Here is a 135,555-nt window from a genome sequence, read left to right as displayed (position 1 = left end):
CTTTCCCCTCTTTCTGTTCTCTCCCCCCACTAAATGACCCAGATGCTACTCTCCTATACTATCATCATCAAGCCCCCCCCCCTTCCCCACAACACATCCAAAACACTGTCAATATCGTCAATGATCATCCCTCGCCATCCTCATTATCACATAGACTATCAACATTGCCTTCTCTCGCATGCGAGGCAGGTAGACCTACAAAACTCCGGGCTATTAGCGGGAATCCCTCACGGCGCGACCGGGACCAACACGGCGCCTTGTCCCCCATTTTCACGGTCCCACTTTTTTTTTTAATTTAGGGAATTGCTATCGCTAGGCTGCAAGCTTTTTTTGTTGTGTGTGTGTGTCAGGTTTTGTTACCAATCGCCGGCCGGGGCCTTAAAGTGAGCAACCGGGAAATGATGGAACGGTTTTTCTGTAACCTTTCGCGGTAATTATCTTATTGGCCGGAAATAAGTCTGATCGTCGGGACAAAACGACATGCCTAGGATAGGAAAGTGTAATGTGCGCGAGTCTGCATAGGCCTATTCGTACAAGTCACTGTAGTTTACTACTTCAAATTGATGGCCGTATATGCATCTTGGGTTTGGGTTTGCTGATAGTTTTAAAATCTCTCTTGGCATGTATTAAATTTCCCTTGGCATTTGGTAATTATTTTGGTATTTGGTGACTCGGGTTCGTTCAGCGGTTCTTTCCTCATCTTCCACCTTTATGGTCCGGGTTAGATTCCTGCCCTGGTCCGCATGTGAACTCGGCGTTCGGTCCTACCTGACTCCGTAGGTTTTCACTGGGATATTCTTCCTGAGTTTCATCCAACCTCTAAAAGTGAACTCTTCTTCATCGTCGTTTCCGTCTAGGTTTGTTAAGACTTCCAAGCCACAGTGCATGTGCACTTGTAAACAAAGTCCTGATTGGAATCATTATCAGACAAGTTTATAATTAAAACAAGACAAAGCCAGCTCATTAACGCTTGCCCCACTGTCCAGAAAATTCTGTTAAATTTATTCAGAGTGGCTATTTCTGTAGGGGAAATGCAAGGCTGTGATGTGATTAAAGTTACTAGTGTTAGACTTTTATTCATAAATACCTGAGACAGTTTACCCAGTCCTATTGGTCGAGAGCCCGTCACGTGGCCGGTCTTAAACGGTTGATAAAACACCGGCTGGCTAGTTTTAAACACTTTTCCAGTGTAACATGAAATTTTGACCCCTATGAAATCCAGTGCCTTTTACCCTTTTTTTCGGTTGAACGTTCACAATCCTCGGTTAGGCATGTGCAATACTACCAATGAGTCCGTATTTTATAGTCCTTAATTCACACTGCACCGGCACAGCTGCATTCTGCGCCACATCGCGCTGTACGCGCAACAGGCGCGCCTATCTCCATATAAGGAGTTGTTTACGACTCCTTGCGAGAGGCACATACCATGACATAGCCAGAGGGGTGTTACGCAAAACATGAATTAAACTTGTTTTACAAATCGTTGGAAATTTATAATTTTTGACTTGTTTGGACTGTTTGACCGAAAAGTTATTCGTGAATGGGAATGTACTTCGCCGGTATTAAGCACAATGTTTAAGACCGGGTTGGAGTCTGGACGCTGATAAAGAGGCTCGCCTTCGACTCGGGTCATCATCAGCGTCCAGACCCCAAACCGGTTTTTTTTTAAAGTGTTAAAACCGGTCAAGCACACATTTATTCCCTTATTTATGGAAGAATGCTAATCACGAGGAACAACTCGTGGCAGAATGCGTTCTGTGTAGCTGTTGCATTACCATGAGTTTCATTTTAATTATTTGAAATAATGAGAAATGCTGCAAACTGCTTACTGACTTGATTGCGGTGAAAAATGTTATTTGAGAGTTCATGGTTTCATTGTATTTCTTCTGTGCACTGTACTGTATATTTGTTTTTCCAGAATTACGAATAGAGGACACCGAACCACCGGCTTGTAAGTGCAGAAAATCACCGATAACACACGTAGAATTCAGACCTAGAACGATTGCCTTTCCATGTAAATTCGGTTAGTCCTGAAAAGAAAACACCGAAATGCAATCCAAACTAGAAAGCACTCAGAGAGCGCAAACGTATTGTCAGTTCACCCAAAAGAAATACTCGCATATCCACTGCGATTTGTACTTGTACCAAGGACCACTCCTAAAAAACAATTTCATGAAAATCCGTCCTTAACTTTTTGAGTTATCGTGTTCACAGACAAACCAACCAACCAACCAACAAACAAACCCTCGCAGATGAAAACATAATCTTCTTGCCGGAGGTAATACTGTACAGGGTGAGTAAAAAAAAAACCAATCCCAAATGTCGGGACTATTATTTTATTGAAGTTCTACATGTAGCACTTTCAAAATCTAGGACATGAAAGCCCAATTCATAAGCTTTCTTTTAGTACAAGAATCATTCAAATCACTTGTGTACTTTTCAAGTTACGGAATTTTAAAGACAACCATCGTTTGAAAGTTCTGTCCACGGATGTTTTCGTTTTGCTGAAAGAACACTGAACTGTTTTGTGATCCGTGGACAGAACCTTAAAACGGTGGTTGTGTTTAAAAATTCCGTAACTTGAAAAGTACATGAGTGATTTGAATGTTTCTTGTACTAAAAGAAGGCTTATGAATTGGGTTTTTATATCCTAGATTTTGAAGTGTTGCATGCAGAACTTCACTAAAACAATGGTCCCAACTTTGGGTTTCGTGTTTTTTTTTACTCACCCTGTAAACTTAACTCATCAAACCAAATGAAATGCATAAAGTATATGTTTATGCGCCACTACTTTTTACCATCTATAACGTAGTTATTCCGCAGAGTGCAATTATTGTATGATCTCTTTCTTCCTTGGTCACAACTACAGGATTGTCAATTTTGCAGATTGCACTAAAAGGCTTACTTTCCTGATTTAGATGAAAGACTTACTTTAAGTATTTGGAACAATTTTAGAAACAGATCATCTCACACTTCAAATGTAATATGCTAAGTGTAGTTTCAAATTAGCTTGAAAACTATCGCCTCACTTTGAGGAACGTTAACTGTTCATTCCTCGCCACAAAGGGGAGAACTAATGGCCTTGGAGTGTCGATACATAATTTGAAATCCGCCTATACAGCTCCACATTGAAGGTATAGGTAAGATATTGATATCTGCAACAAGTTTGGGGAGATTGTCCGTTCTGTAACGAATGTTGGTGCCATGTGCCAAGTTCCGTCTTTCCCAACTGTCATACACTTGTACATATTGCCAACTGTTATCGTCCATTATAAGAGCCAAAAAAATGGAATTAGCACCCAAAGTTCGGGGGAAAATACACTTTCAGGTACTGTGGAGGGTTGTGGTCCAATGGCTGTACGGTGTTCGACTCACGCGCCGTGTTACGTGGGTACGGTTCGAACCTTGACAGGGAACATGGTGCTTGTGTTCTTGGGCAAGACACTTCACTACAATAGTCTCTCTCCACCGAAGAGTATAAATGGGTACCTGACACCAGAATGCCCTGGTCTCGAGCTGCTGCGAAAACTGGTCTCATGGCCTGATGAACAGGGGTAATCATTGTGAAGTGCTTTGAGACATTTGGTGTAAAGCGCTATATAAGCACCAAATTATTATCCTTTCCTTGCCAATTTGCACGTATTAATATGAAATGTGATACAGCATATTGGCTAGAACATTTTAACTTCGCCAAAAAAGTCGTGCTTTCGTAACTCACGCCGCGATTTGAATTGATTCTCATTTTACCCCTGACACTGCATACAAAAACAAACGTTGATGTAAAGCACAGGCAGGCACCAGACTTTTTCTAATTTGCATACGTATCCAAAAACATTGGATATGCAAATGATCCAATACCAGGGTGAGAAAGCAGGTAGTGGTGGGTGCGTAGTGCTCGACACCATGGAAACGAGGTTAAGGTCCTAGCTCTATGATGGTACAATTCTGAGGACAGTCAAGGTCCTGAGTGTTATTGATGCTATGCGCCATGTCGATACCGCCTTAAAGTAGTCTGAGACTGCATACTTTGCGTGCACGCATTACGCGTAACCTGCTTTTATAAGCCAGCCTTTGTGCTAAGCAAATTGTTGTGCTTAGCAGCGCCGTGAAATTGGCCCCTGCAGAATGGATCGCCTTATTCGTACGCGCGTGGATAGTTAAACTAAGTTGACCCATACGTCATAGGTCAATCCGACAAAAACGCGCACTTGCGGTTCTCAGATCTGTATACATTTCCTGGTTGTCGCATACGTTGCTCGGGTCGTGTGCAAGTCCCAAATTCTTATTCCACCTCTAACTTGACCAGCAAATTGTCCCATAGTAATAAAAAAGGTTACTTTTGCAGAGATCACAATTTGTTATCTTTCTGACTGATGGCATGACACCCTCTGTCCTCTTAGGCGTCAGACGTCCCTTGGGTGCAAAAAGCACACGGACACGGTAGGTAAAAGTAAGTCGTAAGTCGTAAGTCGTATCTAGATCTCTGCTATTGGTGCTAGTCCGTAAGGTCAATTTTTTTCTGCTCTTGGATCAATTCTTTGGTCAGTGTCCAACATAAACGACAGTCTATATCTAGGCATTGCTTTATTCTCTTGTTTTGTGGAAAAGGTATTCTTTCATAGCTTTCAAACAAAAAATGGGAGATAAATAAATGAAATGGGGCTGGCTTAAGTTGACGCCAGAGATTCGTGTAGTTTTTTGTTTGTTTGTTTGTTTGTTTGTTTTCAAAATCAAAAACAAGATAGCAAAATGAAAGACGAACCGCAGGCCGGGGCCGCCGTGACAAATAAACCCTACGAAAAGGGAAAAGTTCAATTTTGCCGGTCGTGTTTGACAGACAAAACGTGGGCTGTCTAGCTTTGGCGTCACCGCGTGCAGATTGCGTGACAAGCCAGTCAGAGAAGTTTTGTTGTCGACTAACAAAAGAAAGAGAAAACCGCTGTCCCCGTATCAAAATAGCGCGCGTGCTTGAAGGGCGGGCGTGCGGAACGCGGTCCCTGTACTATTTTATCCCCCCGTGATATAGGGGGATCCCATAGTTTGAGCGAACTTTTGCTTCCGGTGACTGAAGCTCGGATTGATGCAACCTCGTTCCCAGTGCTTACTTTATTTCCAACCTCGTTTCCAATAGTAAGCCCTGGATAGCAAACTTTCTTTCTGTATCCTGATTCGATACCACAATTTGCTAATAATGGATTTATATCGTGTAGTTGGTTTTGTTATTTCCAACGTGCATTACGTGTTTTCACGATCATTGTAATTATAACGTCCACGCCTTCTCAATAATACTCTTTTCCTTTCCAATTTGCTCATATTAATATGAAATGTGATATTACATATTGGCGGGATCCAGATAAGATTGTAAGATTTTAACTTCGAAAACAATCGTGTTTTCGTAACTCATGGCGCGACGAATTGATGCTGTTTTTACCCCAGACACCGCATGCAAAAACAAACGCTAATGTAATGCACATGCAGGCACCAGACTACTCCTCATTTGCATACGTGTTCAAAAATCTTGCACATGCAAATGATCCAATACCAGGGTGAGAGAGTAGGTAGTGGTGGGCGCGTACTGCTCGACACCCTGGGGACGAGGTTGCGGATTAACGAGCTATCATTGAACTCTGAACCCGAGGCCGGAAGCTGTGGGATTTGTGGGATATGTATCTGTGTGATGCCGAAATGGTTGCAGACTAGTACATAACTGCCATAGGCCCCAGTGATAAATACGCCCGCTTCTGAAATTCAGGAGAAATACTCACAACTCTCCACAAGGTGTTTGAGACACACATCAAATCAAAGCTCATTTCGTTATCTTTTATTTGCTGTTCAATTTTTGGGGGTTAACAAATTACTTTTGGGGAAAATTGCATCCAAAGATGATCGACCCCGAGTCATTAAGCAAATCGCCATTTTGAAAAAATGATGCTTATAATGCTCCATTGCAAAAGAAGCAATTTGAGGGCCGATTTTTTTTTTCACAGAAATACGAGCTCGCAGTCCCGTTCACGACTACCGGCCCCCTTCTTTTTTTAACAAACCCTCAAGTTCAAGGCCCACAAAATGCTCTACTAGCAGAACAATTGAGGACACACGAATCGTGATTTGGCCGGCGTATGCAATTTTGGGCCTATTTACTGGCCTGCAACCATTAAAAAGTTTCACATGCATGTCTGGTATTCATTGGCTGACCCTTCCCCTACCCCTGCCGCATCCCCTTTCTTCATCCCCTTCGATCTGTTGCCTTCCACCCCTGCATGCTTGTGTGTCCATACTTGTTTGTTTCTGTACCGCCGTCATCTTGCCTTAGAGAAAGGCCCTGCCCGGATCCGAAAAGTCAGGCCCCTGTGATATTTTTTATTTGTATATTTCAAGTTACTCCAGTCAGTAAGCAGTTTCCAGTATTTTTCTTCGTTTTCATGTAACGAACTAGAAACTCTTTGCATGATATTTTCCACATTTTGGAAAACTTGTATATACAGCTCATTTCAAGCCTCGTAGAATAAGAGTGCGTTTTCATTTGAACAAAATCTTGTCTTTGACTTATTACAAAATTAAAAAAATATGGCGACGAATTTTATCAAAATATACAAACTAGAAGTACATTGCGTGATATTTTCCACATTTTGAAAAACTTGTATATACAGCTCATTTCAAGCCTCGTAGAATAAGAGCGCGTTTTCATGTGAACAAAATCTTGTCTTTGACTTATTACAAAATGAAAAAAATATGGCGACGAATTTTATCAAAATATACAAACTAGAAGTACATTGCGTGATATTTTCCACATTTTGGAACACTTGCATATAAAGCCCATTTCAAGCCTCATAGAATAAGAGTGCGTTTTCCTTTGAACAAAATCTTGTTGTCTTTGATTTATTACAAAATGAAAAAAAAAAATGGGGACGAATTTTATCAAAATATACAAACTCGAAACACTTTGTGTGATATTTTCCACATTTTGGAAAACTGGTATTTAAGCTTATTCAAGCCTTATAGAATAAGAGTGCGTTTTCATTTGAACAAAATCTTGTTGTAGGTCTGGTGTCTTTGATTTATTATAGAATAAAATAAAATATGGCGAGGAACTTTATCACACTATATAGGCCGGGTATCATCATCCCTTTCTAAGCTTTTGCGTTTCAGGGGATTGCCAGCAGTGGGTGTCGCTGGAGGCCAAGTTAGAGGATGAAAAACATCCAACAATATGCAGCTCTCAGTGGAGAATTTGACTCTTTGAAGTCGCAGTGCCGAACATCCATCACAGAAAATCTAAATTGGGCACATTGTGCAACAACACAAAAGGAAGTTGACTCTGCCGCCGACTACTGAACTTGTTGTCCACGGATTTATCATTATTTTTTCACTTTCATGGCGTTGGAAAACCAGGGGCAATTTTTCTTGGAGCTACAAAGCAGTCAGTATTTCACGGCACGTTTGTGTGCTGAGCAAAAATCCGCTGGGAACCAGTCACATACAATATTAATCACACGGCGTTTTTAGCTGGTAACCTGCACTCTGTAAGCAATTCTTTAAGCGCTTGGCAAGTTTCTTTGCCAAGTTGGCCCGAGGTAATGTGGAAAAACCATGTTTGGCTTATTTCATTTAAAGTCACACTATAATTATCTGTGCGACGTTAGTTTGCTGTATGGTACTAAACAACACAAGCTACCGTTCGAGTTACAGAGCCAAATTGCATTGAAATGCTAAGCGGGGGAAAACCCGACTAAGCGAATTTTTTATGTCAGATTTTCATGCTGATCACTTCCATGACATTTGCTCAAAGTTTAGTTTGTGTGTGTTATAAAAAATAACATTTTATGACTTTTAATGAAAACTAGGAATGTGTTAATCATTTGATCTGAAAAGGAAATCGCACAATGACCCAGTGTAAAAAGAAATGAAACAATATCAGACACTGTTAACAAGAATTGACATAGAACGCGACTACTAGTTTCCAATTGCCCACCCCAACCCCCTTCCAAATTATAACACCAACCCGAAAGTGGTGATTGCCCACGCTTCATACACCAACGCCTGTCCTAATTAGCTACAAATCCTGACCAATTAAGACCTTTCCCAAAATCCGGACAAGTGGCCCATTAAAAAATTGAAACAATATCAGACACTGTTAACAAGAATTGACATAGAACACGACTACTAGTTTCCGATTGCCCACCCCAACCCCCTTCCAAATTATAACACCGACCCGAAAGTGGTAATTGCCCACGCTTCATACACCAACGCCTGTCCTAATTAGCTACAAATCCTGACCAATTAAGACCTTTCCCGAAATCCGGACAAGTGGCCCATTAAAAAATTGAAACAATATCAGACACTGTTAACAAGAATTGACATAGAACGCGACTACTAGTTTCCGATTGATCACCCCAACCACCTCCCAAATTATAACACCGACCCGAAAGTGGTAATTGCCCACGCTTCATACACCAACGCCTGTCCTAATTAGCTACAAATCCTGACCAATTAAGACCTTTCCAAAAATCCGGACAAGTGGCCCATTAAAAAAAAACAGGGGCGCATAAACGCAACGGTCGTCTACCGCTATCGCCGCCCGTATCATACGCCTTGCCCTTCAAAATGTTGCAATTTTGAAAACTTTGAAAGTACATGTATCATGCGGTTACCTACAAAAGAGCCGGTGTAAACAAGACCGAACTCTGCCGGGTTTCACGCAGTGCCCCCTGGTCTACAAGAGTAGCACCACTGGAGCACGGAAGACCTTGGTTACGCATGCCCAATCAGCCAACTTTGGTCCTGCTTCTAACAAACTTACGCGTCCGTAACCAATAAAGTACAAGCAGCTAAAACACACGAACACAAAACACTAGCCGTCACACCAAAAAGCGAATCGAACCCACAAAATAGTATTTTTTTTAAAATAAATCTAATCGGATGTAGCCTTGGCTACCAATGGCTCCCTCAATAAAGCAGGTAATTATGCAACAACGTGCTACAGTTACTTGGCTCCGTTGAATGAAAGGGAACTTCCAACAACAAGCAAAGTTCGCCTGTACTTTTTTTCGTCACGCACGATCGCGAGTCCAACGTTGTGGGAACTGAAAGAAGAAAAAAAACACCGTCACAGCTTCCACTTCTGTTGATGAAGACACTTTGTTAATAGTTGTTGCCAAGAAGGTCGAAGTGGCCCGCGGACTCTCGCTAAATCGCCCCTTGATTCTGCAAACAGCCGTGAATTATTTGTGTCTCCGAGTGTTTACCGTGACGGAAGCGAGCCTCGCACAACTTTTCACGATCTTCTTCACGCCATGGACCTGACTCACCCGTTCTACTACCGCCACCTCCCCGCGCGTGAAAAGCCGCGACGAGGTATAGTGTTAAACTTTTCGTCACTTTTCTTGTAAAAAAAAACGGTTATCGGCTTTTAAGAGCCTAGTGAATAAACCCGAAAATGTATTCTTCAAATCTTATACATCCATCATCTAGTAATGGTAAATGAGATTACAGACTAGGAGTTTTGGATCATTTCTCTGAATCATTAATTAGATATGGTTAATTAGCTCTGTTACGGACATTACACTGCCTTTCATAACGCTGGAATCGCTCATTGGCTATTGTAAGAAATACCTTTAAAACGGGGATATGTCTTATCCACTTTATCGTCATATTGGTACCAAACTATACTTAATATGTTTATAGCGTTGAAGTGTGCATTTTCTTGTGTTTTCTTGTATCTAATTCCAACGGTGTGTCCCTTGTCATAGGTTTTAGTTTTTCCAAACTTTTTGAAGTTTTTAAACTTTTTTCATGCCCATTATTCTATCACAGACACACAAGGATCTGTGCGTACCCGGAAAAAAGTCAACGTGTCGTCAATGTACTGTAACAGATAGACATGTATAACTAATATTGTTGAGCTGCATGTTTGCCCATGCATGATTCAGCATGAAAAGGCTGATATGTTATGCACTAAGTGATGAGTGCAGACATTAGTAGGTTTGAAAGCTCGCAGTCCCATGCGTGTTAGTGTTGAAGCCAACTTTAGATCTCTCCTTTCTCCACATAGATCCTGACTTTATTTCATGGTGGTTTATAAGGACTCATTGTTTGGTTAAAACTGAAGATGCTTGGCTAGAATCATTTTAAAGACCAGTTATATACTAGTATTTTACATTCCTGAAAATACCTTAGGGAGAATTCCCATAGGGTTGTGCACAGAATGTTTCACATTTTAATGACCCCTTACTCAACTTTTCTCTTATCATACCCTACGTATTTTGGTATATTTATGTTTTGGACCACGAGCAATCGATATCTAGCCGCAGTAAAAATTTTGGAGTTGTAACATTATAGGGAGACATTCCCTAATGTCCGGTGCCTCCCTAAAATGTATAACTACGACGAAGAAATGTCTCCTTAAGGGTCCATTAACAGACATTTCATCCTTTATATATTGATTATTTATGTTTTTTTGTAATTATTATAATGGAAATCAAACCACGAATTCCTCAAAGGAACAAGCCACCGTCGCTCGGAAACCTGAAGAACACAGAGAGAAATGATGGGAAAATTCAGTATTGGAGGTGGGAGGAAAATCTCGATATTTGCCAAAACAACCCAGAAGAATCAGGCAAGGACTGAAAATCAAACCCACATCATGTGTATGCTGCATGATAAATTGGCTGGGTAGTTGGTGTTTTTAAATACAAAACAATCTCGCCAGAGCAAAGCCCATGCAGTACTCAGCATCACCGCTTTACTCGTGTAAACTGCAACTCGGGTGTCGTAAAACTTCCACTAAAGATTTTTTTTTTTAGTCAACTCTTGTTGACAATTCAGTTCTTCAGACCAGAGGTAATTTGTCTGCCTGCATTTGTGACGGGAGTTTTAATTTCTTATCCCTCAAGTTTTATCCTCTATACACTCAAATAAGTTCCTCGCACGAGGCGTATGTTCTCCTTGGCATCATTCCTGGGCCCTAATGACACCTTTGCAATCCACTCCCAAAAATACTGTTCGCACCATTGCAGTTTAGTTCTAAGCTCCGCAGTGCAGTCAGTTCTATATAGGCATCAACGGTTCGTGGCTGACGCGGTTGATGACTTCTTATGGGTATCTGAGGCACTTCATCGTACCTCCTTATAGGGCCGGGTACTCCCCCTGAACCACCCCGTGAGCAGCTTACCCCGAACCACCGACCCCTCGTAATTTTTTTCAGTGTAGTCGGCAAAGATTACGGGCTTCCCACAAACAAACTAGAAAGTACTCAGAGAGTGCAAACCTCCGCCAAGGCTTAACAATTCCACGCCATATTGTCAGTACACCCAATAGAAATACTCGCATAAATGGTGAAGAATCCTTTAAAAAAATCCATGATCCAGACCCTGATCCGGATCACTCCAAAATCTAATCGATTTGTACTTGTACCAAGGACCACCTCTAAACATTTTCAGGCGAATCCGTCCATAACTTTTTGAGCCTTGTTAGCAGACAAACTAAGTAACCAACCAACCAACTAACCGAATTCGATGAAAACATAGCTTCCTTGGCGGAGGGTAACAAGTCTTGGCCTCCCTATGGTCTAGCTGGAACCGAAGGTCTGAGAGCAGTTTAGGCAGTGTAGGACCATAGGTCACACTCTTAGTCAGTTAGTCAGTCAGGCAGACAGGCAGGCAGTTCCTCAATCAGTCAAAGAACAGTAAATCAGCCCTGCCGGTCCAGCAAAGAGAAAGAGAGAGAATTTTCCATCTTGTTTCCACCCTTATTCCACAAGCCAGACTTGCAAGTTTCACACGGGGCTCTGAGAAGTTGCTTGTACATCTCCGCTCCGACCCACCGACCGACCGCAGAAAGCGGTACCGAGTTGCCGACCCATCTGCCCGGGAGTACTTCCCCCACTCGTCCGCTCGCCCTCCCGATCCCCCAAGGATTATCTCGCCCCGGGGCCCTTGGTGATGACTTCTCAATCTGCGGCCCAGTGATGACATCTCCGTGTCCCACTTCCCCCCATTGATTCTTTTCGGTTCACTTGAGTTTTTTTTTCTCTCTCCCCAAATTTCCAACGAATGTGCTTTGAATTATAAGCAGATGTCTTTCAATTAGTACTTCAGGTGACCTCTTGTAAGTTGAAGTTACAAGCCTTTTACCCTTTTTTGTGTCAGAAGTTAAACTTGACCGAAGTTGTATGAGCAGACAAAAAAAATATTGGACAGCTTTACAAATTGCTTTACTTTTATACTTCAGTGTTTCAATGATTTAATGATAACCAAATCCTTTTGAAAGAGTGCGTCTGTAAAGTATGTCCACTGTGGTATTTTGTTTCTTATTTTGCAAAATAAAGTAGCTGAGTGGTCACAGGTGGATAGAGTAAGGTCACACCATCTCGTGGCACTGCTGCTAAGCACAGGAAATATTTGCTAAACAAAAACAAGTTACCAACCAAAATTCCGTGTGATGTATGCTACTCGTGACTGGTTCCCGGCTGATTTCTGCTTAGCACAGAAATCTGCTCAGCATAGAAATCGGCTTAGCAATAGTTTCTGCTTAGGAGCTCCATAACTTTGTTTGTTTGTTGGGGTGTTTGTTTGTTTGTTTTTTAATCTAATGTCAGGTTGGCTTAGCGGTACTTTCCTCGCCTTCCACCGCTGTGACCCGGGTTCGATTCCTGCCCTGGTCCACATGTGGATTGGGTTTTCAGTCCCAACCTGATTCTGTGGGTTTCCTCAGAATATTCTTCTGGGCTTTTCCTCCCACCTCTAAAACTGTAATTTCTTCTCATTATTGTCTTCTCTCTAAGTTGGAGTGATGTTTCCCCCGGGATGCTTTGCCGACTATTATGCTACATACAGATACGGATATAGAACCCATTAGGCCTATGTAGAGCAACCCGAAAACTGAAAAATACACATAAAAGAAAAACCGAATGAGAGGCGACTGTGTCGGCACCCTTTGATAAAAAAAAAAAGCTCATTTTAAACCGAATCGGAAATATACAAAAAGTAAAAGTCAACCACAAGACGTTGGTATATATCTAAGGGGGAAAGAATTAGGCAGTTAAACGTAAACTACCGCGGCACTTAATGAGGTGCAAGACTTTACGCTCCAATGATCCCTGATTTTCGGATAGTATGCTTTCTCAGCTTGCTTTTTTTGTTATAGTTGGGTCGTAGTATGTTTGGTGTGTGCGTATATAGCACACATGCACTTTGTCGGTTAGTCTAAACCAACCGACGCACCAATTTCCATCTGGCGGGGTTTTCATCCACCCTTCGCCCGTTCTCATCTGGGTGCTTTTGCTTACAAGACTGCACGGGAGAGAAATGTGTTCTGTCATCATTCGCGCATTAAGAGCTTTCTGGACTCTCCCCCTTGCCCTGCATTTTTCAACTCTTGGTGTTGACTGTCTGGGTGAAAGTGCTGTAATGTATTTTTTCCTTCCTGCATGTCATGTTTGGAGGGGAGTCCGAGAAAAACCGCGCATCATCCGTCTTCTGCACCGAGGGAACCCGTCCGGGCCGTCCGGCCGTGGACGGGGAGAAGTGCAGTCCCAACCCGCTCCGACCTTTCGTGTCGTCCCGTCCGCGCTCAAGCCAGCACACGCTCTGTGCATCAAGCACTGACGGCTTTTTTTTTTTGCTCATCTTTGCCCATAAACCATGATCCATTTTTTTTTAATGAAATCCCCAAATGCGGGATGGAACTGACTTTGCCGTAGTGTGGCGATTAACTCGCAATTAAGGCACCGTTAACCGGGCAGTAATGCCCCCGGTGATCTGGGTTGTGTTGGCGGTGGCGGGCCGGCAGCGGTCGCGTGGCCGACAGACACCGGACATCGTGCCCGTGAAACTATAACACGCGCCTCGCTGCGTGCCTCGCAGCGGGGCCCCCACTGGGCCGGGCCCCAAGATGCTGGGGAACTCGTTATTTATGGCCCGTCACCAAGAACTGTCTGTGCAAGTACTTAGGAGAGGTGGAGTACCTCCTAAGTACACTCTGAAAATCTAAGTGTGGTATAGTATTTAAAAACTCGGACTTCTGTCGTGAAAGCCTAATCATAAGCTATGATGTCAGATGAATCGACTCGGCTGTATTGTTTCTCGAAAGTAAAAAAAATGGCTTTGATTTATTTAAAATCTACATCAATGATACCGTTGTCATGATCGCCAAAGTTTTTCATCACCGCATTGTCTTCGTCACATTTCCAATTTGTTACCGGTAACGGTCCACAAGCACTGCTTTGAAATCGTCTGAACCGTGAGACCAATAGTGTCCATACAGGGGCCAGTATCACAGAGCTGAGCATGCTGAGCGCAGAAACTACTTGCTAAGCCAAAATAGATACCAATCAAAATACCACACAAATTAAATTGTTACCGAATGGTTCCCGGCTATTATTTGCTCAGAACATTAATCTGCTTACCAACAATTTCTGTTAAGAATCTAAGACGTTTAGACCATTATACCCCCTTTTTGTACTTCTTTGATTTATGGCAAATAATTTATAGTTTGCATTACCGTCAAAAGACTACATTGAACCAGTTTTTCCTATTTTACGAGAAACGCGGATTATATACCGTGTGGAATTCCTGCGATAATGGTGGCTTCAGACTATATATATGAATTATGCTCCATTAAGGCCTATGTCCAACACGTCGATTACAAATCAGAAATCTCGTCTACCGTTCTTTAAAGATTAATGGTCCCATTATATTCGCCCTCTCGTCTGCTCTTTCTTGTCATCGGAAAGCGCGGATGTACGAAGTTACACTTTCAGTTTAAAACAAATTTCTTGACTTTCGGAAAACAAGACAGGCCAATCCCAGTGAAGATGGTCCCACAATAGCTACTCACTGGAAGTCATGTTCATGCATCTGTCTAAACAGTGGGTCGAACCTAGCCCATTCATTGGCGTTATGGGTTAACCTATACGACAACACTGCCCGGCTGTAACCAGTAACCACAAGTAACAGTCAAGGAATCAGTCAGTCAGGCACAAAGAGAGCGTGGCCACGCATCAAGTTTGAAAAACCCAAGATGACCGCAGAAAAATTCCCAAGATTTCCCAAGATATCAGCATTATGTATCAAAATAGCAGCACAGACCCTGTTTTTATGTGAATGGGACTCACAATTAAAGTGCTTCAATTAACATCCATACTTTTGTATTTTCTCAATTCGCAAAAAAATCCCAAGGCTCAGTGAAACGTTCCAGAGCCCTGGCCTAAATTCCCCAGATCTTGGGAAATACCCAAGGACTACTACAAAGAGAGCACTAGGCTGGCCCTTGGGGACCAGCACTAAAACCACTATCGGTTGACACATCGGCAATTATTTGTGTGTGTGGGTGTGTTGATAAGTGTATACGCATTTCCAGCAGAACAATTTGAATTCCAATGTTCAGACACAGTACACTGTTGTGTTAAACCAAGGCTTTACACTGTCATCGGAAAGGTTTCCTTCGTAATAGCTTAGAAAACTACATAGTGACAGCTTGAAAAATTATTAGTCTTGCAAGTACAGCCTCGCTCTGGCTCCAGTAAGCCAATATTAAATAGATCACACTCTATAAAATCAGGCTTATTTCAAGTACGCAAAGAGATTAACTTTCGCAAAACCCGATTTATTAGCATCAAATCTGTGATCCTGACGATTACACACGCCAAAAAAAACCCGAAATGTTTTCAAACTTTCATTTGTTTTGACCAACCTTGTTTAGTACTTACAAACATCTGTTGATTGGGATACTTTGGATGCTGGTCATTTTGGATATCTTTTTTATCGTCTAAATATCCCAAATCGGGACAGTGTTTCCCTTTAAACTAGATTGTCTTGAAGATCGAGAGAGGATCGTTGTTTCTTTTGCCCACTGTGCAATAATGGATGGATCTATTATTACTGACCTGCTGGCTTCGTGTAAAGTTTAATTGTGGTTCCCAAACAATACATGTTAGCTGCATGGCCTACGGCGCAGATTTAATTCCGTGTAGCGTTAATGTTTATTATTGACAAAGAGTTTGATTTTTATTGTGTAGTGCGTGAAAGTGACGAGATCTATCGGTACAGATCATATGTAAATAGATACCATTAAATTGTTATAGCAGGATAATTCCTCCCAGTTGTTCTCTCTTTTTTTGTCTCTCAAAAAAAAAAGCATGTGGTGTGGCCATCTCGTCCTTGTGGTAAAGGGCACGGCGCGGCGAGACATATGATCCTGCTCGGATTTAACGGACTCGCGACCGTGTCCTTCCCGCTGGCCGGCCCCCGTGAATCGCTGCGGGCATCCCCATAAAAAAATCTCCCTCCGTTATGCTCTTAGCAGGCAGCCTTGGAAAGTACTCCGGGCCCGGCCACGGGCCACCCTCCCCCGCGCGCCGCCCAACGTCTGTTTCCCTTCCCGTAAAAACCTCATACACCCAATTTGCACTTTTATTTTTTTCCTTCTGAATCACCACATTGCTGTTAGCAATAAATTTTCACTGTCTTGAACAGCAGGGATCCCTCCAATGCTATATCAGTCTCAAATTACCCTTCATTAAAAAAAAGAGAGACTAGAAAAATCAACCGTCTATCTACAACACATGTTGTTGACATTTTGAGTGATTATCCATGGAAGGACAACCCAATATAAAAAAATTCAATCTTTCATCATTGCATACATTTTGTAGTCACACATCTGCATTATACAGTTTATATTATATACCCTTTTTTCAGAAAAGGGGGTAATTTAGGTCTTCCATTCGTGTAGTAATTTCCTTATAATGACATTATTGTATGACATTATAATGTCATACAAGTATGGCCTAGTTGTCAGGGTTTCTGACTCATGATCAGAGGGTCAGGGGTTCGAATCCAGTTGCTGGTCATAGTTAAGTTGTGTTCTTGGGCAAGCTAGTTTACCGCACTTGCCACTGTCCATCGATGAGTATAAAATGAGTACCGGCATTATAGCTGGGGAGTTACCTGCCAATAGAAAGGAGAATAGAAATATTGTAAGTCGTGTCATGTCTGAGAAACCAGAGACAAACGGCAGACTGATAGTCAAAAACAAGCTGAACCCAAAACCAAAGAAATGTATTTCATATATTTAAAAATGTTGTACCACCAAAATAATTAAGTCAATTTAATAACTACTTTTAGATGAGAAATTACTTCAATATATCATTCCGCTCAAATTACATCACCATTTAAACGAAATGACCCTAAAATCTGTTTTGTCCAAAGCTGCGATTTCAAGAATTGTCTTTACAATTGTCTTCAAACATCACCAGCGATAAAACCTCCGTTTAAAAGTGAAAAGTATTCAACAAAGTCCTTCCGAAGGCCCGTCTTTGTTTTATAAATCATATTGTTAAGCCAAAGCAGGGTTGTTAATAAAGATGTTGTGTAGGCCCTACTACAGTTTTTGAAACAAGTATTCTGTGTCCTTTTCTTTGTTGTTCCAAACAGTCGGAACACTCAATAAATTGGGGGGGGGGGGGTTGGGGGGGGCGAAACTGACTTTAGGGTTACTTCGTTTAATTTAAACGTGTAGAGCAATTGAAATAATTTTCTCACTTAAAACTAGTTAAATAAATGGGCTTCAAAGTCATAATTAATTTTAGTGCTACAACGTTTTCTTTATATGAAATATATCTCTTTGTGTTTGGATTCTCGGTTTTTGTGAGTCGCCCTGTATCTGCTCGTGGCAACCAGAAAACGCTTCAAAATTTCCAACTTGCAGAATATACACGAACAACACATAAATATACACGTGTATTGTGTAACACAAACTTGCCTATATCATATCGATATGAAAACCTTTCTGCAAACCATGGACACCAAAAAATAAACAGCACTACACAAAACACCTGTTATGAATGTAATTAAAATTTCGATATCAAGAAAGCGATACTGGACCAAAATAAAAAATCTAGATGAGTTTTATGAGTGGCAAGTTTGAAACCCCAATTAAGGATGTCCAGTCCGTTTTATGACAGACTCACACCTGTTAAAATGCTGTTAACGAGTGTTGCTAGTTGTGATATATTGAAGTGGGGTGTGAGTCGCTCGCTGCACGCGATGATTATACATAGTTATAGACTGCATGACAGTGTGGCCGATTTCTGCTAAGCTAACTGCTAGGGTAAGCAAATTTACAATTGACCTGGTTTAATTGAATTGTTAGGTTTTTTCACGATGCTGTTAAACAAAAGAATGGTCATTCCATAAATTTGGGGTCTGTCCCTCTTTACATGTGATACATTTTTTTGGTAAATTCAGGACACATTCTTTAATACCTTGTTTATCTCCAAGAGTGAATATGTAATGCATAAAAGTACCTGCCAAAACAATTTTTAAAAAATTGATGGAAGTAAATTTTAATAAAACTTGCATGACAAATTACACAGGTCAGGTGAAACAAAGACACAAAACTGTCACATTTTTCACCCCTGATTTATGGAACGACCCAGAAATATTATCAACACGCGCCATTATAAAATCAGTTCATTCATAGAAAAAGCTAATTCCATGTAAAACTAATCAAACGACAAATACTTGCATCAAAATATTTCCCAAAGTAAATTGAAAAAAAAAAGACAACCCCACTCTGTGCATGTTATTTATGTCTCAATAAAACTTTTCAAATTTTTGAAATAATGGCGGGTTAGAAAGTGACATGTTTGGGTATTACAACATTCTGTACATCATAAGTAAGAAGACAAAAAAAACCTATCCTTTTTTTTCCCGCGAGCGTGGAATGTTTATCAACACAGTATAAATATCACACTTTTGCCGTCCCGTGGAGGCCTCAGCTCCGGCGCGTCTCGCGGCGACTCTCCGCGGGTGAATCATGTTATTTATTGCCCCCCATCCCAGCTAAGGCCGTCACGCTACCTTGCCCCGTGATGGAGAAAACTCATACACCCCCCCCCCTTTTTTTTTGCCTCACGCGCGGGACTAATGAACAACGAATTAGCAAGATAATTCCGCTTCTCGACATCGCCATTCTGATTTCCCGGCGGTATAGCAGCGCTGTTCCCGCCAAGAGGCCCTATCAAAGAAGGAGACCTACTTATATCGTTAAATGTCGACAGAGATAGCGAACGCAAGACGCGTTTCTCATACCGGCGTCTTGCGGGCTTAGCCTGCACTTTCACCTCCCAAAAAAACCCACGCTTGACACTCGATATCCAATTTATATGTCTCGCATCCAACTTGACAAGCTAATATTTATATAAGATTCCTCTCACCATTAGAGCAAAAATGGAATCAAATTGAAGTATAAGTCACTTAACATTGTTAGACTCGTAACTCAACTCAGCTTGTGGAAAGATCGACGTAAAACAGGGTAGATCGTTACAGTATGTATTGTTTCTCGATGTTTCTTCAGTAAAACTAAAGCAAAAAAGTTTAGCCTTCTTGACTTTATCATTTTTTTTATTATGATATTGAAATTGCATAAGAATGTTATTTATTTATTTATTTTTTTTGGGGGGGGGGATGAAGGTTTTTACATGTTTCTGTAAAAAAAAAAAAAAAAAAAAAAAAACATACCATTCCAATGTGTTAAAGACAAGAGGTTATCAATTCGCGAAGTGACGAACCAATAACAATGCACGGTTTCTGTACATCTAGACTTTGCTAATGATCGTACAGAGGCTACTATTGGCTTATATAAACAACAGGGGCAAAGGATGTTCCCAATTCGCAACCGGGCATGCCCAATCCCCTCTCATCATACTGATATCTCTATCCGGTCGTAACGCATGATAACAACTGGTTGCGTGTCTTATTGATAAGAGTCGTAAAGAAATTGAAATATTAAAAAAAAAACAGGAATGAGAAAAAGATGCCATACGTCCCGAAGGATAGATCTGTACCTTTTCAGGTACGACGCGTCGGAGGCGCCAAACCAGCCAGCCCGCCCCATCGCACAAGATTTCGCGCTCGCGTGGCTGTAACGTGCCGGATATTTTCTGCCTCCGTGAACCAAAGCTCTACAGCGTTACTGATGCATAGAGAATGCCTAACTACATTCTACATTGTGTATTATGACACACAACCAGACACACACGCGCGCAGACAACGAAACTTCTTCTTGAGAAAATCAGATGAGGACTTAAGATTCGTTGCATGATCCGTAATCCTGAGTCACCATATTGTAATATTGAGCTATTCTCCATACTTCGCAAGTATCCCCCCCCCCCTTTTTTTAATAGAGTACCCTTCATAATGATGTTTCCGGTGTATTTGTGTCGCTCCTAATAGAACACTTCAGATCATCTTGTGGCCGGGCGATGATGCGTGTCTGTCACGCTCGGCAAGGCACTGTATATAAGTCCCGTAACTTTTCTCTTCTGATCGTCGTCTTCTTGCGTGTTTCCGTCACGACTGACGGCGGACAGATGTGAACCCGTCTCCCCTAGCGCTCCGCCGAAGAGGCGACCTCCCGTCTTCGGAGTCGGACCAATTTTTTTCCCCCGTCGGCTTTTTCATGTCCACATTTTCAATCTCCTCGGAGTTTCCTGTTTTCTTTTCCGATAGAATTTTCTACTTCTCCCGAATCCTCATTTTGGGAACTGTTATACTGTGACTCAGAAAATGCTATAATTTGCGAAATGTTTGCAACTTCTGTAGCAGATTTGACTTAGATTGCGGCTATCAATAAATTGTCACCGTTTTCTGATAGTAGTCCAGCTACTTATGGAACACTCTCAATAGTCCCGGCTCATATTTGACCCGATACTTTTCCGACACTTTCCGGGTCAAAATGACACTTTTCCGGGTCAAAATGACACTTGTCCGGGTCAAAATGACAGTTTTCCGGGTCAAAATGACCCTTCACTTCATCATTTAAAGTGTCATATGTTGACCCGGAAAGTGTCATTTTGACCGGAAAATGTCATTTTGATCCGGAAAACTACCAGGTCAAATAATGACCCGGATTCCGGGTCAAATCTGACCCGGGCTTTTTAGAGTGTGGTATAGCATACTTCATTTTTCCGCATCGTTGCAAACTATCAGTTATCACTGCCTTATAATATTATTTTGATGTTCATTTAAATATTCTATAAGATGATTTTCATAACATATTTTAAAAAAATTATTCTTCGGTAAATAATAATTATTAGCTCAGTGTTTGAGGGTTTCTCTTGAAAAAAAGTTTCAACAAAGACAACGTAATTTCGGAGTAAGTTATTCATGGTATGGACAAAATTATCATTGGGTGTCAATGTTGTCGTCTTGAACTTCATTCCGGAAATCGCACCTACAAGATGAAACGGAATAGATGAAGTGCAAACAATATATACAAATCTGGGATTTCTATATTATCCACTGGAGAGTAGACCAACTCTCGAAACAATAAGCCAATCTGTTCCATTGTATTGAATGGAAAATTTTGACTCTTACGAAATACTGACTCATTGGTTGTATTGCACATGCCTCGGTAGATAAAATTGTACCAGGGACAAGTCACGTGTGAGAGTTACAATCGTTATAAAGTAAAAGAGACCGTATTTTATCGGAGTCCACATTTTATACGACATTTGCGTTAATTGTTAATACATAACATGGAAATAAGTTGAATTTGGGGGAATAGTATAGACGCGATTACGACATGAAATAGTCACCGGCAACTCTCCAGCAAGGGTCCCGTTGCGGATGCGCCTTGGATATATTGCCCACACTCGAGTGACTTTCTTTAATATTTGATGTCTGACATGTTAGTTGGCCAGGCTTTATTAGTTTGTGCCCCTCCATAATATCGCGGCGTGCGGGGCAAGGCAAGACGATCAACGGGACGAAAAGGCGGTAGGGATCCATCGACTTCGCAGCAACAGCGCGCTAGGAGGATCTTGGGGCTTTTCTGTAATATCATCGATGGACCCTTGTCGTGTCCTGGTCCGGGGGTACGAATACGATTTTGGGGGAGAAATGCTAGAGGACATATTCGAATTTTTCATGATCTTGGATCATCCAGCTCTCATTTTTCCCAAGGAGAAAAAATAGGGATACGATGATTAAGAGTGAAACTCACACTATTTTTTTTAAAATACTTTGACAAAGAACCACTGCAGTGGAAACTCGAGAGAAAACCAACCTATTCTATATTGAATTAATCTTACTTAAATCTGCTTGTGCCTAGTTTTAGTCGGAAGGTATTTTCACTCGAATAGAGTTTTAAAAAAAGCCACACTTTGGAAAAAGAGGATAGAGAAACGAAACGACTCCATTCAGGGGGCATCTCATCGTCAAGCCTCGTCAATGACGAGAGCTTTTTTCGCGATTTCACGACAGTTGCTTGTGCAATTAGTCACAGCGTAATGATTTTGAGAGAAAAAATTCTCTTTTTTTCAGGAGTGATTTCGTCAAGTCTCGTCAGTCATGACACCATTTTTCGCCATTTCGTGAGATTGTGTAAAATGAGTCACGGCGAAATGATCATTATAATGTGAAAACAAACACGGACCATCCGATGATCCGGCTCCCTCAACATTCGAAAGATCTCGGCAAGTCTCGTCAGTTGCGATAACATGTTTGCCATTTCGCGAGATTTTCTCAAAAGATACGAGTCAAAATGTAAACGATAATTATGAGGACCTTGAACAAGACTCGGTTATTGGATATCAAGGCGCTGATAATGAGTGCGTCCGTCACAATCTTAAGTTACGGCTCGGCGCGGCCATCGAAACAAGCGTCTACGCATGAAAACCTCGGGTGTCATTCTTAAGACAGTCAGAATCACGTCCAATGTTAACTATACGTTCATTGGTTTAATTGAATGATTTTTATTTAATCGCGCGACCACTTGACTCAAAAAATGTATTGCCTTTTGATCTATGTATTATTTCCACATTATTTAACGTCTGTCTGTGCTAGGGTTTCACATTTTTGCGAAGACCAAAATACGGAGAGCAAAATGCATGCAGTCACAGAATCGTGCTCCAAAATCCAATGTCGTTATATCGACAGTAGTCCAATGCCGAAATAAAACAACAGTAAGTGAAAGTTTAAGACAATATGTTATGACTGATTATCACTTGCAGCCTATAACGTGACGAAATAATTCGTCATGCCACCCAGCCCAAGAACAGTTACAGCGGGCGGAAGTTTTTCGAAACTTCTTAAAAACGAGAACATTTTGCAACCGCTCTCAAAAACTCGCAAAATCCATCTTAAGTTTTGTCAGCCTTGTGCGAGTTAGGTTGGGAAGACAGGTCGATGCGGCGGTATACTGTCCTCTGCGGTATACTGTTCGAATCTTCTCAGTGCCAGAATGTGGATAGGTTTTTAAGACTCTGTCAGAGGCTCTGAATAATTTTATATGAATATTTCTTCTAAATCTTCTTCTGTCTTATACCGTTCAGGGTTCCCATACTGAAAAATTGCCTGGGTTAATTTTACCCAAGCAAGGGTGAAAACTGCAACTACCCAAAGTTGGGTTGTCATTTGCCCCACTGTTGGGTTAGAAATTCTGTTAAATTTAACCAAAACTTGTGGTCATACAAGACCAAATTAAAATTAGTCAGGTATGACCACAAGTTTTGGTTGAATTTAACAGAAATTCTAACCCAAACAGTTGGGTGAATGACAACCCAATTTTGGGTAGTTGCAGTTTTCATCCTTGCTTGGGTAAAATTAACCCAGGCACTTTGTCGGTGCAGCCACTCTGGAAATCAGGGGAAAACCTTGAAAATTTGTTCCCATTTTTCCAGTCAGGGAAAGATCAGGGAATTTTTGGGAGGAAAAAAACGCCTAAAATGAGGGAAAACTCAGGTAATTTGACAGTGACCCAGAAAGGGAAAGGTTTTCGCCAGTTTGGCGTATGTGCGTCTTTTGCCGTGTGTCCAAGTTGTGTCCATTGACTGACTTGGCTATGGTGGCTTTTTAGGCCTACTGTGAATATTATCAGTGTCTTTAATAGTAGCTTTGCTGCAACCACCTGCTTCCCAGCAACCTCGTTAAACTGTAAATATTTCTCGTGGCATTTTTGGAAATTTCTTCATGGAAATATCAAGAAAAATCTCAGGGAATTTTGTTTCCATAAAGTGCTGGGAATCCTGTTATATTCAATCTGTTCACTTTCCACATATTTCTTATCAGGCCTGCGTTGTTATAGAGCTATGGCCTATTGAGGAGTTCTTGTGCTCATCAAGAGACAAAAGAAGGACTATCTTCCATAAAAATAGCAGACAGGATTTCGATTCGTCTTCTCGCCAAAATAGACGGGTACTAGCATAAACGAGAGTTGCGGCTAAAACCGACCCGCATATTGCACTTTATCAATAGTATGTCCAAATAGGTGCCGCGCTGAGTTAACAAAGAATGGAAAAAACTCACTGTTGCATGTTCATGTTGTTTGCAGAACACACATATTTTTGCCCATGTCTTGTTTTCATAGTACACCCATCTTATCACGCCTTATTTGCTCTCGTAACCCATATCTTTTAGAGGTATGTGAATACGCCAGTGCAAAAATGAGATGAGTTTTGTGTTAATTTTTTTAAAGTTTGCAAGATTCTGTTTTGGTTGACGTCCCATCGTCAAATATATAAACGCAGATACGAACACAACATAAAATCTCTCCGTGTTGACATGTTTGTTCTCTTTGTCTCCGTCTGTTTTTGGTATACGTAGAATTTGAGATCGATTGGGTTATTGTAATTCTTGGTACTTGAGGTATGTTACAACTTGCGAATGCTTGTTGTTTTAGTTCTTAATTGTGCGAAATCCTTGCATTTTTAGTGTGTTTCTTATTTGTCAACTTGTCATGTTTCAATGGATTCGGCTGTAGCTCTTTGAATAGCTTTACGGCATGCAAAAAAGTGGCATTTTGGGGACGTTTTTAATATAAATCTTCAAACGCATAGATGTACATATTGGTTTTTCCCCCAAAGTTTCAGGAGTAAATGTAAAGGCCAGAATATAATTTGTGTATATTTTAGAGAAAGCGGCCAACCTGAGAATCATTACTTGAAGATGTCTATTAACGGTGACATACTTCATTTTTGTGTTTACGTCAGCTGCGATTTGTGTTTCTGATTTCACTTGATTGACTGAAAACCTACAGGACGAGTCAAAAAAAAGCGGAACCCAAACCCTCAAAAATATGTTTCAGATTGGTGATGTAATGAGGACAATTCTGACGACGATTCTTGAAATTGCATTTTTGGACGAGACAGGTTTTAGAGTCATTGTCTTTAAATTGTGATATTCTTTGGACGGATTGAGCAATTTCAGTGATTTTTGCATCTAAAAGTAGCTTATCAAATTGTCATTATTATTATTGGTGCTACATATTTTTTTAAATATGAAATACAACTTTGGGGGTTTGGGTTCCGCTCTTTTTTACTGACCCTGTATTTTCCACTTTTTGTTTACCGTCACCCGGCATTTACATCTAAAAACAAATATGATTTATTTCTGTTTCTATACTATTTCTTTAAATTCTTTCGAATGCAACAATTCGTTTCTCTTAGTACAAGCATTGGTGTTTCTTGTCGTTCACGTTAGACGAAGTTGCCGGAAGCCCGGGAAGTGGTTTCAATCGTTTCGATCATGGTGCCGTTCAGTATATGGAGTTCGCGAATATACTTAAAAAGTAAAAAGGCCTATTTCTCTTCAGAAGATACTGATGTCTATTGAGAATTTAAGTGTTGTCCACTAGAGTATACCTTAGATGAGAGTGTCATGTAATATCATCAGGACTTTGATGTATGATGCAGAGGTTCTGGGTATTATGACGTGTCCCCCGACTAAAAAGATGATTCATTTACCACATTAGCGTCGGCCATATCAACCCATCTGTTCTCGCTTTCTCATGTACGGTGCCTCGGAAAAACTTAATATCGGATCCCCGTAGGTTTTTTAATATCTTCGCCCTTGATTCAAGCAAGAAGTGAAAAGCAGAAGAAATGAGTGACGAAAGCTCATCTCAGAAATTCTTGGATAATCCCCAGAGAGTTTTATTTTCTAATTAAGTTCTTGTTAATTATACGAGCAGGGGTGGTGTTTTTTTTCCTTCGGTGTTATGAAGTGACCGCGTGTGTGGGGTGAGCGCGCGCGCGTGTATGCGGTATCAACTCCCTTCAATTTGCACTCAGTATTGTGGTTAGGTTTTGATGAGTTTACCAGATCCAAGGTTTTGACAGGACCGGGTATTCGGCAGTGTGCCGCAGAACGAGCAGCCCGGCCCAGCCACGCCCACCACCAACACACCGACCAATCGCCTCTGGCCTTCCCTCCTGCGCCTCCAGGCCCCGTGGCCTCGTCATCCAAACACCACCGCTCGGGATTGGCTGGCGGTTTACGCACGGTCTTCCCCGGGCTGCCAGTCAGGCCGAGCGCATGGACCAATCGTAGCCGGCGTAGCTCGCCTAGCCGAGTATGGAGCTGATGGTACAAGAGATGGGGGGCTCGGCACGCACCAGTAATCCAGTAAATAGTTATCACTTGGCTTCCTCCTGCTCGCCTTGTCTGAAAAAGTCACTTGTTTGAGAACCTAGGCCACGTCTTCTCTTCCCCAACACACACATTGCACCTTGGGGCCCCGAGTCATCGAAGTCACTCAGTCATTGTATAAAACTCGCACTTCATCGCGTGTGCAAAAAAGGCCGGTCTGCGCCACACCATACCGACGCACACGAGTTGTGTTTGCTTTTTTACCGAGCACGGCGTCTGACCAGCGACGGACCATAACTTCACGAGCCGTTGCGGCCGAAAGAACTCCATCCGGCCCCGTCGTCCCCTGATACTCTTGAGCACACATCATCTTCTTCTTCGAACAGTTTTACGTACTCTTCGAGTTTGGGAACCCCTCCTTGTTGTTTTTATTTTATTTCCTCGAGCTGGCGAAGTGCGGGATCAATGCCTTATTAATTCAATTTACCGGTTGTGGAGGAACAGACGGGGTTTGTACTATAGTTGAGCGAGCCGTCAGGCGAACACCTTGAACCGTTCAGCGCTGCCACGGACGGGCGACACAGACGTGCGAAACTCCGCCACGATTCCCGGGCAGCTTACCAGACCGTGTACTCTTGGTTGACGACGGCCGGTGACAAAAATAATAATAAAAACCACTGGCTGTGTCCAGTGTTTTTTTCCGGGGAGGGATCACAGACGAAATTAGCGGAATTGTTTGACCGTGCACGATGGCGACAATGATGGATCTTCATCGGAGAGCGCACCAAATGCCGCATGGTTCATGTAAGCCCAAAACATAAAATTTGCAATATTGATAGTAATATATTCACAGTCTGTAATAACTGCATTGCTAATGCACAGTCTACAATTGTGATCAGACCGACTGTGGCACTGGCTAATTTACAATTTATCAACTTTTTTTCATTGTTTTTCATTTTCTTATACATCATGTTGAAGTCAGTAACTGCAATATCCATTGCTGTTCAAAATACAATTTAGCAACAATAATCATTACTTTAAACAACATAAAACGATTCCCTATTGAAATATCGAATGTATATTGTCATAACCTTGTCGTTGAGATTTCCTTTTAAAAGAGGTTTTCTTCGTCCAATTAAGCAAAACAAATTCTTGACAAATTTGTATACTTTGTTTTCATTTCATAGTTTGTTAAAAATAGAATTTAAAAAAAGTTTCCAAATTATTTTGTAATAATTGAACATGGGCCTAATCGCGCATCAGCCTGTTCGCAGTTTTGTGTGTTGTTTACAGGAGGTTTAACTTCGGCCTTTTACAAGTGTTGATTTTTGTTTCATATTTTTTTTTCCGTTGTGTAATAGTATATTCTTTAGTTGGCTACACATTGTCTCGTCTCGCGTGAAGCTACACAGCGGCTCTATAGTATAGATGTAACGGTACCTGCATTATTTTTTGGTCAAGTACCCTAGTGTCATGTATACGTACGCGCCATTACTTTTTATATGCATTACACTGTAGGCCTATACATAGAGGATGCAAACCACTAGAATTCTAGCGAATCTAAGCCTCTTCATCGCCATTTTTTTATCAGTGTCGGAGTCATTATGCATGAATTATAACAGAATAGGGCCCTACAAAGTTACAAGTTCAATACACGGGAAAGAAAACCATCGCAGCGGCTGTGAGTGCTGGTTTCCGAGGGTCCATGCCGCGTATTTTACCCGTGTAGTACTCCGTGTTGACACGCTGAATGCTTCTCTCCGTGTTTTTTTTTGTTACACTGTAACATGTAAATAATCGGCGTCCATTTTTTTTTCCTCTCTGCATATTTCATTCACTTCGATTCACATCATTGACATCGCGTGTAATTCGCTTCAGCAAACCGAGACCGAAGAAGGAGAAAAAAATCTCGAATGAAATCTGACCAATAAAATATCAATAATGACGAATTATTCATATAACAATAAAAAGTATCAATTCTTATTGAGGTCAACAATATCAATTTAGCTCTAACATATGAAAAATATTTTGATTAGATATGCCATGTTTTGATCTGGCAGTAGAAAAACGCAGTGCAAAATTGTGTTTGTTTTATCCTATTCGCGAAAGAAATTGTTTTGTTTTCGTGTGAAAGAAATTGAGAGCAACGTTTTCACATTTTCCTTTCAGCATTAATTTTAGTTCATGCATTTTTTTTTTTTTTCAGTCGTCACATTATATTTTTATAACTTTTTGAAAGCATTCATTTTTGAACCGATTACCATTTGACGTTGTGCGTACATCAAAATGAGGAATGTTGTACATATTCAACCAAATCTCCTCATATTGTTTTACCATTCAATTTATACATATTATTTCGGTCCTTTATATTTCATGAAGTCACTTTTCTGAAAGCACATTTTAAAATTTAGGACTGTGTTGAGTCCTGAGTACTCACAAATGATGACTGTTAAGCATAATTCTCAACAAAAATGTGGCCTATTTTACCTTTCTGTAAATACATTTTAATAGAGCCTTTTGTTTTATTTCCTAGAGGTGTGTTTTAAATTTTGCACCGTGTTATGTTGTGCTTATGGGTCGTTGCATAAATTTGAGGTCCACATTTTTCCTGTCCCTGTTACATCTGACATCTATGATTATATAATTCTGATGCACTCCTTAATGCAGTCATCCTCCAAGAGTGATTTAAATGAATAGTAAACTACCTCTCCAACAATTGCAAAATTGTTTGAAGTCATTCTTAATGATACTTGAATGGCAAATTATTGTACCAAGGAATACAGAAAAAGGAAAAAATGTCACACTTTGGACCCTAAATTTAAGGATGAACCTTATTCCAAATAGTAAGTTGGTGCATACAGTGTGAATCACTCATGTACTTTTCAAGTTACGGATCACAAAAAAGGTGTACGTTCTTTCAGCAAAACGAAAACAATGCACACACATCTCTATGTGGTTTTTTTTCGTTGTGCTGAAAGAACACTGGACTTTTTTGTGATCCGTGGACAGAACCTTAACACGGTGGTTGTGTTTCAAATTCTGTAACTTGAAAAGGTACATGAGTGATTTGCATGATTCTTGTACTAAAAAGTAAAAGAAAGATTATGAATTGGGCTTTCATATCCTAGATCTTGAAAGTGCTACATACAGAACTTTACTACAAAAATGGTCCCGTCATTTGGGCTTCGCTTTTTTGACTCACCCTGTATACTCAACAAAAAATCGAGCCAGTGCGACGAAAGAATTATCCTTCCCCTGTCAAGCCCCATCCTGATGGGACATCACACCGGCCTGCAATTGGCCTTAATTTGAATTTGATGCAGCAAAACCAATTACGGTTAAAAAATAAAGTATAATAAAAAATAAAAACAGGATGACTGTCGTTGTCATTAGGATATCGCGGCGGGCGCCATACGATACTCCACGACATCTGGTCGGCGTATCGTCTGACACCGCGTACGGGAGCGCCAGTCGCTGGGTCGCACGACGATATTGTTTTAAAGCATGGTTTCGGGTTTTATCTTTCTTCCATTTAATATTTCAGACATTTTTAATTTGCAGTCTTTAAGTAGAAACTGTGTACTTCGTTCCTTAAGTGCAACATGTGGGTTTTACATGGCCTCTTGTTTTTTCGATGCTACAGTGCAATTTCTAGTAATGATATTGTAACAGGTTGAATTTTTAAAATAAAATGTATTCCTCTTCATGTGATGAACATCTTTCAATATTTCCATGATAGCATCAGTATTCATAATATAATTCTTTTTTTCCCTTACACACTGAATTTTTGGAACAACAGTCTTCTCTTCAATTTAAATTTTCCAAACCAACACACAATTTTATTGTTTTTTTCTCTCCTTTTTAGTGTTAAAAACAAATTCTGTTAATTATATTCGAACGTAAAGTGTAACTTCAATCTAGAAAACTTCCAAAACGAGTGGGGCCCGACCGATTTTTTGGTGACATTTTTTGCCTTTTTGTGCACGATTTGTATTGTGTATAGCTCAGTGAGAAGGAACTTTTTATGGGGGTCAAAGGTCGATGGATTGTACATGACAGAATTTCCCTGGAAGGGACGGCCACTCGTGCGTGACGCTGTCAACAAAGTTCAGTTTTCAGTGTCAGAACCGTCATAATTCTTCCCCTTCTGTCATTTTTCTGCGTTCTTTTTAAGGGAAACATCATTATTGTTGTGAGACTAAACAGCAAAAATTGTGTTGTTCTTTATAGAGGCACAGGCAATTTTTTTTTCTTATAAACACAGCCACATTGACGTCTTTTGTAGTTTGATACGTAGTTTAAATTTCGTCTTTTGAAACGGGATTTTGAACAACTTCTGAAATGATTCTCGTGTATAATACCGGTACCTTCACAACTGATCTGAAATTACATGTGTAAACATTAGTTCTATCTGCAGTTGATCGTTATCGTTTTTGACGATTGCAAATGTGCCTTTTTTTTTTTTGTCAGATAGCTTAGTATAATATTGGTATCGGGATTTATTTATTTATTTTTTTTATTTCATTCTGGTAAACGAAAGTATGAAACCAAGGATTCCGCAAAAGTGCCCCTATAGGCACTGTAGCTCGCACGCCTGAAGAAACCTGTAGAGAGATGAGACAGTGAGAATAAAGTATATTTTTAGAGGTGGGAGGAAAACCCCAGAAGAATATTTTGGGGAAAACCCACGGAATCAGGTAGAGAATAAAAATTCAATCCACATGTGGTCCGGGCAGGAATCGAACCCTGGTCATAGCGGTGGAAGGCGAGGAAAGTAACCACTGTGCCAACTGATATTTTAAGCCTTGAAGTGAACTCATGTTGTCCGTCACTAAACCGCAGGCACTGGAGGTTAATTTTGATGCCGAAACCGTTTCTTTTTATTATTATTTCGTAATTTGTATATTAAAGTCTAAATATCGTAAATGCCCACAGATGACAATAATTTAATCAAAAATTGCGAGGCATTTGAGGTTAATTTTGCCAATGAAAGCTGTTTGTTTATTTCTATTTGAAGTTTAAATTTCCTAAATGTCCACGGATGACAATAATTATTGAATCAATTGTGCGGAATTGACTTTCGGTATACCAACGTGACAAAGATTCGATTCTCCGTCAGCGTTGTTAGATTAATTGTGCAAACAATGCGTTACCGTATCGCACGCGCGGCATTATGACGAGACAGGGCCGTTGTTAAAAAAAAAAAAAAGCGACGTTAATCATCATCGCCCGGAATGATGATAGGATCAGGAAGCGCGCAGAGCAGCGTGTCCTCGCCACAGGATACGCGGGAAATAAGCTCTCAATTACGGCCACTTCATGCCGGCCGGTCCGCCGGCTTGTAATTTATCGAATTTGGCGGTCGTTTAACAATATGATTGGCGCTCGTCGTAGAACGGCAAACAGTGCGGGCCGGTGCAAAGGGCTGATTGGGGCCCGTGAATCGCGGGCTGTGTAGATGCTTGTAGTATGGTTGTCAAAAGAGTTGTATGAGCACTAGGTATGCACTCGAATTGCACTTTACACCGCCGATAATCTCCATAGTTAAGCCAGGTTGCACAGCCCCCCTACCCCCCCCCCCCTTACCCCTCGGGGCACATCAGTAACGGGAATTGAGCCCATCATTCTTAACTCCGTGGATCGTGATCTCAGCTCGGCTTACGAGAAAAAGTCGTATATACACGGAGGATGCGATGATGAAACGCATTATGCATGCAAGGCCTGGCAATGTATTCAACAGACTGAGCGTGCGAACACCCCCCCCCCCCCCTTCTCCCCTGTCTCTGTCTTTTACCCTGTCCGTTTTGCCCTGGGGCTAATTTCATTGTTTGCATGCCGAATTGTATGATGTATATAATTATGACTCGGGATGCGCTCCGATCCTATGTCAGCACATGCAGTCCGAGTTCGCCGTGCACAAGTCAGTTTGCTCGGGGGCGATCGAGTCGCAAGGGCCCCCGCTTGATACATCAGCGTGCGCGCCACGGCATGCATGCAGCGTGGCAAATCGATCTCTTCCCCCCTCGGAAGCAGGGAGCCGTTTCCGATCTCTCTTTTCCCCCTCTCCGGTTCTGAAGTGGCTTTTTCCACCGATACCTCCTTGTCTCTCGAGAGACTCCCCCGGCCCCCCATATGATACCTCCATTTTGATGGCTTTGGTGCCAGCGGTTACTAGCAGTATTGATGATGCCGTCGACGGACGTGACTTTCCCCCCTTGGAAGTCAAACCACACACGCTCTAGCCCCGGACAATTTTTTTGTTTAAAGCCTAGCCTCCGGGCTTATAGAACGGGGAGCTTCCGGCGGGCTTTGATTCCATCGCTCGAAGCGGAGCTTAAAAACCAAAATCGTGGGCCAATTTTGGGCACGCAGCAGCTCTTGTTTTTCTTCTTATTTGCACTGCTAATTTTGACGTGTAACGGTGGAGAAAGCAGCGAGTGGGGGGGGGGGGGGCTCAGTAGGATATGTTATCCTAATCCATAATTGGTCGATAATGTTAGGGAGTAGGCTAGTTAACGCCTCACGGGACGGGTCTGGTATGGCACCGTTAGTCCCTGAGCCGCAGGCTTACACCTGTGTACGCTGGCGCGTATAAGAGAAAAAACACTGACATCAGGACGAGTTAAGTGGCAGACGGCGCATCATTATGGACGTCAAATATTCCGCAATTAGCTCTTCTCTCAGAATCTTTAATTGAAAATGACATGTTTGACCCAAATTATGGCACAGTGGTATTCGTCCTACGGAAGATTACGATAAAGCTGAACAGGAATGCGTGATATCGTTACACATTTTGACGGTTGCTCTCTAAATTCAAAAGAGTGAAATTAGGGACTAGACGTTTTAGAGTGAAAATCACTCTCATTTTAGATCGAAAAAGTCTGGAAAAAAAGAACAACTTTAGTCGAAGCTCGAGTAGAAACTCGATCGTTTCGATTGAAGGAATTTCACTCTAAAACGTCTAGTCCCTAGTTTTCGGCTGGAGTGAATCTTCACTCAATGGAGTGAATTTTCACTCTTTGGAAATTAGAGAGTGATATTCCATGAAGTAAGAAAACTGAAGATTATTAAAGGGAATATACAACATTTGCAAACATCAAAAAACAAAAATTATCACGTAATACCTTACTGGACTGTTTAGTGAATGACAGTCTAAAGCATCCTGTAAAGTCATGGCACCTGCAATGTGCCGACATTTTCAGGAAAAGTGGTATTTTTGTATCGATTTCCAACGCTGGTCGGCCAAGCGTTGGGAAAAAAACTGGCTTTTTTCAAATACTGCTCCTAATTTATCATATTTAGTTAGTCCACATTTTGTTTGCGATCGATAAGACACCTGTGAACGTATCAGAAATGGTAACCCTTTTCTTAAAGAATGTTGTCTCTTAAACAATTTACTGTATACGCTTATTAATTCATTTCTTGTTTGGTATGATAATTTGCCCTTTACGTCAACCTTTGACCTCGAGTAGCAATTATTGGGGTAATAAAATGTAACAAACAAACAAACACTCGAAAACCAGTCGTGCATACAATTTCGGATGAGGTAAGAATCGTTCAACCGTTTCATGTAATAAAGGATTTCAATGCTAATAAGGAAAAATAACAAAATTAAGCTGAAATGCAGATAATTATTCACATTTAATAATATCCTTTGTGTCATGATCATCTTGATAACAAAAATTCCTTCAAGACCAGTTAATACGGTCCAAAATAAACAAGTCTCGAGAATGTATCGTGGAGTACTTGAGTTTATCTTTAGGTCACGCGTCAATTATTTTTGTCCGGCCGCGGTCTGACGGATCGGCCAAAATCCTGTTAACTCGCCCCGCTCTCTCGCCCCGTCATAATATACGTCTCGGAGTCCCGTAGCTTGTTTAAACACCTTTTGTGTCAGTTAAAACAACATTTCGGGGCCGAGATGGCCCGAAGTAAGTGTGGGGAAAAGTGGCAGAGCCGCGTAAATCGTGTTTGTATACAGAATTAAGCCCGTGCTGTCATGATCCTTTGCGAGTCGAGAGAGCGGCTTACGCCCACCAGATGTGCCGTGAAAAACCGCGTTGTGCCCGCGTGCGTGTGGACGGTTTACTGCTCGCGCCTGAGCATTTTGACGGGGCTAATTTCGCCAGTCCTTTTTTCCCCCTAAATGAAGGGGACATATCGTGTTAACATGCTTTTAGCGTGTTTTGTTACACCAATCTTCGGCCGATCTGTGGTAGGGGCTCGTATGCACATACCGATGGGTTGGTTTCACCTCAGGTCATATAGCCTGTTTAAAGAGGAAGACAAAATTATGCAGTAAATTTCCTAGAGATATTTTGTTTGTTTTACAAAACTTGAACCAATTATATAATAGGTTTTCAATTTCCCCTTGTAGACCTTTAATCATGCTGCCACCATTCCAGTCATGTTCCCTGTATCCAATAACAGTACTGAATAATTTTAATGGGTTTTTTTGTGCAAAAAGGAACCAGACTATTTTTCCTTCCAGCCTCGCTTTGGTTACGTTATTTGAATGGGAAAAATCATGATTATGGTGTATTGTTACCTAAAATCCACTGTCAATACCTCAGGGCTAAATTATCTCAGTTTCATGACACACAACATTTCTGCGAGTAATTTTTTTCTCCGATTCACCTCCCAAAAGACAAGTTTTGCCCTTTTATATGGGCTATGTTGGTAAAAGAGCAAGCGGTGCAGTGTTCACACATCAACGAAATCAGTCGACTGCGCACGGCACATCAATTATGCGTGTGTTCCCAGCTAATGAAAACATTGTCAGTAAGGGGTTTTTTTGCAGCATGATGCGCTAGCGCTGCAAAAAAACGAACGGTACCCGAGTGTGAAAGTGACTAACATGCATGATGAGCAAGGGATAGTAGGCGCTTATCTTTGTACCCTCACCATGCTCACCGTCGCACCTCCAACTTGTCACCCCGATACAGGGGAATATCCCCCTCCCCCCACACACGTCTGAGCCTCTTGTTAAAAAATTCAACACTCTCTTTTCACGCTTAGCGCGCCGATCGGGCCCTAGCCGTGATAATAGTCTTGTTCTTGAGGCCCCGCTCTAGTCCATTTCTTCCGGAACGCTAAACTCGGACGAGCAAGAAAACTGTCCGCGCCAAGTTTGTCACGGCTCGGTGCTACATCGAGTGTCTTTTATTTTTATTTTTTTCGAATCGCTGGTCAGGTGCTTGCGATTTTATTCTATTCAATTTATTTTACAGATGAGTTGATTTGTATGTGCGTTCGTATTTTATGAACCGTTAACAATAGATTCGTATCATTAGCATTGTTTTAAGGAGTTAGACCATGGCAGGGACGGTTGGTGTATGTGTGTTTATTAACTATGACTTGAAGTGTTCAGTCCAAAGTGGGATTACGGAAATTTATGAGCCGACGCGCGCATGCGTGCAGCACTCGTTAAAGGAGCTGGCGATTGTTGACACAAAACTCAAATAAATTATTTCAAATAGTCGTTCAGTTGAACTTAAAATCATTTCCGTGACATATAACACTTCAACGGAAACATCAGTCATACTTCACTGAATAATGTACGATCGTTTGGAAAGGATTACCTTCACCCATTCGACCCCTTAAAATTCGAGTGTTATTCTCTGAATCTTATGAAAAAGGTTTTTCTTTGTCCCAAACAAATTTGAGACTGTGTAATCTTCATTTCTTACATTTTCAGGTTTTGTGGGTTCTCTTTGTCAAACAGGTCACGGTGGAGTGAACCAACTCGGCGGCGTTTTTGTGAACGGGAGGCCGTTGCCCGACATGGTGCGACAGCGGATTGTCGACCTGGCCCACAGCGGCGTCCGGCCCTGCGACATCTCCAGGCAGCTCCGCGTGTCGCACGGCTGCGTCAGCAAGATTCTTGGCAGGTAGGAATTATAGCACAGGCTACACATTTTGTGCAATAGGGCCTACACTGTCGAACAAAATTTCGCAGAAACAAACCAAATTAACTGTTGTGTCGATCAAAACAGTGTGTCGATCAAAAGCACTCACGTACAGCAGACACTACTTGTGACGAACTGTCGAATAAATATTCGCTGAAATACAAATATTTGTACATGTTGTTGAACGTAATTACATTTTTTGAAACAGGGATCAAAAAGACGCTGCACAGGCCGACACCATACATGACTAACAAAAACTCGCATACCAAGCGTAGATCAAGCTAACTTTAGATCGCATTTTAGACATAAAATGATAAATTAAACACGAAATATTCCAGTTGTACCTATTTTTGTTTAACAAATACTGCAAGTGTATACTGGAGGAATTTTCGACACAACAAAAACTCGACAAACCCTCGACTTTTGAGATGCGAGTGAGATCTTGCTACATTTTAACCTTGACTTGTCGGCAGAAAGTACAATAGTACGACCCGTATAATTATAAAGCGAGCTGTGATAAAAATAGCTCATTCCATCAGAAGCGTTCGACATTGCCTTTATTCCTTTTTTTTATTCAAACTCAAAATGTTGCTGGCATTAAAATATGCCAATAGATTATTCAAAAATAGTATGCAAATGTATCAAATGTACACAACAGATGCATAAGAATAGTTGATAATGCCAGAATATACTGTTACCATAATACAAGGTCACATCGTTTCAGTTTAGGGAATTTAATGATCTTTTTTTCCTTTCAAAATTACCATCATGATGCCGATATGTCTGGAAAAGAATCAATATATCTCTGATCATATGTTTAGTACATCTGGGTTTTTTCCGTATAGGTCTGTGTATTTTGGGTTTTTTTGGTTATTTTATTATGTAGGGGCAAGTACACGGCAGTGCGCACAGGCGATATTCTGTATGCTATACCCGCATATAATTTTCCCGCAGTGTGGCTCGGCGCGGCATGTTCTTAGCTTAATGGCCGCCGCTAACCACCAATCAAATTTCATATTTCGGCGATAAATTTTAATGGCGGGCCCGGGTCGTTAAAGACTAGTGAGGGAGCGTCTATGGCCACAATATGAGATCATTTTGCATTGGCTTGGAATCAAGCGCCGACCCGGCTCTCTGTGTGTAATGCTAATGCAACAGATGCAAATATATACCCGAGGAAACGGACTGTATTTTTGTTTTAATAATGGTATAATGTTTCATGTGCATCTGTGCGATCCCCCTTATACAGTTCACAACAATAATAGTACTTGTTTTGATAAAGGGTAATGCAGATGTTTGTTGTTGAATGTTATGCTAATGTATTCCGAGTGTGTCTCCTGATGACGAGCAGAGCGTACTGTTCGAAACGTCGTGTTATAAACCAACTGGTTCCTTTCAGGACCATACAACTCAGTAAGAGATATCTTTCAATCACATGGCGTTACCGCAAACCTCCCATTCATTGATTATGTCCACCAAGCAAACCCTTAAGTCTTATTTTTTCCAAGTGGATATCTTTTCGGGAAGGCCTATTTGTAGATATTGAAATCGGTTGAAAAAAGTATCTATTTTTGTGCGAAGAAAATAGCATATCGGCGTCTTTATTAATTTCATCGTCTGTAATGTTATTGCCAACAATATTATTTTGTGTTGTAACTTCACCATCACCACAATTACAATATTACCTTCATCATTGTTAAGTAACTATAAACATTATTGGCTGTGTCATATCGTCATTGGTGAACAAATGTATCATTGGTGAATCCAGGTGGGCGGGTGAGGGCGCTATTATCCTCTCTTAACACCCCCCCCCCCCCCCTCCCCATTAACCTTTGCCAGATCTACAAAAGTAGTGGTTCCAAAATGCTGATTATGTTAAAAAAAAAAAAAAAAAATGTACGAGTGTTTTGAAAATTTGCAATGTAGCCCAGATTATTCTTCGCATCCAAGGCCAAGGGCGACAGCTACACTCTTTCACAAAGGAAACGCGGGCTTCGCAAAGCATTGTGGGCAGGTCACTATACCTAAATCAGTACACGTGCATTCCGTGCACACGGTTAGGGATATAGGGCGGTGGGTACGAGGAAAATAAGGTACTCTCTTCACTTCATTTACAACTTCGATCTCAAAAAACACCCAGGTACTACGAGACGGGCTCCATTCGGCCCGGGGTCATCGGGGGCAGCAAGCCCAAGGTAGCCACCCCGAAAGTCGTGAACAAGATCGCCGAGTACAAGCGGCAGAATCCCACCATGTTCGCCTGGGAGATCCGTGACCGGTTACTGGCCGAGGCCGTCTGCGAGAAGGACAGCGTGCCCAGTGTCAGCTCCATCAATAGGTATAATAGCGTTACTTTATGATTCCCAGAAATTAATGACAATATTCTATGTTTCCGAGGAAGCCCTCCTTTTGGAATATACAGGGTGCGAGCGCCCTCTGTGGATCAAGGTTATTACTAGGGTGCGTACGACGGTTTTAACCTTTGAACCTAAACTGGTTGTGATAACAATTAGTGTCCGTCAAACTATGTGGCTTATGCAACAAAGGGGCTACTTCAAAGAGTGTTTAAAAAAATAATGCTGGTTCATAGTGCTGGTTCTTTTGATTTTTTTTATAAAATCTGAATTTCTTTTTAAAATGCAATCCCCCAAATTTCTGCTATATGATAATCGCCACAAAATGTGTACAAAAATGAAAGCAGAAAGATGGCTTGCTGCTTTGAGAAAATGATGATAAAAGAAAGTACCGGTGTGGTATTCATGAAACTGCGAACTCTATTTTACCTCATTGCGGCACTTCAAACTGAGCTTAAACACGACCCATTCGGCGGTCTTCCAGTTACCTAATATATCTTTTCAGAGGTCATATTCAGGAATTTCCTTCTCGTATAGAATTGTGCGCAATAAGCTGGGAGACAAGAAACCAGACGAGGACACGCTGACTGGCCTGGCCTCATCCTCAGCCTCATCTAACAGCATTCTCTCGCCGGAGGGGGACCGAACTGGCTCTTCTTATTCCATCAACGGTATCCTCGGCATCCCTAAACCGGAGAAGCGACACAAGCGGGAAGGATTCCCTGGTAAGTTGGAAAAAAAAACTTTTTCCTGGCAAATAAAATTTTTACAAATAAGAGAATAATAGACGTGACCTCGATTCCTCTGTTGTAAAGTGTTCAACCAATTTGTTTTCATGTTGTAGAATAGCCTTCGTTTGTTTCAGAATGTTTTTCCCCTGCATGTTACATATTGCAAAATTAGGTTCTATCAATTTTATTTGCGTATAGCCTTCATTTTGACTTCACCAAAGTTACACCAGACAATGTTTTTTCCTTCTTTTTGCATCGGCTTTTGTTTTTGGAAAGAACATCAGAACGATAAACCAGTTGATATTCCTCAAAGTTGCGGGACGTTTCGTCAGAAACATCCCTGTGAAAAAAATCTCGCATGTCTCGTGAGGGCTGTGGAGATTAATTACACAGTCATTCTCTCTTTTCAACATTTTATTTTCGTTAAATCACTTTCAAGCGGAAAGTCAGAGCACATCACATTTCGGATTTCAATCCTGATGACAATTACGATTTTGTGTTATTATTTAGTGCTCAATAAAAAGGTTCAATTATCTAACATTCCAGATTCACTTATTATTGTTTGATGGTCGAGGGCCATAATACGTCCCATGTTTTGTCAGTTACGAGACCCGCGTACCGCTCGAGTTACAACCTTGCTTCTCAAAAACAATCTACTAATTTTAACCCATTATTTGTCGCTGCTAGTGCTAATTATTACTGTATGAGTTCTTTTTATAGTTCAGTTATTATTTGCCTCGCGAAATTAATGCCCAGTCGTCTACAGATTTTCCAATCAGTGTGTGTGTGTGAGGCTGACGAGGATTATACTTTGGGTGACAAGTGAAACAATACGACCTGCGTATATTACTAGGTTGCAATAAAAGTCAGCGTTCCGTCTGACTGACCAGCTCTATGAGCTGTGCAGTAGTTAAAAAAAGAGGGGAAAAACTTCTCTGGCGGAACGGTGCCTAAGGCCTTCGCTGTATTGTCAGACATACCACGCGAAAAAGATATCTATTTAATGCTACTACTTTTTCCCCCATTTTGTGCAAGCTGTGTTTATTTATCTCGTGCTTTAATAAAACTTTGCTGACACCTGTCTTGGTATTTTCCTTTTATTTTAAATAATACAGATGATATGGCATGATGAAAACTTCAGTTATTTCACAATGTTAACATTCTTCTAGTGTGGGAACATAATTCGTAAAAGTGGCAAAAACTTGGAATAATTTCAAGAGATCAATTAGACAGCTATTTTTAGTCGCATTGCAATTGGGCTGGGAGGCTTATAGATGCATCGAGTGGTGAAAGGCGTTTAATCTTGCGAGTCCGCGCATGCGCAGATCAGGAAATCCGTGCTGCTTGCTTAGCGCATGCGTATTTTGCATGAAGACAATCTCGGCACGGTGGGTAATTGCAGTACGCGAGGCCGGTAAATCCTGATATAAATCCCGCAGTATCTCGCAGCTCTCAATAACATCGAGGGCGAGTCTGTGATATAACCATAATATTATTACCCTAATATACTCCATAAAAACATGGCTTCCGAGGTGTCGTGCACCACTGGAGCGTAGGCGGGAGATTAGGCGCGCTGATCGGCGCTCAGGCGGGGCGAAGTTTCCCCTGTAGCTCCGGTGAAACACGGAAGACCCGTAAAGAGAGAAAACATGTGTCCTGCTCCACACGGCTAGCCAAGCATAGTCATGATAACCGTCAAATGAAACAGGGGGAAAAGCCTGGAGGGTAGAGAGTATACAAAATAAAAAAAAATCAAGCGGCTGTATATTCTAACGTTATTATATCAATTCAAAATCGAGCTGTGGTTTAATTAGTGAACATGATTTTTGACGCGCGGCTTCAGATAAACGACCCATGAAGAGTGACATATCTGGTTTAATATCGCGGATATTGCCTTTACTTTCATTATTTTTTTCATGGAAGGTTTATTTCTTTACCGTGTGAACATTATATATTGGAGTTTAATGAAGCCTGCGGTTTGGAGTGATGCATACCAGCGATGATCCCGTGTTTATTTTTGACGGAAGTTATGATTACCAGTGTCGTTGCTCAATTTGGGAGTAGTATTATGAAACCGTGACTTGATTGATCCCTTAAGAGTCATGTCATTTGCTAAAACTCGGATTCAGCTGCGGTTCAGCTCCAAATAATTTGGGACCAAATGACTGTTCTGTAACATTTGGCCTGATCATTTTGATTGGATAGCCTGTACAGCAGAGAATGCATGTCAGTGAACCTTGGTCCTTGCGTACAGACATATCGAACAGTGTAGCATGAAGACGAACATATTGCGCAGATCGAAACGTCGACTTCAAGCCTTTAAAACTCAAAATGATTACAATGAAGATTGCAAACACAGGAACACTCGTTAATTTAGGTATAGCGTATGTTTTAATACCAATCTTAGGAAGTGGATAATGTCATTGTCAGAGGTAGTGTTTTTCTGAAAGTTGTTTGTCAGATCAAAACTTAATTGACTACAGTCGTGCGATCGTCACCTGTTTTAAGTCAAACAAGCCGACAAGTCAATTATACTGGTTCCGGGGCCACAATAATTTCCCCCGCCATCGCGCGATGCGCGATCCGGTGAGCCAATGGCGGGCGGCCTTATGCACACACGTCCCTCAGACTTTGTCCTACAATTACGCTAATTGGACGTCGGCCATCTTTCGTATCTCTTGGATTATTTATCGTAATGATCGTATCAATCAAGATAAGAGTGTTTTGGGCAATAGTAGAAGCCTATCAAGTGACCAAAAAAGCCGCTCGCTTTTTTACGATAAGCCACGGGCGGACTGATATAATATTCATATTCACGACGCGGAGGGAAAAGAGAGAGAAAAAAACCTGAAGTGGAATAAACCTATCCACGGAGCTCATGCATTTTTCATCTCTGATCGTCCTGTTTTTTTTCTTCACTATAGAGCCAAGAATAACGAGAATGTACACTCACGTGTATTAGCCGATATTTGAGATTTCTATATAAGGTTTATATTTGTTTGACCTTTTGTATTTTTCATTTACTCGGTGTTTTAGTTCCATTGATATGACATTGCTCCCCATCACTATTGCTAGCTTTAAAGATGTTGCGGTCTGTTAATTGGTCCCTCTGCTACACCTGTAGTCTGTTTGTCTATACACTTCATGTACATGTCAGTTTGTTCGTCCGTTCCTGCGTCCCTCTCGTTGCCTTTTTCATCGGTCTGTGCACTCTAAAAACTGAGTTTAGCAACTAAACACAATCTTGCTATCGCTTTGTAAAACATGTTCAAAGGCTAAACATTACGTGTCCGAGTCCTAACATCAATGTTCAATTGCTAAACACTATCCGTCATTAGGGTGTAAACATGTTTGGTATTAAAACATGTTTATAAAGTGATAGCAAGAAAGTGTTTAGAAAAGTGTTTAATAATCAAACACAGTTTTTGCAGTGTACGTGGTCGTTAGTAACCGTGTTCGTCTGCCTGTCTGTCTGTCTGTCTGTCTGTCTGTCTCTTAGTCAATCATTTGACCTTTTCCAAAGTTTGTTCTCAGATTCAGTTTTGCATCACCTACTTTGATGTCCCTTACAAAACAGCTTAGTTGGAGATATATAGTTGTCATGGTTGAATTGTTTTTAGTTTATTTAGCCCCATATACAAACAACAACAAATACATTTGTGGTGTAATAATCATTGAATATCAAAACGACAGGAAAAAAATAAAATAGCAGTCAAGCAAGAAGCATATTTGTAGGGTAAAGGATTATACTGAATAACGAAAATTAAAAAAAAAAATGGAATATGTGTTAGAAACTAAATCGACGACAAGTTCCAGGGTTGACCTTTCGGCAGTAATTTCTGATTAAAACACATCGTCAGTCCAAAACCCTGAAGAAAGTGATCATGAGAGACATAAAGCCAACTTCTTGAAGAACTCAAGAAGAGCGGTCAGCGAAGAGAAGTGGGGGAAAGGAAAAGAAGAAAGTGTTCACAGAGATGTACCCGTGGGACTGTACCGGCCATGACTCGGCGAGGACTGAACTCGATGCCTCGATCACGATTGAATTTCAAGAAAACAAATTTTCAGCAAAGTCCGGGAGAAAAACAAACCTCGCAGCGCGCGGGTCATTTAATGCCGCGCCGTCTCTCCTGGGGAGGGTCGGTGCATGGTTGCGCCGCTGCACTGCGCGAGCTCGGAGGAAATCCCAAGGTGTTTCTTTCCTCGGTTCGGAAAAACAGCTCAAACAAAAATTAAGGTAATTACTTCATTTTTGTGACCGGTTAGGTTGCTGGAAGATTTTGGAGTGTATTTGGGTGTTTTTGTTCTCTTCTTTGGAATCGTTCTTTGTAGTGAACTGGTAATTGGCATCAAATCCGTTTTCAATAACGATTTAGAGTGAAATTATGAATAGTTCCGAATTTGTGAAAATTGAAACATCTTATACTTTTTTTCATGATAAGGGATCTGAGATTTCCCTTAAATTCTCCCTCAAAATAAGAACTAAGTCAATAACTATATTCCGCTTGTCTTTGAACATCCTTTCAATTTGGTCACATTGAAATTCCGGGCCTTCTTTATAATGTCATTACAGGGATTAATGTCGTCAACTAGTACATACATCAGTCCGTCGTTGCCTAGTTTCAAAAGTTCAGCCGGCGCCGTGGCTCTGAGCCCTAAGCTCCGTCACCGTATTCCTCGGAGACAAACTTGATGATGTCCAAAGATGTGAGAAAAATAGAGAGAGAGGATGAAGCCCTAACTACACACAAGGCGCTGCTCGCGCCCTGTACATCTTTTGCTCATATATATCGCGGCGAACTTTTTACGCTCGACCTTGTTCGCCGTGGTTAATAAGCCGTTGCGAGCCGGCCATCTGTACACTTCGCCCCGCGCGCTGGCACGCTCCGCGGCCGCTGATATTGAGTTAATAGAGCTCCGGATACGAGAACCACAATTCCAAACCATATATCCTCTTCTTTTTTTTAACAGAAAAAAAAATCCCACTGATTATGAGCAATCCATGCACGGATATGGCCGGCTGGATTTTACCCCCCTTTTTCCCCATTATTTTTTTCTTCTTCTCTCTCGATGTGAAATCCCCAGCGAGTAATAAACCATATATCATACTGTCATTTGAAAGACATTAGGGATAATCTTATATCATGAAGATGGGGGCTGTTGGCGTTTTTTAAAGTCCCATCCACGTGTCGAGTTTGTTGTGCGGGGCTAGAGTGCTTTGGAGGCCTTAATTCTCCCCCCGTCTGGAGTCTAAATGTTGACTGCATCCTGCATCCTCAATTTGTTTTTATTTTACGGAGATCACAGACTTGGTCACACGGAGCTCTGTGTATGCGCCGGGGTGTTGTTTTTTTCTTTCTTTGGCGAGTCGACTCGACGCGGTAGATGACAGGCCAATTTGGCGAGGGCTGCAACTTGATCGTCGTGCTTATTAAAAAGAAACGGCTCTTCTTTTATAGCTGGCGGAGGGCACTTGGGCAACATCCGATCTGGTCTCTCATCATCGCATCAGGGTCTCATCAACCGAGCGCGGATATCGCCGTTACCTTTATAAACCGTTGCTTGCTGCGAATAGCCCGCTCGTGTGGACGGCGCGCGAGCAGGGTCTTGTCCACCAAATTCCCAGGTCGCGAGAGAGGAACATACGATCGACGCATCTTCCGAATTAGTGACAAAAACAGATGTCGTTTGGAGAAAATCCAATATGATTCACTAGTCACTTTGTACTATACCCCTATTCATCTTTGTCCTGAACACAATTATTGTCTGCGAGGTTTTTGAAGTTCATGTCATTGTTGGTCATTCCATGAACAAGGTGATGAACGAAACGAAAAAAACGACTTGAAGTTTTTGTTACATATACGAGATGTAAAAGGGTCACTGATATTGCCAATATATCGCCGACAGACTATAAAAGCCGTGTCCGCACTGGACTTTTTTTGACAAAACGAATTCACACATAATGGTGTAAAAAAAAACCTACACATTTTCAACTTCCCTCAAATCTGTTTTTTAATTTACGCAGTTTTCCGCAACGAGCTCCATCATCACATTTACAAAAATGATTTTCATTTCGCATTTTTTGTTTTGTTTCCAAAAAAACCAAATCATTAAAAATGTCAAAATGAGACCCATAAGTATTATAAGAGAAACAAACCTCACAAAGTATTGCTAGGCCTATAAATCTTAATCAAGTGACATCCCCCTATTAAAGTGACGAGATATTCTTTTGTAGGGCTAGCTAATTATCTATAAATTTGACCGTGTTGGTATTGTTGGTGTCCCAGAGGATTTATTACTGAAAACAAAACGTCACTGGTACTCGGCAGTTGCCATTTTGAAAGTTCGACGGTACGGAAGTAGACGTGTTCCTTATTATATCGGGTGTATGATTATCGAGTGCACTCTTGTAACAGCTTTTTGGGAAACACTTTTGTCACCCATTATTACCGCATGAAGCAAAGACAGGTCCCAGCGGTGCGCCCTCACTCGTCAATTAATCTTCGCCACAAACCGAACATCCTCGAGAATTCAATTTGACAAGCGGCTTACATGCAGAGGCAATCAACTCCCTATAATTCCCCATGGAAGCCAGAGCGTGCCCAGTGCGCATGAGCGAGCACGGCATGACGGGAAGGGCTGTGCCTCCCCCTCTTCTTCTTCAACCCCCTCCCAAACCCTTCCGGCTGCACGGGGCTCAATTTCCCCCCTCTTGATTATATTTAATTTTTGGCCGCTGCTCGCTTGTAATCAAATTCCGAGTCGGGGGGAAGGCAATACAGAAATGTGCATGATAGATCGCACGTCGGGGAGTTTAACAAATTTCGTCAGCCGTGTCCCGAGAGGGCATAAATTGCCCATTTCCTATGGCGTTATTCCTACGCCAAAAAAAAAAACCAAGCGCGAACCCGAGTCTATAAGTCAGGGAGCGCAGAGCCAACATTGCACCCCCCCCCCTACTCCTAGCCGCCGCTGGCTGCCTGAAAAAGGGCCACTTCTGCTCAAGCAGATTAGCCAATTTGAGCCGGTCTCCGGGGATTCCAGCACGCGGCGCGCGGAGCCGCTCGTCAAGCCGTGTGTGTGCCCGAGAACGCGGTGCGGTCCCGCCCGGCCCAGCATACATCTCCTGGCTCGGTCATGTCCACGCACACATAAGAAAGAACACACATCACATTATACCCTCTCAGTCCACAAAACCTCCGCCGTTTGCTCTCTCTCTCTTTCTCTCAGACAAAAGATTGAGAAATCCCCCTCAGGGCTATTCCCTTCCATTACCGATGTCATCAATATGATAATGTCATTTTTGGTTCTGGGAGGGCTGACTTTGGCCACGCCGGCGGTGGTGGGACTCCGTTGCTTGGGTCGGTCCTTACCGCCCTCCTCGGGCCCAACCCCAAAACTCCGCAGAGGTCTCCCACTTCTAATAACACCCAGATTGATCACAAAGGTTGAAGAGCAATTGATAATGTAAAAACCCTCGATTGCCGGCGGTATTAACGGCGATTCTTCTGAAGACTCAACATCAGAATGGCTCTTCGTGTTTAACACTTATATCTGGTACTTGATGTTACTTTGAAAACAGTTAAACGTAATAACAAAAGCAAGTCCTCGCACGATATGGTTGAAAAAGAGGCTCTAATGGCAAGCTTCGGCCAGTTTAATGGATGCTAACCAATTGGCTATTAGCATCTGCATTGTTTACCTGTCCAGCCTCGCTTTTGTTCCAACATGGCGGTGTTTTGATCGAATGAGGGCAATGTGACGCGCCGGGTTTTTTTTTAAATTACAAACAGATAGTAGATGAAAAATATGGCCTAATACATACTATTACCGTTACTGTATCATAACGACGTCAAGTTCTAAACAACACCCAGACCCTATAGCTTGGTTTTCAAAACGAAGGGAGCATGGTTTAGCGGAATTCGACCCTTGTGAGATAAGGTCTACAATTTAGAGACACCATTACGAAGACAGGTGTAAACAAGGAGAGCTCTATCCATTACTTGATCGACACTATAAGTCGGTATGATCGACAGTTAATGATTTCAGAAATAATACTGCGATCGAATGAGCACGGTTTTGGCTGATAATTTAAAGGTATCAATCTATCAATCCATTTCATCCAGTCCCTGAACGAAAGAATTGAAATGAAATGATTTGCCTTGCTTTTCCAAATGCGCAACCCGACTTCAAGGCGATCTATACGCAGCACGGCACACCATGGGATTATCTTTCCATGAATCGCTCTTTACCATATCTCCGCACCCCTTCCCTATCCCCTAAGCTTCCCCCGTCGCCCCCCCCCCCCCCCCCCCTTCAAACTCTCCCGGCAAAACCGTTCCAGTGTCATTAGTCATATTGCCCATAATATACAATATTAATGTCATACCAATCATGGCCATTTTGGCAGGCACTTTTCTATATTTTTTTTACCCTCTCACGTCGTGTGCTGGCTGCTAACGTGCATATATAATAGCTCATCTCCTCGCCCCCGGCGATTTGTAGGCGAGCGGGCCAGACGGGCGACGCCAGCCGGGCAGTAAAGCGTCGCAGCGCCCCATGACATACTTTCATCTCACACGGTGAATACCAACCCGGAGAAAAAAAAATTGGAAAAAAAATTCAACAAACACACAAACCAAAACCACGTACGCGGGTTTTTCTTTTGTGATACACGGGAAACGCCTTTGCGTATTTTATTCATTATGTGTTGTTCTCTTTTGGGGATCAGTTTATGAAAAAAAAACTCTGTGGGTTGAAGGACGTTGTGTTATTAATATCCAACGGCTTTTAAGTTTTCCTTGGATTCAACAAAACCGATACCCACACCATCAAACGGCGCCGAAGGTCGACAACATCATCATTTTAAATCTATATAGAGATGCGTTTCTATAAAGATCGGTATCAGTGTGACCACAATATCCAATTTGTTTTTAAAAAGTGTAAAACATAATTCTGAGAACTTCGGGTTCGTGGTTAGGACACCTCAGAGACTGCATCCAAAATGTCTAAGGAAAGAAAGGTCAAACAAGCCGAAGTGAATTGCCAATTTGGCCACAAGAGGGCGCCACAAGACTAGTGACCTACCATGGGCAGAGAAGGATACACATATAATCATTTTCAAGTATATACCCCTTTACGAGACTTTCACAATTAAATAATTATGGCCTAAGCAATACCATCACCGAGCCCACTTTGTGCCACTTTCTGAAATGCAGAATGCACTCTATTATAGTTGAGCTAAATTTAGTCGTAACCTGACAAGATATAATGGCTATTTTGTCTGATTTTAGTAGTACCCGCCGACCTAACTACCTTTTTCAAGTTTGACTGTCTTGTTTTCAAATCTGACTACATTTCTTTTTAGAGTGTTTACTTTCGAGAAATGGGAATTTACAATCACATATTACCCAATCACCAATACGTGAGTCTTATCAGAAGCATCGTCCAAGCCAGTCAGTTGTTGCGTCATATTCTGCGCGAGCTACAGGCCTATACCAACGGCCTATACGGAATCGACGGGCGAAATTCACGGCGATCGCGCGACAAAGTATAAACGCCGTCAAGCGCCCTTTGATTAATGTGCTTTTGACCGCGGCCAGGAAATACACGCAGTACGGCGATAATTACATCATTGTATCCGCACGGCTTAACATGGAATCAGTGTAAGGCGATCGGAATTACCATGCCTGATTGTCCTGTCCTGTGAACTCTTTCTTCCTGTTTGAAAAAAAATCAGTCTGTGGTCATCATTATGTTGGGTCCAAAAAAAAAATAGTCCGGGAATGTTTCACCATGCGCGGGCACACTCCAGCGGGCTCCCTGCGGAGATACGAGGGGGAGAGGAATCGGTGACGAGCACGATCGGAGAGGCAATTTGCCCGGACGAAGGGGGCAAAAACGAGCCGGGTCCCCCGCGAGTTGAAACGATACGCGCGCTGAATTTCTTGCGCCTCGTGTTCCTAAAATCCACTTGATTTTGGACTCATCGCCGTCACATATCATTAACCCGTGTAAATAAGACAAAGACGCGTTGATTTTGGCTTGGATTTTTTACTTTGTAGTTAGAATTTGGGGGAGTTGGTTGTTTTGTTTATATCAAGATCGCTAGTTTGAAGTCTAATAACGTACAACGTATGTATCACGGACTGTATTTATTTCAACTGCAAACGCAAAGCGTTTTTTTATGCAAGCCAATGCCAAATTGTATCGAAAATACACGCCGAAGTTCGTTTCCGATTACATCGTTTTCAACGTTTGAAAACGTTTTGTAACCTTTTGCAGCCGAACTTTTTGAAAGCTGTTGAATAGTTCAACGATGCAACGAAAATTGAAGAGTTAAAGCAAACATGATTTCATGGACGGTGCTTATTGCAACTGCAAACGCAAAGCGTTTTATTTAAATGCAAACCTATGCCAAATTGTATTTAATACACGCCGACGTTCGTTTCTCATTAGGCCTACATCGTTTAAACGTTTGAAATCCTTTCGTAACCTTTTATACCGATTTTTTTTTAAACTGTTGAGTAGTTCAACGAAGCGACGAAATGATTTACGTATCACAGACTGTGCTTACCGCAACTGCAAACGCAAATCGTTTTTTTTTTATGCAAACCAGTGCCAAAAATGTGTCCAAAATAAACGCCAAAGATAATTTTGATAACATCATTTTCAAACGTTTGAAAAACACTTTGTAATACTTCTCTACAGCAGCTGTAGAAACTACAAAAAAACCCAGATAATAGTCATGGGGGGGGAAATCACCATTGTTTCCTGCGTTTATCAAATACATAGAAATTGCATGTAATTATAAAACCACTTGTTAATATCGGTACGAGTCACAGAGGCGGAGCACATGCTGCCGTTCCTACACTAATTAAAGCGACTTCGGTCTCGCAGCATTTGCTGTATCATTCCGCCCCATTAGGGCAATAATTGCGCACGTGCTAGACCATAAATCAGACGATTTTTGGCGTTTCAAGGCCACCATCCCAGCGTCCAATCCAAAGATTGCTTCCGCCAGCTGCGGAAGAGTTGCCCTTTTTTGTGTTTTCCCAAACACAACGCAGTAATTATAGCCATTTGGCCTGAACTTTAACGAGGGTTGATTTGGCGCGCTTAGTTCACGGAAAGCGCGGGAAAATTAAATGAGATTAGAGAGTGAACAGTGAATTACGATTTGATGAGCCATGGAAGTTCATATAGACACGCACAGGGCCCAATTTCCTGGCTCGGTTTTCCATGGATTTTTGCAGCAATACGCTGACGACATTTTGTGCTAAGCTAGCAAACCTACTTGTGTAACCCTGTAAGCAGAAATCTATAGACCATACTAGCTGTGACGTCATACCAACGGGCAATGGACAGGCAAGCCAAACATTTTAAGGATCTTGTACGTGTTATTTTGCCTGCGTTAAACAATTTACGTCACCACTTTTGCACCAATCACATTTCAAGAGATACACATGCAGTGCAGAGGAGAACAGATTGGCTGAAAGCTGGCATCACGTGACCACAACATCCAAATTTGTAAACAAATTGTAACTACGGTCTATAGTTACGAGATTGTAAAAATGACATGTGCTTGGAAAATATATTTGACGCGGTGGGAAATATTTAGGATTATCGTCCTGAGAAGAAAAAATCAAAACAAAAAGCAGACTGAAATTTCATCATAAAAAAGTGCAGAGAGAATACCTCAGTTAAAATTGCTCTGGCTATCAGTCGAACTCCGATGTGGTAGTTCGGGTCCAGCCTAATGAAAATATCAAACATTATCGAATGATACGACGTTTGGAAACTGAACATCAATCCAGCGGTCCAATGTTTTAGTCATCCAATGATCGTGTTCCCAAATGAATACAGTCATTCAAACGCACTTGTCAATGTTAATGATGTTTTTTTCCTTCATTGTTGGACTCAGTTTACAGTCCATATTGTCGGCTTTGTTTCCGTTGCTTTTTTTTCCGATGGCTTATTTTGGAAATGCAGGCTCCTTCGACTGTCCAGCATCCTTGGAATAATACTCAAAAAACGGCGCCTACGATACCGCATAATGCTAGCGGACTCCTTGTTATTTCGTCTCGTAATCCACACTCCACCGAGTCCCTGGGCCGACACACGAGCTGCAACAGCAAGACGTGTGGGAAAGCCATTCTCCCGCCGAACCTACACCGCCAAAACAGGCAACCTAATTCACCCGCCATCATGGATTGTTTTCACAGTTTTTGGTCCCTTTTTTTCATAGTCCGGAGTCAGTGGTTTCCATGACATTAACAACAGAGGATGTAATTTTAGCATCGATAATCAAATTTTGCACCGACAGCGTTTGCTTGTCTGTTTGTTCGTTTCTTTCTTTTGTTTCCCCATTAATGTTTGTTGAAAGTTGAATGCCTGTGTTTGATACAACTGACCGATTAATTTGTTTTACAATAATCGAGTCATCCAGACGTTATTAGCGAGTCGACCATTTTGAATCGAAAGTGAAGAATCGATCCCTAAAGCATTGTTTTTAAACTTAAGACGAGTAGAATGGCAGTTCAATAGAGACAAAATTACAGGCTAGTAAGGCTACACGTAATATTACGGAAACAATATCTCACGTTTTGGCCATATTTTGAAAGTGAAACGAGCACTGTATAGCCCTTTTGAGAAAGTCTGGCACCTATACCCATTCAGGAGTGTATAATAAATTAAATAGATCCCAAAACGGCCATATATCTGCAAGTAAAGTCACACGACAGAATAAAAAATCACCTCGGTATTACATGATCAGGTTACAGACTAATCACGGGATCAAGTGAACGTGTTATTCGGTCTTGTTCCAAGAATCAGTCCTGGGGCCCTGCGTTGTTATTTTTTTGCGAGGCGAGACTGCTGAAATAATATCCGAAAAAGAGGTGACACTCTTCTCACACCCAACATGAAAAACCCAAATTGTTGGCAACAAAAAAGGGCGAGGAAAATGAGAAATTGAGTGTCGATACCGCTTTTGGCGACGTGATGGCGCGAGGGTTGGGTATCGCGATCTTACGCAGTCCCGTAGTCAAAATTCTTTTGACCGCATGTTGGGGCTATGGCCGCCAATAGGCTCCTGCATGTACCGCACTCCAAAATCCATTACAAGGTCTTGATTTGTTTTTGTGTGTATATAGTCTTTTAACGTGTTTTTGTTTTTACAGACAGTGTACATTTTTGTTTGGCTTGTTATTAGCCGGAGTATTGGGTTGTAACTTGTAATAATTCTCGCCGGCAAAAAAAGCTGTAAACATGCCGCGCTCTTGTAATGAGATCAAAATAAAAATGTGGAATTCGAGAGCGGACTGCAAGGTTTCTTAGCGACGTTTGTTCTGGGGGGTGAAATGTTTTTCCTAAAGGCCAGCTAGGTGCACGGCCGCTTCTTGACCTCTCGAAGACTGTCGTGCATCGATCGGTACATAATCTCAATATAGTTTGACATAGTGTTTCAAGTAATAGGTAAAATTGCCAAAGAAAGACGGTATGGCAATTATTGTCATGTCATGACGGACATAAATCTGTTTTGACAAACCATATAGATCAAAATGAAACATCAACTGATTCGCGCACTATTTCAGAAATTGTTGCTATACATGGCAATTTCATAATGACTCTTGTGCATGGATGCTAGAGTGTATATACATAACTTCCTGATGATGGTCAGCACGCACTGACCGAAACGTTGACTCAATACCTCCTGTACTCTTAGGACCACATTTCTCTTTGTTTTTGTTTTCACAAGTGATTGGTCACTGCTTGTTATTGAGGACAATGTGGGACCAAACTGTTATTTAAGTTAGAAGATTAGAATTGCAACAAAGTGATGTATAGAGTGTTTGGATTTTGAGTCTGGTCTGGCGGATGAATATTATTCCAATTGAACGCCTTCCCTTGCATTTGTGATTAGCCATATACTTTGGGCCCGCCTGTCATTCCTCACTGTCGCGACCATCGGAGATATATGGCCGCAGCAACTTTTGTACTTTGGAATACAAATCATTGTTGGGGGTAAACCCTATGAATAAGCTATAAATATTTATAGAGGTACATTGATTACGATATAGCTCAGCCTTACACCGCCGGTCCGTTAAGTCGAGAAGACCCCGGCCGGGCGACGTTAATCATGTACTTGGCGTTCATTTTTCACGGTGGAAATGTGCGACTTGTCAATGGCATTTATTGCGGTGACTGTGTGCAGATATAGCAAGTTGTCTAAATAGATTTCAGGATTGGAAGGTTGAATTACTTGTTTCGTGATTAGTATGTTAAAGGCATGATTTGTGTACAGTTAACTTTGGTGGATAGATAGATAGATAGTTAAACTTTATTTAATCCAAAAGTGGAAATTACATGTTGTCGTCTCTCATGAAAAATATTTTAAAATACGCCGAAATGTACCCACCAGTTTAATGAGAAATGACTTGCTCAAAGTGAGGATGGGATGGGACTGGTTTAAACTACATACCCCGTGTTGTCGCTCGGAGGAAAACAATCATCAGGCTTGAGATTTATCAGACTTTTGTCTGAAATCAGACTTTTTTTTAATCTGAGAGAAAGACATTATCAGCATAGAAAGAAGTTATGCATCTTTCAGACCTTTCTTCCAATTTTCAGATTTTTTAATTGAAAATGACAATCTCTCCGAAGCATTGAAGGTCGGTTCAACAAAGTATGACTGCCGGCACAGTTTTTTGACGTTCTTTTAGCAACGGAATCCAGTTATGAGACCCCCAAATTGTGCATGTTTTCTCCTTTGTGTTACAATGTAGGCCCTACCACTGAGCTGAAACTTCAACAAGTTGGTTATGTTGCACACTACCTAGGATCTTGAGCAATTGTGTTGCTTTAAACGAAAAAAATACCTATATAAGCCCTACCTTTAAAATATTACTTAAAAGTTTTACTGACTTATATATCATCAGTTTTCCAGTAGGACTGTTGGATTAACAAGGACTCTGAATTAGTGTGTTCTGTGCACTGAAAATTAAGATAAAGTTTTCCCCATCGTGTGTCAGTTTGAGACTTGGGTGGGTTTTCTTTTGTAAAAGTATAATGCCAACCCTGTTGATTATCTCTATAGTGAAAGCCCACACGATAACTCCATTCTTGTGGCCAATTAACAAGCCACACCTTTACATTCGAGGGGACGCCCTCAGATGTGGTCAACTTGGTATGCGTTCCCTTGTCATTCCCTTTTGTTATGAATGTAAAATTAATCACAAAGTTTTACCTCAATGTCATCTCTGGTTTGCCACATCCAATGTTAGACATTCACGCTTATTGGATTTCCAAGGCCATTTCGCAACCCACACCTTTTCGTGTTGCAAAATGAAAAGCCCGCCCCCAGCAGTCAAGGTTGGATACCTTTTGTCCCGTGTCAGCCTTGTCCTGATGAATACAGGCCTACACTGTGTGGTGTATCGTTCACCAAAAGGGCCTTAACCGCACGATATTGAGCTGTGTTGGCTGGAGGTGCGCCCATCGCGCGCTTTGAAGCTGACCACTGGTAATCACCACCTTTGAAAGTCAGCCAAAATGCCGCTTTTAATTATCACCAATTGAGCAATTCTGGGAAAGAGCCGATCTGGTTAAAGACTTTCTCATCTCTCAAAATGATAAAGCCTGTCTCTTATAAGATTTGAAGGTTTGCATGTTGAAGATAGCAGTATGATACAGAATTACCGTAGCACCAATGTGACAAATCTCTTCAGTGAGTTTTTGAGGTTCTGAAGACAAGGGAAACTCAACGTTTCGGACAGTATGCGAAATGTGCAGTTTCCCCTTTTTCCAGAACCTCACAAACTCACAAAAGAGATTTGTCACAATGATGCTACCGTAAATCTTTATCTTACTGTCTCTAAATAGTTCCAACGGATTGTATTGTAAGGAAACCCTTATCTATTAATTAATAACAACACTATAGGTTTCGATTTAATGCATTTGTTTGATTAACGTAGGTGGCGCTATAGCCAGATCCTGGTTAGTTTTTTTTGGCAGTGGTTGAGAAACCGTCTTGAAACATCTAGGTTAAACACATGTCGCTGTCTTTTTTGTCTTTTCAGAAGAAGGTGGTCACGGCAAGATGGGCGGCGAAGACAAAGCGCGGGAAATGATGCGGACGAATGGGGGCGCCTTCTCCCCTCACCAGATCGAGGCCTTGGAGAAGGCCATCGACAAATCCCAGTACCCGGATGTGCTGTTCATGCACCCAGATGCCCATGGCAACAGGAGACAGGTAATTGCCATGTTAATTTGTTACTCTCTTGATCTTAATTCATTCCCTCCATTTGCATTTTGTTTTGCTATTCCTTGCCCGAATTGCATTCATTCAGACGTTGCCGATTCCTTACTCCATTTAACCTAATCGTTCCTAAACAGGTTTTGTATTAACTCTCATCTCTTCATAAGCAACAGATAATTATAAAACAAAAATCAGATATCCTTTCAGTTTCAGATAACTCCCTTCTAATCAACCAACACAATGTTATCTCTCTTGTCAAGATCAAGAGAATGTAAGAGATCAAAGTTTCATAGGTTCTTGTTTTCATACTAATTTTTCACGCAGGTCTCGACGAGCGAGTACCATTCCCTGACAGCTGCCCTCGGTGCCTCTACGCATGCGTCTGACGTCAAACCCCACGTTAGCGATCCTCATCATCAACAGCACCACCAAGCGGTGACCTGTGGTTACCAAGGTAAATAGTTGACCCGGAAGTTAAAGGCATTTCACAGTTTTTTCCAATCTTTGAAATAGTAAAAACCAACACTCAAAATACGTTAATTCCTGCCTGTTTAAAAAAAGATCTGACTTGATTTTTACTTCTTTTTAACCAACTTCGTATTTTATTGTGAGATTATATTTGTAAATTATTTGACACAAACCTTCCTGTTAGAATACGTCATGTTTTATGACTCATTCTCTTAGCAACTTCGAGAACTCAAACATTTACTGGCTGAAAAAGTACCCCCAAAAATATCATGACTCAATGTTTTGGACTTAAATTTTTTTCTTTTATATTTTCCAGGGTCGGCCTCTCACACCATCACTTCCTCAACCAGCAGCAGTGCATTGAAGCACGAAGGGGCGCCCGCTAGCGGCACTCTAACAGTACTCCAGCCGGCCACAGTGGGCGGCATGGGCGGCTACAACCACTCGCATAGCGCCCTCTCGCAGCTCAGCTCAGCAGCTTCAAACTTCAGCCAATATTCAGGTAAACTTACCGTCGTATGGCTAAAACAAAACAAAAATAAGCGAAGCTGTTTACGTTGGAAGAAGGTATTTTCTGGTTGGAAGAAGCACTTTTGGTCACAATCGGGCGTTTTTCACATGTTTGAAAAGAAAATTTGACATTCATGTCAAAACTTGATTTTATTTTCTTAATTATTTTTTTCTTGCACAGAAAATTCACATTGTATATTGCACAGTTTTTTTACTTTTCATAATTATGAACTGCACACAACTTCTCACAATCGTCTCTTTCGGTATTTCACTTTAAAAAAAGTCATCTTGTGATCATTTTTGAGTTTTTGTTTTTACCTTTCCTTTTTGGTTGGGTTTGTCATATTTGTAAACCACTGGTGCACATTATGTTCTTGCTAGGTTCTAATGCGGGCTATTCCACTTCAAGTCAAGGGGGTTACGGTTCTGGTTCCATACACGCAGGCCTGGGTCCGCCACTGGTTCTCCCCCATGGTGGTGGTTCATATGGTCACAACCACAGGGAAGGTATGTCTCTCTTTTTTCTTTCACTTTTTCAATTTTAGTTTTGGGTTTGAATGGGCAAAGCTGTACAGGGCTTTACTTTGATTTGGGTTTGTTAAGAATGGGTTGCATTGGGTGGACTGGGTTGGACTTGGAAGGACTGGGTTGGGCTGGGTTGGGCTGGGTTCATATTGGTAAGACTTGAGGGTTTTGTTGGGTAAGACTGGGCTTGCATTGGCTTGACTGGGATGGGTTTGGGTGGGGTTCTTTTATGTACAGGGCTATACTTTGATTTGTGTTCGTTAAGAATGGGTTGCATTGGGGTGGGCTGGGTTGGACTGGGTTCATATTGGTAAGACTTCAGGGTTTTGTTGGGTAAGACTGGGCTTGCATTGGCTTGACTGGGAGGGATTTTGGCTGAAGTGGGCTGTGTAATTGGGTGAGGTTGGGGTGATTTTGGTACGGGTTTGGCTGCAGGATGTCACTGTGATGCAAAGGTTAGTTTGGGATTCAATAGGATATGCTGGGATAAATTGGGAAGACTTCTTTTTGGATGGATTTGTTCGAGTTGTCTACTTTGAGATTGGACTGTTGGCTGTGCTGACTCAATGAGATCAAACAAGTGGGATTAAACCAGATTGAAGTCATCTATATTGGATCACAATAAACTCTAAACTCTAACACCGATTAGGTTCAGTGGGTACATTCTGTGTTCACTCAAAGTTTCTACTCTTTCAATTGTTCCACTCTCAAAAAAAGAAAAAAATTGTAAATTTACCACTTGTACATATTTTTCTCCCTCTTTCTTGTTCAGGTGACTATTCCAATCAGTTTTCGTCCATGCAGTACAACCACCCTCAGTTCTCTTCCATGACGCCCGGCCACTACAACGACTGGCAGCGGCTAAGTACCCAGAGTTTGCTAAGTAAGCAGCTAATTAACCATCTCAAACAATAATTTTGAAACAATTGAGGGCGCTGTTTGGGTAATTTTGCACATTGAGGGCGCTCTCCAAACCAATCTTTATACATGTACAGAGAAGTGGTGGACCACCTATTACATTTTGTAAACATCTTGGAGTTTGGAAACTTCTTTTTATTGCTTGAAGCAAGAGGATGTAATGTTCGCGGTGACATTTTTATGTCAGTGAAAGGGATGTTTTTGCCCCAAAATTAGCATCTACAGTGCCCTCAATTGACAAAAATCGTTGCATTTGTCTGTGCATGATATTCTGTCTACTCTAGCTTCTGTGGTGAGATTATGTAGTTTTTATAATAATTTTTTCCCTCGTAAACCAATCGGACTTTTGTAAAAAGTTTGGGAAAGATCCTACAACTCCTGGGAACACAAGAACATATTGCCTGTAACTGACTTATATTCTAAACACAAATTTGAAATTGCAAGTTAAACCAAACTTGGTGATTTGATGTATGCATTACAGGTGCCAGACACTGCCCACTTTAAAACGTTTCTATCATTTCACTTTACACATTAAATTCGATATTCGATGAAAGAAGACGTAAATTGAGGACCAAAACACATTTCAAACAGCCTTAACCTATTGAACATCTGGTGGTTTCTAAATTTATTTTATGGGTGCCAAAGTGTCCAAACTGGTTCTTTCTCTTTACAACTGGGTATTTTGTACGTTTGTGTCATTTCCCGTATGCATTGGATGCTGTGGTTCTTTGTGGTGCGTGCATGTGTTCACGAATTTCACTGTGAAACATAACTTCTCATTGTGATTTTGGCAAAATTTGGTGGCCGTCAGTGGAAATTAGTTTCAAACGATAAATGGTGTAATTCGGATTGGGGTGGATTTAGGTTTTCAGTTGAAGGTTGTACCATAAAGAAAAGCCAAAAGTGAGTCTGTGTTGTTACACGATCAATGTGAATACCTATATTTGCACACATTTGTTCAAAAGGAGTAGAGTTTCTTGGTACTTACGGCTCATATAACCATAGAGATATATTTTTATACCATATCATCCGTCGTTCGTCTTTCTCAATCCAAAGCACGTTACGTTTCATCACGCACACGCTATTCTCAGCATGTGCACACCACGCATGTGCATCACTCTCATCATTTTTTTCCATTGATTTTTTTCGTTTTCTTTTTGTCTTTCTCCATTTTCCCCCTTCTTTTTATCGACTCTCTACCCACAGACCGCGCATGCCCTTAGCCTGTGTCCCTCATAAAACTAAAACAACCCGCACGGCATCCTGTTGTCTTCTCCCCCGAGCAGCTAAACCCGGAACCAGTCTACCCATCACCATGACCAGCCAGAACACAGCAACAACGCAGCTGCAGATACCACAGCAGCCACAGCAGCCACAGCCACAGCAGCAACAGCAGCAGCCACACTCCCGTACCAATCAGCAGCAACACCAGACACATGCGCAGTGCGAGGCCCTGGTCGGCATGACGTCACTGGACACTGTGGTCGGCGGCAACCGGCTGCAGAACGTGCTGGATTTACGGACGAGTACCACGGGCGGAACCGCGGCCAGCAAAGATCCTAAAGTCTCTCTGGCCTGGGTGACGTTAGATCAGTAATCGAAGGAACAACAACATGCCAATCAAAAAATGAAACCACCATTATAAGTAATTTTTATATGTAAAAAAAAAACGATTTTAAACAGTTCTATCAATCTGAAAGCCTTATAATAATGATGAACTGGTTGAAAGTAAAGATAAAATAATAAGTCATACAAAGTATTTACGTATTTAACTTAATTATGACTAATCATGTAAAAGCGATATCTGAACTTGATTCCCACATACGTCAGGCATACCCTAATTGTTATAAACTTATGGGGCACTTAACACGCGCTAAAGCACATGTCACAGGTGTTCTTAAAATGTAGGCGCGCGCGTGTTAACTTTAAGTCAATCCCATTGGTCGAAGGAGCAGCGCGTACGCGTGCACATATAAACGCGATCATGGCACCTAAGAGATGACTTTCATTTGTGGTCGCTTGGTACACTATTATAATGTAATATGGGAACATTAACTAAATGCCTCAGTCGGCTGCTGCCTAACGCGCACGTTTATAAGGCTTGGGAAATATTTCGACCCTAAATCGACAGGCAGTGACGAAATGGAAGAAAAAAAGATCTGCAAACTGCAGTCTTGGACAAAATTGTCGACACGGTGAATTTAGCACTTGCTTAATTCATTCGGTGTTGTCGACAATGGCTGTTAATTTAATCGACAAACTTCAACTCGCGTGCCGGTCATGAGCCTATACCTATATACCTGTGCCCTAAACCTGAAACGAAAATACCTTGTGGTTTACTTGTCTCTATATAAGTGCCTGATTTCCACACACATTAAAAGAATACCCACCCTTAACTTTTGCATGCAACTCGGTTGTTGTACGAAAGAAATAGCAATATCGCATTCATTAATAACATTCTGTACATATTAAAATTATATATTCGGTTTTTTTCGGTCACTTAAAAACTAGTTATTGTGGTATTTATACGAAACGAACAAACAACAAAAGAGGTTGAACAACTTTATAAATAATAAAGACTGTTTATAACACTTGTTGGCTGTGTATTATTTGACTTTTTATACACTAAGGGATGGTTAGTTTTTTTTAAGTTTAATATTTGTACATGACTATTATAGGTTTATCATGGGTGTTACGTTATTTACGTTTGTTTGTTTGTTAGGAGTTGGTGCAATACACGTAAGTTATTATTTTTAAAAGACTGGTATATGGTAACAAATTTGAGGGGACGATGTATATATGGCTGCAAAACGACCGAATTTCAACCAAAGTCTCGCCATACACGAGATTTGTTTTTCAGCTTTTTAGTGTATTTGTGGTGTGTATATTATTCTGAATCATTTTGTTCACAATCGCAGCAGTCAGTTTGATGATGGCCCACATCAATCGATAGAGGGCGTACATCCACAGAAGCATATGCCAAAAAACAATAGAATAGTGTTTTCGGCTTTTTGTGACTACTGCGAGTTTTGGACACTATGGATGTCTGGCTTCTCATTCCCATTGTAGCGTATCCCTTTTTGTGTTTATATCATCAAAATACTTTGCATTCTTTTGTTTTGTTTTCTTTTCTTTTCTTTGTTTTGGCCCGCCGACCCAAGTAAAGTATTGAACATCAGTTCTAAACAGTGCTCCGTGTTTCTAAAACATGCACTGAATGTCTCAGGCGTTTTGTACTATTTATAACTTGTCATAATATTGGCTGTTTTGTATAGCTTTTAATTACGAGGTCTTCTAGACAATGTTAAAAGGGATTTCTTTGTTTACGTTAACATGCATGCGACATGCAACAGTCGTGACATCAATTGGTTGTTTTTAAGTAACCAAATGTTACTCAGAAGAGAGTTTTATAAACTGCGAGTTATTTATCGGGAAAATTGGAAATTGTTAATTTGGGAGATATATGGCGTGGAGATAGAACAGTTACTGCATTCATTGAAACTATGTGATAACACAAGCCATATTGAACCGATTTATTGAACTAATTCGACAATAAACGCACAGACTACATTGACGGCTTTGTTTTCGTCAATTATTTCATTCATAAATCAAAATTCGGGAAGTCATTGATACTGAAAAAAATAATGACTGAATTTAAGGTGATTCAAAATTACTGATATTTTTTTATTTGGAACACAAACTTTCAAGTGAGTGTTTGACTGATCTGAAACCTTATTCTAAGTTCATTTTTCCCCTCTATAAATAAAACTAGAGAGCTGCATTTTTGAATATTCATTTGTTTATAATGATACTAATTATAGTGGAGCAAATTGTTTTTGTCAAATGAGAGTACAAACAAACAAATCGGGTTTTTTAAATCGGAAAAAAAATTAACATTGGTCATTGACCAGAGATTTGTAGAAAATGTGCTTGTATCATTTCAAGACAAACACCGAATTCACTGATTCAACTAATTCATTAATACTAAACCACCGCGATTTTTAATTTTTATTCTGACAAAATCTGCTGATTGGTGAAATAATTTTGTTCAATGCAGACTGATGGCATGATTCGTTTATTATTTGTAGAATAGCAAGATATTTATCGTTTACTTTTTTATGTATACGGTATGCCCAATGTTAAGAAAGTGATTACAACTGATGCATATTTCTGCGCATTGCTTTTGCTTTTACTTCAAACTTGAATACTTTCTCAATAATATTGTTATAGTAACATTCTGATATTCAGACTCTTGCTACACGTGCATTCCTTAACATTCATTCCTGTTTTCCATTCCATTTTTTTCGGTATCATGTGTTGTTTATTTTTTATGGGTGTTGCTAGAATATATTCAAGATTTAGTTAAACTTTCTTGCATTCCGATCTTTCCAGCTTATAAAAAGTCGCAAACCTCAGTTTAAATATCTTAACTTATCTGCAAAATTCTGAGTGTAATGTCAGTTGTGAACAAACAACATTCATTTGTAAGAACAACTCTTTAAAATGTCTATTTTCGATAAACGTCATTCGTCAGTACTGTGTAACACTGTGTACTAGTCTATACATTACGCAAACTCCTTTTTGAATGATTGTCAGTTTTTTGATAAACAAAGTATTCCTTATAATGTAAAATATATAATTATCTTCGCTGTTATTTTATTGTTCAAAGTTTCCATTGTATAGTTGTCTGGGACGATGTGACCAACTTTAAAAGAAATACGGGAGAAAAACTGAAATATTGTCGTGTGTTCTTTTTGCAGTGTCTTTTGCCTTCTTAGAAAACTGCTGGTTCAAATTGCCAACCCAAAGATCTGCTCATTGAAAACATCTGTGGGAAAAGTTTTCTCAATGGCTTACTGCCATGTATACTGACTGCAACTAATCACCAAAGAAAAGAAAATTATATCAGCAAAATATCCAAATTTCTGGTTGAAATATATCCAAAGTTTTGTGTTGAAATATAGCTGTAACAAAATTGCCTGAAATATAGCTGTAACAAAATTGCCTGAAATGACATCACACTTCTATAATAATTTGGGGAGGCTACTCCTCCTTCCTGGCATCTACAACCTGGTCGGGCCGCTGGCACGTAAAGGCGCCTAATATGGCTGCCGGCCACATCGACCATGACCACGGAGCACAGCCTGAGATCGAAAGTGTTTGATTTTTTTCCGGAGGGAGGAAAACCGGAGAGCCCGAAGAAAAACCCTCGTGGCACAGGAGAGAACCAACGCACAACTCTACTCACATGTGATACACGGCCAGGCCAGGATCCGCGTCCAGGATTCGAACCGTGGTCACCTTAGTGAGAGGCGAGCGCTTTCCACACAAGCCACCCATCTTGCCACCCACTTTTGCTCAAGAATATGGAAATTGGCATTAGCATAAAAACCAAAAAGGCACCAAAAAAACCTTGAAAATGGCAAAACGAATATTCAAAATGATGGTTAAATGGGACACAAAGGTCCATTTTAAAGGATTGCGTTAAAACAATTACGTTTCATGAGCCCTTTAAGATATAATTCATCAGTTGATTAAATAATGATGGTAGTTGGTGCAGTGCATGTTTGTACCGAAGTACCAATGTATCCTCTCCGAGATTAATTCAAACTGTACCATGTGTAAAACTTAAATATAGTATTGGAATCACCTGAATGTTAATCACATTTTGTTACCGATTTAATGTTCAAAAAAATGACACTTGTACTTCTACAATATTCTGACCACAACCGAAAAACTTTTCACCAGCGAAATCACTGTTTGCCTCTTCTAAACTCTAAATCACCTCTGATTCACATAAAAATTATGTAACTTATCTGAATTCAAGGTGATTGTGATAAAACTAAACCACTATTGTCACGGTACCAAAGGACAATATACGAAATAACAAAGACCAACAAAACCACAGCAATTAGTGGACAACTTCCAACTTGGCACAAAACCAAATTGGGTGGTTGAAGACATGGAAGTGAACTACGGATAAAATCAAACCAATTTTGGTAAGAACTATTATGTCTGTTACCAGAAATATCCCGCTGGACCCAAAATATAAACAATAGACCCACCGGTGGTGGCAGTCGGTGCATTGCTTTTTGGCTTCTTATAAAGTTCTCACCAAAATACAGGAAAAAGGAAGAGTGAGTCATGATCGTTTCCTGGCTGCCTCGAGTGCGGATGGTTTATCGTTCTCCGCTAAAAACAATGGACATTATCTCATCCTGGGAAGGCCCTGAACTGCCGAAAAGTTCAATATTGTTCATTCGTACCGTAGAACGGATGCAGTTTGAGGAGGTCGTTTGTAGCGCCCTCGAACGGTTCGCAAGGCTGGCTGACGACATCGATGCGTTGCCTAGAACTTGAAATGTGGGGAAATTATCGCACAGGGGCCTTGTGGCTGGGTCTTTTGGAATAACTGTTGTTTACTCTTTACAAGTCTACTTTAAGACTGAATGAAAACCATGCAGGGATTTCTTCCTCCATGATCAAAAACCATAGGAAGATGCTGGGTATGCATCTTTCGGAGGCCCCCAAAACATCAGGTAGAAACGTGGGTTGGTAACTGGCCCTAATTTGACCATAAACCTGTTGACTCTATGATCCAAAGACTGACGATTTTGTCATTCTTATACTAAATAATTTCATTTTCTTTACATACATTCGATGTGAAATCAGTCGCCATTGGGAACAAGAAATCGAACATGCTCTCACAATTGACAACCCCGAAAAAAAAACATTGCCATGTTTTTTTCTTTGAAAATGTTTCCTTTATTTGTCCAAAGGAAAAGATAAGAGTGTCGAATCAATTAGCCAGTTGGCAAATGTTGTAAAACAAACATTGTGACAAGGATTGCCGAAGAAACCAAATGTTCTAGCTTTGGGTATTTCCTTTGCAAGTTCCTGACATGACATGTCACGATTTGGCAGAGTTGCAGGTTATTTTGTGACCGAACTTCCTTCTTTATCACTGGGGTGGAAGTGACCCTGCCTAAATTATCTCCGCTGTCGTGTACATGGTACATGCAGATTAAAGTATAAAGGAAAGATCACATACTGCAGTGCGGGTACCAGATAAAAACTTGAGGTTTATGCGTCTGTTCTGCAGTGTTGAGTTTTCATTTCAATCTGAGCTTTAGAAAAGCTCGGTCTGTGACGATATTTTGTGAAAGCTGCATTGTTGAACATCTTTGTGTGTGCCGTTTCACCGTGCTGCTTTCTTTCACCAACTATAAAGCCGATCTGCAAGCATAGATTTTGACTTCTGTGGGCCTAATTTATTCCGCCTAAATCGCCACACAAACCTCTAGGCCTATAGTGTGTATTTACAGTGCAAAAACTCGCGGGAGCCTGCAGTGAGGTTCCAGGTACCAGCAGACCGCCACCAGCTGCGAGTGTAACGAGAAGGAATGGTGAAAAGTACATGGCGTAATCTGAGCTGAACGGGGTCAAAGGATTTATTGTTGGGAAATCATCAAAAAAATACAGGACTCGTGTGAAGTGCTTTGAAGGCCCTCTGCGTACCGTGTGGATGAGTCATTCGTTTCCCAGGCACTGTGGAATTTTGGTAGAGGAAATCACGACCGAGCCAACAACGCAAACTTATTGCATTGCGGTAACACTTCTGGCTGTTGAAGAACTTGAACAGGTCGCCAGGCGCTTCAAGCAGACTGCGTTTTAGAAACTCATCGTCTTCCAACCACCCTTTCACTGGTGGTCCACAAGCAACTTACCAACCCCCAAGTATTAGTTGGTACTACGAGAATGTCCCACCAGCAGCAACTTCACCGTGTTTCGGCCATGTTGTCTGCCGTGATTTTGACGCTTCTTGCCGCGGCCCGTGCTGCCACCTTACCCCCTGATGGGGGTATCCTGGCCGGTCGGAATGAAGCACAGTGCAGCGGCGGCTTCGATCTGTATTTCGTCTTGGACAGGTAAGACCGTTTTTCCTGGGCTTCTATACTGCAACAATGGAGGAATAAAAAACTGCAACTATAATACGCACATATTTCAAAACAAAAGGCGAGTGTTGGAGAGAGTTTAATCATGCACATGATATATTCGGCCACTGCCGGCCTTCCCTTCAAAAGTTTTATTACCTATAGGGCAAGGGCGGATCCAGGGGGGGGGGGGGGGCCAAAGGGGGCCATGCCCCCCCCCCCCCCCAAAAAAACGAAACCAATTTTTTTTTTTTTTATGTGACATCGCAATAAAGGCAGGCAATGAGTACACCACCATCTTTTCCTCAAAAAAATTGGTTAAAGTGGTCAGAAATTGCCTCAGATCGCACCACAGAGCATCTAGAATCCAAAAAAATTTCGGGGCCCTTAAGCGGGCCCCGAACCCCACGCCGTAATTTTTTTGACCCACTTTTTGGGGGGACAAAAATATTTTTTGGCCCCCCAAAAAATTGTGTTCTGGATCCGCCCTTGACCTAGGGGCGTGGGGGGGGGACTGCATTAATCTTGACAACACTGGGGGCGCTTTAGCTGTTCATGATAAAGATGTTTCAGTATTTTTAGATATTAAGCAGCCTATGTTCTACCGTCACATTTTAGGTATGAACATGATAACAGTAGTACTAAGCCTCCACAGCACGAACTATTTTTTCTCCAACTACCCTAGGCCATAGGCCTGCAGTACATAATAATCCCCCATGGTTAATTTATAGTAGTCTTTGACAAGTTAAAGGTGTGTGTATTTTGGTCCACTTGGTACGTATACGCATGGGTAGACCTCTTGTGCAAAAAACCCTCAGCTTCTGATTGCAAAGGATCTTGACAAGGTTTTCTACATGCCTCACCAGATCAAATCCAATATTAAATAGATTTATGCCTACTCAAAATCGAAAGAATCAGCAAGCGTCATGATAGTTTAATCATAGAGCAAGGACATCGGATGGTCCTGTCTGCGACTGGTGACAAGTCTAGCAGACCCAGGGGTCGAAACCCTGAAGACATTACCTACTGGGAATGGAATGCAGAACAAGGAAACATTGTTGTTCCTCGCTCCCAGACTTCCCATAACATAGACAGGATTCACGCTACTAGATAATAATTCGCACATTTTCCTGGGTACGGCTAATGAGCTGGAAGTAAAAATAAAACGCAGAGGGTGGATTTATAAGAAATGAAACAATGTCTCGTGAACGACTTTATTAGATGAATTCAACTTTTGGGGGGGGGGGGAGTGGGGGTGGGGAACAGAATTATACTCGTAATAAATTATACCCTTTAATATATTGAGTAATGAAGCCAAATTAATCAGTGAAAAAAGGTGTATAGGCCTGAACAACAAACGTTTTTGTGGGAATGCGAGGTAAATTGTAGAACGCCCGAAGGTACCATTGACACAGACGGCTGCAAACACATTTTGAACAAAGACCCGAAATAGAAATTCCCGCTGTCAGCTGTGCTAGCGCCCTTACAGTAAAGGTCAAAACATTCCCTGGTTTTAATATTCGACAGTATAGGTGCTCCTCGTGTACAGGCCTAGTGATGAACTATTATAGACCTTATGCGTAGCAGCCATCTAATGCCTTTGCTTTGCTGGGATATGCATGAGTGAACCATTTGTGCATTCACTGTTACTGAATTAAAATAACAAAAGATGCCCTTTAAGATGGCTGCTAGGCATAAGGTCTATACTCCTTAAGTCGAACTGAAAAAATTAAAAAGGGAAAGTGGACCTATTGTGGTGCTACAAGTAGGACTATTATTGGCCTATAAATATTACATTGTAGGCTTTACAATGTGGATCCCTACATCTGACGTAAGTCTTGTCTGGTTTTCTTATCTGCAAGGTTAAGGTTATGAGATTTACCAATAATTCTTAAAAAGAAAGAAAGAAATGCTCACAACCAAATTCCAGTGAAGAGTGGTATACTCGATGATGTAACAAGGGCGGATCCAGGGGGGAAAGAAAAAAACGAACCCAATTTTTTTTTTAAGTGACATCGCAATAAAGCCAAGGCAGGCACTGCGTACACCACCATCTTTTCCTCAAAAAGGTTTGGTTAAAGTCGTCAGAAATTGCCTCAGATCGCACCACAGGGCATCTAGAATCCAACATTTTTTCGGGACCCGAACCCCACGCCCAAATTTTTGGGACCCACTTTTTCGGCGACCAAGTTTTTGTTTGCCCCCTTCCCCCCCAAAAAAGTGTCTTCTGGATCCGCCCATGTGATGTAAGTCCCTGTCACTGTTAGGAGATGGAAGAGCTCGTATGGAAGACATTTTTGACGAGGGAACTCAACTGAATACAGCTCATGGCTGAAGGAAACCAACATTAACATAAAATTAGCATAAAGTGGCTCAATTTTAATTGAAGTTCAAAGATCTCTGAAACCTTCGCCACTATACATTATCAACAGTGTATAACTAAGGGAAGTGAACTTTTGGAGAAGAAGAAAAAATGGCTCCGAAAAATTGAAGGTCTAACTAGGCCAGACAAGCCAATGGAAAAAAGTGACCAAGGTCGTAAGTTCATTTCGTCTGGACAATTATGCATATGGGTTGCAATAACACGGGCAAATCGGTTTCAACATACTGGTGAAATTTCCTGCTTTCTTGATATCCGGCCGACCGTTCCGGTTGCCAGAGATAGTGCAGTGTGGTTGCCGGTCAGTGCCGCTCATCTTAAAAGAATTTATAGGTCATCTGTAGGTTTATTTTTAAGGCCATTGTTTTATTTCTCCATTTCCATATCCCTCCCTTGCAATAAATATTTAAAGGGAATAAACAACATTTGCAAAAATAAAAAACAAAACTACCAAATAAGTGTAAAATACCTTACTGGACTTTTTAATGAATGACAATCTAAAGCATCCTGTAAAATCATGGCACCTGATGTGCCGTTGTTTTCAAGAAAAGTGGTATTTTTGTATCAATTTCCAATGTCTCAGTATTCAAGGATACTGTAAAAGGATATCTGCTAGCACAACTTTTTTGGGACAAGCTGTAATCTTCTTGATTGTACTGGGTTTTCTTTTCAATCAGATCGGGAAGCGTGACCAACCAGTATTTTCAGGAGCAGACAGTGGACTTTGTGGAGACATTACTGAGAAGTTTTACAAGGTACGATAAACTTTGCTGAGTTTTCATCAAAGTTGCACTCACCATGCTCTTCAACATATCGCTTTTTTATTTTTACTCCTGGAGATATTTCAATATGTTTTATATTTACCTTGTAGAGCTGATAGCTTCTGATTGGTCGAGACTCGATCACGTGGGGGGGGTATTTAAATGTGATATGAAGACCGGCTTCAAGAAACACACTATTGTTTTCTATTTTTAGCATGTACAACTCCGTGAAAAGGCTTTTATTTTGGGGTTGCCTTTTGCGCCTCCAGCTCTAGCTAAATGCAGCTTTAATTCAGAATTCCGGCTGCAAATATTTCGAAAATTGGAAAAGACTGTTTCATAATTAGTCGCGGGCGTATTATTACGTTCGATGTCTCGTTCAAAAGTACATTACCTTGGTAATGATAGAAAAATGGCATTTTGAATATCTGGGTGAAACTCAAAAGTGGGACGGTCAAAGTAACTTGAAGTTTTGCCCTTTTGTTGCCAGTTTGTCGTGATTTAATTTATCCGTCATCCGATTTCAGTTCTTATTGACTTAAAGTTGGAATATGCGTGCTTTTTCGAACGAAATTTAAAGGAATATAATGTGTTGTAACAAATAAATTTGCTTGTTTGTTTTTGCAGGCCTTAGTACAGTTTTAAAAAAGTGGTTTTAAATGGCACGCTTTAGTTCAGAAATTGCGCCGACTATTCAGAACGAATTATAGGAGTGTCCCGCTCTTAATTCATAAGTTGAAATTAATTAATTGATTACTTGTCATGGGCTGATTTTTTTCGTGCGATGTCCCATTAGAAAGCTCATAACTAATGTAATGCTAGAAAATTATCAATTCGATTTGAAAATCTATGTTTCAAGGTGCCACACCCAGAAAGCACGTATACACCAAATTTAATGTTTTTTTGTGATTGGATTCCATTTGTAGTTCCAAGATGCGAGCCTCGTTCATCACATTCTCGAGTCGAGACGAGTCCAGCGTGATCATGAAACTGACTCGCAACAGGTCGGTGATATAGTAATTCCTCAACGTGTTCATGAAAACAATCTTAATTTTACTCCTTTTTTTGCTTATACATTATTCGTATATATGTACATATTTATGTCTGAGCATTCGTCTCGAAAGATTGTCTTGAGTTTTTCAATATTTATCTGTTCTTTTCAAGGCATTGCATTTATTCTGTTTTTTGGGCTGTGCCGAATATTCGAATTTTCAAATATTCGATCGCCAGTATCGAATATTCGAATATCTATTTTCGGAATCGAATATTCGGAGGTGAAATGCAACGAAATAAAAAGGTGGAATTTTTTTATAACAAAAGTGCATTCTGAAGGCTTTTTTCAAGGTGTTGCTAAAAACGTAAGAGCAACTGTTTTGTTTTGAGATTTCGTTTAATTCCTATGTGGATGATCATTTTCAAAAGTCTATTCAGCTTTCATTTTAATATCGTACTTTTGTTCTAAAATCATCCTTTTGATGACTTGCAAGGGATTTTTTTAGCTTTGATTTGTTGTTTTTATTGTGCTATGGAATTCCTCCTTGATTGTTATGTTTTCAATGTCGTGTAATCAATCTGCGAATACAGACGAGCCATGGAGGCAGGCATTAGTGATTTACGTCAACTTGGCACATCGGGAGGAACATTCCTCCAGAAGGGTCTGGCGTTGGCCAATAAGCAGATTCGCGATTCAGGTATGCTGGCTGAAATGCAAGTTTTAGTACTTTATTCCTCTATGTAAAACTTTTGTCAAATACTTCCAACTCTTTTCCCCAAATTCCAATGTCAGAATTTTGTTGAGTGCCTTTGTTTTATCCACACATGATTTTTATATTTCGTTTGTCTCGCCCCACACTAAAATCCTTCACTTCTGTGTTTTGCCCAAAGGAAAGTAATCAATTCACGAAAGTAAGTGATGGCGAAAGAAAATCAGAAAAGAAATGACGGCGGACTTAAAAATTGTCAAGTTTTTTTTATGAAAATAAAAAAGGTTTTGTCATTAACGTTTTTATCACTACAATTTTGCAGACGATGGTACAGCCAGTGTTATCATTACATTGACGGATGGAATTCTTGACGACAGACAGGCGGCAGCTGAGGAGGTATATAAAAAAAATAGCATTTTCCGAATTCGCTTAAACAATCAGTCTGCCTGGTAGTTTTTATTAAGACAAATCAATCATTTTGTTGATCAGTGATTCCGTTTGTAGTCATTAGTTTTATTAAGGCCTACACGGTGGATAACGTGTAGGTGGATAATTGAGTCCGGTGGTCTTCAACAAATTCGAAGTTTGTCTCATAAAGAAATTTTAATCTTTTTTTTATATTAACCCTCCTTTGCAAAACATACACTCTCAGCAAAGTTGTCCTTTTAGTCAAAATCAATCAAGTAACTGTTTTTTAACAGTTGAGAGCTCCCAGCCTACATAAAGCAGGATTGACTGGCTGTGAGTGTTTATGTAACTTGATACAGCTATGCTTTGACTGTAGGTGTTTGATAAGCCAGCTGTGCTTACTACTTGCCTGCTTTTGTCCGTTGACTGAATTTGACTAGTCACAGTGCTTGCTTGAAATATGATCTGACTGTTGGTGACTAGCTTGTGTAAAAGGCATGGCAGGGGAAGAGGATTGATTGTCTGTGACTGTTCAGACAGCAGGAGGCTTAATGAAATGTTTGACCCTGATCTCTGTGCTGTCAGGCGGACATCTCACGCTCTCTGGGAGCTAAAGTCTTGGCGGTCAGGGTAGGAGACAGTAGTTTGAGGGACCTGCAGAAGGTAGCTGATCCGCCGGCCAAGGAACACATCTTCAGAGGGGACACGTTCAACGATCTCCAGTCCATTATCACCCAGGTTTGTGCAATTCAATTTTTAAATTATTTTCAAATAGACATCTTGAATGACAGTACTCAGGAAGCAGATTTACATCGAAATAGACGTGTTAAGATAGAGATGCCAACATATAAGAAAAAGGAACAAATGTTGTTGTTTGTTATCTTCCTCGGGCCAAAACAAGACAAATCATGGAACAGTTACAGACGAATACCAGGAATACAATTATACGTTTATAAGGGCACGTTTAGTGTCATGTTTGTCTGCAGCTGTTAATACATTACTAGTATTTTCTTTAGCATTTGCTTTATAACTTAGTATGTAGAACACAGGCATGAAACCAGTTTTTATCCTCAAATGAACTGAAAATGTATTTATTTTTAACATCTTGGCAAAACTATTATGATGATATTAACGATAAATCTCTGATTTACCTGTAATTATTTCATCTCCAGTTTTTGCATTTCTTGAGAACAACTTATTGTTTTCTTCATCAGATTGTCAATACATCTTGCATTGAGATTCTCTCAGCTTCTCCTACGTCAATCTGCGCTGGTGGTAAGAATTATTCTGTTACAACCGACAATGATTTCAGAGTATTTTTGAGTCGCACACGAGTTACATATCCAACTCCGGTCTGCCCACTATGGCAGCTGTAACGACGGTAACAAGTTGACAAAGATGTATCTTTTTTTGCGCGTTTTCATTGCAGAGGCCTTCAATGTCAGCATCACCGGCAACGGTTTCACCAAGACCGACAACGTCAGTAAAGTGATCTGCAACTTCCGGCTCAACGACACAGATAATCAGGGTAATTGTTTCTTTTTCGACGTCTTGTCGCTTTCCCGAACTTCAAAATCCTTCTTGATGGTGTACATTAAAATTAAATCTCTTTCTTTTACTACATTTGTACAGTTTTGTCTTTTCAAGATTTTCAACCTTTCTTCACTCTATTTGATTAAAATATATATTACAAAAATAACTGTGAGATATTGTTTTTCAAGATTTTCTTTCCTTTTCACATCTCACTATTACACAATTTGATTAAAATATATATTTTGAAAATAAATTCAGATGTTTTTTTCAAGATTGTCTTCCCTTTTCACTTCTCACTATTAATAAAGTCGATTTAAATATTTATTATATAAATAACTGTTAGATATTTCAATATTTTCTTCCCTTTTCACTTCTCACTATCACTCAGTTTGATTAAAATATATATTATAAAAATAACTGTGAGATATGTTTTTAACATTTTCTTCCCCTTTCAAACATCTCAATATATTACACAATTTGAATAATATACATATTACTTTTCTCCCTCCCTGTAACACTTTTATTGTTACTATATATAGAAGCATCTGGGGTGGTATTGTAGCTGTGGTGTTTGTTTTCCTCCAATGAAAAAAAAAAATTTGATAGCTAACGAATTCAATTTGGTATTTTTTTCCATGCAGAGGTGCATCCGATCTCTGTGTCGTCAAGTCACCTCTTGTGTCCAGCACCAAAGATTGAAACATCTGGCAGGTATGATAACCCTGCAATATAAGATAATAGCGTTTTCATTTTGTTGCTGTTGCATCAGTGAGGTTTTCACACAATCTGGAAATACTTTGAAGCACGTAGAAATGTCTAGCCTTGCCATGAATTCCCGAGCAGTTCTGAAATTGTCTTTTGATACAGCGACTCGAAAGTACTCCCGGTAAACCTAGAGCAGATTTTTTTTTTTTAAATCATGCCGTTCCTGGAATGTCGAAACCAAAGAAAAACACTCTTTTTCAACCTTTCACTTGATTAGTATCTCACACTGTTCAAAGTTTAACATCCAATCCATTTTCCGTTTGATGATGTTTACTTCCTGTAAATTTGGTTGAGTAGGCCTACTTGAGTTTATTATAAGTAAAGTTCAAAGCGATTCCAGAGAATGTGCAGTCAGTCATGTAATTCTGTCAAATATATATCTGTTTTTTTAATTTTCAATTCGTTGACAGAATTTGTATACTTACAAAGTATTTTGTTATTTTTTTCAGCTTTGTGGTGTTGCAAGTCTCGGTCAATGGGATTTCCTTCATTTCAAGTAACGTGACCATCAAGGCCACAAACTGCATACAGGTATACACTTACACAGTGCATTAATTATAAAACTTTACATGACACTAATACCTATTACTGCAATCAGTAAATGTTTGATTAATGCTATATTTAAACGAGCATTGGTGCTCAATAGTTTTACCAATTGGCACATTAGCCCCAGACAGAAAGTAGTAGATTTGGTAGAACTCCCTCAGAACACGACGTATAGATCAACAAAGTAACTATTTTTCGTTGGGAATTGTTCCTTTATTTTCAGCCGGACGTGACAGGTGCCGTGCTTGGAGTTTTCCTGGCACTTCTCATTCTCGGACTGTTGGCCCTGTGGTGGTTCTGGAATTTACTTTGCTGTGTGGTGAGTGATAATATTTGCAGTCAATCTGCTGTAAAGAAATTGTATCTGGGTTTAAAATTAGATTATCGATATTAATGACTGATTAATCGATCATGTAGTGTCTCTTAACTCGTTAGCAAAATAATGTATATGAAAGAGACAGGAGCCTTACTCAGATCATGGTATTGGACAATTCTGGTATACTTGGCCGCGCATGTGGCATGTTTAGCAAAACCAAAAAGATTTTAAAATTCCTCACATTTTATTGTTGTCAATGAATTTCATCAAAAAATCGAAGAGCCAAGAGGAAAAATAATTAAATACGCCCTTATAATAAAAACCAATTGTTTTTAAGTGAATATCAGAGCTTCGTTTATTTACTGACAGCAGGAAGAGAAAAAAAAAGAATTAAAAACACTCAAACAAATGGATTTTTAACCGATGCTTTGAAAGGTCACAATTATTTTTCTTTTTTTCCGCCAGGTTGTGAAAGCTCCACCCCCACCCCCAACACCGGAACCCGAGTCGCCCTCCGGCAAGAAGTGGCCGGCAGTCAACGCCTCGGTGTACGGCGGAGGAGGAGTAGGCGGCATGAAGCCCGTCACGGTGAGAAGTCCAAAAAACACTCCCAACCCTTGACTTGAGTCCACCAAATAAATGTCTATTTTTCATTGAATTGGATTTGTTTTTATTAAGTCGGAGACTTTCGGTCCATTTTTTAATAGAATTAAACCTCCTTTTCAATCAAATAAAATAAAGGGGTTGGGATTGGTCGCGGCAGAACTGCATAATTAAAAGGATTACACAAACATACAAACTTTGTTTAAAAAAACTTTTAATGGTCTAAAAACCTAAAATGGTAGAAAAGGGAAATTGATGGTTAAAAATACTAATATAAAGGATCACAATTGATGAATAAACTCTCTTAGGCTATAAAACAGGGTAAAAAAAAATAAGAGATCAAATTCATAAAACCACTAGCAAAGATATAATCGACGTTAGAAATGATAACACAAACATAAAGAGAGGAAACTATGTGGAAAAATACAAACGCTATTTATTTAAACCGGAGGGGAAAATCCGGTTTTCTTTTGATTTTGGTTTGTTGTTGTTCTCCCGTGTATATATTACAATTTAGGAGAGGGATTGTTTTGATATTAGAAATATCTTTTGTCAGAGTACCATTGTTCCTAAAATTCGACATATTTGCAAACACTGATGACATACTGTGCTTATTTTTGAAATGAAGTACAAAGAAGATTATAATTTATGTTGTGCGGTTGAATTCTTGAAGGAAGTGGAATTCCTGGTCGAAGAACTAGCTTTGTCACGTGCCAAAGGTTACTCAAACTTGGCACCTCGACTTGACAAAACATTGATCTCAGTTCCTTGTTTTTGAAATGAATTACCAAGAAGATAAGATTATCAAATGTTTGTAAAAATACTTCCTTTGATTGTTCAACTGAACCGCAGTTCCTTTTGAGTTGTGAGCGGGAATTGTGGCTAACACCAAGTCACGTGGTATATTGTTTTATACAACGCCTGAACAAATCCCCGTCATCTGATTGGTGTATCGTTGATCACGTGTCATTGAATTATTCGCCGCACGGCAAATATAGAAGTTCAATTGCACGGTCACTGGTGCCTCTGACCAATCAGGTGACGAGGATTTATTCAGGTGATGTATATTAAAACAAATATGAATGTTTGACGTTAGTGCAATGGTAAGAATAATTTCATTCGGTGACGGATGGAATGTTCCATTCCACTCGTCTTCGCCTCGTAGAATGGAACATTCCATCAGACACCTCATGAATATCATTGCATTCGCAAACATTCATTATTTGAATAAAATGTTAGCAAATCGATAACGATATCTAAAAACATGGAAGGAAATGTGTACAAAGAAGCAGTCAGGGAAATGTTCTTCACTGGAGAAATAAAATAATCCTGTTTTTAAAATAGACCCTCAGCTAAAATAAGACACCATGTTTGTGATCAATTTGTTTTGCAAATTCATGAAATTGGCCGAATTATCAAGGGATGTACAGGTGTGTTTCGCTCGGGATAATTTTCAACTTTTGTTATTAAATAAATGTGGTAACTATATTTTTTGCTGCTTACCAGACTCGTTCAATTGTGCACTTGTTTTTCCAGTAATTAAGTTAGTTTTTATTTTAATAGTTGTTTTGATATTTAATCAAACAGGTTCGTTGGGGCGATAAGGGTTGCACTGAAGGAGGATCTCATCTGGAGAAAGCTAAAGATGCGAAGGTCGTCAAAGAAGTAGATGAAAGTGCAGCCATCAGATACGGAGCCCCAGGATGCATGGACAACTTCAAGGTGGGTTCGCGAATTACTTGCGTGGTCATACATCTTTCCCCGAAGATAAAAATTTGTAAACACTGATTGAGAAAACATAAACACCTGTTTGTGTTGTTTTTCTTTCAATTCTTTCAACACAGAAAGCACTTGCCGCCTGTTTCACTCCAATCAGATCTTTGTATGATCGGATATCTGTCATGAGACCGGCGCCGGGACAAAAGGTATGACAGACTTTTCATTATAATACTTCATTCATAAATACCTGAGACAGTTTAGCCATTCCTGTTGGTCTAGCCCGTCACGTGGTTGGTCTTAATCGGTTGATGAAACACCGGCTGGCTGGTCTTAAACACTTTGAACTCCTATGAAATCCATTGCCTTTTAACCTTTTATTGGTTGAACGTTCACAATCCTCGGTTGTGCATGCGCAATACTACCGAGTCCGTATTTCATAGTAATTCACACTCCACCGGCACAGCTGCGTTTTGCGCCTTTTGCGCCACATCGCTCAATGCACGCAACGCGCCCGCCAATCTCGAAGTTGTTTACGACTACTTCGCGAGATCGAGAGGCATATACCATAACACAGCTAGAGGGGTGTTTAAAAAACATGAAGTAAATTTGTTGAACAAAAACGTTGGAACTTTATAATTTCTGACTTGTTTTGACTGTTTGACCTCCGGCTCGGGTCATTATCAGCGTCCAGTCTCCAAACCGGTTTTAAACATAGTGTTTAAAACCGGCCAAGCACATATTAGTTGTTTTTTTTATTGATGCGCCAACTAAGCTGTTCTCGCTCAGATATTCAAAATAACTGGGATCTGTATCTGTTCACTTTTCGTTTAATAACAAAGGGTCCAAAGAGGGCTAGAGCCTTATAGATTAAGGAAACTTTTTGCGGGAAATAAAAAATTGCTTTGACTTAAATTTGTCTTGTTCTTTCAGGGATGTTGCTGCCGAGTTGAGAATGGGCCGGTTCGTATTTAGGAGTGTGCCACAATCCCCAGTGATTATGCTAGACTGGATTGGATAGTTATCAGGGTACCTTGAAGGGATCAGACATCGAGAGGTTTTATCCGCCCAGAATCAGAAGAAAGACACTATTGTCTTTTGTTTTCGTTTTATTAAAGACAAGCCACTAAGTTAAGCTTTAATGCCTGAAGCATTTCTGTGCATGGTACTTTGTAACTTCTAATATGCTCCACAAACAAAGGCATGTTTAATGACAAATGTTACGATTTTTTTTTATTTGAAGTGGAAAACGATTAGAATGAATTCTCATTGTTTTTGCCAGCATTGAGTATTGTATGAAGATACAAAAACATGAAAATATATCAGTACGTTTTGTATTGGAGTACTCAGTTAAATACTGCTATTTGTTGCTTATGCCCGTACTATTTACATTCCTATAGTATATTTCTATAGTATATGCAAAATGAGAATGATTTACTTCCAAATATTGATCCCACATCTTGAGATTTTCGTCCTTATCATTTGTATATAGAAATATGCATGTACAATTTGCGTGTATAAAATTTAAGTTTGTGGGTCTAATTTGTGTTAATTTTCCCAGTACCATTTTTGCATATATATATAACTTAAATTCTTTAAGATCATTTAGTTCTTGTGTAAAAATACGAACTGGCTTCGTTTGTAGCTGCTGTTAATATTGTCATTTTATACTAAGATTGCTGGCAATTGTTTATAAATAAGTGACTGCTATACAATTTCCGCTCAAGAATTTGGCATTTCCTAAACTTTAAACTCTGCTTCAGTCTGCCCCTCACAACCACCACACCCCTCACCAGATTGTGCACTGGTCCATTCATTGTTCAAAATGCTATTGTTCTGCGTTACTGCATGGAATTTCCATAAGCCACGCACTGTAACTATGCTGTTGCGTGCTGCTGGTGGTGAGGTGTGGTCGTTTGTGGAGGGCTGTGCAGGGTTTGGTTCATGGGATACTGGGCGTGGTTGGTATGGGCATTGATGGAAGGTCTTTGGCTACCATGACCAAGTAAGTGTGGAGCTAAGTTAGGGCATATATTTTGATGCACTTAATTAAGACTATCTGTTTTCCGAGTTTGTTTGCGCAATCTTGTAGTTATGGTTAATGTAACTTGTGGCCAACATCATTATTCAAAAATATTATCTAAAATTTAGTAGTTGTCCATTATTTTGAATGCATGTAAAATCAGAAAGGAAAGATTCCCATATCTGGCCATCACTACTTTTTCCCTTCAGTGACCTATCAACCATCAGAAAGTGATAATATGTCCTAAAAGGTCAAATTTAGCTGGGAAAATATTGAATTATTTACTGAGAAAACACTTTGAAATTTTCAGACCAGACTCATAGGGTTTGTGCACAGGGTGACAAGTGATGGCCAGATATGGGAATCTTTCCATCAGGGAAAATGGGGAAAGACTGTTGCAACCTAACGCCACTTTTTTTCTTAATAATTATATTTCATATATTATATCATCTCAATAGTGGACAGTTATGCAACAAATGTTGAAAAGACATGCATTTGGGACTGAGAAACACTTCTAATTTTTGTTGGGAAATACTTCACTCTCCATAGACGTTGTACACAACCGCCGAAGTGGCGTCTGGATACTACATTCTTTTCCCGCTGGAAATAACAAAAAGACTTTTATGTTTTAGGACTTGATTCCTAAACATTTGGCTGTGTTACAAGCTGGCAATGTTACTTTATGTCTTTGAAATCATCTAAATAGTTCACTAATATACCATGTTGAATATCAGCTGGCTTAATTTTGTAGAAAGAGGGCTGTGTTTTCACTTATGACATGTTTTAGAGAAACGTGACTGAGAAACGTTTCCAATTTCGCGAGTATATTTGACAACTCCCCAAAGACTTAATACACAATTACCAGAGTGGCATCAGGATACTACGTTCTATCCGAAATAATCATTGTAATCACTGAACCTTTAGTCTTTAATCATTATAATCATCACATAATCATCACTTGTCGTGGACATAATCAAACAAAAGTAACTGAATTCTAGGAGTGGGAGGGGCATAGAAAGGAAAAGGGGGGCACTTGTGGTTTAACTCAAAAGACAACAGAACAAAACTGACACAAAATAAACAAACTTTAGTTTGTTTTCAATATCTTTATTTGTTCCTTAGAACATCATCAAAGCTGCTTTGTTTTTCGCTGACAAATATTTGCTGTTATTTTTTTACAGAGATAAATGTATGGTTTTTTTTCTACCAGGTTGTGAATAAATTTGAATAAGAAACAATAGTTATTATGAAGAGCTGGAAGCTCACCCTACCAGTTTTTCCTAAAATGTTGTTACTTTCCTTGTTTTTCTAATTGCTAAATCTTACCAATAATGTTCTTGAATAAATTTGAATTTCCCAGTGCTAAATCTTAATGTTTTCTTGAATAAATTTGAATGCTGTCCCTTACCAGTAAATCTAATGTTGAAGTTCCTTTCTCTGTAAAAAATGCACTTGTTGCTTCAATGACTAAAGAAAAATTCATCTTAGAAATTCATTTCGTTGTCTTACGCGGTTTTCCATTTACGCTGAATTACAATTTTGTTTTCCAATGATTGCTTCAATATCTTTTAAGTTTCTTCACTGCTTAATTTTTGGTTTTCACTGCTGCTGGTTGCTGAATTAGGTACATTTTAAGTTCATTTTCATCTATTCTTTTATTGTGTTTGCTGTTTCCTAGTTCCACACTAAATGATTTCACAATTTTGAAATACAACATGTACATATAACTGGTTTTCTGTTTTTCTCTGAATAAAATATGGTACACTTGCCATTTGCATTTTGGTGGCACAAATGTTCTGGTTTTGTTTAAATATAGATGACAAAAAAATCCATGCAAACTGTCATCCACGAATTCGTGATTTGTTTCTTGAATTAGAATTGAAGGCACTTTCCTTCCAAAGTTGCGGCTCGTTTCCACTGATTACTAACTAAATTTCAAACTTTCCAAATTAGCATATTCCAAATAATTTTTTTTTGATAAATTTGTGACGAGAGCAGATTGTTGAAATATGACAAAGGTACGATATGGCAAGAACGATGGCGAATACTTCCAAAGGACCCTAACATCACTGAGTTGTTGTAAGTGATGTTGGTTTTCGACAGCCCAAGATGCATAACTCAAATGTTTGTATTCAAAATTAGAAAAATTAAAAAAAAATCTAATCGGGTTCTCTAATTAGCCACTGTAAAGTTAGCATTGGTCATCAGTAGCCAAGAAAAAAAAAAAAAAAAAAGGAAAAAAAAACCCCTAAATTTAAGATCCAAAAAACCATGACGCCCTTGCACTGGAAAATGAAAAAAAAAATAATGGTTAAAAAAAAAACCAAGATGCATAACTCAACTTTGTGTGTTCAATTTTGACAAATGAAATAAAAAGAAACAAAAAGATATCTAATCAGGTTCCCTAATTAGCCACTGCATAGTTACCATTGATCAACAGTAGCCAAGAAGGAAACAAAATGAAAATAACAGAGAAGAACTTAACACCTATCCATGATGATTTTACTTGAAAAAAAAACACAAAAAAAACGATATTGTGACAAATTTTACTCGAAACTTAAAAAGAAAAAACAATATTGTGACAAATGTTCGTAAGGTTTTGGCATTTCTTTTGATGGAACATGAAACTCTGATGATTCTTACCAAAAAAAGAGAGAGAGAACAAAATTGAAAATGCAGAAGTTGACTAGACGACTGATTCAGACTTGAATTTGGTTGGTTTTTGACTCCACACAGTGACTCCACAAGTGACCGATGACCTGACATGACATCCAACTTGATCAACACGCTAACAGTACTGACACTACAGTTTGCAGTTCTTGATGACCATGTTAACTGAATTGCGAAAGCTTTGAATTGACGAATTGCAAATGAACCTAATAATTTCTGTGTCTATAGTGTGTGTTTGAAATGAATTGATTACTTGTTGCATGAATGAAAATTTGTGAGAGTGACTCTAGTTATTTGAAAGACGAAGAAAAAATTGTGTGTGTATTCGCATTGGAGTGTGTGAATACCATGAAAAAAAATCTACTGAATGATGAGATTTGAAATAGGAAAAAAAATGAACTTACAACTTTTAAGAGACCATTTGGAGTAGATGAAATCCTGTTAATACCAGTTTGACTAAATAAAATACTGTACTGTATAACAAAAATGTAAGTTGAGCTTGAAACATAAAAAAAAAGAAATATTGTTGAGAAAGTTCTATATGATAAATTTAAAGACGCCTTGCCGAATTGATTTTTTTTGTTGAAAAAAAAAACCCTGAATGAATTGAAAAAAAGAAAGAAATAGCCTTGAAATATGTTAAACTAAAAAATGTTGATGTTTTTCAAGAAATCCCGTTGAATCATGGGCTGTGCCAACAATTATAAAATAAGAAATCAAAAGAAATATATCTGTGGGTTGGCTAGAATGTATCACAATGATAGGCTGTATTGACAACTTAAAAACAAAAATATATATTCAGTGGGAAGACAAAGAAAGTCTTTAATTTGTTTAATATTTTGAAAGAAATGTAAGAGAAAGCTACACTATTAAGCGGGAAAAAAATGTTGAGATGAAGAAACAAGGATGAAGAAAACTAACGACGTTTTTCATTGGACCTACAGAGATATATCGGAAACAGGACTTGCGCGCAGCAAAATTTAAATAACCTATAAAAAAATTGTTTAAAAAGGAGAAGCAAAGAAACTTAATGTTATATGTCACGCATTTTAATTAATTTAAAAACGAAAAAGATTCATTGCAGGTTAGTCAACTAGATTCCAATTGGGGTCTAAAGAGACCGATAGCTTGGTAAATACATGACCTCCCTGCTACGCTGGACAGAAATTTGAAAACGATGGGAACGTCCTAGAGGGATGAAAAATGGGAAAAACAAAAAAAATAACTTGTGTGTCGTCAATACAGCAAATCATTGGATGTTTTAGAAAATTTGCGTTGCCAGACAGAAATGATAAAGAATCCACCAGAAAATGAAGTTCTTGCCTAATAAAATGAAAAAAAAAGCCAGTTAGTGGAGGACCAACTGGATGTTGCCGAATTAACCAAAACGTGAAATTCTTGACCGATGAACTGAAAAAGCAGCAGATGTGTGTGAAACAGTATGTTTGTGATCTATTACCAATTTTAAAAATGCATGTGTGTGGTTGCAGATGGGGATGGATATTTGATGAACCAAAATCAAGTTGATTGTTTTGCTAGTGAAATTTAGAGTGTCAGATTTGGATGACATATGTTGTTGGCACAGCCCAAGAGCAAGTTTAATTACACCCCTCCCCCGCCCCCCCCCCCCCAAAAAAATTTAATCAATTAATGAACACTTATCAAAAAAAAAATGACCCCAAGATATTCTGTAATTGATGCAGGAAAACTGTACTCCCGCCCCCCCCCCCCAACAAAAAAATCCACACAAGCTAAACAGAAAAATGAAAAATTAACTGACCTGTCTGAATAGAGCTTGATGTTAGGTTTGGAAACATCAAGTGGATTAGTCTTGGCATCTAGTGTGTCCTTGAGCAAGGCGTTTTACTGTAAGTATAACATGTACGTGTGTGTCTCCACCCAGGAGCAAATGGGCGCTGGTGAGGGCAGGTATCTAGTGTGTCCTTGAGCAAGGCGTTTTACTGTAAGTATAACAAGAACGTGTGTGTCTCCACCCAGGAGCAAATGGGTGCTGCTTAGGGCAGGTATCTAGCGTGTCCTTGAGCAAGGTATTTTACTGTAAGTATAGCATATACATGTGTCTCCACCCAGGAGCAAATGGGTGCTGGTGAGAGCAGGTATCTATAGGTCCTTGAGCAAGACATTTTACTGTAAATATAACATGTACTGTGTGTCTCCACCCAGGAGCAAATGGGTGCTGGTGAGGGCAGGTATTTAGTGTGTCCTTGAGCAAGACATTTTACTGTAAGTATAACATGTACGTGTGTGTCTCCACCCAGGAGCAAATGGGTGCTGGTGAGAGCAGGTATCTATAGGTCCTTGAGCAAGACATTTTACTGTAAATATAACATGTACTGTGTGTCTCCACCCAGGAGCAAATGGGTGCTGGTGAGGGCAGGTATTTAGTGTGTCCTTGAGCAAGACATTTTACTGTAAGTATAACATGTACATGTGTGTCTCCACCCAGGAGCAAATGGGCGCTGCTTAGGGCAGGTATCTAGCGTGTCCTTGAGCAAGGTATTTTACTGTAAGTATAGCATATACATGTGTCTCCACCCAGGAGCAAATGGGTGCTGGTGAGGGCAGGTATCTAGTGTGTCCTTGAGCAAGGCGTTTTACTGTTAGTATATCATGTACGTGTGTGTCTCCACCCAGGAGCAAATGGGTGCTGGTGAGGGCAGGTATCTAGTGTGTCCTTGAGCAAGGCATTTTACTGTAAGTATAACATGTACTGTGTGTCTCCACCCAGGAGCAAATGGGTGGTGGTGAGGGCAGGTATCTAGTGTGTCCTTGAGCAAGGCATTTTACTGTAAGTATAACATGTACTGTGTGTCTCCACCCAGGAGCAAATGGGTGCTGGTAAAGAGGAACTTGAATTTTCAGATGAAAAAAACCTGCCATGTTCTGATTGCTAGAATGTGAACTTTGAAATAATTTGATATTGGATTTACCTGCTTTAGTTTGATTTAATATCTGACCTCGATTTGATTTTTACCCTGCATGTTTCTGATCTGAAATGTGCTGTAGCAAATGATGTGAAATTCTCTGCTTTACTGCAAACTGCAAACGTGGTATGTCGAAGTTGGTGTCACTTTGTGGAATCAACAGACCAAAAAAGCCAAAACCTGATACTGTGAAGAATTTGAATGTGACCGATAAATGTAAATATTCTGAACCAAAACTATGAAAAAATTTGGTGGCTGAAAAAAATGAAGACAAAATGTTTCTGATCAAAAAACGTATGCGAGATTGAAATCTAAAAAAAAAGTTGTAAACTGAAAAAAAATTCCTAATTTTCTGCAACAAAAAAATGAAAGAAATCAGTGCCTAAAAAAAATGAACCAATTTTTTTTTTTTAAATGGGAACAAAAGGAAATAAAAACAATGAAAGAAATGAATGGCTAAAAACCAAATGTTTTTAAAAGTATATTTTGATGAAAAAAAAAAACCTGAATCATCAGAGTTGAAAAGCCAAAACCAGTTTTTGGGAAAAAAATTAAAAAGTAAATTTTGTGAGTCCAAAATTATGCGATTCAAAAAATAAAAACACCGTGGCTTAAAAAAACTGAACAAAATTTTACTCGTTAAAATAAAAATGGAAAAATGAGAACACAAAAAAAAGAAATAAAGGTGTTGAAACTCAAAAAAGGGGGGAAAATTTGCAAATTAAAAAAAAAAAAAGAGAAAATAAGAAGGCAAAAAACACATCTTGGGCTGTCGAGAGGCAATCGGTCTACATATCGGTTATGGTCAGGTCGTCTAATGGGATGTCAACAAATTCCAAGTCAAAGGAGCATTGCTCCTTCACTTCAGTGCCGCGGTCGTCGATCTTACGGTCATTGGTTGCCGGAGCACGGGTACCAGTCACTGGGGAAACAGAAGAGGCGGATCTCTTGGCGGCGGCCTGCTGAGGCTTGATCTTCTTGGGCAAAGCCGGAAGCTTCAGGCCGTGTTTCTTGCCCTTGGGAGGAGACCTGGTGTTGACGGCCGGTTGAGTTTCGTTCTCGATCTTCACCTGAAATTGATGGAATATGATGGAATTGGTTCAGCCTAGGTTTTTACCTGAGTGCTTATGATAAATGCAATGGAATTCTGAAGCTTTTGATAGAAGTATTTTTAGGCTCAGGTATATGATTAAACATGAAGGAAGTTTAGAGTTTAGATATGATGGCAAATGATGACAGTTTTCAGCATTGGCATTTGGATAGAAAATGATGGAATTTGTTTGCTAAGGCACCATGGAATGTTTAAGGTTAAGGATGGTAACTTACATTGTCAGTCGGCTGTGCTTTGGGCTTCTCCACACAGAACATGGCAAAGTTTGGTCCTGGTTTGGGAGCCGGCTGCAAATTAAAAAAATTAAAAAAATATTTCACTCACCCTGGAGCGGCGCACCAAGGTAAAACAGGGACAGGAATAATGTCAGTTTATAAAATGACCCAGATGGAAACAAGTACATGTAACAAGGAAATATTATGGTCTGGTTTGTACTGATGTATTGTCCTCAAACCTTTGGTGGTGTCGGAGCTGGAGTACTGTCGTTCACATCGTCGGACGAGGCAGCGTGCAGTGAGGCGGTGACAAAGTTGTTCACGATGGGATGCCCTGGTCTGGCCTTGGATGTCGGCTTGGTCTCGGAAACTATTCTAGCCTCGGCCACTGGTCTTGATGGAGTAGTTTTGTAGGGCTGTAGAGATTGGAAAATTGAATCAAAGGCAAAACTCAGAATGTGAACTCTGACTCTAATCAACCTGTGATTTGTGCACCCCACATCAGAACTGGTATACTATGACTTTCTAACGAAAGTAAAATTTTGACAATTGTAGATTGTTGAATTTTTGGTGTGGCAAGAACGATTTTAAAAAGATACACTTTAGACTACAGGCTCCCCACATCACTTCAAGACCCAGAATCAAAAGTAAGAACTTGCTAAACTTTGCAGGGACATTCCCAAATTATCATATTAGAACTGCAGTGGGGTTGTGAATTTCTTCATTAAAACATATTCCAATTGTGTGGAGCAATATTAATTGTGTGGAGCACTGTGGTCCAGTGGTTACGTTGTTCAACTCACATCCCGTGGTATGTGAGTTTAAACCCTGACAGGGAACATGGTGCTTGTGCTCTTGGGCAAGACACTTTACTACAATTTCCTCTCTCCTCCCAGGAGTATAAATGGGTACCTGTGAAGGTAGAGACAAGAATGCACTGATCTAGAGCTGCTGCAAAAACTGGTCTCATGGCCTGATGAACAGGGGTAATAATTTTGAATCGCTTTGAGACCTCGGGTATAAAGCGCTATATAGGCACTTCATTATAAGATAAATTAATCTGAAAATGTTTCTTTAATCCTTTTTTTTTAAATCATGGTGACAAAAGCAACAACTTTCTGAAGGGGGATGTATTCTTATATATACATACAGCATCCACGGTGACCTTTGGTGTTGGTGACTTCACAAAGATGTTGGTGAGTGAGCGTGTCAGCGGAGCTCCAATGAATGGATTGGTGAAGTTGGACTCCTCATCGTCAGACGGTTCAGTGACAAGCAAAGCAGCAACCTGTAAGTAGATGCATGTATGATTGAAAAGTGGTTTGGGATCTTGTACGGTGGTGAGTAAACATTGGCAGAAGTTTGCATAGGCAGTAGCGGATTCGGGGGGGGGGGGTCCCAATACCCCCTCCCCTTTTCCAGCCGCTGACTAATGTCATGAAAATATAGTAAAATGGGGCCAAAAATAATTACATGGAATGTTAAAATTCTTGAATTTATTCTCAGATTGCCTTAGAATGTAGAGGAAAGCATCACCGATTTCAAAATTTTCCTTAGTAATGGGTGCCTTCACTCAACCCCCCCCCCCCCCCATGTTCAAAGTAACCAGTCTATTTTACTTAAAATGAACTAAGATGGGAAACCGACTTGCATTAAAATAATTTATGAAACTTGAACAAAGCAATCGACTTGGGTAGGGTTTGAACCTATGAGCTTCCAGATTTCTGTTCCAGTGCTCTACCAACTGAGCTATCCAGCCCTATGTTGGCGGTTTCCCATTTTGTCTTTGTTCAAGGGATGCTGTGATAGTCTGGAAATCCCACCCAACATTAGCAATGATGCAAACCCAGAAAATAGCAGACGGGATCACTCAGAGAGGTTACAGCTTTGTAAGTCACTTGAAAAGTTATTTTACGAATATGCTCATCATTTTTTGTAAGCACTCTTGTACTAATGTTCTTGAATAGCTCTCCTTGTATTATAGTCCTACCTGATTGGTTTTGATGTGATATGGGAAGTACTCGTTGGTCATGTCAGGCCGGGTCAGGACCAAGAAGTACATCTGTCCGATGAACGACACTGTCCAGTAAACTCCAGTTACGATCTTGACTCTGTATAAAGTATAAAAAAAAGAATAAAAGGAGTAATTTTGTTTTCAGCCTCTTTCAAATGCAAGCTTATCACAAATCTATAATCATGCAACACCTCAAGGTAAGCCCCTGCCCCCCCACACACAATTTTCGAAACTTGTTTTGATTTTACATTCTATCAGAAATATATGTGTTTTTTTGGTTGTGATATAAGACACATTCAGCAAGTCTGCCAATTAAAGAGGCATTTCAGCAAAAGCTGTGCAGGCGCTGAAACTGCTATCTTTACAAGCTTAAAAGTTGGTAACAATTTATAGTGACCTTGAAGATGATTTTTTTTTCAAAGGATTAATTGTATAAAAAAAACATGCTTTCCCCACCAGAAGAAAACAAATCAAATTTACAGTAATGATAATACCTCTTGTAGTTTGGGATGAAAGCATTGGCCACTCCTATCATGACGGGCTCGATCGCAAACCAGACCACGTAGAAGACCATGAACAGCAGATAGAACTTGAACTTCTGGTTGAAGTGCTTGACGGTGAAGAAGACACAGTAGTACAGCCAGACAATGCCTGCAATGAATAGGTAAGAGATAGTGAGTTATATAGGATTTGAGCCTGATAACAGTCTTAGAAGTAGTTTTCCTGATATGGCAGTCCATTTATACATCTCCACTGGTAAGTTGGATGTGAGGGATTTGTGCAACGGCGGACCCACAAAACTCAACACAAGTGCCCTCCCCCCCCCCCCCCCTGCTTTTCTTATTTAAATTGGGGCAGAACATTTTTGGACCCACTTTTTAGGGGGATAAAATATTGTTGCCCCCCCCCCTTCGGTTTGGGTTGTCTATGGAATATCCCCTTGCACAGCAAGGGTCTATGATATGCAAGCAGATTCGGCAATTAATTATGCAAAACAAGACTGCGTCTTGATCTCGAGATTCCGACCATTCAGCTGGCGCGTTTTATATTGGGTCTTCGGTAGCCCGTTCTTGTATTACACAAACATGGCATCCAAATTGACCAATCAATAGCTTAATGCACATTTCTGATCGAAATGACATCACAGTTTCTAAAGTCGACTCCGATTGGCTAGTGTCTGTCACGAGCCAATGTGGCCCATCAGGCCGGCGTTTATCTCCGGTTTCAGTAGCATGAAACGACTGAAAATATTTCTACTCCCCCTGGACGGGATGCTAGTCCATTGCAAATTACTCCCCAGATAATGCCGGTACCCATTTATACTCCTGGGTGGAGAGATGCACGTGGGGTGAAGTGGCTTGCCCAAGGACACAACATATAACCAGCAGCTGGATTCGAACCCCCTGACCCTCTGATCATGAGTCACGAATCCTAACCACTAGGCCACACTCCCTACATATATAGGCAAAACTCAATATTATAAGAGTATCAAAACCCACCAACAATGCGCATCACAATGAGTCCCATCCCAGCCGGGCTGTCGTAGATATACATGACGTCTCTGGGGTCAAAGTTGGCATTGGCGTAGGTGTAGAGGAAGGTGTAGGTCAAGGCGTACAGGGTGATGAAGATGGCCAGCTTGACACTGCCGCTGGTACTGATGCGGCCTCTGGGAATCGGACAAGTTTGAACGCCAAGATAATAATTTTTTGCATTTCATCTGTTCTCTTAATGTCTGTGCTAAAATAATATCATTTTTTTGCAGAATTATTTATAATTAAAATGGACATCTAAACAAGAAACTATTTCAAATCCTAATCATTGCTTACGAATCTAACCAAAATTTAGAATTATCAACTCAAGTTGAAGATACTTTTATTGTATGTGTTTGTATCCATTTTACTGTTACAACCTAAATGTGAAATATTTCACTATTATTGGATTGAAATACCATTCTTCAAAATTGGTTTATAGTTTTCTATCATGTCTTCAAATGCATCGGTTAGACTTTGTCACGCCCTTTATTTTTCTTCCATGGGTTTCATTGCACTTACTTTTTTATTTTACTTTCAAATAAATAATTGGAATAAATATTTCACCAAAATGTACTCACCTAGTGATAGTGTAACCTTTGCCAACCAACATCAGTGTCAGAATAAACACCACGTCACTCACAGATGACAGCACATGTCCTGAAAACAAGCACAATCAACATTTTTCTCATTTAAAAACATATCAATGAGTACTTCGCCTATTCAGTCATTAACACTAGTTTTGAGCTCAGGAGTGACAGAGGAATTTCTTTGTCATATTTTTGCCATGTTACTTGCGACTTGCCCAGAATGCTCTGTGAATTGTGATTTCCTTGTGATTTTCTTGTGATTTCCTTGTGATTGACTTGTTATTGACTTGGAACTGGTCTCAGCCCAAGTAATGACTGACTGGTGAATGATAACTGACTGACTTTGTGATTGACTTGTGATTGACTTGTGATTGACTTGTGATTGACTTGTGATTGACTTGTGACTGACTTGAGACTGACTTGAGATTGACTTGTGATTGACTTGTGATTGACTTGTGATTGACTTGTGATTGACTTGTGATTGACTTGTGATTGACTTGTGATTGACTTGTGATTGACTTGTGATTGACTTGTGATTGACTTGTGACTGACTTGTGACTGACTTGTGACTGACTTGTGACTGACTTGTGACTGACTTGTGACTGACTTGTGACTGACTTGTGACTGACTTGTGACTGACTTGTGACTGACTTGTGACTGACTTGTGACTGACTTGTGACTGACTTGTGACTGACTTGTGACTGACTTGTGACTGACTTGTGATTGACTCAAGACTGACTCAAGACTGACTCATGACTGACTCATGACTGACTTTTGATTTGACTTGTGATAAGGTCAATTTCACGTTTGCCTGTGCCCAGTAAACAAACTCAATGACATATTTACCTGCTGTCTTCATGTCGGGCATTTCGATTCCAGTCTGAGCAAATCTAGCCAGGGCGATGATGCTGAAGAGCAGAGAGGCCAGCTGAAGGCAGATCGAGATGAAGAAGAGCTGGTAGGTGGAATGCAGAAGCCTCTTCTTGGACATTTGATCTGGGAGAGAAGGGAAACAAGGTAAATTTATTTGAAACTAGATCTTTGTTCTAGAGCATCATGACGTCGCTTTGTATTTTGCATGCCAGTAACATTCTATGTACCTACCAAGTTTCATGACAACTGAGCCTTGCACTATGCTTTGTGTTCTACTTCTTAAGCTTGTTATTTCAACAAAGTCTATAGTCAAGCAATTTTGACTGAGCGCATGATGTCAGTTGGCAAATTGGCTTCAACACCCCACAAAGAAAATGCCTTTGATATGCCCCTGCTATTTTTTTCTCTTAAAAACCTTAAAAAGATGAAAAATAAAGAAATTTACTCACATTTGTAGTAGACTCCAGTCAACGCCATGAGAAAGTACAGCACAGCGAAGGCAATACTTGTCTGCAAGGTGTCTGGAGTGAGAGTGATGAGTGAAATCCATTAACAAAAAAAAAATTAAGCACGGGAAAAAAATATCTAGGAAAATTTTATTAAGTACAGTTTAATTGTCTTTGTTAATAACAGCCATATTAAGGCAAGGACTGGCAGGATGGTAAAGAGACAAAGATTCCAAGATCAACTGCTTCCCTAAAAAAAATATTTAAATTGAGCAAAACATGAAAATTTGTTTTTTATTTTTTGAAATGCCCAAAGATTTATCAAAAGTGATCTTGCTTCACACAATACATTTTTTATTTCGAAACTTGATGTTGAACAATCGTACTCCTGTTTATTGTTTATGTTGGGAATGGGCTGGGGGTGGGGGTGTTTGGGGAGGGATAGGGGAGGGTGGGGGATTGAGAGTGGGGGGGGATTGAGAGTGGGGGAGGGGTCATTCTCACAGCGTTCGTCAGCCGAGAAGTGCTTGTCCATGGGCCGGACTCCGTTTGTCATGTTGAGCTTGTACTGGATGTGGACGCCCTCTTTTGGGCTCATGTTGTTACAGTTGGCCACATTAATGAACCACCAGCGCGGACGTTTGGCCGTGAAGTGACGGGTGCCGGAACACACGAGCATCTAACAATTCGAGAACATCACAGGAAAAAATGTGAGTTTACAAGACAAAAAACAAAGTACAAAATTCCAGAAACCGAAGGATTATTTCAAAAACAAGTTGGAATCACCTCTTTTATGAATATTATAGCTTGGACCATTCCTAGAAATTACATATAAAGCTTTATATGAGATAATGTTATATGCTCAGAACAATTGCATACAGTACAATTCCACAGTTTTTTTATTTCTTTTTCACCAGGTTAAAAAAAAATTCTGAGAAAAAATCCAAAGTGAAACATTGTGCTCAACTATCAAGGAATCTGAAGACAATGCCAACAGTGAGCTGAATTAATCATTCAATGGTAAGTATGGCACATTTTGCCCTCTCTTGTGATAAAAAGGAAAAGTGGCAGGCGAAAAAAACAGGGGGCGTCTCAAAACTATTGTCCAATGCCAGAAAGTTTATGGGGAAATTAGTTTACTGTATTTTACCTGTTTTCCATCTTCGGTCCTGTTCTTGCAGTTGTAGGGCGTGCTCAGGGTGATCTGAGTGTTGTGGTGGGATGGTATCTGAGCCTTCTTCTCAAGACAAGTCTGTCACAAAAACAATAAACAAATTCATTTTTTAACTAACTTTGTGTGTGCATATACTGAGTAGGTATGCAAAGGAACTATGCAAATAATAGGTAAGCTGGCATAAAGGAATGAAAATAGATTTTTAGTGAATACCGGAACATCTTGAAATATGATTATGAATCGTCTTGGTTACATTGATACACTTTCTTCCAAGAGTGCAAAAGACATCTGTACTTAAAAAGTTATAAGACAAACATTCATCTCATACATACCAGTTTATCTTCATTGGCTCTCACATATGGCCACTGTTGGGCTTCGTCATTGAAAATCACCATCTGGTAACAGCACAGTTCCTGTCAAAACAATAGAGAAAAAATGTGCAACATTTCTGAAATGCTTGTGGTTTGCTATAACATTTCTATTTGCTGGAATGAAATGTGTTGGTGAGATATTTTTTGGAGGAAGTATTTAGTATTGAGCACAATATTTGTTTGAGCACAATATTTGTTTGGTCATAATTGAAAAATAAGTTCATATTGAATACTGATATGAGAAATCAATAATTGTTTATTATTTTTTAAATTTATTTAAATATTTATATTTTGATTATTTCATTATACTCTTCGGACACTCACCGCAGGATACTTGAACTCGTACCACAGCTGTCCCAGTTCGTCAGGCTCAAAAACAAATCGTTCCAGAAATTCCATGTCCTGTTTGGTCATAGTTAAAAATATATATCTTGGTAGGCCTACTGTCCTTTGAAAGTTCACAGACACATACAAATTATGCACTGCCTCAGCTGGCTCTGTGGCAAACTATGCACCCTAATTAAAACCAAAAAAATAAAGAGCACTAAAATTATTTACAGAAAAACATCTTTCTTTTCTAAGCTTTCTTTTTGATCAAGATATATGTAAGTTGTAGTGGGCCTCATTACATTTCATGAACTCATACTTCACGCGAAAGCAAAAGCGAAGCGAAATTCGTGACGTCAACAATACATTCGAAGTGCGTCCACCATTATTTGTTGACGACATGAATTTCGCTTCGCACATGACTTCGCGTGAAAGGGTTATCCACATCTACATTACTTTTATTACAGCCTACAGGCCTAGGTCTTTGTATTCTATCGCCATTTTATTTTGAAACCACAGCGTAAATTGTGAATCGTGAGTGCATGTGCAGGATTAGGCCTACTAATAATACCGTTAGCTGTAAAGTGTATCGAGTGAAAACATGAGCCGATTCATGCACGTAAGTCCACGCGAATTTCTAGGTAGCGGTGGACGTCACAATAAAACTTCAATTGTTGACGTCATAAAAGTCACTTCACTTTTTTTTCGCTTTCCCATGACCGGCCTTAACAAAATATTCAAAATTAAAACATTGTAGGCAAATGGAAAGTTCTGTCTTTGCCCCTTAAATTTTATACCATTACAAGACCGACAAATCTGTAAAAACATCCATGGATGCGACTTTCAACATGTTAAACGAATGAATGAATAGCGTTTCGGTATCACTATCAGAGACAATACGGGCCCAGCGACGCGATGGCCCCGCGAGCTGAAACTTACCTTGCTGGTGTCCACGACACCTTCCACGTACTTCGCATCGGTCGCGGTTGGGATGATCGTCAGCAGCAGAACTGCTGCCAAAACACCGAGAAGAGTCATGCTGGTTCAATCCAGGAGACACTCCTGATCACTCGCGGTGTTTTTCTTCCAACGAAATGTCGTTTAAATTCGCAAATTCGCAATGAAAAGCCCCGTAAAATGTCCAGCCGTCTGCAGCGCTCAAAATTCTAATCGTCTAATGTTTGTTAAAAGTATGCAAATTACCCTGGAAACTTTAATATGAATATTTATTAGCAAGAGGGCGCCACGCGCGCGCGCCGTTGATTGTTTATGGCGCCCTCTTTCGATTGTTACGTGAAAATATGCACATTGCCGTACGCACATACACTGAGCACTTTCAAGTTTGATCCCGAAAATAAACCTTTTTTTTTAAATTGCCAATTGTTTAGTAAATGTTTAAAAGTTATTCACTACTGAATGAGATATCGAACGAAACAGTCTGCCCACGTTAAGTTATTATGGAAATAATTTACAAACTGTGAATGTTAATTTTGCGGCTAGAATATATTTCAGGCGGTTCTTTGTCAAAAGGCGCGAAAGCTTACTGTAGTAAAAAATCCCACTTTTTTCAAAAAAATATAATAAAACACGTGCAAACTGAAAATTCGTTAGGAGAAAGAAATCAAATGTGTTGAAGAGCATGGGGAAGTAATTGCTTTGATCCTCATGGTTTTCTTCCTGGTACAAACTCAAGTTCATACAATCATATAAAAAATGTTTCTCACACAAATCCATTTTTATTTCAACTGTACAATGCTTATGATACAAGTGGATTACCATGCATAAGGTAACTGCACTAATGTTAGGATAGGAATTCAGAGACTTGTACATGTACACACACAATCAGAAACTTTAACAGGCCCTGGATACTCATTCCATTATTTTACAGCAGTTGGATTTATAAAATGTTAACACTTCCAACACAACTACATGTACATATTATTTGAAGGCATTGTTAACTTCATACGTGTATATTTAACAATTGTTGACTGCTGAGATGTGAAATATGACGTTTTTAACAACTCATTTGCATAGCACCCGAGAACGTGCCAATAAGTCAAAAAGATAAATGGTTGTTGATTACTGAAAGTTTTGATGTCCTGCCGGACATGAGACTGAGCAGTTGATGCTGCAGTTCTCATTGCGAGAAGCTAGCGCACCGACAGGTTTTATATGTGCACAATGAATGCAGTGCGATATCACTGATCTAAAAATCCGCCTAAAATTGGATAAACAATGTAAGTGTGTGCCATGTGTTTTTTTTATGGACAAGACACATGGCAGTTCCAGACCAATAAAATTACAGTATCCAAGCACGCAATATAACAATATTTTATTATTGTTATTTTTTACAATGGTTGATATTAATTTAGTTGAACTAGGAAAATAGTATAAAGTGGGGCTTAGAATATAGCTGTCATGCAATCTTTAGCTGCTTACTGCATCAGAAATCCAACCAATGGAGACATAACTTTAAATTCTCTCAAAATAGTTTTTAAAAAATGGGCAGTTAAAAAAAAGTGTTAGTCAAGTTCCATGTACATGTACATGTAGTTCTTTGCTAATTACAATGGGACCTTTTTTAAAAACCCTTAAAATGCATTTTAAATATGGCATTTCAACCTACACAGTGTTTTTCATTTCTTGCAGTCCTGCAGTGCACAAGAGTGGATTTAAAATGCATAGGCTGCAACAGTAAAACTTGACACAAAATTTTACGGTCGAAAACGAAATCCCATCCAGAAAGCGCCTAAAAAGTGCCAGATCTTGGGCACATCTATGTTTTCCGTCTCGTGATGTGATCGTAGATGACGACTTGAGTGTACTGGGGGCAGCTCAGGGGCGTGCGAGTGGAATTGTCGCCTGGCGATGCCGCCTGGAAAAAAAAAATATATGAAATTACGAAATGATCAATGTTAACAAATGATGTTTGAAGTTTGCAATAACGCTGCAATGAGTAAAACCAAATGAGTCAATTGGAAGCTGAAAATCTGGGGCCAATAACTACTAAGCAGACAAATTAGTGTTAAATGCAAACTTGGCTAAAAATTAAACAGTTACAAGCAATATGCATTACACAGCATTTTTTCTGATGACTTGTTTTTCATAAGCATGTTTGTTCGTGCTTAGGAAATTTCTGAGCTTGCAAGCTCCATTTGATCCCCGGTTGATGGAATACAAAAAAGTTTAGCAATGCCATCATGACTTGGAGTGGATACGTTAAACCAACCTTAGGATCGACATTCAGTATCTTGCGATCCCTCTTGTTCTTGAACAGCAGACCAGACGCGTTCTCGGCAATGACCTGGTAGTTGGGCGTGGGGTTGGAAGTGGACGTTTGTGTCTCCCAATTGTAGAAGCTGTTACAATAGGAAGAAAGTGATACAACAAACCTTCATTAAGTATCAGATCAAATGGAAATTTCATCAATGCTTTGACAAGAAATTAAAGTTGAATTAATGATTCCTTTCACTGTGAAAACTGCAGCACTGTAGTCGAGTCCGTAACGAGTCCCCAAGAGTCCTCACAAGTCCGTCACACACTATTGAAATGGGCTATGAAGGTAGCATTCTTTGTAAGTATTCATCCTGTTACATATGACTAGATTTCTGAAAGGTTTTGTGATTTACATTTAACCAGATTTGGACCGACAACCACACTGGAAAAGTGGGAGTGCGAAAATTTGTCAAAACAAAAGATGTGACAAATTTATCATTTTTTCCATCACAGTTGTTGAATAAACAGCCCTTCAACTTGTGCTTTCCACATTTCTTGTCGAGTCACAAAAATGTCAGCTCTAACCTATCCAAGACTCCTTAAAGAAATTTTCATGAAAAAAAAATTTAAATTAAAAATGGCATGAAAATCCTAGGGAATTAGTAAAATAATATAAGAAAACCTCTTCCCCCCCCCCCCCCCCCAAATAGTTGCTTTTACCTAAGATCCGATGGTCTGGGCAGTAGCCTCTTCCGGCCGGAGAAGTACAGATCAAAGTCTTCCGTCTTGAGCCGGTGGGCGTAGTCGATGTAACCAGAGATCTCCTGCCCCCTGGCGTTCTTGTCCCGGATGAAGATGATGGAGGTCATCTTGCCGCTGCGGTTGGCCTCCTCTCGTTGGGCCAACGCCTTCAGGAAGGGGTTCTTCAGGTCCTTACCCGAACTTGCAAGGGTGCTACAGCAGGGACACACACATAAAAACAGGGGATCTTTACGTTTTACAGTTGAACAATGAAATTGAAAGTGTCACCTCTGGATTACCGTTTCAGTGCTCTACCAACATAGCTTTCAAGCCCTTGTTGGTTATTCTTTATACATGTACCTTGATTGACATTTGTGGAAGATAAAGGAATATAAGTACATGTAAAATTTAAAGAAAAAGGGGTAATAACAGAATAAACCCCACTTGTAATCAATTTGGGTCACAAATAGCAGGGATGAACAATGACCAAATGCCTTTTAACATTTCACTTGAATAACTTGTCACCTGATTTGAGACTTGACTTGTGATGAGTTGATTACAATTCTAGCATACCAAAAGTTTGCATCTTTTTGTCATCATGCAGTGTTCCAAAAAGTAACATACTGGTAAAACAAATTTGAACATGACCTTGTGGTCCTTTTTTTTTTGGTGAGATCTTTTCCAAAAGCATTGGCTCACTTCTGTTGGCTTTTCTTTGACTGTCTGCTTGCCTCGGCTGCCTCTTTCCTGGCCACAAATTCCTCTCGTTTAAGCACTTCCCCACTGCCACGGTAACCTAACTCAACAAGCTCCCTCGCAAGCTCCTCATCCTGAAAAACAAACAAACGCATGCAAAATGGAGAAAAAGGAGTGCATTTTATTTGATTAATACTAAAATAAATGTTTAGCGTTAATATTAATGTGCACAGCTACGGGGTGATTGCTTTTGAACAAGTACTATGAGAAGCCAAATGTCCGTAGCAAATTGCAATTGATTATTGAATTGGCAATGATTTATGATTCTTATTTTTGAATCCAAATCCAATACTTTAGTACAGTGGTAAACTTTGACAGACCATTAATTTGGAACACAAGTGGTTTGCTTCGAAATATTTTTATAACATTTTATTGAGAGTAACACTATTTTTGTCAAATCCAAGTTGTAACGTTAGAGCTGACGCAAAACACTAAATTTAAACGAACATAAAATTTAAAAGACCTGGACTAGTCTAAAGTGTTAACGTTAAGGATTAAAAAAGACTAAAAAAAGAAAATAGTCTACATACATGACATAGGCCAATATAACAAAAAACAAAAGCATTTATTTCCAATCAAGATTTCAAGAAAATGTAAAAAAAAAATAAAGAGATCATGCGAGTAACCACCGAGTGAGGGCGGCATGCATGAATGAAGGTAATGAAAACACACAAAACAGATTTTAAGTCGAGTCTCACCTCGAGATACAACAAGTCTAATGGTGTGATTTGTGAGTCCAGAAATTCTTCATATGTGTTAAACTCGGTGACAATATTGTCACTGCCAGACGTGACCTCCTCTTCCATGGCGAAAATCGCAGAAAACCTTCGAATCGATTGATATTTTTGCCCCCAAACTGAACGTCGCCAAACTTCTACACAACAACATTGAGTGAGAATAACCTTTGACCCAATTGTCCTTAGCAACCGTAGGCTGACACTCTGGTCGGTTCCCTGACCCAACAACGGCCAGGCTTTGTTGTGTTGTGTTTCGTGCAGTCATCAGACTATTCATATCCTGCGCTGCGCTTAGCAACGTGGATTTACCATAGCGCCCTCATCGATCAATTAGCGGCCCGGCGACAAGTGCATCGAGCAGTGTGCAGTTCACTCTTGATTTGTGGAAGATTTCGTCATTTTTGTAAACAGTGTAAGTGAAATTAATAAATAGATGATATTTTAATTGACACTACTTCATTTGTGGTTGGTAAAAGGCTTAAAATGACGTACGTTATGGGCATTATGGCTAGTGTGATTTGATTTTTGTGCTTGTGGTGATGGTGGGGAGGGCGTAGGCCTAGTGCCGGGGGGGGGGGGAATTCTGTTTGAGGACGGGGTGCAGTCCTGTTTTCTTTAATTTAATGCACTTTTAATGCATTTTTTTTTGGGGGGGGAGGGGTTTGGGCTTTTTTAATGAGAGCGTTTGGCTACATATTTCTGATGAAATTCACAGTGTTAAATTTAACCCTGCTTTAGCCTTTGTTATTCTATTAGATCAGATATTTTGAACAACAGGTAGGCCTAGGTCTAATGTTATAAATTTAATATTTGTCTTTACAATTACAGATACAGTACGTCACAACAGATGTTTGGTGATTCAACCCTGAGATGATACGACATCACCACCATCGGAAAATTTAAAAATTCTACTTACAAGATCAACATTCTAAACGGAACAATCTGAAGTCTAAAAGCATCACTAAGTGGTAATGAAAACTATGTCGAGTGGCAAACTAGCCATGCCGTTTGACGTCGGCCAGAAATCAAAATCGCGCTATGAGACCCTTGCAACCTTTGGAGGTGATGAAGGAGAAGAGGCCAAGGAATATGCAGCATTCCTGAGGTAAAAAGAACACGTACTTCTCAATAATTGTTGCTACTGAATAGCATGTGAAAGTCTCACCAGTCCATATTCACTTCCTATTGGAACACCTTTGGTACAAACACTGATACACATGCCTAGCATTTGTCTTTGGCCAAAAGTAATTTAACTATCGATCAAACGGAAAGTGAGTTCAAAATTTTGTTCAGTTGAGATCATCAAATTGCAAATTTTCAAAAATGAAAATTGGAAGAAAAAAACTTTCATGAGATATTTATTGCCCTTGATCAACTAAGGCAAGTCAAAGAGGGGGAAAAAAGGAACGAATGCATTTTTGGATTAAATAACTTTGAAATGTTCCTTTATAAAAGTGTGTGAGACATGTGCTGGTTAAAAAAAATACCAATTATTCGAGAAAAAAATGTGATGTAAACTTAAGTGATGTGCCCATTCAAACTTTCCACTCCGACAAATTTCTTTCAAAGGGAGCAGGAAAGAAAATGTGGTCCCGAGGGCTTCCTGGACTCCAGGAAGTACACCCACTCCTTCCAGGTCCGAGGCAAAGTCCTTGAGAGCAAGAGCAACAAACCCAAGAAACCTGAGGATGAGGAGCAGCCCAAACCAACTCAGGTACAACTAAATATCAATTGATCAATCTGAGTTGTCAACTTTTTTGTGATTGATGAAGAAAATTGTCACTCGGATTTGTGTGTGACGTTTAATTTCCAAAATTTGAACCATGAGGTTGATTTCTACTTTTAATACCTTTCTTGTTCCCTAACTTTTAGCTTTTAGAAGCTTCACTTCATCAATTCACAGTATGCACAAGTTACTGTTAGAGAAGCTGCCTCCCCCCCCCCCCCAGTCTAAAGCATCCTGTAAAATCATGTCACCTGGTGTGCTGTCGTTTGCAAGAAAAGTGGTATTTTTGTATCAATTTCCAACACTAGTCAGCCAACCAGCTTTAGAAAGACTGGGTTTTTTTTCAAACACTGTCCCCAATTTACCATTATTTCATACATTCATACCAATTACCTTTATTTTTGTTTTTCTTTTTTTTATCCTCTGACTTTTAACTTTTGTAGGTGGGCTTACTGGGAACTGGCGCTGTTCCAAGCAAGAAGCCCAGTCAGGAGGGATCCAAGATTGACACCGTGGTGGATCTGCTGAACCGAGTGGAGAAAGATAAAGATGAATATGAAAAACGCATGAAAGTCATCGAGGTACGACTCCTTTGTTTTCTCATTTGAATGTCCAATTTTGTTTTTCTTCAGAAAATTGATTTTCTTCCTCCAGATTATGAAACATTATGCAAAATTATACCATGTGCTTTTCTGGCATTGAGAATAATATGAAGTTCATATGTCAAATTACTGTGCATTCACTGAACAAAACAAGTTTCAATGTCTAAAAAGAGTTGTTTTTTTGTTCAATATAATTGGATTTTTTAAATTAAGAAGTGGAGTTTGTGCATACTACAGATTCCTTTAAACATTTCCCTACACCGCCCAAAACTGTCCCGCTTGTTACTCCCTGTACTTCCCGCCCCAGCACTGGATGGTTTTAGGGATACAATGTAATGCAATATGGTACATGTGCTAATGTGATAATGCATGACCTCCAAACATGCCAGATTAGAACATTTGTGCACAATAAAATTACCTTGTTTATATCAAGTTTTTGCAGTAAAGTCGCGTGAATACTTGAGTAAACACTCCATTTGGAATGAAAATTATGAAATATCCTTATATCTGAATTGACCAGGATCACATGTGGCAACATAAGCAAGAGGAGAGGGAACTCAAGAGATCCGAGGGCGACATCATCAAGAGCCAACACATGCTCAGGAGAACCATGAAGGATTTTGAACTTGGTAACAATTCTCTCAACTGATTGTTTGACACTTTTAGTCAAATGTCCTTGACATTTGCACCTCAAATGCTCTGAAAATGTCATGATGCACGCACTTATAACAGTGTGTGTCTGATTATGGGGAGAGTTTCACTAAATTGTAAGAGAGTAAGAACAATTCACTCTTTAACCCCAATAGCAAATTATAACGGAAAATAGTTCCAAGGGAATGGCTATAGGATTATTACATCCATCCCAAAAGTAACCTACCAAACTATTATCAAAAAGCTAACTTGAATTAAAGATTGTACTGGTACTAAATACCCTGTGAGATTATTCCGTCTGGCTTGCTGTCATTTAGAAGAAATCAAGAAGTGTAGATGATTTTTGGAAATGAAGAGTGCTATTGACGAAACCTTTTTTCATGATCAAAAGGTTGTGCATGGTTTTTCACCGTTTTCTCGAAAAATGTAATATCCACTGAGGCCAAGTTCGCGCAAGGACTATAGTTGACCAATGGTTAACTAACGTTTGCCCGAACTCTGTCTAGTCGATGGTGGTTGACTACGCTAGTCGACTATTTGGAACCAGCCTACTGGGGTTGGTTGCTTCGCTGGTAACCAATAGCCGCGCGCATTCATAACGCAAGCAGAGAGCCAGGATCCAGAAGTTTTGCGTTGACATTTTGACCAGCGTTTGACTAGAGACGTTCGCACGTTGCTATCAGTGCGCAGGCGTAAGGTACGTCACAAATCAACCACTAGTCGACTAATGGTCCTTGCCCGAACTTGGCCCTAGTTGAAACTTCACGGGTTAGATATTGAACAATCTTCTTTGGATTTTGTGTGGTGGTAGTATTGGAAATGAACAAACTGCCTCAAAAGCAAATGATCTTATGTGCCTTTAACTGCACCTTTTCTTTTTGTCCAGCCATAAATCGCAAGAAGCAAGCCGAGGCCAAAAAGATCTTGGAGAACAAACAGAAGGAGTTCCTCATCACAACAGACCACATACACAAGAAAGAAAACGTAGGTTGAATTTCAGTCCGTTCTCATCATTGAGAATGTACTTCTGCACAGATCCACAAACGAGAAAAAATAATTCAATTATATTTGTTAAAATTAATTCAGAAATAAAGTTGTGATTGATTTTTTTTAAATTTAAATTTACCCTACATTTACCTTTGTAAAAACTCCAGAATTACCTGACACAAAAAATGTAATTTACATCCAAAAAAATCATGCTTTTCACGTATTTATCACAAAACATTGGTAGAACTAACAAAAAAGAAAAATAAACAGACTTATTGCTCTTGTTATTTTGATGTCCATTTCAAGAATTTTTTTTTTATTTACAGCTTACCAAAGACAGAATTGAGAAGGTCATCAACAAGGACCAACAAATCAAGGACGAAGACAGGAAAGCCTTCCTCACAATGTAAGATGACAAACAGACTCCAATCAGATCAACAGTTTCACAATCAAACTAGGTTTTGCCCTTCACCGACGTATAAACACTGTAAACTCAGTGTGTTACCTCCCGAGTGAAAGTTGGAAAAAATCACTCGGGTGGGACTCAAACCCACGACCTCCTGCTTTCTAGTGCAGATGTCTTACCACTCGCCCACCAAGCTAACAGGATCGGTTGGCTGGTTCGAATCTGATGTACATAGCAGCGGGTATCGCATTAACTATTCATAAGATGGAATTTTGCGTCGGGGTGATGTAAATCAAACTAGGTTTTGCCCTTCACCGACGTATAAACACTGTATACTCAGTGTGTTACCTCCCGAGTGATTTTTTCCAACTTTCACTCGGGAGGTAACACACTGAGTATACAGTGTTTAAACGTTGGTGAAGGACAAAACCTTGTTTGATTTACAGCACCCCAATGCAAAATTCCATCTTATGAATTTCACAATCATCAAGGCAAATTGAGCACACAAGGATGTCAAGTGATCCAACATATTGTAGCTACGGCTGGAAAAAACACACACATTAACACCTCACTGCCACTCATACGCCTCCCATTGGACAAAATTGTACAGGCATTCCAAATATAAATGGAACATCAACAAACTTTCTGTTTTTTGTTTTTTTAGTGGAGATCTGGAGAGGAAGTACCGAGCCAAGGTGTCCGAGATCGAGCTGAGACGGGCCGAAGTTCAGAAACTGAGCGAGGAGTTCACCGACCGCATGAAGACTAAAGAGGAAGAGACGTTTGCCCTGAACAAGGAACTGGCCGACATTGCACTGACCATCAACATGGAGGCGCAGAAACAGCGCAAGATGGCCGTCGATACCTCAAAGTCAGTATAGGAATAGCCTTTCCTCTCTCTGCCAACACCTTACCTTTATAACGATGTGATTTTGTTTATTTTATTGTGAATCCTTCATTTAAACCCTCCCTAAATATCAAAAGAAAAAAAAAAGTGTTGGAATTTTCTTGAAATGCGCTCTGTGCACAAGTACCCCCTCAACGGTAAGAAAGGGAGAGTTGGGGGAGACCACTCTCATTGACATGAAATACATGTGTCAAAAAGCATACTCTCTTGCTGACGCATGGCCCCATATTGTCTGTTGTTAACATTTGTAAGCGTGTTTGCTAATCATTGCCAGCCATGGATACCACCCTAAATAACCTTTCCTATTTGTTTTTGGTTTTTTTGCAGAGACGGCAAGACAGAATCCAAAGACAAGATCAAGGCAGACAATGAGATGGAAGCACAATTTGATACCAAGTTGAGGTATGGAAGTTGCTAGGGCTTTCCGAAATATGTCAAATACTCAAATAATCGATCGTAATCAACATTTTCAAATTTTCGGTTTGAATATTCGGGAATATTTGCTGCGTGCCAATTTTAGCTGGCACACTCTTTGTGCAACTTTTAACTGGCACACCATGCAGTTGCAGCTGTTTTTTTTTAATATCAGAATATTTGGTCAAACGCATTGTCAAGTAATAAAAAAATTAATTATTCAAAAATGGACAGCCCCAAAAAATGGCTTTTGGATATATCTCTTCTGAATCATTATCATTTGATGACTGTAAAATCAACAATTTTTGTTTTAGGGATGCTTGAGTAGAATTTGAACTTCCTTTTTCCAAATCTGTGATCTGTGTTCTTCTTCATGATTTTGAATGTGAGTTTTTAGCTTTATATGACTCTTGTGGAAATCTGTGCTCACCTAATATTTATTTTTCTTAATAGATCCTCGGGAAAATAGAAAATGATTTCAAAAATATATGTCATCATCATTTATTTCCCTTGTTTTTGTCATTTTCAGGAGAAACATGGGCAAGGCTGGTCAATTTGAGAACAACAAGAGACGCTTGAGTCTGGACTTGGCACAGTCCAACGTCAACATGCTGGAAAAAAACAGAGATGGTAACATCATTGTTTCATTTTCGTAAATTTTTTTTAAAAAATCTTTTAAAAACAAAATCAAGTTTAAGAGCCAGTTCATAGTCGATGCGAAGGCAAAGATAAATGTGAATAACATCACAACCACTATTTGGTCTGTGAATTAACAAAAGCTTAATGCCTTTCACATCTCGCAAATTTAGCCACGAATGGATCTAGACAGCAAATTAGTTTTGCAACCCCGTGCCCATGAATTATGATCTGGCCATAACTGAATTGCATAACCAATATTTCTTGTTGCATACTAGGTGGTCGTCAATTACTGGATACCAGGAACCGTCTGCAGGAGAACAACGCCACCCAGAGGAAGCTGCAAGAGGCAGCACTGACAGCCAAGCTGGATTTCACGAACAGGAAGATTGCACAGAAATTACAGGTACGAATCCAGACAGTGTCATCCCCCCCACCCTCGTGCATTTTCATGAGCCAGTCTATAGTCAATTTGGCAGGTTCGAAAACACATTTTATTTGTCCCAAAACTCACTTGATTCTTGTGCTTTTCAGAATTCAGATGACACAAAGCCGGTTTCAGGTCGACCTGCAATTTACTTGTGCCGCAATGGAATAGTCGGCATCAAGCACAAACATCATGCTCAGGTCACTAAACTGAGGAATCGTTTGATAATCGTGGAGCAAGCGGCATCTTGACACAGAATAATCAAAACCATGCTCATGTCGCCCATGATGTGACGACGATTCACAATAAAATTAGATGATCCGGATGCGCGCACAACGTCGTAACTTCACACAGATCGACTGTGATTGATTCCTGCCTGTAGGGACCACGTTCCGTCGTGGCGCAGAACTTGAAATGTTGAAATGCTTCCACGGCAAATTGCAAGTTATCTTGGCTGTTCCGTTTTTCTTTTCATAGAGCCACGAAGTAAGGAAACAGCGCCGGCTGCAACACATCACCGCCCTCAAGAAGAAGGAGCACGAGAAAGAACTGAAGGACTGGGAAGAGAGATTTGACAAGAAGCAGTACGAGTCGACCAGGAGGGGATATGAAGACACCCTCAAGCATGCCGTGGTAAGACATGACAGACATATAGAGGTGCTGACCAACAGACAGACAACGTAAATACATGTCACAGGCAGTAGAGAGGTTTCGCAAAATGCAGCATCAGATGAAAGCCTCGTATACACTAATTCGGCGACAGCCGTTTTCTGAGATGGCACTGCAGTAGCACCAGGCTCGCGTGAGTCACACTCGGGTAGTACGCAAGCACTCGGAGCTCCTTCAACCAATAGGGTTATCAAATGCATGCATCTCATCTGTGCGGTGTATGCGCAGGAGTGACACCACTTCAAAAATGGCTAATTTGTTTGGCGAATTACACTGTAAGCAGCTAATCCTGCAGAGACAAATGGCGCATATACGGTCAGCAATTCATCCACTTTCGATCAAATTATACAGGGTTAAATACATACACCAAAGAAGATGACATTCGACAAATTACTATGCCTTTCACATACAATATATACGTGTTTGTTTATAGTGTAAATCGAGGACACACACGTGCAACATCATGGGTGAATCGAGGACAGGAACCAAATCGAGGACGACCTTGTAGAAAACGTGTACAAAACCAATGAGAGCTGTTGCAAAAATGTTATAAAGTACAAACAAAGAAAAAGGGGAAGAGAAACAAAAGAAAATCGTTGATTTACACCATAAACAAACGTGCGAGTGCCTGCATGTGCGTATTGTAGATAGGGAGTTGTATATGACGTCTCAAGACCACACAAAATGGTGATCTATCCAACGCGCCAACTGTGTCCTTCCCTTGCAAAACTCTCTCTTTACCCTAGTCCAGTGGTTATGGTGTCTGACGCATGTGCAATGGTACACGGATTTCAACCCAGATGGGAGAACATGGCGCTTGTGTTCTTGGGCAAGACACTTTACAACAAGTGCCTCTGTAGAGACCAGATTGCACTGATTTTGAGCTGCTGTAGAAACTTGTATCTTGGCCTGATGAACGTGGTTGATAGTTGTGAAGCGCTTTGAGACATTTGATATAAAGTGTTCTATAAGCATCAGATTATTAAACTGTTGGACTGAAAATATCCAAGCAACTGTTTTGACCGGGAAATTAATAATAAACCCGGGGATGACTTTCTGTTTTTCAGAGAACCGTCACCAAACAAGAAGAGATAGAGCACGACCTGTCCAACAAGGTTCGGACCAGCGAGTACGCCCGCAAGCAGCGTGAGCAGCAGTGCAAGCGACTGCAGCAGCAGCTGGCCGAGATGCGACGCAAGAACGACCAGCGCATCAAGCAGCAGATGATCGAGTACTACCAGAAGGAGAAAGAGTTGGAACAGAAACTGCTGCGGGAGCAGTCAGAACTCTACAAGGTAATCCAAAAAAATCATAAAAATAATGGACTAGTATGTTTAAATTACAAATTTTGTATACTGTCATTGTGATTACATATAAACACCGCAAAAGAAGAAAGTCCACACTCATTGGAGGGGTTGTAATTTTGAATCCGATCGTCTTATGATAATGTCATTTATATAGACCTTTGGGGAATGTTGTTGGCTACATTTGATACCCCGTTTGCTACCAAAGACTGTAAATCGTCCAACATTGACAATGGTTAATGAAACATGGTGCAGTTTGAAAAGTTGCAGATTTAAAGAGTACGCTAGTGGAAATTGCTGAGTGACCATGATAAACTGCCCGAAACGAACGGCAGGGAATATCGATCGCACAGTGCTTGCATGCATGGGAGCACGCGAATTTGATTTACCCGCGCTTTGTTCGACACTGTGCAGTCCATAGGGGCCAATAACGGGCATGAATGTTTGCGCTCAGCAATTTCTCCTCGCGTAATCTTTAAAGTTGCAGCTTTTTAAACTGCATCATTTTTCATAAACCATTGTCAATCTTGGACGATTTACAGTCTTTGATAGCAAACGGTGTATCAAAATGCAGCTAACAAAATTCCCCAAACGTCTGTATAAATGACGTCATCATAAGACAATCAGATTCAAAATTACGACCCCTCCAATGAGTGTGGACTTTCTTTCTTTTTTTTTGCGGTGTTTATATGTAAAAGGATGGTTTAACAGCTTTCCATCGATACCTTTCTTACACCCGTGCAGTCATGGATGACTGAGAACCCTTGATGTCAAATCAGAAGTTTTCCCTTGCCAGAAATTGAATTGCGGATCTTGTCGTGTGTTTTTGCAGAGTCATGTGAACCGTGAGGAGGGATACATCAGTCTACAGCAGCACAGGATGATGATGAAGGAAGATAGAATTATACTGGATGGAACAGCAAAGGTATAAAAATACAATTATAGTTTAAGATGTTGGCCTCTGAATCAACTGAGTTTGCAATGTTACCATTCCCAATCCTTAAACCTAGCAGCACCTGGATCCTGTCAAACTGGTTGGCCCAAGTGCAAAACTGTAAATGCTGGGGCCGACAAATTCCTACTGAAGTGTGTTGTGTTGATTACGGGGAAATGTGTTTCAAAAATGATGCCTTGTGGAGACTCGTGTTTAATACTGAACAAAAAAATGTAAAGGTCTCCACAATGCAATTTTTAAAGGTGAATAGGTCTCCACAAGGATTTCACGAAATAGATACATTTTATATGAATTTTACTCAAAAACTAGGAATTTCCAATGCCAAGGTATACTTTTCTGTCGCAAATTAAAGTAATGATTTTATGAAAGGGATATTTGGTCGGAGTTTCAACCCAGGAAAGTACATGTAATTCTGGTTAAAAAAGGAGCACTTTGAAAAAAGCTCTCAACCCTTTCACGATTTTTTACACAAGAACAAAGCGATGTCTCCACAAGGATACAAATTTGAGTATGTGTGACCATACATGGCCACCTACTTCACTTAGAATAGACCAGAAATAAAGTTTTGTGTTGTGACTTTATAAACGTTTTAAGCTTTACTGCTTTGGGACATTAAAAATTTGCCAATGGATGCTTCAACTTCAAATGTTCTAACAAAACCGTGTTGACATTATCGACCCAAAAATTATTTCGACTTTATTGCTAGACGTCATGTCCACATTTTTCGGTTTTGTTCATTGCAGGAACATGAGCGACTACGGAAGATCGGTGAGAAGACGGAGCTACTAAACAGCTATCCTTGATGAGAAATAGTTTTCTTCATTTCCGACTTTCTCTCCTCTCTGCATAGAGCTTACTGGCTGGGCTGCAATCGGTCAACGAATTTGGTTTTAAAGACTCGGCAGTGCTCTGTTTTGTGACAGCTATAAACCAGACGTGGTTTTTGTCAATGATTGTGGATGAAAAATTATATTTTTAAGACAACTAAAAAAACTGTGGTTTTTTTTGTAATGGAAGTTTATAATTGGAGAGAGGAGATATCAGGAGTTCTAAAGGAAGACCTCACCCAGCACTTTTAACTCCAATACATGCACTTTCTTTATTAACCACTTGGCGGGGAGATTATTTTGGCCGAAAAACACCATTTTTGAAAAATGACAAAATATATCGGCCAAATTTTAAAATCAAGCCAAACACCACCAATTACTGATTCTTGAGAGTCCTTTGTACAATATATGTACGATAATGCTCACTGTTTCCTCATATTTTGCAACTCTCCGAGGCCCCTCCATGGAGTGATATTTGCTACGACGGCAGGCCGTGTACAGTGGCCATGTTCAAGTTAAACACTCGGTGTATGCGCAAAACCAATGGGAACCATGACGTTTGTAAATGTCCACCGCGGACTCAGGAAAAGCTTGACGATTTAACCCTTCACCCTTCCCCTGTGAACATACATTGCCAGATCACGTTTAGACGTCCTCCAGCGTTAAGTGGTTAACATTTAGCCCTGAGCATCATGAACAGATTTTTATCTGATATGCTTGCCAACGATTAGTTGTTGCAAATAATCATTCATGCAGAGGCAATCTTCTAAACCAGTTTTATAATTTTAATATACATGTACATGTACCATTTTCACCCACCGTCCATTCATTAGTGCCACTAAAGCATCTTCTGAAGTTCAACGTCCAGAAATAACCATATGCCTATGGTGAAGTGTTTTGTAGCGGCTTTTTTTAAACTTCCTGGCAATCTTAGGTCGCCGTCTCTGGCACAAAGGTTTATTATAATGTTGTATAGTCGTTCTTAGAGACAACTTAACCTTCAGATATATATCGATTGTCTTGCTTAAGAAACTGGTCTATATTTCGATATAGTAAACGTCAGTATTCTATTTGATTAACTAATGTAATTAACTTATTGTATATATATTTGTATTTGATGATTTTCCAGAAAATGTCTACTTTTGAGGCATTTTGTGATGATTTCGCTTCATCACTATTTCCAAAAGAGGAGCCTTTTCATTTGCCTCAAACTGTTGTCCAGGAACAGTTTCTCTACATATTCATTGTTGTGTGATTCAAGTTGTTAAGATTTAGTGCTCTATCAATCTTCCTATACTAAGACCTGTAACAACACATGGCCTTCCATCGACAAAACGATCATTTCTCAGTAATTCTTGGTGACAGATCACGAATTTTTTTTATGACACTGCCGGCAATATTATGTTTCCGTCCATGCTGACAGAGAAATCCTTGACTTTTATTCATTGGTAAGTTGAACGACGAAGGAAGATGTAATAAAGAGGAACTAAGTGTGTGATTTTTCTTAAAATCGGGTTTTTGTGAAGTGAGATTTTTTGTAGTCTGTCCGGGCCCCGCCTACCAAAATACGAACGGCAAAACGGTGAGCCTTTAGTCTTGCATCGTACCTCAGCAGTTATATGTACGTCGAACACCTTTATAACAAGGTTCTTGGGACTTTACAAACTACCTAGTTGTAACAGGTAATTAAGTTGTATTAACAGTAATGGAAAACAAAGAAAAACAAAGACTTGGGATTTATAACCTTGCTTGATAAGCATGAAGTTGTATTAACAGTGCTCTTCTTATCAGGGCTCGACTGTCTGTAGGCTACATGTACTTGATGCTTATCATAGGACACTCCGAGTCGAAAGCTTTTCTTGTTCTGTTCCATCGTTTTTCGTATTTTTTATCTGTGCCTTGCTTGAATGTGACTATCGTGAAAGTCAATAAGGTCATGTGACAGGCAAATCCTATTCTATATTACACATAATAAAATATAAAACCACGGGAATCTGGTTTCCCCCCCCCCCCCAAAAAAATAGCCAAAATATATTCAAAATTTGAAAGCCTGAACTAAAAGCGTAAGGAAAAGCTTTCATCGCCAGCCAGGTTTATTTGCACATACGAGGGACGGGAGTAAATCCATTGAATGCCACCGGAGGGGATACAAATGCAGTGTGTTTCCTATCCGTCGAAACCGACAACTGATTGAAAAGCGGCAAGTGGCGGTTTATACTATTGCTGACCCAACGTCGGAGGTCAAGGCGATAAAGATCATCATGCATGAATTTTGGACCCGCAGCGCAGGCGATAACATATTTCCTTATTTTTGTCAGTCAACATATTTGCAGAGTCTAAAATAGACCTAGCTACTCCCATTCGAGTTGGGTGAACATTATAACTGTTTGTATCGCTGCCATAAAAGTTGTCGAAGTGACTCTGTCGAATCTGATTTGAAAACCATAATTCTACGAGCTCTTACAGTTGTCAACGGAGAGTGAATAGTAATTTTGTGAGTGACTGTAAGTTGAATGTACCAGCCAAATTTGTGGAGGGAAACATCATGGCTCAAAGCATCGTTCTGATCACCGGTTGCTCGTCAGGAATCGGGCTGGCAACTGCCGTTCGTTTGGCTAAGGACCCCGAACAGAGATACAAGGTGGGTTTACCACAACTATTTGCCTATAGTTAGTATTTCCCCTTTTTCACTGCGCGTCTACGAACTTCCAACAAGTTCAGCCTGACTGTTTGATTCTGCATGGGGCACATTCATGTTTTTTTCAGGACAGCCATGCCCCTTTCTCTGAGAGGGCAATTAGAACTCTGAAACTCACTGGGTGTTTGTCTGATCATGTACAAGGTGTTTGGTCACGTGTGTCGTTAAGGAGGAGGAGGAGTTCGACCATTCACCTTTCGGAGCCCCGCCCCTTTCTTAATTGCTTTAATGGATCAATGCGGCGCGATGAACTATAAGATATAACTCTGTGTGGTGTGAATGTCACGTTTCCTCAAAATTAAAACAATTGCCTTCAACTTGGCCACTTCGATTTGAAATCCCAATGGAGTTGTTCGCCAATGGCGACAGGCATTGTAACGCACAGAGCAACTGCAGTTTCGTTTCCTTTCATGTTGAAATTTCAATGAACTTATTTCAGGAGCACCTCTATACGTGGCCCCGTAGGCTTGTCGATCCCCACCGCGCCGATAAAATCAACACAAATAGGCATATATAACTTGAACAGATCAAGCAGTAGGGCAATTGTATTGTAGCCTATCATGTCAAAGTTTATGAGCAAAGTTCATGGTGTTTTTTTTTGTTAACTGTGATCAGAATCTATTAGGCCAACTTTGCCGGTTTTTGGCCGCTTGTCGTTCACGTTGTTGTTTTGGTTAGGTCAGTTGTTCTATATAAGTAAGCCAAATAATGACAAAATTATAAACCCACCTTGCTGTTATCCTCGCCATGCAAAGTTTTCATTCTTAAAATTATTTCCACCGAAAAGGCAATTCCGCTTCGAAATTTCGGTTATAGTTTTCAGATTATACCCCCCTCCCGAAAAAAATCCCGCGAGCTTAGAAATGCAGGCGTGCTTTAACTAGTCATCCGTGCATGGTGCCTTTTCATTAACTCAACCGAATGAAAAAAACACACCCCAAAACAGATAAATCAGAGAAGGGTTAAAATTACATATTTCCGGTATTATTTTCTTTGTCCTTTTGGTTCATATTTCAAGGTTTACGCGACTATGAGAAACCTTGGTAAGAAAGAACGGCTAGAGACAGCAGCGGGAGACGCACTGGACAAAACGCTGTTCGTGCGGCCGCTGGACGTCACCAAAGATGACACCATCAAAGCGCTCGTGGGCGACATCGTGCGCGAAGACGGAAAGATTGATATACTAGGTAATAGATAATATTTTTAGGCCTACCCCTATAACATATTTGTAAAGAGAATTTTAAGAAAATTGAAGATCTCCCGAGGCATTGTTTCAGAAACCGGCATTGTGACGAGCTCGTCACTCATCCGATTCCCAGTGGCTTAAAAATTAATATTGAGGAAGCTCTGTTCGAGAACTACCAATAGGCTATCAAAATATCATTGAATATGCATGAGCTGGACGACGTCCTTCGTGTGACCGTGGCAGTGGTGGCAGTGCTTACCCTAGATAAAATAAGGTCTATTATTTACCCCCATTGTCGGAAGCACTCAGAAGGGGTCCCGTCTCTTTCCTAAAACTCCTTTATCCGTCCGTACAAAGGACGGGAAAACTCGTTTTAGCTCACGAAGCTGTCATTAAAATCTAGCTAAAAAACTTATGTCAAACGTATTTTTCAAAAGGGGAACCATGGGTATAGGATTCCAGGAGATTTGTGTTCCTGCCTGGATTCATTGAATTTCGACGTTACTCCCGAAGGAAATCAGTGTTTAAAGAAACTTCATTATAATTATTTTGTTGGTCTGCAGTCAACAATGCTGGTTCGTATGGTTTGGACGGCATCACTCACAAGTCACTGGAGTGGTGTCAGGAGATGATGGACACCAATTTCTGGGGCGCGGTCCGTCTCACGCGGGCCGTACTGCCCACGATGCAGGAGCATCGCTCCGGTAGAATCATCAACATCAGCAGCAATGCCGGAATAAATGGTAACGAAAACCACACTCAACCTTTTCTAATCCATCCCATTTCAATCTAAAATTCAGCCCAACTCTATCAACTACTGGGACCCAACCCCGTGATTACCCAACCCAACCGGTACCCAACCCAACCCAACCCAACCCAACCCGGCAACTCAACCCAACCCAAACAAACTCTCACACCCAACCAAACCCAAACAAACTCAACCCAACCCAACCCTAAAATTCAGCCCAACTCTATCAACTACTGGGACCCAACTCCGTGATTACTCAACTCAACCCAATCGGTACCCAACCCATGGCAACCCAACCCAACCCAACTCAACACAACACAACCAAAACAAACTCACGCAACTTAACCCAACCCAACCCAGCCCAAACAAATTCAACCCAACCCAACCCAACCCAATCCGACCCCGTGATTACCCAACCCAACCCAACTGAACCGGTACCCAACCCTAGCCAACCCAACACAACCCTACCCAACCTAGTGCCGTAGCAATGGTGACGTTTCGGAAGCAGCTTCACGAGGAAAAGGGACAATTTCGAAATGCAAAGCTACCAATAGTAAATGGTTTGCGGAAACAGTCCTAAAAGGGTGTACATGTCACGGTGAGCCCATTAACTGCGTACGTTTGTATCATGAACATCTTCCGTGAGTTTATCACTTCCCTGTTCATCCCCCACCCACCCGATCCTCGTTTGTCGAATTTTCCACCCTGTCGAAAAAAAGTACTCATTTTTTTTGGTTGATCGCCGTTTACTCTCTATTTGTCCAAAACAGCTATGCCCTTCTTCAGCATTTACTCGGCCTCTAAGTTCGCCCTGGAGGGCTATACGGAGTCGATAGCACCGGTACTACGAGATGCATTCAACATAAGGTACAGGACCCAATTTCAATGAGCAGATTTGCAAAATATTGCTGATCAAATTCACGTACTGAAAATGTATCCATTTTGAAGGGCGGATCATTTGCATTTATCCTAAAAGTATAACCTATCGAATCATTGTCAAAAAGCTTACTCGTACTGATACTAAACACCCAGTGAAATGATTCCCTCTGGCCGGCTGTCATTTTAGAAGAAATCAAGAAAAAAATGATGTAGGTGATTTACAATGATTGATTTTTGGAATAAGAGTGCTATCGACGAAATCGTGGTTCACGATCAAAAGGCTATGCATGGCTTTCACTAGTTTTCTCAAAAAGTGTAATATCTACTGAGCTGAAACGTCAACAGGTTGTGTTTTGAACGTTTTTCTTTAGACTTTTGGTGATGTCATTATTGGAAACGAAAATGTGCGAAAAGCAAATGATCCTGTTTGCGAATTGCGGCTTATAATGCTACTTCGTGAAACTTCAATTTCGTCCAAATATATATTTTTTTCCTCAGGGTGATCTTGGTCCAACCCAGCGGCGTGGCCACCGACCTCATCGCCAACTTCTACAAAGTCTCCTTCGACGAGCAAGCCAAGGACTTCGGCGAGGTCCTCAAGCCCATGTACGTGAGCATGATGAACGGCATGGCGGCCAAGTCGGCCGAGACCGGCCCGATGCAGAAGGGGGAAGACCTGGCCCAACTGATCCAGGAGGTGGCGGAGACGGAGAATCCGCATCTCCGGTACCAGGCCAACGACGCCGTCAGGCAGCTGGCCGGCTGGAAGTGGACGGACCCAACGGGGGATAGTTATCTACAATCGCTCAAATGAACAGTCTACTAAAGTGTCCACTCATTACGAACAACTTCGTTTCAATGCTGTCATAATAATGTACAATACTATTATCGAGATAATGTTAAGTACATGCACTAAGCAGATATTCAACAAGATCCAAATGATATATGTACATGTAAAATGGATTTTTAGGTTTAATTTGAAGCGTATTGCTTTTGTACCTCAAACTATACTACAGAATAACATGAATTATATGACGTACACAGAGACACAGACACAATTTTAAGACAAGAAAATGATAATTTGAAGTTATAAACTCAACTAAGAAATATGATTTAAAAAGTCGATATGTTAGATTTTTTGGCACAAAATTGAGAAGAAAGTACACGCGAACACGCCACTTCTTAATGTGATATCTTCTTTAATGTATATTTCAAATTCTGAAACACACATTAAAGAAAAAAATCAGTAGCATAAATATTCTAAAAATTTGGTTTGCTTTACTACTGGAAAAATGGAGCACAATTTAATGAGCATTTCCATTCGAACATTTGTTTTAGGGCGTTATCTATTTCTGGGGGCTGATATCTTTGTGTGTTTTTCTTCTTGTTAATATTGTTTCGAATTAAAATACTGATCGCTCCCCAGAAACACAATTTTGTTTCACTGTAGTAACGATTGTGGTGGGTTTTTGTCGCTTATTCAAACCCTTTCTGTTTTGAGTTTGGAAGTAAAAAGATGGTATTAGAAATCCAAATTGTTTCCATTTTGCCATCGCTCGTTTCAGTTTGTCCGTACACGAAATTATTAATAATTTGTCAACAGAGGGCGCTATCAACCGGGCCATCAATTTTTAAGTGGGCGCCTGACCGATCCCAGCAAGCAAAACTTTTAAAGTTTGTTTCGTGCTTTTTAAAGCGAAATGTCACGGGTGACTGGTCCACTTCCGCTGTGCGGTTAAAGCGGCTTATTTAATCTACATAATCTTTCTCTCTATTTTGGGGCTCGTCTGATCATTCAAAGGATTGTCTATTGCTGTCCCCGTGTACGTGTGTGCACTGAGGCGTAGCGAAAAGGTTTTTAGGTACACAAAGGATTACCTATGTTCCTGCACAAACGAACGATAGGGGGCCTACTTGGTACACCAACTGTACTAGAGAAAATACACAGTGCAGTCTCACACGGCCACGGAAGCACAGCGGTCGCACCGTCGGAATTCCACCAAAATTGTTTCTTCGGTGACCGGGTGTTTTCCCCAACGAACTTGGTCTTAGAAGTGTGCCAGTTTACTCTTCAGACCCTGTGGATTGTTGGTGTGTGTTTTTGAACAGCTGACAGTGTCCGGCAGTGGCGTTTGGAGCCGAGATAATCGTCAAAACTTCCCAGGATTTTTGTTGAGTCTGGGGTGCTCTGTTGCCGCTGCTGCAGTGCAGTGCAGTCCGGAGGGTTCACCGCGCGGGCTGACCGGAGTTTCTCGCCCTACTGCGTGCAACCTCGAGACGGTCGGTAACGCTGTTCTCTTGTAGTAGGAACTGCTGTGGTTTTGAAGAGCAATAAACATTCTGCCGTTTGGGTCTTCTGGTGGTGGGTTTCATTCAACAGAAATTCGTCTGTAAATTTGTAACAACTGCAGGAAATGTGCGTGTTAGATGAATGCAAGTTGAACATGTTGAATTGTTACATCAAAGTTGTGTTGGCAAAACCGGGCCAACAATCTGGAAAATACTAGGATTTGGCAACAAGAACATCAACACGACACCAGAACATAGCCAGACTGGCAGAAGTGTGGAAACTTTATTTAACACTTTATTCTTCTCCTTTTGGAATTGGAATATACTGCAGAAGAAGTCATCATTTGTCTGTGTAGCATTCACAGAGGATTATATTCTCAGCATGTTTGTGACTGTCTGTCGCGTGTGATGACAAGCATGACAAGGGAGTTGTCCTGATGACAATCTGAGAATGACGGAAACTAATTTGACAAGAACTTGCTGCTGCGCAAGGTGGATTCTCCTCTGTGTTTCCATACTGTGGTGTGCAGCAAGTGTCCAAGGTATGTAGAAAGATGTATATTCGTGGGTGTAAATTCTAATTCGTGGATTGGAAGTTGGAGTTTTGATATGCAGAGATATGTACGTGTTTTAGACTGAAAAGGACTGGTCGAGGAAAAATTGCAAAGAGGATATGAATAAAGATGAGAATGAGACTCATGCATTTCAGTTCAACTACATTCTTTAAAAAAGCATGTGACCTGCATGATATGCACTACATGTATCAAAATCATATCCTTATTTTTTCCGTAAAAGAGAATTTTTTATTTATCACAGGATTCTTAATATTTTCTCAAGCTATAAATGTACATCTCGGATCTTTCAGGTCTATTCCCTTCAGGGATTGTAGGTCGTCTAGAGCCATAAATAAAGACGGACCTAAGTGCCGTGTTTACAGGAGGTCTTGAACTTGGAAGTTGCATGATGAAGCAGGGCAGACTAGGCCCAGATAAGAAAGTTTAAACTTTCTCAAGTAGGGGCAGTTTATCTTCAGGCTTGAATGCTGAAGTGCCAGCCAAGATTTATAAATGGAATCACTGATTGCAGACGCCATCAAAACACACTTGTCGAAATTGTCCTGATCGAATTTATCATTTACCAAGTTTTTTTTGGAAAGCTAGGTTTAGGCAAGCTAGCTTTCCCTGAAGATCTTAAATCCTTGGGAGTTTTTTTTCTTTAGTTGTGTTTTGATATTTCTTAGGCAAGGTAGCTTTCCTGAAAATCTTTTTGTTTTCCTTGTTGTTGTTTTTTAACTTAATTTTATTTTAAGAAATTGTGTTTTGATAAAGTGAAAATTACGTACTTGAGAAACTCTCATGTGCAGTTTCAAATGTCAAATTTAGGTAATTTCCCAGCTGTAACCTCTGTTTCTTTGAATTATTTTAAAACATATGAACTGGCTGATGTTGATTTTATTTAATTTCTTGATACTGCCACACACCAAATTATAAACTTCCATCACTTGTCAAAAATGACTCTGATAGATTAAAGAGAGCCGTGGAAGTATCTGACGAAATTGCCTCTCATTATTTTTTAGATTTGTTCCATATGTACGGTTGGTACTATACTACATGGAAGTTGCTGATAAATTTTCAATTTCAAATACATTTTATGTTACGTTCTTAGAAACGAAACTTTCCTTTATTTCTGAAAAGAAGAAAATGTGTAGTAGAACACCCAATGGCTGAAACAGTAAAAAGTGCAACCTTCACAGTTTGTCTTCAGTGGTCTTCACAGCATTCTAGGTACAAAGTGTTCTCTGTTTTGACAATTGACTGTTGACTGTCTATTTCATGATTCATGGAAACATCAACCCTGGATAGTCAGGGCTGACTTGTCATTTAATTGAATATCTGCATTCCTGAATTCTATAAGCATAGGGCAAAGTTATTTGCGCATCATTGCAACAGAACAGGTAACAATGTACACACTACTCCCAACCCCACCTGGGTACAATTATTGCACTTTGGAGCAAACCATCCATTTCCGAATTTTCTTTTTTCATATTCAAACTCATGGTTTCAGCTGGAATGCTCACTTTAAAAAGGGTTCGGGTGTCTGAACTTTTTGTCCTAACACTCCTTCAACTGTTTGTTGCCCAACAAGTTTCAAAACACTGTTTCTCTTGCTTCAGGTATTTAAAGAAACAACTCAATGAACTTGTTTTTTTTTTTAAGGGAAAGCCAATGAGTTTGAAGGTCATGAAATGAACCAGTGTTTTGCGTTGATAAAGTTGCGCTTGGCTTTTTGCTCTGTGTGTGTAAACCAATAGCTTAACAGGAGTTTAAAAAAAAAAGAGAAAAATGAAATGATAATCAAATATCTCGTTTTAACCCCATGTTTTGTTATGAATTATTTGTTAATGAATTTCATTTGAGGCATATTTAATTTTGGGGTTAAATTCCTTTCATGACAATTTAGGCATGAGATTTTTCGGACTTTAGTCTGAAATCAGACTTTTTTTTATCTGAGAGAAAGACCATCTCAGTAAATGTCGTAGGAAGAAATGCATCTTTCAGCCTTTCTTTCCAATTTTCAACCTTTTTTTTAAATCGACAGTACCATCCCTATGACATGCACATTCGATCAAACAGACATCCTGTACTGTATAAGCTGTGCCAAAAGTTGCTATATTCGGGGCAATAGTAACATGGATGTAAAAATAGGCCACCGAGGCCAGTTTGCCCTGGTAACCTTCCTGAGAGCACCCAGGTAATCCCAAAGCTTCCTGGTATTTTCAGTGATGAGTGGAACACCTGATAACGCTGGGGGTGATGACAATACCACTTGGGCAGGTTCTGCACTTGGGCTGAAGCTGTGTTGATGGCACGCAGATCCCAAACATGACTGCCAACTTCAGAAGAAAAATGGAGCACTGCACTGAATGTAAACGTATATGTCCAAAATCTCCATGCTGGACCTGGTAGGAAAGATTTCGGGAACCTGTTTCACGCTAGCAAGAACCCAGCACCTGGGTAAAAAAAAATGCCAATATCTACAGCCAGCCCATGTACAAACTGCAACCAAGCGAAAATCCTCTGGAAACTAAAAACCACACTGAGTCTGATCTTTTGAGGAATGCACAATGTACACATGTGCACAAAGTTGTGTGTGCTTAGAACGTTAGCAAAATTAGGCTTGTGTTTGCTTCGAGCATCTGAAAGCACACACGCATTCCTTAACCCTTACCCTACTTGACCCTCCAACGCATGCCAATATGTGCCTCAAGAAAATCTCCTATGTTTTTTGCATGGCCCTCCAATATCTGCCATGTCATTTCAAGGGTAACGTGACAGGCACTCCAATACATGCCACAGAGAACAATGAGAGTCCTCTGATAACAAAGTGAGTGCCCCCAGCTGGTCAGTATCAGGCACCCTCCAGGGCCTCCAACTCCTGCCAATTGGAGCCTTCACTGTCAAGATAGTTTATCTGCCAATATACTGCAGCTGGAGGGCATTGGCATAACCAACTGACATGCAGTAAACTACCCTCAGAGAGTAAGGGTTAAGTTATATGCTGTGAATTTTAGGGACAGTGAACAAAGTTTTAGCTGTCAAACAGTGACAGAATGAAGACATTTAATTGCCGTTTACTGTCCATATTTATTCAGTGTCACCAATGTTTACATTTTGCATTGAGCACCCTCGCACACAGTAACCCTAGCAAAAAAAGTATGTTTATTCTGAATAACTTTGCATGCATTGGCTCAAAGCACAAGATGTAGTACCAGTAGGCCTACTATTACTGTTGGATTAAAGTGAACGCATACTGTAGATGTTATAGGAGCGGCCAGCCATACTCTCTTCAGAGAGAATAGGCTTTCATGCAGTTCTGAAAAGGAGGATTTGCCTTGCTAACAATAATCAAAAAGCCATCCATGGACCTTTTTGTAACCCTAATGAAAACTCTGTCAGTAAACATGTACTGTATAAAACATGTAAGAGGCAGCATAGTGACCTAATGTACCTAGTTTAACTTGATGGACCTCCAATTTTATAAAAGAATCATGGTAGTGAAAACAGGAACTCTGAATCATGAACTTTGAACACTGTCTGAATGAACCACAAGTACATGTAGCTAAATGTATACATTTATACAGTAAACACAGTGTGCATATTTTACCATACTACAGTTTAATACAATGTATCCACACAGTAGCCACATAGGAAGTTTGTGTATACATTGTGTAAATTTCAGGTTTGCTAGTTTCAGTGAAGTTCTCACTTTTTGACACAGTTTGAATTTCCATTGTACACATGTTCATGTAAATGTAGTATTGCTTCATGTACATGTACACTGCACACATGTTATGTCATTAACTTAATCCACTTTATGATTAAAAATTTTAAAAATGTGACTAGTTTGTACATGAATGGTTGTCTGGTTCTGGATGAAGAAGCAGAATGAATACATGTTCCCAAGGTGATTCTGCCTGAGGTACTTCAATCAGTCATTGTCCAATCATCTGAAACATAGTCAGGGGAAGAGGCATTCTGTATTCACATTCCGTGGGAAAAGCTTGTACTAAGGAATCTCTCATTCAATGAGAAAAGTGGAGTAATGTTGTCAAAATTGTTTCAGATGTGGATGTTTGCCATGATTCATGATTGTTCATAAGCAGTTTTCTTTTTCAACTGCATGTAACTATTCTGTTGTCCTACATGTACATGTACTGGTACATGTACTTGTACATGTATGTAACTCTATACTGTGAACATGTTAAGTTATTATTAGTGTGCTGTGTGGTGTACATGTACAGACAAAATGTACATGTGTACACATGTACAGATAAAATGTACATGAACCTTTGGTTTAAGATTTTGTTCAAGAAAGTTTCAAAAACCCTCCATGATTATTTATACTATGCCCACTTGAGGCCAGGAAGTGCCAGTCTGGACCATGGTACACAGATTGTGCGGTTTGCCAACCACAAGTGGTTCCTAAAAACAATCACACCCTGGGGCCATTTCAAAAACTGGGGGGGGGGGGGGGGGGAAGGAGGGGGTGCTAAATGTTATTTCCATGAATCCAGAAATCACATGGCAAATAAACCCCTATGAACTAGTGAAGTGTGAATATCCGACTCCATGAAATATGGTAGTATGCGTAAGTACAATAATATGCTATTTTTAGGATCATTATAAAATGGGAGAGTGACCTGTCACGTGTGAGGGATTAACCAATAATAGGGAAAAGGAGTCCGATTTTTATAGGAGTCAGATCTTCATATGACACCGGCACTACCCGTATTTTGTACCAGTACCTGTAAGTTTTACACTTGGAACCACTTTTTAATAGTTGTATAAGTTGTAGTTTGGGTGTTTTTACAATTCGGGCGATTCACAATGCAGTGCGCCACGAAGAGTTTGCCACGGAGAGTTCATTTCTCCCAGTGCATTGTGGGAGATGGTCGACAAATTTGCAGTGCGGGACATTTGAAATTTTTAGTTTTTTCCGGTCAGTAGTTTCGTAAGCGTATGATTCGAGGATTTGTTTGCTCTTTTCTTTTGTTCTTATCAATTTTTTTTTTTTTTGTAAGGCGACAGAACGCTATGCTCCAATCTATTAGCTCTGGAAGTTGTCTTTCTGACACTCATTCAAATGGACCATGTTTTGTCGACCATAAACCTGGAAAATGGACTCTCCATGGCAAACTCGTGGTGGTGCACTGCATTGTGAATCGCCCGAATTACACGGCCTACAAGTAATAAGAATGTAAAACATAGCCTTCGGTTTTGTTCATGGGAGTGTTTTTTTGTTTTTTTTTAACTGATACAGAAGATTTGAATCTCCCACTTAATTAATGCGGAGAATCTTGATTCCCATGTAAAAGATGTATTGAGAATAAATTAATCTACCACCCAGATCCCTCTAAATGTGACTATTTTAGTGTGTGGCCATAGCTACTAGTACCTCATGTGTGTCTCAGTTTCAACATGCTCAACATGTTTCAAGTGCTTGATGTAAATCATATCTAGGTAAATAATGACAGGAATAAAAAGTGGCAAAAAGCTCATTTGACAAGTTTTGGCTCGCTGGGTTTTTCGGTATCGCATCAACATCTGGACAGATTTACATGCTGAATGTCAAACAAGAGTTGCATGTTAAAAGCAAAATCGTGACCCTTGCCCGCCATGTGTAGCGAAACTTATCATGAATCACGCTCAACCGGATTTTGTTTAGGCTTGTGATCCAAATTGGTATGAGAAAAGTTGTGTCTGTTGTACTTTTATCATTGGGGTACATTGTGTATACATGTACATACCCGAAGGTCTAGAAATCAGGCATGGGATTTTTTTTCAGACTTTTGTCTGAAATCAAACTTTTTGAATCTGAGAGAAAGGAAGTGCATCTTTCAGACCTTTCATCCAATTAATCAATCGCGGTAGAATCGCGTCAATGAATATTGTCCAATTGGATACAAATGGACGCAGAAGCGCAAAATTTGAGACAAACAAAACTTAACATACAAAATTCCATATGGTTGTCTGAGGGGCGTGGCTTACATGTACTTGCAAACGGTGAAAGGTCAATTTTCAGACTTTTTTTTTGTAATTGACAATCTCATCCCTGAGAATGTAATGTCCATGGCTAAATTTGTTTGTCTAAAGTTGTTGTCTAATTCCGTTTTCTGTAAGTGGACAATTAACTTCATTGTTTCAGGTGATCCCATGTACATCTTAAGTTGCAGGCGTTTCCACAAACATTGGCCCAAAACCAACCGAGAAATGAAACTTGTTGGGATACGCATTGGAACCTAATTGAGTCTGGTTCCGGCCCTACCTGAACAGTGAAAGGTCAAACGTTGGCACGCTTTTCCTCGGCAATGGAAAACACATGTCAGATTTCCCCAGTTTTCATCGGTAGACGGTTTTTCCACCTGCTTTATGGGTCCGTTACAACAATCGCAATTTCACCAAATTTCAAGACTGAGTCATACCAGTACATGTGCAACACAAAATCTCACCTTTTAAAAATCACATGTATTCTCTAAAATTGTGTAGGATTGTAAATATTATCTACATACGTACACGTACATGATGATGTAGGCCTCTTGTTGAATCTAGCAGAATCCAACTATTGATCAATTAACAACAGAGATGTCTCTACCGGTATATTACCTCAGTTGATATTATTACATGCACTTCTGAAGAAAACAGTGAAAAAGCCTGCACGATCTTCTGATCACGCAACGTGTTTTGTCTCAATTTGATCTCGAAACGTGTTTGTCTCAATTTCTCAAAAATCAGTAAAGTGACTGAACATTGGAGATCACCTACATTTCTTGATTTCTTCTACATGATAGCAGGCCAAACAGAATAATTTCACAGGATATTTAGTACCAGTACAATCTTTAATCCAAGTAAGCTTCTTGATATTAATTCATTACATGTTACATTTGGGATAAATGCAAATGAATAAAGCCTTCAATTTTTAAAATTAGGAAACACCAGAAACAAGCACAAGAAATCACAGACATTTTAAAACCCGAATCCAATTTTATTTTATCACTTCCAGTGTTTACATTTTGCAGGGTGCTGGGTCCATGTTTGCACTCAGTAGACAGGCCAGATTTGTTAATTGTTGGTCCCTGATGTAGTGTTTGCCAAACTTGAAGTGGTCGCTTGCAAAATCCTTTTGTTGACTCTGGTTAGTTCAATGTTCAGATTGACTGAGGAACATTGTCAAGGGTTTTTTTGGGGGGGGGGGCAGGATAGGAAGATGGTTCCCACTGGTCGTTGAACTCTGGATAGTTTTTTTTTTTTTTTTTTTTAGTTTAATCCATGCTAAAGTTTGTTACTCGTTCAGTATTTAGAAACTTTAGGACCTTAAATCTATTTTTACATACAGAAAACATGAAATTGTGAAATACTGTACCTTAAATTGATGTTGTGTCTTAATGTACTCTGATCTTATGTGTAAATCGTCAAAGGAAAGCAAGTCCTATAGAAAGGTATTAGGTACTTGCCTTCCTCAAACCTGCAATTTAAGCATTTCGGAGGGTTTTGGTAGATTTTGACAGGTGCATGATGTCACATAACAAAGTGGCACACATACTTTGTACAAAATAACCAACTTCTGAATACAGTAATGACACTCGGATAGGTTTGTGTGGCAATATGTTTCAAATTACCGACAGGAAACTGATTGGTTCGTTTAAGGTCAGCCCCCGTGACTAAATTAGAATTCCTTCTTATTACTGCCAGACAGACCACAGAGGCGGCGATGGGACATTTCCTGGTCTTGACCTCAAAGAGAAATCAACCATTCGACTGTGAAATCGCTGTCTGCTCTCAGTATCAATCACCAATGTGGAATTATTCTGTGAATCTGATGATTCTGATCATCCATGGACATTGTAACACTCATTAGGGCTGTCCGGAATATACCAAATAATAGACAATTTGATCATTAATTATATTCACACAGCTTTTTGCCGCTTCATTTTTGAAAATGAAAAAACCTCAGTACATGTACATACACAACTTTGATTATGCTTTAAACGTAAAGTTGTGGCGCTCTATTGTCACTAGATGCCACTGTTGACAGTAACATTTTTTTGGGAAAGATTTCCATATAAGAAGTTCACTAATTTTCCTCTGTATTAACTAACAAGCCCCCAGATAGCGATTTCATGTCATAAAAGTCAATTTGAGCAGTGAGAAAATACAAGCATTTTCTTAGAAAACACTTAGAATTTTTCAGTCCACTCTCATAGGGTTTGTACACAGGGTGTTAAGTGAACTTCTTATATGGAAATCTTTCCCTGCAAAACACTCCAGCAGAAGCAGTAAGCATGTAGAAACAGTAGTAGGGACTGAAATCTACAATGTTTAACCATGGAGGAATAAGAACAAGCAAGTTTCATGGCGCACGTACTCCAGATAAAATGTTGCATGGCTTTTCAAAGCAACAGCTACTTCATCAAATATACATTACAATGACATGACAGGGCAGTCTGTTGTCTCCCAAACAAAAGATGACTCAAGGCTTAAAGCTATAGTCCATCATTTGCAGCTATCCAAAAAGTAACTGGCGTAATTATTGTTCAAAAACATACTTGGTTGAAAGATAGTAAGTGGACTAAACTCCCTGTGAAATTATTCTTTCTGGCAAGCTGTCATTTTGAAGTAATCAATGAAAGAAGGCCTTTCCAACGGTGCGTCGCACCGTAGGAAAATTTAAATTAGTAGTTCGTTTTGTTATTCGGCAAAGCGCGCGCAAGCGTTGGCACGACATACACGTGCGCGCAGTTGCTATAATTCGTCGGATCAGTGCACGACATCGCGTAGCTGCAATGGGCTCAGTGAGAACGTGTCTCGGACGCTGAATTCAGGCCCAATTCAAAACATGATTCAGCAACTTTTGATTTGAAATTGAGATCCTAGAATGCTGTTTTTCTCGGAATATACAGCTGAAGCTGAGCTGAAACTTCATTAGGTTAGTTGTTCAGTACCCTTCTTTAGATTTTTTTAGCACTTTTGTTGCTTCAAATGAACAAAATGCACAAATTACAAATGATGGACTATAGCTTTAAATTAATCACAGTGTGTGACAAGAAACCAGCAGCTCAGTTTAATCTTCTTGTTCAGCTGCTCTGACAATGACATCTTCCTACATTGAAGCTGATGCATAGTTGTCACACAAGGATTACCTTGTTACGCCATATCATTAGTCACAGATGCACATAGTGTACATGTACATGTACATGAACCTCCATGTATTTTTTTTGCAAGTTGCATCTGACTAAAATGGCTGCCCACTACTCAGTAGAGGAACTGTGTGGATTTGTAATGTGTACTATTTTTTTTGGAAAGTATAACTTCAAGAAATGAAAGCTGAATGTTTAATTTGGAGGGAACATGTTTTAGACATTTCATAGATTGTGTATACATGTGTACAGATCTCTTACATTCTTACAGCAAGTTGGAAAAGTATACCGGTGTGTGTACAACGATGAAAGTTTTATTTTAGAAAATATAGGTACACGTAACTGTACAGGGTGGTGCAAAACGAAGGAAACCCACTTTTGGTAGGAATTTTAAACTACTTTAACTTACCTTATAATTTGAACTTTTTTATAATGTAGTATAGCTCTTCAACCATACATGGTGGAAAAATCGCAAGAATAGCTAGTGTTATTATGCTAATTTGAATACAAGTCACCAAAATCACTGTTGTCCACGTGTAAGTCAAGTGTAGTGTTTTTTGTCTTCAAATCAAGCTCAGGAGCTCAGTCAAGCGGATGAAATAAGCCGTCCGTGGACAAACAGGTTTGGCACTTGAAATTTATGTACTGTATCTCAGAGACAAAATATGCATTTGCAATCTTTTTTTGTCACTTATGTTTAATTTAAAGAGCAATTTTACTTTAATACCATTAAATTGAATTTTTGAATTATACTCAACAGGTAGGTGAAAATTGCTCTCAAAAAAGTGGGTTTCCTTCTTTTTGCAACCTAACTCCCTAGGGGGTGTGCAAAATTATATTGAAATTGGAGGATTCAGGACTGTTAGGGTTAAGCCCATTGCATGTACATGTACATGTACATGAACTTTATAGAAGCTGGAACACCAAATTATACATACATTTACATACATGTACGTACGAGTTCTTTCTGCCGTATCCAATGAACACGCCCTCTCCTTCAAATATGCGAACAAATCCACCAAATGCGACTTTCCATGCAACGTCTCTTGAAATACCTCGCACAGCCAATTTGTGTTCCATGCGAGCCCGGCGCCCGGGAGTGTGTGGTTTCTCCCAGGCTTCTATTGAATTAACCCAATCCACATTGCCCATGTGCTTGCCGTGATCCCCATGCCATTGACATTGGACCCGCATCCTGCACCCTCCTGAATCGGGAGAGCTCAGCGGGCCAGGACCGCATCGCTGCGGGATCGTTCCTGTCATGTTTGCTTTATCATTTGTGCGGGCTTAGGTTTCTCAAATGCACATGATACATTGTACATGTAACCCTGTAACCATGATGTATCATGTCCCTTATACAGTGAATATGATTTTACTTGTGTGTACATACGGTACATTGTTATCTAACGAAATTTCCATTAACAAACAAAATGTAGAAAAGAATACATATATGTACATGTAGGCCTACTTTTTGAAATCCACACTGTTTTTTTTTTTAGGTTTGCCTGTTTTACATTGCTCTAGATTTAAACAAATTTGTTGCTCCCCCCCCCCCCCCCAAAAAATATAGATTTATTTGCAAAATATAAGTTTACTTTCATTTACATGTTTTTGGTGTAAATTTACAATCACCAACCCCTTAATTATTGAAATAGTCAAGAACGTACTTTACGGATGATACATGTACGCGTACATGTGCACAAAATTGAAAAGAAAAAGTTCGAAACTACAGATAAAAGTTCAGGTTTCGGTGTGCATTTTCATCAAAATCAAATGCTTGTACGGTTATGTACCGATATGTAAACTTAGATACATGTACATGTATGTATAAAGGATGTCAAACTAAAGTTCTGTTACAAACGAAATTTTACAAATAAACTAAATTCCTCGTTGTGCACAGTTCACTAGAAAATTTTAGTGGTGGAAAAAAATCTCACTTTCAGTAATGAATTGCCTCAACTGTATTTATAATGACTGTATGAAGTAACCCAATCCCGCGAGGTAAAAATCCATGCATGATGTCAATTAGTCCCCAATGGGGATCCCTAATTTATTCTTGATCGGATTTCCTAACATGTAGTTGGCACTGGGTGGTTACAGTAGCAGTTGACCTTTTGACCCGTACAAAAAGTCCTTCTGGTGGGAAGAAATTACAGGTTACATCCTGTGACTGTTACGGCTCAAAACATGGTCAGAAAAAGCAGAATGACTACATTAGTCCTATCCTTCCCAAATCCTCCAAAAAAATGGAGATGTTTGCAAGATTGAGGCTACATTTTATGGAGAAAGTGTGTGGCTGATTTCAGAGGATGCACTGTATCAAGGTCTTGGGCCGGACCGTGTGTTGTTTATGCTCAGCTGTGCATAAATTTAGGCCTATATTAATACCTGAAATCCTTCGCACTGCTCCAGGATGTCACTGGCTCTGCCTCAACATATTGACAGTGATTGCCGGAGGATTTTGCAGGAACGAGGCAGTGGTCACCCCTCCAGCTTCCAAGGACTACACTCAAGAAATAACAGAGGATTTTGGAGGATTGAGGCTGTATGCTCGGCAGTTGGAGCAGCCTAGGGAGTTAGGATAAATGGTTTTTGACTGTTTGAAATACTTACAAAGAGTAACTTACTATTTTAGAAAAAATGGTGTATACCAACAGTTAACTTGAAAGTTCCAAAATGTTTTGCAGTGAAAGCCTTGATTCCACTGAAAGGTTATGCAGTATTTGTCTCCTTTTTTGCAACATGTTTTGTGTTGGGTATTTTTGTTCACCATGTGGTCATTCATTGACAGGATGTTGATGAAATGTCTGCCAAAACGGAACCCGGAAACAATCAGAGATTGTCACATAACAGTCTGATTGACTGCACTTCACAAGCAAATTCGGGTCAAGTTGAAAAAAAAAAAAATTGTCCAAAGAGTAGATCCATTTTGAAAGAAACTTTTTTAATTCTCTATTTAGCTGCTACAATGACACATGAATGCATGGGTTGAGAGGCAAAGAAACACGGGACATTTTCACAAGGCTACTCAAGTTTGGACACGTGCCCTCCCCCCTTGCCTCCGAAGCCCCAACTATTTTGGAGAGTTGCATAGGCAGAAAATATTGTTGGGAACCATCCTGTCCAGTTTTGGAAAGCTTGCCTCTGTTCGTACCGTCCTAGGGCTGTGCAGAACCTACCAAATGTCTGAATATTCTATCATTTTGCATTAAAAAAAAAAAAATTCAAAATACTGAAATATGCTTTTTGTCAATTTCTAAATGTGCCTAATCGGATCGATGGCCAGGCATGTTGAATTTGATCATTGCATTTTGAATATTGGACTATGATAAAGTCCAAGTTAGAATAATGGCATACTAAATTATTTGATTACCATGCAAGAAAAAAATTCTCTTCCGAAAATTATTCACAGATGTGCACAATAAACATGCATAGAGGATTTGAAATCCAGCTCAACATGATAGCACCCCTATCGTAAATCACACGCTTTAAATATAACCTGCTTGGTCTTTATCTCTGACATTTCACTCATGTTATCTTGTGCTAGTTGTGTATCCTTCCAAGCAATCGATCACTTCGCTGGCATTTCTCCTCAGAGGTATGTTGGTGCCATTAAGTCATTGATAAAAGCAGAGGGAATGTTTGAATGTTCTCTTACAATCGGAATCAGATAGGGCTGGGCTGCGTATATTGAATGCTCGAATATTCGTTTATTCATCTGAATAACATTTTTTGTGTGATTAGAATATTTGAAGATGAAGACAAATGTCCATGATGTCATTTTAATCGTATAAGTTGACATCTTTAAACAATTTCAAGTACATATATGCATCGGCCAGTTGGCTACATACCGGTACATCAAAAGAATCTTACTATTTGGCGTCCACTTTTTACTGTGCCTACATTTACATTCAAGAACATCTGACATGTATTTGTAAAGTCTGGATGCATTCCTTATTGCCTTTTTACTCCAAGAGTGATTATGTACCAAACAAATGAGGAAAGTTTGAACTCATTTTCAATGACACTTGAACAGCAAATTGATAAGTTCAGAGGTAATGGGGATCTAGGAAAATGTCCCACTTTGGATCCTAAAATTTTTGAACGACCCACGTACAATGTATTATTTTATCGAAGCCAGTACATTCAACTTCATTATTTGTGTTCTCTCTGTTGCTCTCAGAATAAGAGTTTTAAATCAGTTAGTATTCCTCCAACCAACACTCCCAATTTGTGAACCAGTCCCAAAATCCGACAGACCCCCCAATTCCCTATAGTGCAAGGATTACCCCACCAGAAAAGCCTGTCCCCCTAGAGGCACGGTTTAATGCCCTATTTTATACCCCTCAACCAATAAAAAAGGGTAGGACTTAGTCCAGGGGAACTTATTTGAACTGACGAAACCAGGACCGTATCAGGTATCAGAAATACAACACAGTATTGCCGCAGTCTGTGTTTCGATTGTGTTCCACTCGCTACAAAAGAAAAAAAATAGAGTCCCTACAATTGGAGTGCCGCCAGTTCGACACTTTACTTTTGAATTCAAAGAGTTGTGCAGTTTTCACACGATCCTAGCCCGGGCTTGGATTTCCTGCATTTTATGGATTGGATAATTTGCTTTTAGAGAGGTTTTATATTTATGTTTGCAGGTACAAAAGCCCCACCCTCAGGGCCCACAATTGTTAACATGAACCTGATAAAAAGGTCAGAGTGGTCTGAATGTATCCAGAGGGATTAGGTTTAAAGGGTGCCCAGAGGTACGTCTAAATTGGTGTCAAGGATTTATTGAAGTGAAACGTTTGTGGCCAAGAGTATTCTAACATTATGAGGTATTAAAAGTTTTCCTATTAAACATAGGAGCGGAGGATGCATTAGGTTGCGAGTCTTAAAACTCTAACCCCCTAGGCCCTTGTTGCTTACAACCATCCTCAATCCTCCAAAATTTTCAAAAATTTTGCAACTCCGCCTAAATTTTTCAAAATTGTCAGACAGTCCTGCCTCAAAATGCATTCATCCTCAATCCTCCAAAATCCTCCTCATCCCAAAACTTTGCACTCGTGTTTAAATGAAGGATAACCAATGCCAAATCCTTCAAAATCATCAGACAGTCCTGCCTCAAAATGCATTCATCCTCAATCCTCCAAAATCCTCTTGTGCTTCAATCACCATTCATCCTCAATCCTCCAAAATCCTCATGTGCTTCAATCACCATTCATCCTCAATCCTCCAGAATCCTCATTTGATTCAATCACCATTCATCGTCAATCCTCTAGAATCCTCCAAAACCGCCAGGAGGATTTTGGAGGAGTGAGGTGGGTTAGGGTTAAATTAACCCTAACCCACCTCAATCCTCCAAAATCCTCATGGCGGTTTTGGAGGATTTTGGAGGATTGAGGACGAATGGTGTTCGAGAAACATGAGGATTTTGGAGGATTGAAGATGAATGGTGTTGAAGCACATGAGGATTTGGAAGGATTGAGGATGAATGATGTTTGAAGAGGAGGAGGATTTTGGAGGATTGAAGATGAATGGTGTTGCAGGACATAAGGATTTTGAAGGATTGAGGATGAATGATGTTTGAGAAACATGAGGATTTTGGAGGATTGATGATGAATGCATTTGTTTGAGGCAGGACTGACTGACGATTTTGAAGGATTGTAGCGCTGGGTAACCTTCATTTGAACAGAAGTGCAAAATTTTGGAGGATTTTGGAGGATTTAGGATCCTGACATTGATAACTCCAAGAAGTTCTGAACAGGGAATAAAAAGTTTTGATTACTCAGTGTTGGATTTGGTAGGGTAAGTTGGATATTTCATGTAGGTTTGTGTAATTAATACACTTTAATAGTCATGCTGTGTAAACACATTTCTTCTACCAAAAAAGAAAACCCAAATCCGAAATACTGTAGAATTACTTCTGGTTGTGTTATTCCTTTGATTGAAAGTTCTGATAAGTTCTGATAAAAATCAGTCTTGTCAGGCCTGTGGTAGGTACATGTGTTCGGCTCCATTTTCATGTTGTGCCAAATGTTCTCCAGGGGAGGATTTAAGCACAGGAACGGATGTTGGACACAACACGTACACAATATATGTACATAAATGTAAACAAGGTTGTTCTGGCAGAGTTGTGGGGGACCACATGCCATTTCTATGACCAATTTGGATGATGTAGAGACAGTCAAAATTTCCCACAACTTGGTCTGAAGTTTCAGATCCAAACAAAACTTCATTTTTTGCTGGCATTCCTGCCAGGGCATTTTACTGTACTACTAATGTCTATACCCTGAATGTTGTTACATGTCCTAGTGTGAGACAGTGTCCACTCGTACAGGCCTTTCACACCAGACAAATCTCGGGCTGACGCAGGGTTGAAAACATGCAGTGATGAACTCAGTCCTGCTCCAGACCAGGGTTGAGATTTTCAACCCGGGTTGAAACTCTCGACAGGGTTCAAAACAGTAGTGACTTAGTGAAATAAGCTTGGTTTGCATGAAACAAGTGTGAAACGATGCGGGGTTGAACGCGGGGTTGAAAACTAAAAACTCAACCGTCATTCTTTCATGTAGTTTACTGCAGTAGAGAAAATAAGAGTTATTCCCCCTTCAATACTAAGTTTTAGCCTAGGGTTGAGTTCAACCCGGGTTGAGAGGCTCTAGTGCGAAAAGGCAAAAAGACTAGGCCTGTTAAGTCGAGCTGGAGCTAAAAGTCCCAGTTTAGGACATATTCATACTCAGTCAATCAGTTAGTGACTCGGTCAGATAGAGGACAATAGGATTGCTTTTTTGGTCCAGCTTAAAAAAACAGCCAAGATACTTTATATATGTCCTTAGTATCCTGAGCTTACAAATAAAAATTAGTCTTTATAGGACATTACAGGATTCCCTCAAGAAATTCAGCTGTAGGCTTGCTTCCAAGCAATAGACCCAGGTACCCCGGGGGGCCTCCCTGGATTAATTTCAGGTCTCGCATGCAGGATCCAAATGCTTCCTGGGGAAGGATTTGTTCTCGGAGATTAGGCACTTGTTGAGGGAAAGAAGGGGAGGGGCATCAAGATGAACTTGGGATTTCATCAGTTCATCGTCATGTGCCAGGCATGGTGCATAGACCAGTAATTATTTGGACACTGCACTTCCCTCAGAACTAATTGAATCATTGAAGTTCATTCAATCATTGAGGTACTGGGCGATGTGGTGAAGAGCGCAGGGGTGTTTTACTGGCGGTTTAAAACCATCCACGCGACGGGCTCTCAACCAATAGGAATTGGTTTCCTCCACAGTATGAACATTTGAGTACTCCCAGAAGGTTTCTTACAAAATGCCATGAGAGAGGCTAAACACATTGTCAACTGTCCAGAACTAACAACCCTCATTGTTGGACTTCTGTGTATGCATGCAGAAGCTACTTCTTGTACAAATATAAGGAACAAAAGAGCTCTGTATGTGTTCCCCCCACCCTTAAAACACACTTCTAAATATTTTAGATAAATGCTTAACATTGCACATTGGTATTGAAGCTTCTTAGATGGAACTGTGCTGAAATATTATCCTGAAAGGAAAATCTGTGATTCTCAGATTCTAAAATATAATTTAATCAATTTTTTCCTCTTTACATTTCGTTGCAGGTACCTGTTTTTATGAGGGTCTCCACTATGCGGTAAGTCAAAAATATCTCTTTATTATGACCTACATGTAAACCCTCCAAGGTAATTATTCGTGACCTCAGTCACATCAAGTTGGATGATATCATCGTCTCCGAGTGGCCCCTGAACATGGACTGCCATCCCAGCCAATCACACCTCGGTGCTCTAGACATTAGTAACTTCTGCGTGCTGTCTACTGCTACAATGATTTATGTGATTCAAGTGATTAAAAAGGAAACTTTGGTTGAAAATAGCAACCTTGATCAATAAAGTTTTACTTGATGCCCATTATATTATGAACATACTGTTCATGTCTATGTACTTGGGTGTATGGTTCGCTAGAGCCAAAATTTCACACAGAATGGAATGAAGATCCTACAACTTAGCTCACTATTCCTGACATTTGCTTCTTACTTTGTATTTCAGGGTTGGTTTTTCCGCCAAATATTTCTAGAGTTGTGGATTTTACAAAAGCCACATGTTGAGTTTCCATCTCTTTTTTTTTTTTTGGGGGGGGGGGGGGAGTTTTTAGCGGTGCATATACCTTGTTACATGCACTATACTAGATTGACCCTGCATTGCTTCGAGGATCTGCCAAATATTTTTTTGTGAATGCTTTATTTCCTCCCAATCTCAACCGTGATGCATGTACATTTGGCAAATAGCTACAGATGATGGAATCATGCCCAGCTTTCTTTAACTGTTCTTCCTGTTGTCATAACCCAGGGGTCTCAATGACCAGTTTATCATGATTTTGCAGAAAAAGACAAAAAAATTCAGTTAACTTAAGGACAAGTTTTTAAAGACATTGTTTTCATGTGCTGATAACATGCGTACCCGCATACAATGAATCACACAACCTTCTAAAAAAAGTACACTTCACCTCTGTGGAGGGGGGAAACGCATTTTGTACGGTGGCTCTGATGTGACATGTAATGTTTTAGTGCAATGTTGAATAGACATTATATGTAGAGATGGTCTTCAGAGGGCAAGTATTGCTTGGACAGACATGAGTGCAACTTTTGTGTATTTATTGTTTAAATATAAAATGTACATAACCGAGGAGGTGTACCCTCTAAGATGGCTGCTACACACAAAGTCTATTGGCATTACTAGACTTTCACATGGTTGAAAACAAAGAGTTAAGTTTTTTTTCTGATGAGAACAAAGAATTTGTGCAATGACGAAGACAATGACAAATTTGGAAACTCCACACATGCATGTCTGTGTAAGGCTAGAATACCAAGTTGACCAGTAGAGCACCCGTACAGTGTTCTGGAGGTTGGAGGTTCAAATCCCACCCATATTCTTTGTGGAATATGTCAAAAGGACAAAAACTTCAAAAGCTTCCGCCCCACTATGCAATTTCTATAGTCACCATAGTTTCCCAGAGCACTAATCCTTCATCCTAATTTCATTATGTCTGGGATAAAAACGGATCATATTTTTTCCCCTACCGCTGATGAA

General features: G+C 40.0%; 6 protein-coding genes across 8 annotated transcripts; 4 read left to right on the top strand and 2 right to left on the bottom strand.

Annotated features, from left to right (window-relative positions):
* Window positions 1-26,355: 26,355 nt before the first annotated feature.
* LOC119732204 (paired box protein Pax-5-like) lies at window positions 26,356-62,774 on the top strand. 3 transcript variants are annotated; one of them, XM_038205633.1, is made up of 10 exons: window positions 26,357-27,170; window positions 36,091-36,256; window positions 38,415-38,612; window positions 39,166-39,353; window positions 55,439-55,611; window positions 55,942-56,071; window positions 56,402-56,587; window positions 56,977-57,102; window positions 57,893-58,003; window positions 59,325-62,774. In XM_038205633.1, exons 1-10 carry the CDS (start codon window positions 27,116-27,118, stop codon window positions 59,633-59,635), a joined length of 1,644 nt encoding a protein of 547 aa, XP_038061561.1. In that variant the 5' UTR covers window positions 26,357-27,115; the 3' UTR covers window positions 59,636-62,774. The 3 variants fall into 3 exon arrangements, with proteins under 3 accessions (XP_038061562.1, XP_038061561.1, XP_038061563.1); XM_038205635.1 differs by having other exon boundaries at window positions 26,360-27,170; window positions 59,245-59,426; XM_038205634.1 differs by lacking the exon at window positions 56,977-57,102 and having other exon boundaries at window positions 26,356-27,170.
* Window positions 62,775-65,676: 2,902 nt separating this feature from the next.
* LOC119731676 (anthrax toxin receptor 1-like) lies at window positions 65,677-78,888 on the top strand. The gene is made up of 15 exons (XM_038204884.1): window positions 65,677-65,966; window positions 69,030-69,107; window positions 70,040-70,117; window positions 70,698-70,804; window positions 71,139-71,212; window positions 71,810-71,962; window positions 72,439-72,499; window positions 72,654-72,752; window positions 73,399-73,468; window positions 73,972-74,053; window positions 74,292-74,387; window positions 74,850-74,972; window positions 76,575-76,709; window positions 76,832-76,912; window positions 77,637-78,888. The coding sequence occupies exons 1-15, from the start codon at window positions 65,797-65,799 to the stop codon at window positions 77,676-77,678; spliced, it is 1,449 nt and encodes a 482-aa protein (XP_038060812.1). The 5' UTR covers window positions 65,677-65,796; the 3' UTR covers window positions 77,679-78,888.
* Window positions 78,889-85,036: 6,148 nt separating this feature from the next.
* On the bottom strand, window positions 85,037-94,118 carry LOC119731673 (transmembrane protein 145-like). Its single transcript, XM_038204881.1, has 15 exons — window positions 93,934-94,118; window positions 92,992-93,069; window positions 92,629-92,709; window positions 92,273-92,374; window positions 91,627-91,801; window positions 91,126-91,197; window positions 90,650-90,799; window positions 89,795-89,873; window positions 89,181-89,350; window positions 88,176-88,332; window positions 87,658-87,778; window positions 86,818-86,955; window positions 85,907-86,083; window positions 85,668-85,739; window positions 85,037-85,411 (listed from the first exon to the last, which is right to left on the bottom strand). Exons 1-15 carry the CDS (start codon window positions 94,030-94,032, stop codon window positions 85,130-85,132), a joined length of 1,953 nt encoding a protein of 650 aa, XP_038060809.1. The 5' UTR covers window positions 94,033-94,118; the 3' UTR covers window positions 85,037-85,129.
* A 584-nt stretch (window positions 94,119-94,702) lies between these two features.
* On the bottom strand, window positions 94,703-98,653 carry LOC119731675 (cilia- and flagella-associated protein 299-like). Its single transcript, XM_038204883.1, has 5 exons — window positions 98,406-98,653; window positions 97,651-97,781; window positions 96,931-97,164; window positions 96,224-96,353; window positions 94,703-95,869 (listed from the first exon to the last, which is right to left on the bottom strand). The coding sequence occupies exons 1-5, from the start codon at window positions 98,511-98,513 to the stop codon at window positions 95,771-95,773; spliced, it is 702 nt and encodes a 233-aa protein (XP_038060811.1). The 5' UTR covers window positions 98,514-98,653; the 3' UTR covers window positions 94,703-95,770.
* A 67-nt stretch (window positions 98,654-98,720) lies between these two features.
* LOC119731674 (trichohyalin-like) lies at window positions 98,721-109,409 on the top strand. Its single transcript, XM_038204882.1, has 15 exons — window positions 98,721-98,856; window positions 99,273-99,549; window positions 100,014-100,158; window positions 100,614-100,751; window positions 101,293-101,401; window positions 102,310-102,407; window positions 102,737-102,816; window positions 103,481-103,687; window positions 104,051-104,125; window positions 104,667-104,767; window positions 105,052-105,179; window positions 105,678-105,833; window positions 106,937-107,164; window positions 108,006-108,098; window positions 108,872-109,409. The coding sequence occupies exons 2-15, from the start codon at window positions 99,416-99,418 to the stop codon at window positions 108,929-108,931; spliced, it is 1,752 nt and encodes a 583-aa protein (XP_038060810.1). The 5' UTR covers window positions 98,721-98,856; window positions 99,273-99,415; the 3' UTR covers window positions 108,932-109,409.
* Window positions 109,410-111,150: 1,741 nt separating this feature from the next.
* Window positions 111,151-115,891, top strand: LOC119731595 (retinol dehydrogenase 8-like). The gene is made up of 5 exons (XM_038204789.1): window positions 111,151-111,596; window positions 112,672-112,840; window positions 113,403-113,582; window positions 114,358-114,454; window positions 114,965-115,891. Exons 1-5 carry the CDS (start codon window positions 111,501-111,503, stop codon window positions 115,278-115,280), a joined length of 858 nt encoding a protein of 285 aa, XP_038060717.1. The 5' UTR covers window positions 111,151-111,500; the 3' UTR covers window positions 115,281-115,891.
* The last annotated feature ends 19,664 nt before the right edge of the window (window positions 115,892-135,555 follow it).

This window comes from Patiria miniata, unplaced genomic scaffold (assembly GCF_015706575.1).
Source record: "Patiria miniata isolate m_02_andy unplaced genomic scaffold, ASM1570657v1 HiC_scaffold_24, whole genome shotgun sequence".
Classification (NCBI taxonomy): Eukaryota; Metazoa; Echinodermata; class Asteroidea; order Valvatida; family Asterinidae; genus Patiria; species Patiria miniata.
The sequence above is the reverse complement of the archived record's forward strand: the minus strand, read 5'-3'. Positions and strand labels throughout refer to the sequence as shown.

Coding starts and splice junctions, on each gene's coding strand:
- LOC119732204 (XM_038205633.1), top strand. CDS start 27,116: ATGGCGACAATGATGGATCTTCATCGGAGAGCGCACCAAATGCCGCAT. Junction 27,171..36,090: donor CCAAATGCCGCATGGTTCAT/GTAAGCCCAAAA, acceptor TTTGTCAAACAG/GTCACGGTGGAGTGAACCAA. Junction 56,072..56,401: donor GGTGACCTGTGGTTACCAAG/GTAAATAGTTGA, acceptor TATATTTTCCAG/GGTCGGCCTCTCACACCATC.
- LOC119731676 (XM_038204884.1), top strand. CDS start 65,797: ATGTCCCACCAGCAGCAACTTCACCGTGTTTCGGCCATGTTGTCTGCC. Junction 71,213..71,809: donor GACAGGCGGCAGCTGAGGAG/GTATATAAAAAA, acceptor CTGTGCTGTCAG/GCGGACATCTCACGCTCTCT. Junction 76,913..77,636: donor GACCGGCGCCGGGACAAAAG/GTATGACAGACT, acceptor TTGTTCTTTCAG/GGATGTTGCTGCCGAGTTGA.
- LOC119731673 (XM_038204881.1), bottom strand. CDS start 94,032: ATGACTCTTCTCGGTGTTTTGGCAGCAGTTCTGCTGCTGACGATCATC. Junction 90,800..91,125: donor GACTGGAGTCTACTACAAAT/GTGAGTAAATTT, acceptor CTTCTCTCCCAG/ATCAAATGTCCAAGAAGAGG. Junction 88,333..89,180: donor CATTGTGATGCGCATTGTTG/GTGGGTTTTGAT, acceptor TATTCATTGCAG/GCATTGTCTGGCTGTACTAC.
- LOC119731675 (XM_038204883.1), bottom strand. CDS start 98,513: ATGGAAGAGGAGGTCACGTCTGGCAGTGACAATATTGTCACCGAGTTT. Junction 97,165..97,650: donor TCAAAGAAAAGCCAACAGAA/GTGAGCCAATGC, acceptor TCCCTGCTGTAG/CACCCTTGCAAGTTCGGGTA. Junction 95,870..96,223: donor TACTGAATGTCGATCCTAAG/GTTGGTTTAACG, acceptor TTTTTTTTCCAG/GCGGCATCGCCAGGCGACAA.
- LOC119731674 (XM_038204882.1), top strand. CDS start 99,416: ATGAAAACTATGTCGAGTGGCAAACTAGCCATGCCGTTTGACGTCGGC. Junction 105,834..106,936: donor ACACCCTCAAGCATGCCGTG/GTAAGACATGAC, acceptor TCTGTTTTTCAG/AGAACCGTCACCAAACAAGA. Junction 107,165..108,005: donor AGCAGTCAGAACTCTACAAG/GTAATCCAAAAA, acceptor GTGTTTTTGCAG/AGTCATGTGAACCGTGAGGA.
- LOC119731595 (XM_038204789.1), top strand. CDS start 111,501: ATGGCTCAAAGCATCGTTCTGATCACCGGTTGCTCGTCAGGAATCGGG. Junction 111,597..112,671: donor ACCCCGAACAGAGATACAAG/GTGGGTTTACCA, acceptor TCATATTTCAAG/GTTTACGCGACTATGAGAAA. Junction 113,583..114,357: donor CAGCAATGCCGGAATAAATG/GTAACGAAAACC, acceptor TGTCCAAAACAG/CTATGCCCTTCTTCAGCATT.